General features: G+C 38.8%; 8 protein-coding genes across 14 annotated transcripts; 1 reads left to right on the forward strand and 7 right to left on the reverse strand.

The window, feature by feature from the left end:
* Window positions 1-3,337: 3,337 nt before the first annotated feature.
* LOC139121195 (uncharacterized) lies at window positions 3,338-12,834 on the reverse strand. The gene is made up of 10 exons (XM_070685886.1): window positions 12,488-12,834; window positions 11,609-11,768; window positions 11,016-11,186; window positions 9,740-9,831; window positions 8,334-8,811; window positions 7,327-7,549; window positions 6,359-6,448; window positions 5,697-5,905; window positions 4,860-5,063; window positions 3,338-4,410 (listed from the first exon to the last, which is right to left on the reverse strand). The coding sequence occupies exons 1-10, from the start codon at window positions 12,790-12,792 to the stop codon at window positions 4,114-4,116; spliced, it is 2,229 nt and encodes a 742-aa protein (XP_070541987.1). The 5' UTR covers window positions 12,793-12,834; the 3' UTR covers window positions 3,338-4,113.
* A 1,752-nt stretch (window positions 12,835-14,586) lies between these two features.
* On the reverse strand, window positions 14,587-20,426 carry LOC139120926 (cAMP-regulated D2 protein-like). The gene is made up of 4 exons (XM_070685516.1): window positions 20,090-20,426; window positions 18,996-19,185; window positions 18,555-18,685; window positions 14,587-15,764 (listed from the first exon to the last, which is right to left on the reverse strand). The coding sequence occupies exons 1-4, from the start codon at window positions 20,405-20,407 to the stop codon at window positions 14,754-14,756; spliced, it is 1,650 nt and encodes a 549-aa protein (XP_070541617.1). The 5' UTR covers window positions 20,408-20,426; the 3' UTR covers window positions 14,587-14,753.
* Window positions 20,427-21,746: 1,320 nt separating this feature from the next.
* On the reverse strand, window positions 21,747-25,251 carry LOC139120927 (crystal protein-like). Its single transcript, XM_070685517.1, has 4 exons — window positions 24,806-25,251; window positions 23,990-24,179; window positions 23,652-23,782; window positions 21,747-22,979 (listed from the first exon to the last, which is right to left on the reverse strand). The coding sequence occupies exons 1-4, from the start codon at window positions 25,100-25,102 to the stop codon at window positions 21,972-21,974; spliced, it is 1,626 nt and encodes a 541-aa protein (XP_070541618.1). The 5' UTR covers window positions 25,103-25,251; the 3' UTR covers window positions 21,747-21,971.
* A 7,254-nt stretch (window positions 25,252-32,505) lies between these two features.
* Window positions 32,506-36,941, reverse strand: LOC139121197 (cAMP-regulated D2 protein-like). Its single transcript, XM_070685890.1, has 4 exons — window positions 36,343-36,941; window positions 34,491-34,680; window positions 34,228-34,358; window positions 32,506-33,679 (listed from the first exon to the last, which is right to left on the reverse strand). Exons 1-4 carry the CDS (start codon window positions 36,658-36,660, stop codon window positions 32,663-32,665), a joined length of 1,656 nt encoding a protein of 551 aa, XP_070541991.1. The 5' UTR covers window positions 36,661-36,941; the 3' UTR covers window positions 32,506-32,662.
* A 1,929-nt stretch (window positions 36,942-38,870) lies between these two features.
* LOC139121196 (threonine--tRNA ligase 1, cytoplasmic-like) lies at window positions 38,871-61,005 on the reverse strand. Of its 3 annotated transcripts, none has more exons than XM_070685887.1 (18): window positions 60,853-61,005; window positions 54,229-54,309; window positions 53,526-53,607; window positions 53,034-53,133; window positions 49,975-50,220; window positions 49,362-49,479; window positions 48,355-48,419; window positions 47,969-48,047; window positions 47,078-47,323; window positions 46,664-46,759; window positions 46,218-46,288; window positions 45,236-45,398; window positions 44,216-44,353; window positions 43,644-43,721; window positions 43,226-43,326; window positions 42,732-42,833; window positions 42,171-42,358; window positions 38,871-41,249 (listed from the first exon to the last, which is right to left on the reverse strand). In XM_070685887.1, the coding sequence occupies exons 1-18, from the start codon at window positions 60,997-60,999 to the stop codon at window positions 41,101-41,103; spliced, it is 2,250 nt and encodes a 749-aa protein (XP_070541988.1). In that variant the 5' UTR covers window positions 61,000-61,005; the 3' UTR covers window positions 38,871-41,100. The 3 variants fall into 3 exon arrangements, with proteins under 3 accessions (XP_070541988.1, XP_070541989.1, XP_070541990.1); XM_070685888.1 differs by having other exon boundaries at window positions 60,721-60,942; XM_070685889.1 differs by lacking the exon at window positions 60,853-61,005 and adding an exon at window positions 56,659-56,838.
* Window positions 61,006-70,914: 9,909 nt separating this feature from the next.
* Window positions 70,915-97,442, reverse strand: LOC139121198 (regulation of nuclear pre-mRNA domain-containing protein 2-like). Its single transcript, XM_070685892.1, has 10 exons — window positions 97,056-97,442; window positions 95,182-95,311; window positions 94,158-94,258; window positions 92,935-92,987; window positions 92,390-92,516; window positions 79,345-79,520; window positions 78,627-78,747; window positions 75,694-75,801; window positions 74,868-74,999; window positions 70,915-74,173 (listed from the first exon to the last, which is right to left on the reverse strand). The coding sequence occupies exons 1-10, from the start codon at window positions 97,204-97,206 to the stop codon at window positions 71,979-71,981; spliced, it is 3,294 nt and encodes a 1,097-aa protein (XP_070541993.1). The 5' UTR covers window positions 97,207-97,442; the 3' UTR covers window positions 70,915-71,978.
* A 4,160-nt stretch (window positions 97,443-101,602) lies between these two features.
* On the reverse strand, window positions 101,603-119,291 carry LOC139121199 (N6-Methyl-AMP deaminase-like). Of its 5 annotated transcripts, none has more exons than XM_070685894.1 (9): window positions 119,198-119,291; window positions 114,505-114,653; window positions 112,389-112,537; window positions 111,145-111,226; window positions 109,869-109,995; window positions 108,178-108,255; window positions 106,535-106,670; window positions 105,630-105,730; window positions 101,603-102,451 (listed from the first exon to the last, which is right to left on the reverse strand). In XM_070685894.1, the coding sequence occupies exons 1-9, from the start codon at window positions 119,258-119,260 to the stop codon at window positions 102,260-102,262; spliced, it is 1,077 nt and encodes a 358-aa protein (XP_070541995.1). In that variant the 5' UTR covers window positions 119,261-119,291; the 3' UTR covers window positions 101,603-102,259. The 5 variants fall into 5 exon arrangements, with proteins under 5 accessions (XP_070541995.1, XP_070541997.1, XP_070541994.1 ...); XM_070685896.1 differs by lacking the exon at window positions 119,198-119,291 and adding an exon at window positions 118,636-118,824; XM_070685893.1 differs by lacking the exon at window positions 119,198-119,291 and adding an exon at window positions 118,466-118,629.
* Window positions 119,292-125,086: 5,795 nt separating this feature from the next.
* On the forward strand, window positions 125,087-130,280 carry LOC139120928 (membrane frizzled-related protein-like). Its single transcript, XM_070685518.1, has 7 exons — window positions 125,087-125,209; window positions 126,050-126,144; window positions 126,427-126,611; window positions 126,840-126,999; window positions 127,284-127,322; window positions 128,453-128,563; window positions 128,917-130,280. Exons 1-7 carry the CDS (start codon window positions 125,184-125,186, stop codon window positions 129,156-129,158), a joined length of 858 nt encoding a protein of 285 aa, XP_070541619.1. The 5' UTR covers window positions 125,087-125,183; the 3' UTR covers window positions 129,159-130,280.
* Window positions 130,281-144,179: the final 13,899 nt, after the last annotated feature.

The raw sequence follows: 144,179 nt of genomic DNA on the forward strand, positions 1-144,179 counted from the left end.
GCAGAAATATTAACAAACACGAGAATGCGATTAAAAAAGTGATTTTACAGGTTAATTTGACCCTATCAACAGTTTCATATTGTTTTATGTCAAGTTGATCACCCTCAACATGAAAAATTGAAAACTGGTCCACAATCAAGAAGGACGTTGGTTGATTTGTGTAAAATGCAAGGTCAAAATAAACGCACCTTTTACATGTAGGTGGCATTGGCAAGACAAACTTTCCATACAAATCATGAGAATACTCATTTATCAATCCTGTTCCAAACAACTGAGGCATACCGGGGGTATTTTACCTTTGTTCTGGCAAAAGCTTTGTAACCACGAGCAGGGCATCAACAGACAACCCATCCCCAACTCTTTTAACAGGCCAAGTAGTCACCGGCCATCAGTAACAATGAAAATAAAATCAGTGTCTTTAATTCGTAGGCATTACAGCTATGGTGCATGGTTTAGTGTTTTTTCCCACAACCATAATAAGGAGTAAATTCGATGTGGTTTCATAGTGTGGTTGAATCGAGGAATCATTACCCTGTCTGGGTCGTCAACGAATGCAGCTATGTTCCCATATATCCCATAATTCCCCTGAGCCGCTTCTGCACCATTCCCAGCGAGCAGGAATTCCCATGGCGCCTGTGTGTAAATCGAACACGAATAAAGTATCACGTGTCTCGAGTGCGTTTGAAAATAATCACAGAATAACCAGGAACTCATCTGGATTGTCTGTTCTACTGCAACATCTTCAGAATTTATGACAAAACTTTCTTCGACTTTAAATTTGAATATAGAGTTGCGCCCAGTGGGGTAAAGAAATTCAGCAACAGGCAAGTTTCACTTGTCCGGGATTTAAACGGGTATATTGAAGAAAATGTTAACAATTCATTAAATTCAATGCACAAAGTAATAAGGGTTGAGATCATAGAATCAGTAAATTTCGTCGGAGAGCTCAATATTCTGGAAATTCACTGTGATCTCAAAGACCTAAGAGACCTAAAGACTGTAAAAAGTAATTACAGGGGTTGCCCGGGGGATTTCGGGTCAAACCCGTTGTGTAAAGTGGTACCCTCCCCTATCCTACTCACTAAAATGTGACCCTCCCCTCTGTCCCATGTTCTACAACTTGAACCCCGCCACTATGATGAGGTGGGACATTTTGCACCACGATATGGATATGTATACATATACGCATGTCAATATTGTTCAGTATGTACGAGTCAAAGAGAATTATGGGTAATTTATTGTACTGTGATTCTGTAATGATAAACTGGATTTCAGTTCTATGAACTCGTCTAATGGTCATCCATATGGCAGCCATGTGCTTTCTTTTATATTTTTCACAGTACTAGTGTGAAAATATATCCCATAACCTTTCACTAAGGGATGTGTATTATCTCCTTCAGCTTGTGAATTATGCACATGTATTGCAAAGAATCGGTTTATTATTCTGGTATTTTCCTAGTCAGGAAATATCACACGGATTATTTTAGGTAAGTTTATAAAATAAGCTTCCGTAAAAAGTGACCCTGCACAAGATAGGTTTGTAAAAAGCGACTCTCCCCGGGATAGTTTTCTGGACAGTGACCCTTCCCAATGCCCCAAACCCATCCCCTGAGACATTACTAAAGGATCCATAAACATCAGGCTGTGTTTAGTATAGGTACTTTTCGTTTTAAGTGTTTCTTGACAGACAGATTTTCCTAAGACATTACACTTTTTTCCTGAGTGCCTTTTTCATCCTTCTCGCGGTAATTGTCAATCCTACAGTATTTGGACAAACATGGGATGGGTTCATGCACTGCTGAGGGCAGCCAGGGGGTGGTGTCTTCGCCTGCAAAACTTCGGGTGACCAGCTTTGAACTGCCTGGGGCGACTTCCACCGATTTGCGCCAGTAGGTGATTGTGCATAAGGGACACCATTCGGGCTTCTTCTAAGTATCCACTTTTGCAATTTTTGTGTTGACGACCGGGCCACTTGACTGAGAAGTACCTCCATTTTGGCATCCATGATGAACACAAAGACTGATCAGATTGTCATTAAGTCCAACACACTATTCAGTTTATAGTAATATTAATACCAAACTCCATTTACTCCATCACGTGACTCTGAGGCCGTTTCGGTCAAAACGAACTTTTCAAACTCTGTAAACGGCGCTAATAACTATTACCCAGCCTGATAGAGAAAACTTGTCAACTTATGTAAAAGAACGCATAGGAATGAATATCTTTTGTGTTTTCTATCGTTTAAATGTCAGTCTGTTATTTCAGCATTACGAGAGAAGGGAACACATATTGTATATGACTGATATGATGACCCCTGCCGGTTCATAATGCTCAAGCTTCTACCTAGATTGTTGACAGTCCCTTTTGCCTCTTCTGTCTCTTATTGGTGTAATATCTCGCAAGCGAAAGCATACATTGACACAACGCACTCGCAGTTATACTCAGCTTCTTTCCGAATGCCAAGCTGGCGCCTCGGGCGCTACGTTTGCGCTTCCCCGTTTAACTTTTCTCGGCCATCGCGTTCACCCCACGATCAACGAAACAGTCTACAACTATAACGCGACAATCTGCTGCAGTTTATTCCTTCAATTTACTCTGTTTTAATATTGATATGCCCACAGATTTGGGGCAAGTTTAACATTTACATAGACCCAGTCATGCGCATATGAGTTCGAACATTCAATCGGAAGATAATTCTTACATCCACGGTATATATTCTACAATTGTCCTTGATGACAACAAAGCGCTGATATAAATGAAATGTTTTAAGATTTATGCTGACTTGCAGGCAATCCATACTCCCAGCAACAAGTCATCCGCCAATAAAATATTAATTTTCTATCTCGATGCACCGAAACTAAAATAAATAAAAGACGGCCAGTCATGAAGAACAGATAAAGAGTGAAGACAGCACCAGTTGGGAAATTTCCTTTGGAATCGTTTAAGTATCAACCAGGTGGATCTTATCTCCAGCAAATCACTTCCGCTGCTATCTATCAGTAATCCCCGTATATTGCTCCTTGGTCGGCTCACTGCTTTTCCTACACTTACAGCGTCTGTGTGATGCACGTGACGCCGTATAGGTTGACAAATCAGCAAATGTACTTGTTTTCCGAGTTCTGGAATAATGGCTATATGATAATTCATAGATTTGGAAAAAAATGCAAAAACCTGGGGTATGGCGACACGTTGCATGAGCCACCGTTACTATTGAGAATCATGTAATATTTGTAAAAGTATTACGAAGGCGAGTCCCTGAATCTATGATTAGGACTACAACTATTTTTCTCTGAAGTCTTATTTATTTCTTTCGAACTTCAACACAGATATGACACGGTTTGAAATGACATCTCCATCCGCTCTGACAGGAAGGCTTTATCATAAAGGACATATGACGTGATTACAGGACAAAGTAGCTATATAAAAGAAGTGACACACAACCAGGGCAAAACCTTAACAAAACAAAAGCATTATTATTTTCTATTATAAGTCGAAATATCAAATAAAATATGAGAATGGGATTAAAAATGATTTGCTGGTGAATTTGACCATATCAACAGTTTCATATCGTTTTAGTGTCAAGTTGATCATCCAGAAATATGAAAATTGAAAACTGGTCCACAATCAAGAAGGGCGTTGGTTGATTTGTGTAAAATACAAGGTCAAAATAAACGCGCCTTTTAGATGGCATTGGCAAATAAAATATACATATCATGAGAATACTCATAAAATTTAATTTTTGAAACATAGCACAAATATATTCAATAAAATTACGCTGACTACTGCCAACTTATCTGAATACACTTTATCAATCCTGTTCGAAACAACTACAGGCATCCGTTGGTATTTTACTTTAGTTCTGACAGAAGCTTTGTAAACATGAGCAGAGCATCCATCGACAACCCTTCCCCAAATCTTTTATCATGCCAAGTAATCTTCAGCTATCGGAAATAGTGAAAATAAGATTGGTTGCATCATTTAACTTGGTGTCCAGCGTCACGTCACTCTAAATCACAAATTTTGATCTGTCGAATCCGTGTGTGTTACTATTATACACATTGACCACTGGACACTTGCATATTCCATTTCTCAGCCGGGGAGCAGTTAAGCATTTTATCCTGGATGCGAACATTTCGACAGCGGGGCGGAATCTTCGAGCGTAAACTTCGCTGACAGAACAGGAGAAGGCACACTCTTTTTGGTCATCGGCTGCTGACCTCCGACGTATACAGTGTATTTCCCACTCAACAGCATCCATTGATCAGTGTATACCGCCATCATGCGGGGAACTATGGTAAATTTTACAGTGATGGTCGGACCTGGTTGTATTTCTGTTCTGTTGAATCCCACCAGCTGCAATTTCGGCACCGAGTGTTTTTGGTCACCCCAACTCATGTAACATTGGACAACCTGAAAGGCGGATTAGAAACAATTTAAAACCACCTATTCGAATGGTTCGTAATGTTACAGGGGTATAGCAGACAAATCTGTTCACGCAAAAAGGGGCAGGCTGGCATAGAAGAAATTCCATTCTCTTTCTCAGCTGCAACTTTGAAAAGTGAATTCTTGGCAGGTTGGATATGGTTCTTACGATCACCGATGATAAAAAGAAAAAGATGGAAGATTTGCTTTTGTAGTGGTAGGTAGGTAGGTAGGTAGGTAGGTAGGTAGGTAGGTAGGTAGGTACATAAACTGATGGACAGGCATATGGTCGGAAAGATAGTTTCGTCGTCTCTCTTTCGAGGTAAACTTCACAATTACAGATGATAATAATTGCTCAGTGTAATAACAAGAAAATAAGATGTTCTACCGATTAAATTTTTAGCGATCGGGTGTACAGCCGATTTTGAGGTACTTGCCTCGTCTCCAGCGAGTTTTCCTATGTTCTGTACTGTTACAGATACGGATACGTTATCACAGGGTTGAACTGTTCTTGGCATAACAGTGATGTTACTGTACATAAACCTCGAATAGGAGAGACCATAACCGAATGGGTATAGCGGTTCGTCTTCGAAATAACGATATGTTTTTCCTGACATAGAATAGTCCTCCATAGGTTTCACCTGATGAATCATGGAGTTATACCAACATACAGGAAAGACAGACAAAATAAAATGTTTGCATTTTTGACTTTGGTTGATGCAATGACAGAAATAGCGGAATGTTAAAGATACGCTTATTCATTCTTTTACAGGAAAATATAAGATATTAAACAGAGAATGACAAATTACGGAGAATTTGTCAGGTATAGCACTTCGCAGGCATAATATTGTTCAAATTTTAGATGAATTGACACATTTGTTTCTCATAGAGAACAAAATAGCGACTGCACTTGACGAGAAATCATAATATCAGATTTAGCGTTGAGAGGAGTTTCATTGATCGAACGGTTGTCACGTGTTCAGAAAGGTGATTTTTCTGTAAAAGCCCAGGTTTAAATATTGAATGAAAATCTCCTTGGTTGTCATGAAACAAATCTTGAATAGTTCAAGAAATATTTTTGTAACATTGAAATTGTTGACAAACAGCAGTGAATTGAATTGGACATAGGGGTGTACACGTACGTTACCCTTCTTAAAACCGCTATGGGTTAACTAAGGCCTATGGTTTACCATTGTAAACACGGATATTCCTGTTTGTTCTTATCTATGAAAAATATTGAAAATTGCAAATGTCCATCTTTTCATCTTACCAACCTGTTCCATAGATTTTGGCCAGGTCATGGGCAATCTTCCGGCTGGATTGGCACCCTGCATGTTAATAAAGATCTTATACAGAGCTGTACCCGTGGCTTGGGCTGGGAAGAAACATTCAATAATGACTGGTACATCTTTACTATTTTCAGCCCAGGATACGTCTAATGGTCCAGCGTTGAACAGCACTAAAATGACCGGCTTACCGTCAGCTAGAAGACACGAAGACCAACAAAGATTAGCAAAATAATATTCCCAAACACTCGTCAATATTCACTCAATTCCTCTTTGCAGTAATTGCCAAAACTTCAACTCCTTCCTAAAATCATAGTCTTTTGTTCGTAACCTGATTATCGGTCAATAAACTGAGATTTGAGCCATTGTCTGTGTGTCTCGATGGTGTAGCTCTGAATCAGCTTATTGCTTACATGAAAACCAAAACCACATTAGCTATTTTTTGCTACACAGTAGGCAATTTAATAAGTACTGATGGTAAACAAATCGAAATTTGTACTTTTGTGTATTTTCATTTAATATAGTCAAGGAATCGTAAAGTCGTACAATGAACAATCACGGTCCCTCTATGAGGGACCGTGGAACAATATTGTAATGATTATGGTGAAATTCTACCCTGTAGAATCATGACTACTTCACGTCATACATACCATATCTGACGGCGTCTTTTAACAGTTGTAACTGTTTTCCAGGCAAAGTTAAGTCATATCTATCTTTAAATTCAGCTTCAACGTTCGTTCCTGGAAGATGAAATCACGGTGCGCATTATCACTAAGATAAGGAGCATTAAACCCGTAAGTGTGAAATATCAGTTCGAGCTGATATCGTACAGCCCACACATTGTGATAGGTATGGCGTTACAGACTCGGAGCGTGCTTATAGGTGGAAGAAGTTAAGTCCGTCATTGTAACGTCCGTAGCAAACGTCATTACTGTATTTATCCTTAGTGCAATATTACGGATTATTTATTTATTCATCTGTTCATTTGTTTGTCTATTTTTATTTATTTATTTATTTATTTATTTATTTATTTAGATTTATTTATTTATTTATTTATTTATTTATTTATTTAGATTTATGCAAAGTAAACAAATTACAAGAACTTGAAAGAGTAGTCTACATCGGATCGGGTGAGTGAAACTGGTACAAATCACTTATCCCTAACAACACACTGCACAACGAACACAAAGAAAAGCTTACATAAATATGTACAACAATTTGAAGTAAAAATATACAACAATAAAATAGAAATAAAACGAAACAAATCTATAGAGGTCTGCATTTACTACCAAAGCAGTGGATTATCCATACAAGTGTTCTGTGGATTAAACCAATAAAATTTGCCCCTGTGTCATTTTATTGTCCGGTTAATTAATAGTTCATAATGCAATGGGTAAATTATTCCCTGAAATGGCTATGCAACTAAAAAGGAGGTAAGAGAGGGTACTAAAGTTTAATCCCGGTGTATTTGAATCACGGGTGTGAATGTTGAAAAAATCAACAAACTTTTGAATGTCGTAGAAAAGTGTCCAGTAAAACATTTATTGAAGAGTGCCAGGTCAAGCACCTACCTGCTCAATGACCGGGGCAAAATTAGATCGACTAAATATGATCCTACCTGTTCCAAGGGCGACTACCACTAAATCAGCCCCACTGACGGCAGCTTTGACCATGGAAGGCAAATACTGGGTGCAAGGCGCTGTCAGACATCCTGGCGTGCATTTTGTGTCAGCTGCCAGCGGCCTCAGTCCTTTACACGGAGTCACTGCGAACTGCCGGTCGGGATCTGGTGCGTAGTCACCGAACAGGGTAGACGGATTATCAGCGAATGGACCAACAACCTATACAGAAAGTCAGCAGTAAGGCGAATGATGGTAACTTAGCAGACTGCAGAAACTATAGCAGTTTCAATAGGTAAGGCATAGTCCACTTGAACAAGGGTGTGGTTCACTCAAGGAAGCTTCGCCAGGAAAGTTTTTCATGTGCGATCTTAAGTAGTTAGTAAATGCTGTGATTTAGCGACACGGGGCACATTTTACAGTATTCCAGATCCCTGGGTGACAGTACACACACGGTTGCTTATAAAGTGCCACGGAGAAATAGAGTGAAAGATTGCTTAGCTTATTTAAAATACTACTATTTGGGAAAGGAGCGTTGTACGTCTACGCGGGCTCAATGTTCCTTCATCACTTGGGAGGATCGACTTTGGCCGACTATACGATGGGAACATTACCGGGTGGTTAGCATGTGCTATGGAAAACATTTTCCAATCTGGGGAGTCTCCTGAAACTCGGGGAACCAAGAGTCTTTCAGACGTTGTCTGGAACCTCTCCTTAATTTTGGTGTAATGCTCAAGTAAGTTTTGAGAATATGTATCATACCAAAACTACGGAAAAGTTTCAGACAAATGTATAGCACTTTCACTTTCAAAAAAGTCTTTTCAGGTTCGAATTGTGTACAGATATCATATGCATGATAAAGCTTATGATATCTGTACATATGAGCATATGATATCTGCATATGCATCTACAAATGTCACAACGTATCAAGCTGTTGCCGACATTGACCTTGTTAAAGTTAACAAGAGTTGTTGTATGAAATTGCGAAAGAATACCAAGTACTCACCGCCAAATTTCTGATTTCAGATCTAAAAGGAAGAATCTCACCATCATTCTTAAGCAGGACGAAACTCTTGACGGCCGTCATGATGGCGAGATCTCGATGTTCCGGACTCTGAACGATGGACATATTTAACGCCGAGAAAGGATTCATTTCAGGTGGATCGAACTCCCCTAATCGCATCCTTGTGTAGAAAAGAGGCTTCACTCGTTCAATCACCGTCTCTTTGGTTATTCGTCCTTGTTCTACTGCCACTTCAATCATATCATAATAGGGCTTCCCTACAGGAAACGCTAACTCCAGGTTGCAACCAGCGTTCACTGCCAAGGCAACCGTTGCTATAGAATCCTCTGTATACCTGTGAGCGGCCTCGATAAACTCTATGGCTCCTTCATCGCTCACTACATAACCATGGAAACCCCATTCGCTTCTCAGAATATCCGTTAGAAGTTTTTTGTTACCGCACGCAGGAACTCCATTGATTCTGAAGAGATGAAAACATTACCAGCTATCAATTGAAGGTGCACGGTGTGAACCATATCTAGACAGGATTTTGGTGATTTTTTTCGATTCCCCCCCCCCCCCCCCCCCCCCACAATTTAAATCACTGAAACGTGATCATTTTTGGTTATGGCAACCTTATGGTGTTTCGTCTGTAAGGTTTGAAAACGAATAACTTGAACTTCACGTTTTTAACCACTGGACATGTAGTTAAAACTAGCGTAGCATCGTCGGGTCGTTGGAACGCTATGAGTGAGAGCATCATGTGCCTTCAAAACCGTAAAAGAAAGCAATTATGATGTAGCTACTGTCAAATGTAATGACAAAGACACAGAAAGGGACGAAACTAACTGCAGAGGTTATGAAAACAAAAGCGTACAGGAAAACTGCCAGACGAGTTTTAGTAATTGTACTTTACGCCCGACTAACTTTGACACACTTTAATTATCATTAACTTGTCTCTTCAACCTTTTAAAGTAAAAACCAATCGAAATGCATATTTTTTTATTAGAACTGACTTATCAATTAAATTTTCAAACATAAAGCAAACATCTATACTAAAACACTCCCGTACTTCACGGAGGGTGCTTTAGGTCATTTTTATCTGTGAGAAATTATCTGTGAGAAAATGATTTGAATATATATGTACGCAAACCCGCGTCTCAAGCAAAATGGAAGTAAACAATACATAAACGCAATCAAACACGCAACAATAATGCCCTCGGCTTGAAAGAAAAGTCAAAATGTGACATAATTTTTCGTCAGACTTTCAGGGAAATGTTCCGGGCCTTATGCTTTGTGATACTTGTGTTGACAACTTTTTGGGATGCAAATTGATGGACAATCATCGCCGAATGTGTTTCGTGTCCCGGGTAAGTTTTCATATAATGTCATCGCCGCTTTGTCCTTACCTGTTGTAGCTACACATTACACTGTAAGCCCCTTCCTTAACACATTCTTCGAAAGCTGGCAGGAAGGTCATACGCCAGTCTTGTTCTGAAACCTGACCGTTAACAGAAAACACGTTTTCATGCTGAAAGACACTTAATAGACAAAACAGATGCGTGTTGCTATGTTATCCTTGTCTTTGTTTCTGTCATTTCTCTTCACAGCCCGATCTGCCCGATCGGCTCCTTCGGCGTGTTCGCGGGGACGTGTTCTACTTTCTTAGCAGTGCTGATTTGATGTATGTTGAAGTAGGCCTATAATGATTGTGAAATACTGTTGTGCATTCGTAATATCTACGAACAACGATCCTTTGCGAGGACAGAAAACAAAGGACTTTGAATTCCGATTTATGAAACAACTTTTTCACAGGTACTGTAGTGTTTAAACTTTCGCACCATGGCGTTCATCGATGCTTACAGGGAGGAACATTTGTTCTTTGAGGGAACGGGCCGTAACGGGAGGGAAACTGCTGAGCGAAACATTATTGAAAACAGTGTCTTGTTAGTTTCGCTCAAAGTATTCGAATGTCTGAAAAATCAGAAAAGTTGGATTCAGATGAAATGTGTACTAGTTCTGCTTGAACTGAAAATAAAGTAAAATATTCCTGAGATAATCATCCCTAAACGTAAGGCAATGAATCAATCAATCAATCAATCAATCAATCAATGAATGAATCAATCAATCAATCAATCAATGAATGAATGAATGAATGAATCAATCAATCAATCAATCAATCAATCAATCAATCAATCAATCAATCAATCAATCAATCAATCAATCAATCAATCAATCAATCAATCAATCAATCAATCAATCAATCAATCAATCAATCAATCAATCAATCAATCAATGAAAATTTCGGAGAATATGTAAAGACCGAGATTTTGCAATTGCATTTCAAGGTGTACGCATCATTTCCATATTCAGTTCTGTAATGTTTTTCAGTACGTCTAAGCTTCACTATATTTCATTTTTGTCATGATTATTTTTCTCCTTCACCAATACATTGCTTGTCACGCTCTCACCATGGATAAGATATTACAATGGTAACACGTCTCAAGACTAAGAAAAAGTGACTGAGATAAAATGATCCCATACTAGAATATGAAGACCTCAATACAACATGAATGCAAAACGCATACCCTGCTCACGGTCAATCCGAGCACACCTTCATGCACACACTTTTACCTGTTGGGTTTGTTCGGCAACGTTCAGTCGGAAGTCATAGGCAAAACTCACCTTTGCGTCGAAAGAGAACCTGGAAGACGGGATGTTCTCAGGGCCACCGTGTACGTCGAAGTGTTTGCATCCAGCATTGGCGATGAGATACCGTGGGTGGTTTCCCTGAAGACCTCGGACATAGCTCTTGGCAAGTTCTCCTGTCAAAAACGGATCCTCTCCATATGTTTCCTGATGTACCAAATTAGAGTAACATTGACCGATAAAGTAGATAAAATTAGAGTTCTCAAGATTTTGTATTCCGTGTTTTTTAAAGAAAACTTGTTTGGTTAATATTGAAGGTTGAAATAGCTATGCAAATTGTTGCTGAAGGGAAATCATAATCCCTCTCTCATGATGATTGTAAAACAGTAATGGACTCAGGCATTCTGCAAGGTCGGTTGTTAATCGGTAAAGGAGTCACGTGACGTCATGAAAATGCAAAGAAGTAGATCGAGCGTTGAAAAAGGACTTTGTCTCGACTACGCACCACTGGGAATCCATGAATGTTTACTGCTTCGAACTAAATTGCAGAAAGCCCGTTTGCTGTTGTCACATAAGTTAATGACAGAGGCAATACCAAAAATAAAAGCCATGAACAGATCAGTGCATACCTGGTTTCTCCCCCACAGCGGATGTCTTGCAATATTTATGACGGGGCTGAAACAACTTAAACCGGTGTGCTGCTCGTAGATGCCTCGCTTAGTGTAGTCGTTGCTTCTGGCACGTACTTCGTAGGCAATTGCTTTAGCAACCCTTTCCAGCAACTCGGGGCTATAAATGTTGATAGTGATAGAAATTAAACCTGGTAAGACGATTAACGGTTTGTTTATTAGGCGCATGTAGATAGATATACCGATGTTAGCCTGAACCATATTGTCACTGCAACAATAATGCACTTTTGCAGGTGCTGTTTTAGGATAGAAAATGAACAATTGGATAGTAGTGGAGTAATGTCTTTATAAATGTAAGCCCATCTGCTTTTCTTTCCAAGTTATACACTTGTTTTTATGATTAATTTGTAATATTTCAACATTCAGCTATAGGGTACCCAACACTTTTGAGAAATTTGAAGAATATGCAGATCCCGTTATCCCAAATTAGTTTCAATTGTGTTTGATATTTCTTGTATAGATACCTCTATGTATTGTAACTGCTGCAACACCTCATCACTTGATCGAACACTGCTGTTAGTCGACAATTTATTGTCAAATCGCCTACCGTGCTGACCGTGTTGACCTTATCAGAGGAATTAAGTCAGTCGGTCAACACCACGCAAAGTATTAATGACGTCATCACAAACATCATAATGAAATTATCAAATATATGTGCCAATTCGTTCTCCTCCCTGTGAGAGGATCGGCGGGTGAAGACAGACAATATTGAACTGAGAGAGAGTCAACACCAAGCATTCCTATCATAATCATATCAAAATATTTCATCACAGATACTGAGATATCTCTCATTTCACCGACTACTTTGATAGACCTTACCTAAACGTAGCCCCCAATCCAATGGCCTGCGGGAAAGCAGTATCCAAGCCCGTCGGGGACACTGCTCCGTGCAGACACTCGGAGTTCCACACATACGGTTTAATGCCAAGCCTATCGATAGAAGGGGCGGGGCTGCTTCTCGCCATTTGCAAAACCATCTCGTGCAAGGTTAACCGCCCGACAAGATCGTCCACACGCTCTTTCCATGGCAGTGTTGTATTCTGGAAAGGATATGCACTGGACACAGGTTGTAGGAAAGCGTAATATCCAAGTGCGGACAGTAAAGCAATCAAAATGGCAGCCATGAGTTCGCTTTTTTATCGAGATGATGTTCTGTAACAAACGTTATTTACAATACAGCAATAACGTAAATAGTTCAAAAGTACAAAGAGCAATCATATCTTGATCGCCGGGTCACAAACTTTATAATCTAGTATCGTCAATCTGTTACTAGATTTATCTATCATTTGATAGACACACGTAATTAACTTTACAAAACCTAGAAGCCTTGTTCGTGTATCAAATGCCAAAGAACATGTTACGTTTCAGTCACGAACTTTCGGGAAGAATGTCAGAGTTTGAACTGTCCTTTTGCAAGATTAGGGTAATTGAACTCACGCGATCAATATTCCTTGGTTGACGTGTAGGTACATATCCGCGCCTGAATTGACTTCTGTATTTTCTTCGGCTGACATGTCGTATCCATGAACTACGTCATATGATGCCTAAAATACAGTTCATCTAAGATGTCCTTAGTTGATGAATGCAAGCAGGGTGATTGAAATGTGATATGTTGTTGTAGGAAACAGAATAGTAGAATCCTAAATAAAGAAAGCACCTAAAGAAGAATTAAATGAAAGGGAACGATGCCTTTTTCAAAAAACTTGACGTGTCACAGTGTCTGGTAGCTAGCCGATAGGTAGCTAAGAGTGTTCGATAGTGATTAAAAACGGCCAGTAATTTAAATAGCTGTATATCCAAATAGTTCATTAGCGCCAAAGAAATATGTCATTTCCGACAGAAATCCCTACCATGGCCAAGTAATTATGCCTTTAACAAGGCCACTCTAACATACCATGCCCCTAAGGTTGAGGCCCTGGTTCTCGTGCACATGTTAAATCAATATTTCACAGTTAAAATGACGTTAAGCCCTAGTATATTTTCTGTTGGCTTTACATTTTGCTATGACAAAATTAACACTTGATTTTGGAAATTTTGGTGCGTTTCCTAGTTGTTTTACTTAATAAGGTTAAAATAAGTTTATGATAATTCAAGTTAGTTAAAAGTAATCGGGTGTGCAATGCAATGGCTAAAAACTCGTGTGTTGGAATGAAGGCATTGACGTGCCAAACTACTTTGTTGGGAGATGAAAAATTGGCCTTAAAAATTCGTGCTTAGGTAAGTTGTTAGAATGTATGGTAAATTCTAAAGTTGATACAGGGGTGCATTGTTAAATATTAAAGTTCGTCAGTCAGCAAGTTACTTGGTACATTGGTGCATATTCAGAGTGAGTTCGTAAGTAAGTTGAGTAAGAAAGTGAAGTTTTGTGCGTTCGTAAATTAGTAAGTAACTAAGTAAGTCAGTCAGTCAGTCAGTTAAGTATGTAAGTATTGAAGTAAGTTAGATCTCAAAGTTAAAGGGTATTGGTAGATCTGAAAGTTCGAAGGAAAGAATGTATGTGTGTTGATACAAGGGGGTCTATGGTTAGAAACTGAATATTCGTCTTGAAGGAGGTACGTCAATTGATACAGTGAAGTATGTACGTTAATATAGGGGATATATTGTCCAAGCCCTTGTTCAGGTGAAAGGTTTAGGTAAACTCTTGTTTAGCTCAAAATACATGAGAGAAGGAAAACGTGAAAGCTTTGAACACAGTCCCCCCACCCAGGGACTGTGCTTTGAATGAAAGTTGGATGATGGTTTGTGAAACCTTTGCACTTTGCATAAATTGGCATATCATTATCGGCTGCATGGACAGTCTGCCAAATTGAGACTCATGAAGTCATTGTCCGCTTAAAATTTGCTGAGACAAGGGTCTCTTGATAAATAGAAAAAATCGCATTATTGCGTCTGTAAAGAAAGACACTTCACTTCTGTAGTAATCTTAGATAGATGAGATTTATTGAATGAAAACTTGAGGCTTATGTCATCTCATTTGAGTGTATACCGTTTCTACAGCATTTTTATGTTCTGCTGTTTTTTCATTATTTGTATCGAAGGGTTTTTATTAGTATACCTTCCATGATATTACTTTCTTTTGTCAATGTCAAGGGTAAACATTGAGCGAGTCCCAAAAGTCGCATTCATTCCCTCTGTAATTAGAATTTATAGTAGTTTTCGGTGTTTTGAAGTGTATGTATTGCGATTCACTGGCGTTGTACTGGGGCCATTCGATGAAACGCCTTCTCACTGCTCCTGTGTTAGACGACGGCGGATTGTTGGGGTTGCCGGTGTGTGCAAAGTTTGTCCAATAGTAGATCATACTTTGAGACAGTTCCTCCTCGTCCACGGTGTAGTGGAATCCCGCCAGTGGCGCCGAGTGGAATACAAACGGCAACTCGGCACCGTGACAGGAGTGGTTCCTGCAGAAGGCAAACTGGGGACCCCAAGCGTCAAAGGAGAGAACGTGGTCGAAGAGGTAAACCCAAACGTTATCTTGAACGCGGGCTATTCCACGTTCCACCTTTCTGTTTGGGCAGAGGAAAATGTAAGCCGTCCCAGCGAAGTCGAGGATCTCGCGTTGATCGCCAGAGGTAAGCGCGGGGTACTTCCCGAGTATCTTGATAAAATGTGTCGGAAAGTCAGCCACGATAGTTTCGTAATATTGAGTTTTATCCATCGGCGTTTTGTAAGCCATGAATAAATTCACTCTCGCTTCGTCCGAAGTCGTTCCAATCATAATTGGTTTCTTTTGGAAATCCCCTCTCGCCATTGCGTCTACTGGTTGTTGCTTTAGATTGTCGTCGTCCAGATGCGGTCCCCACGGCTCGAATAACTCCATCAGTCGGAACGGGTTGACGATTTTACTGCTGACAGTTTGCTGGGCAGCTACAATGTCATTCGCATCTTTAGAGCGCAGGCACGTGATATCTCCTCTTGAGCAATTCAGTTCCGTCGCAAGATAGTCACCCAATATTACACTTTCAATGCGAGTTTTGAAAGGCAAAGTTAGGGGGTTACTCTCCACGATGGCCTGGTCGAATACATCGGCGCTTTTCTCGGATGTAAGATGAATTCCTACGGACTGTGCACCCGCACTCTGTCCAAACATAGTTATCTGCGATGAAATACAAAGGCAATAAATATATTTGAATAACCAAGAATTCCAAAAACTTTGACCCTTACAGAAATAACAAAAAATACCGTCAATGACGCTGTACCTTCTCTAATGTGTGGCCAGGTCAGGTAATTGGTTGTTGGCATGGAGTTGTTGGTAAATAGTTGATGATGTAGGAGCATGAGTGCCTAAAGATAGTCCAATGTGGAAAAAAGTTAAACAATTCAGAAATAAGAATTAACAGTCCAAAATAGTAATGACGCACTTCCTTACTGACCTGAGTGCATGAGAAATACACAACCTGGCATCTGTAAATTAAATGTATACCAAGTGATCATTTTAAGTCATTTTTGACTGTTTTTAATGGATTTTCCAAAGAGTCCTGTGAAAATGATGAAAAACGCTTATCTGGTCTTGTGTTTGTATAACCTCATGGCTGATAATTGTCATAGTATTGAAAAAAAATTGAAAGTGAAGAAATTACTGTTTTTAATAGGCATATTTTCCTTGAAATACATGACCGTGTAAAGAATATATATGCTAAAAGTGTTTAAGAGTAAATTTCTTTTTAAAAAATAATTTAATCTGTGACCAAAGGATTTTTATTCTTTTAGTTTACAAATTCAAACATTGCAATTTGTTCAATCATCTTGTGCAGTGCAAAATTTATAAAATGACTGAAAAACAAAAAAAAATGGCAGAATTACAGTCTTTGTGATGTAAAATTATGGGTTGACATCACGATAACTGTTAATCTGTTTGAAGTACTAATATACTATAATTTAAAAAAGAAAAGTTCATGCAGAAACGGTAAAATATATTGTCAGCAATGTAGTGTTAATTTTGACTTTACATCAAAATATGCCTTTGCTGGATACCAAATATATAGGGCGAAATATTAAAATCAGCCATGTTCAGCAAAATCCACACAACAGCATTGATCCTTTTCTAATTTGATTTGATTTGCTCATGTTATCCTTGTATGACAGTCAGTACAATATGGAACTTGAACACAACACAGTGAATAAGTATGCTGTAAATGAAATGGTGTGGCTGCATCCACATGCAGCAATAGGAGTGCCTTTGTCTCTCACCCCTCATTTCCAACCTGTCTCATCCCTGAAAAAATAGTTTGGTCTTATATTTATAATGTTAATAATTTCTGTATTTGTTAAAATGTGCGCATCTCAAAAACTTTTGATCATAAACATTTTCATTGTTTTTTATAGCTGACCAGTCAGTTAACCTGTTTATATTGAATATTTGCGCATTTTTCCGCAGTATTTGACATTTTCTGAATACCTTCTTATTCAGTTTGTCATTTTCTAAAAGTTTAAATGCTCCATTGTGTGGTCAAGCTTTCCACAAGCATCAAATGTGGTACTTCATATAGGAGGGTCTGCCTCTAGAGGGCGGGCATCATGAATAGTGTTTGTTGGTTAATTCCTCCACGTAAACTTCTGATTGTACTGTAAACATTGAACATGGCCGACGTCCGATTTTCCTGTCTAAAACTTTCACTCATTTTCGTTCATATGACTCTGAAACTCCAGGAAACGATTGGGAAGAAAGGGTTATCTTGAAATATTGAGGTACTCGCCGATATTTTGCAAAATTAAATGAGAAAAAATGCAAGGAAAATGCCGACAGGCTTACACGATGACAGTTTTCAGACTCGGAGGCATATGATCATCTATGCAGATTATGCAACAGGCCAAGATCACGTGAGGCCATGAGGGGATATCCACGCAACTCAGTACCAAACACTAGCGCTCACAGAGTAAGCAAACACAAAGTGAGTACCCCTAACGTCAGCTCAGTAGTCTGTAATAGATTGTAGTCAACTAAGAAACCTTGGAGACAGGCTTAACACTGTGGCTATGCCGCTAAGTCTCTTTTGATTTTTGTCATAGCTCAAAATCGTTCTCCCACACCTCAACCTGAGCCATTGAACACCCCCACCAGTTTATGATATGACCCATCACAATGGCATGACGTCAACGGATCTTGACAGACGGAAGTCTTGACAGACGGAAGTTCTTGACAGCAGCATATTGGTTTTCAACTCTAATACCTTCTCTGTCTATAAATAGACACGAGAAGGTAAAAAACAAATAAACAAAAAAACAAACAAACAAAAACGGCCATGGTGCCGATATTACTATCCTTAACAGGTAATAGCAGGCAGGACACCTGGCTTACTCGATATTAAGGCAGCGCCCCGAAAGTGAAAAACTTAAAATTTTCCTCAAACCTTTTCTCAAGGAAACTTTGATCCATTCTCTTATAAAATAAAGATTTAGGGTCAACGAGCAAATTTTGGCATTTTTAAAATTACCTTAAATTCACCGATATTTAATATTAAAAACGGCCGCCATCTTCGTTCAAACTCTACTGGAAAAAGCAAATTTTCGATTTACTCAAAAATAAACGCTGAAAACTTAATTCGCTCCAAGAGCTTCAAAATGAGTCCCAAAGAGTGGTAGACCAAAATTGTACTGTAAAAATTGAGAGCATGACTATCTGCCCCCGAGCGCATCCTACTTTAAATTGTATTTCTGCTACAACTACCGTAGTATACTTATGAGATGTATTCTTTTATAAAGGTCATGACACTAGGTTGCCTGTGTCGAAATTTTGCGTCTCAAAAAAAAAAAACAAACCATTTATGTATTTGTATCGTTTTGTTTTTGAGACGATGAACATCTATAATGCATTGCATTTTCACAACCATAATAAGGAATAAGTTCGATGTGGTTCCGTAGTGTGAATCAATAGAAGAATTATTACCCTGTCTGGGTCGCCACCGAATGCAGCTATGTTCTCCTTGAACCAGGCGAATGCCATTCGTTGATCTTCTATCCCATAATTCCCCCGAGCCGCTTCCGCACCTTTCCCGGCGACCAGGAATCCTAGGGCGCCTGAGCGTAAATCGAACATGAATAAAGTATCACGTGTCAAATGTGTTTGCAAATAATAACAGAATGACCAGGAACTCACATTGATTGCCTGTTCTACAACATCTTCAGAATTGTACAAAACTTTCTTCGACGTAACCTAATATAAGGGGGAGATTATTTTACTGCGCTCCCCATGATGCCATAGGAAATAATTATAGGCAACAGTAACAATTTCATTTGCTTCAATGTTTACGGATCTGTGTATAGTTTTTTTTCTAGGATTTTCATGACATAGCAAGAAAGGGGCAAAAATGTACATGTACATGCTTACCCACTCTGTAATTGATTGATCCAACGATAGTGTTTGTGTGATTGGCTAAATATCGGCCATCTTGAAGATCGTTTGCCCCGACCCCATCACGGAAGTTGCCGCCATGTATGTATACCATAACTGGCAACTTTGAAGATGATGTTGCGTCCAGTGGAGTAAAGAAATTCAGGAACAGGCAGTTTTCATTTGTCTAGAATTTAAACGGGTATATTAAAAAATGTTAACAATTCTTGAATTCAATGCACAAAGAAATAAGGGTTGAATTCATAGAATCATTAAATTTCGTCGGAGAGCTCAATATCTGGAACATTTGAATTTGACGCGGTCGAAGTGGTGAAATTCTCTGTGACCCAAAGATCCCAGGGAGCATTCAATAATTACAGGGGCGGACCGGGGGAACTCAGGTCAAACCCTTTCTGTAAAGTGTGACCCTCCCCTATCCTACTCTCTAAAATGTGACCCTCCACTCTGCCCCATGTTCTAAAACTTAACCCCCGCCACTATGGGGTGAGACATTTTGCACCACGATATGGATATATACATACATATGCATGTCAATATTGTTTAGCATATACAAATCAAAGAGAATTGTGGATAATTTATTGTACCATGATTCTGTAATAATAAACGAGATTTCGCTTATATGAACTTGTCTTAAAGTCATCCATATTGCAGCCACATGCTTTCTTTTATGTGTTTCATAGTGCGAAAATACATATCCTATAACCGTACACTGAAGGATGTGTATTTTCTCCGTCAGCTTGTGAATTATGTACATATATTGCAAAAAATCGGTGTATTTTGCCACATTCAGGAAATATCATATGAATGATTTAAGGCAAGTTTATAAAATCAGCTTCTGTAAAAAGTTACCCCAAAGACAGGTTTGTGAAAAAACGACCGGACTGTTTTCCAGACAGAAGCACCCCTCATTCCCCGGCCCACCCTCTGTTATTACTGGAGGCTCCCTAAACATCTGGCTGTTTGTTGTAGGTACTGTTTCGTTTCAATTGTTTCTTGACAAATTTGCCAAGACACCATACTTTTCCCTGAGAGCATTTTCCATCCTTCTCGTCGTTAATCGTCAATCCTACCTTATTTGGACAAACATGGGGTGGATTCATGCACTGCTGAGGGCAGCCAGGGGGCGGTGTCTTCGCCTGCAGGACTTTGGGTGACCAGGTTTGAACTGCCTGAGGTGACTTCCATCGATTTGCGCCGGTAGGTGGCTGTGCGTAAGGGACACCATAAAATACTCGGGCTTCTTCTAAGTATAAACCCTCAACTTTTCCATTTTTCGTGTTGACGACCGGGCTACTTGACTGAGAAGTTTGAAAAGCACGAACCAGACATGCAAAGATTGCAGTCGTTACAATTAAGCGGACTATCTGTACCTCCGTTGTGATATACATGATGTTCACAAAGACTGGTCAGGTCGTCAACCAAAGCATAAAGTCCAATACACTATTCAGTTTAATATTAATACCAAACTTCTCTGTTTACTCCGTCACGTGACTCTGGGGTCGTTTCGGTCAAAACGAGCTTTTCGGCCAACGAACTTTTCAATTTTCGTTAACAGCGCCAATTACTATAACCCCGGCTCATAGAGCAAACTTGTCAACTTCGTGAAAAAAGTGCATAGGAATGGATATCTGTTATTTCAGCATTACAAGTAAAGGGAACACATATTGCATATGGTAATTCCTCCCCGTTCGCAAAGTTCAAGGTTATGACCATTGAACGGCTTCAGATTCATGTCTTTTTATTCGATAGGGTATAACCTTGTCAGTATGGTCATTATGACCGAGTACCGCCGTTAATTTCCGATCGTTTCGTAGGAAAGATATGAACAGTTTTTGCTTGTAGACCTTAGAATACCAAAGCCTAAACAACGTAGCTAATTCAGAGTATAGTATGTGCCTAGATCAAACTCACTGAGTGAAAAGCGAGTCATTCACTCACCACTAGGGAATTCAACGATGACGAAGAACTCCAATAAAAGAAATTTCCATTTATTTGACGGGTATCGCTGTTTATTCAAAAGACTTTCTAGGAAAGAAATGCAAAAGGTAAAAAAAAAGAAAAAAAGAAAAAGACGATATCCTGTTGCAAAAAAAAACTACGCCCTATAAGGTATATGTCATGTACACTTGTATATACTATTGTCGGCAAGGCCTACCAGTGAGCAATCTGATTAAAATCAGATGTATAATACGGCGACGACTACTTACGCGCAAGCGGTTTCTTTTGCTGTACAGCAAGAGAATACCGCGCAAGTATGAATGTGTTCAACGCTGCGTCCATCTTATGAACCTCTGAATGAATCGCAAAACTCTGTGTGCACTTTTGAAATTTTCTTCAATTGTCATAAAACACTTTCTCCGAAGTTGTCCCATGGTATAATGTGCTTCAATGTTCTTGAATGTTGCCCAATAGGACACTTCACTATCTTCGGAAGACAGGGAAGATAGAACATTGCATGCAGTAAGTATAATTGCCTTACATGGCAAAAGTATAAAGCATGTATAGATTTCGTTAAAACTGGCGATATCTTGGTGCTTTGCAAGCAGAAATGGACAATGGTTGTGTATTGCGGCTGCATGAACACCGAGCATTTGTGCATGTTTTTCTGTTGCGCAAGTTTAATTCGGTAGAAAACTGTCTTTCTGGACCTGTGGGCCGTGTAAAGTACCTTGCAAGGGTAAGTTGATTTCTTTATTAAAGAAATATATCCACAAACGTGCATGAGCATTCCGTTAATTTCTTTATTTATTGTACAGAAATATATCTACAAACGTGTATAAGCATTCCAGAAAAATCTCCACCGATATTTCATCAAAATGTATACCAAAGAAATCAACTTGGTGCCCTAATATCTATCAAATGTTACGTTTTTGGGAGCGAGTCATTCAAGAACTGGAAAGCTCGTTTCGAAATTGCTACCATGGAAACAATCAGACATGTTTCGAGGTTTCGTCAGGGATAATATCTTATAAAATCCCAAAAGTTACATTCATGATCCAAATAATTCTTCCCGATACGATTTGGCGTCAGAAAATGTAGGTATTGCCAGTTTGTGGAGTTATCGTATTTTGGCCACTCGATGAAGTCACCTCGTTCGCTATTTTTTTTCTCTCCTCGTTTGTTAGGGTCCCCTGTGCTCGCAAAATTTGTCCAGTACGTCATCAAGCTACGAGAGAGAACCTCTTCCCCCTTGGTGAATTTAAAGCCACCGAGAGGAGCAGAATGGAACAGAAACGGAAGTTCCGATCCGTGACATGGATGGCCAACACAGAATGAATAATTAGCACCCCAGGCGTCGAAGGATATCGTATGGTTGAAGACATACATGTAGACATCGCCACTGTGTGTCGATATGCCACGTGCAGCGATTCTTTCCGGGCAGAAAAACATGTACTGGTGGCCGATCAAGGACAGTAGATCACGTTGATCTTTGCTATCTGACGGAGGAAACTTGGCCAAAACTTCGATGGCACGTAGCCGAAAATCAGCGATGATGGTTTCGTAGTACTGTGTCTTTGACATGGCACTAGTGTAAGCTTCAAATAGATCAAGCCGCCCTTCGTCTGACGTTGAACCGATCATCACCGGTTTCTTGTTGTACTCGCCGGCGGCGAACGAATCGACAGGTTGCTTTGGTAGGTCGCTTCCCCCTACCAACGGTCCCCACGCCTGAAACAGTTCCAGTAGCCTCAGCGGGTTAATTATCTTGGTAGCGGATTCAGTTTGAGCCTGGAGAATTTCTTCCACGGTTTTGGTCTTCATGCATTCTGTGTCGCCTGGAGAACAGTTGAGGTGTTTGGCAAATATTGCACCAAGGACTACAGCATCAGCAAACCTTCGATATGGCAGTCCGAACGGGTGGCTTTGTATGATGGCTCGATTGAAAAGATCACTACTTTTCTCTGATATCAAATGGATGGAAACCGATTCCGCCCCGGAGCTTTCTCCGAATATAGTTACCTACAGATTAAACAGTTTGAATTCATGGTAAGGCAACAGATGGACAGACAGCTAGACAGACAGAAAGACAGACAGGCTGATAGATAGACAAGAGACAAACATGCAGGAAGATAGACAGATGATGGATAGCTATAGAAGGGCGGGTTGATGGATTAATTGATATTGGCCCTGGACGTGTTGCGAAAGCGGTGGTATTTCTTATTTCCATTTTTCCAACGACTCTGATAACGAACTGTTGAGATTTTTGAGGATTGAGCGACTGAATTACTCGATTTAACTTAAAATGGGCAAAATCTCAGTGAGATATCATTTTAATTATCTTCGAGTGATGTGAGTTTTGTCACGCTCCCCGTTGAAATATTCTACGTAATGGCCACGTCATCGATTGTTGAAACTCACCGAGCTGATAGATATGACGTATGAATGCCCAGACAGTGCAATAAAGAGCATATTCCCTCTATATCCCTCTGTAGATATAACTGTGTGGCAGGAGGGCCTGCCTAAGTTGGACATCATGACCAATCCCCTTTATTCATGGTTCAATAAACATAATTATTCCTGCATAAAATCAAAACGAAAATTGAAGTTTTGATTTTGTCCCTAAAATCACAGTCTTTTACAGTCGGCGTTTTGTTATATTTTGATCATAAAACATCACAAAAGATGACTTACCGAATTCGGATCCCCGCCAAAGGCTGCAATGTTCTCCCTTATCCATTGCAAGGCAAAACGTTGGTCACGTATCGCATAATTACCTGTGGCGGCGCCCTCTCCCTCTCCAGTGACGAGAAATCCGAGAGCACCTGCAATATACAAGGAAAAGCTGCAGATTTCATTTGATGTATGATGTATATTGTTTACATAATTCTCAATATCTTTGGTAATATATACAATATTAGATATCTCAGTTCTCTTTCTTCTTTCGAATCTAAACAGAGATTTTAGTCCATGATATTGAAAGAAGCCTCCTAAAAAGAATTTTCGATCACCTGACAATGATGTCAACTCACCGATTCTGTAGTTGAACTCTGCAAGTATGACGTTTGTGTAGTTGACAAGATAACGACCATCCTGGAGAAGGTTGTAGCCGCTGCCTTGTATGTAGTTACCGCCGAATATGTACGCCATCACCGGTAAGCTGGAGGAAGGCTTCGCTGTCAGAGGAGCGTGTATTGTCATAAACAAACAATCCTCGTCGGTCTGTAAGATCAGTAAAAGATAAAGGGGAAATAGTAACTTCGACTACAAAGGTACGTAAAAACATGAAACACAGGGTAATTTGAGCGGTGTCGCCGATAAGTGAAACTGTCATGGAACAGCAGATGAAGTAGCCAAGAAGTGTACACACTTCACACACAACACACTTCATGATTTATGTTATAAATAAAAATAAAAATAAATGAATTAATGAGTAAATAAAAACATAGATAAATAGATAAATAAATAATAACTAAAATTTCGAAAACTTTATCTAAAATTAAAACCATTATAACCGTAAAAAACTTATCAGTTTGTTTTCTATTAAGTTGCAATTAAATGACACGGGAAAAACACAGATTACAAAGTTATAAGGTACCACATTATAATGAGATAACGGAAAGATCACGGATGAACTCATTTGCACAGACTACAGTGCCCTGTAAACTTGTTGTGCCCCTTTGTCGTGTACACTACTAAAATGGTACAAAAGTCATACATATATAATGAAAACGATTTCATATTTTCTTGACTTGAGTCAAGCCCTCTTGGATTTGTAAATAAACTATGTTTGAAATGGAAAGTGAAGAGACGAGATATTAAATGTGTGCAGCTCCCCTTTGTCTCACCTTGTTGACGCACATTCCCGGTGGTAGGACACAGTTTTGAGGGCATGCTGGAGGTGGTGTTGTCGCTTGTAGGATCTTTGGACTCCAACTATCTATCGGCTGGGCGTCCTGCCATCTCCGTGTCCCGGTAGGCGGTTTCGCATACGGAATTCCGTAGAAAACGCTCGCTCCGTCAACGTAAACGCCGCGGACTGCACCGTACTTTGTATGCACCAACGGGCCGTCTGCACGAACGACGTGCATGAAAGACGTGGCGGCGAACGTCAGAAGGGTTAATATCAGAAATGATGGAGACATGACACCAGCGGATGCAGATAGCTACCTATTCAGCTACCTATCTTGTACGCATTAAATAACGGTCACCCGACAGAAATGTAGTCATATCGATAGGCTGCAAAGAGTGTGTGGACATTCGACTTTGGTCCAGGGACAACTTTACTGTACCCGCGAGCTGTACGACACTCTTACAAAGTCTATTGACTCATTTGAACTCCGCTAGGGCTGTGCTAGATGACCGGGCAACCTTGACCTATTTACATTTACATGGATTCACTGTCACTCAAAAGTGTGTGTGTGTGTGTGTATATATATATATATATATATATATATATATATATATATATATATATATATATATATATATATATATATATATATATATATATATACATACACATATATAATATATCTATATTATATATATATATATATATATATATATATATATATAATATATATATATATATATATATATATATATATATATATATTTATATATAATGCAATTGCATTTTCTCAACTTAGGAACTGGTCAGTTTCTTCGGCCGGGGGGGGGGGGTGGATTATTTTTTGCCAACGTCAAGAAGTGGCTGACCCCCCTACTCTAACTTTCAAAAACAGGGTGACCCCCCACCCTGCGCGCAACAAAGGTAAAACAAAAAGTGGAATACAAATTGAATAATTCAGTTTATATATATATATATATATATATATATATATATATATATATATATATATATATATATATATATATATATATATATATAATTGTTGGGGTATATTTTAAACATTCAGTCACTCTGTGTTTTAATGAAATTGTTGTCTTGTCAGTTGTAAGATAGGAACTTTAAAGTGTCAATTCTAAAGTTTGAACACTGTATTTTGAATGAGCTGTGAATGTACACTCTCTATATGCATAACCATATGTCCAGAACTGTTGTAAGAAAAATGTGATTGTGAAATATTAGTGCATGTTACTTTCTAATACTGAATTCTCATAGAGGAAACAGAAAAGTATCAGGAACTTGTCATGCTTTTCATGTGAACTGCAGATTTCATAATGATTAGTACACTTTGCAAAACAGACTTTCAATTTACAGATATCAAGATATTTCTGACATATATCTCTGATATATTAATTTACTGCGCCCGGAGGGCGCGCTGGAAAATATTAAACATCAAGATATCTCATATATATATATATATATATATATATATATATATATATATATATATATATATATATATATATATATATATATATATATCTGATATATGAAAGACATGCAGCTGAAGGGCATGTTGAAAAATATTATTTGATATTTTAAAATAATGCGCGCCAAAAGTTTAAACATACAGATATCTCAGATATATTTGTGGCTGGCACAATGCTTTTAACGCAAGTATGAGCTGTGCCTAAATTCAAAACACACTGACCCCCACTATTTGGCATTTTAAAAACATGGTGAACCCCCCTATCACCAAAGTCAAAAACAGGTGAACCCCCCCCCCCCCCCATGAATCCACGCCCCCCCCCCCCCGGCTGAAGAAACTGACCAGTACCTTAGTTTTTAACCAGTGTTAGTCTTCTCTTTGCTTCATTTTACGGTGAATACTTTTGTTGAAACAATATTTAGTATTTCTCTCTCCTACTTGCTGTGACCTACCTCGCACGATTCATTTTCATACATTTATCAATAAAAATTATATTACACCATTAGTGGATATAAAATCGCTCGATGCTACTGTATTCTTTGCAGAGAAATTGAAAGGAAAACTATTTCTCTTGCGTCAATGATATTATTATGAATACACTTCAAGGGGCGACCTTTCGAATTTCATTTTCTGTAACTTCCGCAAAATGCCTTATTATTATTGTACTTGGGCCTCAGCCCAAGTACATTTGTTTTCATTCCGTGGGAAAAAACTCTGTAAGGTATAACCATTCCTGGCTGAGACCAGGGAGGGCAAAATGTCTTGGCTTCATCTTTCTTGGCATAATAAATGGCGTAATGATGTTAACTGAATGGAAGTGCTGCTCTCAGCCAGTCTTGAATAAGTGAGATGTGAATATTAATGCTTCTCTATCTGAGGTTTTGCCACACAAAATCTTCTGAATATAATCAAAATGTGCATCGAAATGCAACAATTAATGCACCCTCCGTTTCCTAGGCGATGGCACGACCCTTGCTACACCCACTGGACGAGCCAAAGTGGGAGGGGTAATTTCAGTTTGGTCGAACAAGAGGGCTCGAGACCAGAATTTAACATTTAAACTTGAAACATGTTTAATCGCTGACAAGATGTGACTAGTGTTAATCAAAGTAAAAGTGTGAAAAGGAAAGGTTTTATATCCCGGACACAATGAAAAACATTACGACTGGAAACTGTACCCCCAGTTGAGAATAGTAATGCCCACAGCGATGGAGAACACTTATCCTTGAGCTGAGAAAACCAGACCATCATTTCGAAATAGAGCTGCAGATTCGAGAAGCTCGTTCAAAATAACTAGGTACACCCGAAAAGGGGTGGTTTCGAGTTTTGAGGGCAAATTTCGCCTCCTTCATATAGAAATCGTACGTTTGCTTTTCCAGGAGAACACACCATTTGACACAAAATTTGCATGTAAAGGGGTCGCCAGTAAGCACGTGGTCAAATCTGGCATAAGAAACAATATGAAATGTTGGGTAAAGCCAGTCCAAAATAAACTGATTTGAACTTTTGTGTTTTGTAATTTATACCACTGCGGTAACATTACCTTTTTTTGACAACATCACACAATGTAATACGTTTTGAAACTGAATACTCCGACGTATTCTGTGTCTCCTTTGCTAAAAAATATGGTATGCCGATTACCATGTAAGGAGATGATGACGTCAAGACAGATTTGTAGTGTTTGGTCCTGGATGGTGCACGAAGTTTTGTCAAGGTAGCTTGTGTATTTATTTCCTAAATGGGAAAGATTAGGGTCGATCTAAACGAAGGCCGAAGAATGTTATGATACTCTAAGCGAGCTGAACTCTAACGCGAATGGTTGGATAATCTGGAGGATGTCTAGAATGATCTCGTCTCATTAAGATTATTTGGCGGTCAGTATTGAATTTCAACTGCGTCACAAGTTTGCGAAATGAGTATTCCGTCGAACGGTCAACGAACGATATTTTAGAAATCTGGAGACATGGCACATCGCATTTTTATTTTAGTATTTTATATTTTACAAAAGATTTAAGAAGCAATGATTTTGTCGAAAATTCTGAAAAAAATATAGGAAGATTTGATCGCGAACACATTTTCACTTGGGGTCAACTAGCTCTGCGTACGATGCTGTGTGTTCCGCTACAGGTAATCGCCAAGCTCACCACAGCCCTGTAAAGACCCGTACGTAGGGTCGGTGACTTCAAATCCATTTTGGGACTTGACGTAAAAAGCCAAATTACTGCTGAAATTCAGCGTTCTTGGGCCCAAGTCGTATCCCAGCCTACCTCAGCTACTCGATCGCTTCTAAAAATGACAGTCTTTTATTCACTTCTCGTAAATAACCGTCGATGTCGGCAACTCTCTCGCTAGCCCTGCGTACGATGCTGTGTGTTAGCTGTAGCACATAGCATCGTACGCAGGGCTAGGGGTCAACATGGGGTCGCAGCCATGTTGCCTCAAAACTTATTTCTGTCTGCACTCAAAACTCAAAAATGTCGGATATGAACCTGAAAAATCGATGTAATTTTGTCAAACTTCGGCGAAATTTCAGCCTATAGACAAAATTTCATCTAGGTAAGGTAAATTTACTGAAATTTGATCGACAAATAATCCTGAGCTTGAACGTGACAGCTCGCTTTCTCCGGGAAGTCAAGCATCCAGCTGCCCATACACAGTTGCCCATATGGCCAGGTTTATGAGATTGTTTTCAAGCGACGGCGGCAGACCGTACGGGGCTCAGGATATGAACCTACCGCCGGTGTAGCTGTAATAACTGTTGCGTTGTTTTTAGTGCCCACGGACGAAGTCCTGGGGGAGTTATAGGTTTGGTCATGTCAGTCCGTCTGTCCGTCCGTTCACGCAGATATCTCAGACATGCCCTGGTCAATTTCTTTCAAACTTTGCACAAGAATAGTACCCAACCCCATACAGATGCACGTCGATTTGTTTCACAATGCGATCGAATTTGGCCGTGTTAGAGGACTTTTTAGTTTACACCTCCATAGACTCCCATGTATAAGGCAGTTCTCCATAGACTTTCATGTATAAGGCCAAGAAAAATAAAAATTTAGTTTCTCATCGTATTCATATTGCCTAAAGGATGCAGTGACACAGTTTTTTGTCCCCACGGATAAAGTCCAGGGGGCTTATAGATTGGGTCATATCCGTCCGTGAGTCCATCAGTGAGTCCATCGGTTCACGCAGATATCTCAGACGTTTTGACAAAATATCATGTGATCTTGGTGACCTTTGACCTCAAATATACATTATTGTCCATAACTCAGTAACCACAAGTGCTAAACCTTCATATTTGGTATGATAGGACACCTTATGACACCATATGTTGTACCTCATTAGTTATGCGCATATCTTATTTTGAGCGAGCCAATAGAGCTAGAGGTCTGAATTTTGGTATATAGGAATAACTTAGCAATACAATTATTATGACAAAATGTGACGTGACCTCAATGACCTTTGACCTCAAATATATATATTTGTCCACAACTCAGTAACCACAAGTGCTACATCCTTCATATTTGGTATGATAAGACACCTTATGACACCACATATTGTACCTCATTAATTATGCGCATATCTAATTTTGAGCGAGCCAATAGAGCTAGAGGTCTGATTTTTGGTATATAGGAATAACTTAGCAATACAATTATTTTGACAAAATGTCACGTGACCTCAATGACCTTTGACCTCAAATATATATTTGTCCACAACTCAGTAACCACAAGTGCTACACCCTTCATATTTGGTATGATGGGACACCTTATGACACCACATATTGTACCTCATTAATTATGCGCATATCTAATTCTGAGCAAGCCAATAGAGCTGGATGTCCGATTTTTTGTATATAGGGATAACTATAGGGTAGAAATCTAAATATGCCCATCTAAATATTAGACATCTACCATCGAGAACAAAAGAAATTTGCTGTAATTTGAATATTTAAGGAGTTTAAGCAATTTCCACTATAAATAAAGAACCCCTGCCTCAAACTCCACAAAATTTGCTAGACATATTTTGCCGTTGTCGTGCCATTGCTTCGTTTAATAACCAGTTAATCAAATGCCTAATTGACAGGAGGAAATTCAAGACCATATTTGAATAGTAGTATATATTGTCCTCAAAATTACTCTATCACGGCCCAAGTACTCATTGCCTTCAGCAATACTGCCTTGTTATTATTATTATTATTACACTTTATTTAAAGAGGGTAATCTGATTACAGTAAAGTAATTGTAATTTCCATCAGAGCCCTCATGAAAAGAGAGGAAAACACACAAACAAATCATCGAATAAACAAAAACGTATGGAATAGACGAATAGAAGATGTCGAAGACAAAGGAAAAATAGGCTAGTCTAAGTCAGAGCCTTCATTACAATATTTCATGAAAAGATAACAATGCAGTTTTGATTTAAACGTCGACAAGGCTTCACAGTCACGGATAGTTGGGGGAATGGAATTCCAGATTTTAGTAGCTCGATATACAAATGATCTTTGACCCATGCTTGTCCTAAACATTGGTGGGTAAAGGTTACCATTACTAGAACTACGAGTATTTAAACGATCCATTTCTGAGGGAGGTTGGAATAAATCACTAATATAGCTTGGTGCGAGACCATTTAAAGCTTTGAAAGTCATAACAGCTGTAAAGTATTCAATACGTAAATCTATGGGCAACCAGTGCAAACTAACAAAAACTGTTCGAGAAGGAAAAGTCGTGTCAACTCCGAGAATTACCTTACCAGCCCTTTTCTGGAGTTTGTACAATCTTTGGAGATTGGTCTTAGACGTACTAGCCCAAACAATACAACAATAGTCAATTACAGACAAGAACAAAGCGTTATAAACTAGCAAAAGAACACTCCTTTGAGAATAGGGGCGTAGTCGTCTTATAACACCAATTCTTGCAGACAAAGTCTTGCACAAATTATCTATGTGGTCATCCCAGCATAAAATGTTGTCTAATTGAACACCAAGTAGTTTGTGAACAGCAACACTGTCAATGAGAGTATCATTGATCTGAATGTGAAATGAAATATCAAAGTCGGCTAAGTGATAAATTTTGGGGCGAGACGCAACAATCATATATTTTGTTTTAGTGGTGTTAATTGCCATGCTATTGTTATGAACCCAGTTTGAGATTGGCACGAGATCTCCATTCAGTCTCCCCTCGACTTGTTCAATGTCAATTCCAGAAACACACAAAGTTTGGTCATCGGCAAACATATCTAAGCTTCCCATGTTGAGGCAAAGGGGAAGATCATTAATGAAGATCAAAAACAGAAGTGGACCCAAAATGGACCCCTGAGGTACACCACACGTAATCGACAAAATATCGGAGTGTACACCTAAATAGCTAACAAATTGGCTTCTTCCTGTAAGGTATGATTGAAACCACTTTAGGGACAAATCAGAAAGCCTGTAAACAGAAAGTTTTCTCAGTAAAATGTTATGATCAACAAGATCAAAAGCTTAAAGGTAATCGCAGTCAGCAAACAACTGTTATTCAAATGTGGAGCTGGGAGTGGAACGTCATGCCATTCTCGCCCACGTCAGACCTTTCCCTTCAAACTGGGAACGCTTTTTGAGATATCTTTTAATGTTGAATAAAACTGCGAAGTTTGAGCCTCTCTAGACACATAAGTATCTCTCATGTCGATCATAATCTTAGAATATCCCAGCATCTGGTGAAGGAGACCGTATATCTCATGATATCATTCAAATACGGAGCAAGGTGTGGAACTTCGTGCCATTTTCGCCCACGTCCGATCTTTCTCTCAAACGAGGAACGCTTTATGAGACAGCTTAAAACTGAACCTCTCCAGACACATAAGTATCCCTCATGTCGATCATAATCTTATTATGCATTAATAAAATATCCTCGCATATGTTTGCGTTCGAAAGCTCGTGCAACATTACGACTACATTACATTGATTTCATTGTGCTACCACTCCCTCAATTCATGGTAAAGCATGTAAACATTTTTCAGGTCTGTATGCATTACATTCCTTCCTTTTCAAGAGGTTGTTGTCTTTTCCGATTGCCATTTTAACTGCAGCACAGTCTCATGACTGAAATATTTTGCTTCAACCCCCCCCTCTCTCTCTCTCTCTCTCTCTCTCTCTCTCTCTCTCTCTCTCTCTCTCTCTCTCTCTCATGAAAATATAAAATAATCACAGCAAACAGAAGACAGGCGAGGAAAAGTTCGTTGAATGAAAGAAAACTTTATTTCAATTGCATGGACAATGCAAGCATTCAAAGAAAATTAGATAGTTGCATTGGAAGAACAGGTAATATAACCTGAGATGTCTTGCATCGTTATTCCTGAATATGCAAGTTAATATTCAATCGAGCGATTAAGTTACGGGTAGGCATGGAGCGAGTCCCAAAAGTCGCAATCTTTCCCCATGTACTGACTTCCTATTTTGTTTTGTGGCGTTGAGAAGTTCATGTATCTAGCCGACGCTTCGTCGTAGGTTGGCCAATCAAGTAAACTCTTAATGCCTTTATTGGTCTCGTTCTGCTCCCACCCTTGACTATTTGGATTCCCTGTGTGTACAAAGTTGCCCCAGTATGTGACCATGCTGTCGGCAAGCACCTTTTCGGCATCGCTGTAGTGCAAACCAGCCAAGTTGACGGAGTGGAATACGAAGGGTAGCTCAGATCCGTGACAAGCATGGTGGTCACAAAAGGTGAAGTTAGGACCCCATCCATCAAAGGAAAGGGCATGGTCAAATACGTAGGTCCAGATGGGAACCTTTTGGGCAGCGACAGCTCTGTGTACAACGCGATTTGGACACACGAACAGGTAAGGGTGCCCCATTTCGGACAGTTCTTCGCGTTGGTCACCGCTTTTAGCAGGTGGGTACTTCAGCAGCACACGCAATGAATGTTGGAGCATGATTGCGACTGTGTACTCGTAGTACTGCAATTTATCCATTGGCTTGGGGATCGCGACGAACAAATTGGCGCGAGCTTCATCCGAAGTTGTCCCGACGAGTATTGGTTTCTTCTGGAAGGCGTTCTGTCTGAAGGCGTCTACGGACTGCTGGGCGATCTCGATTCCGTCGACGTAGGGACCCCAAGGCTCGAACAGCTCCAGCAAACGAAAGACGTTGACGATCTTGGTGCTGGAATTCTGCTGGGCGTCCACAACCTCCTCGGCGGGTTTTGCACGCATGCAGTCTACATCGCCTGCCTTGCAGCCCAGATCTTCAGCGAAATACTTGGCCTGGTTGATTGAGTCAGATTTGGTGCGAAATGGCAGGGTGAACGGGTTGCTCTCCATGATAGCCTGGTGGAAAAGATTGTCGCTCTTCGGTGACGTCAAATGTATGGCAACACTCTGTGCACCGGCGCTCTGCCCGGATATAGTTACCTGCATTCCAATATGAGGAAAAAGGTAACACGTACTAAGTGAAAGTGGATTAATGTGAACATTAAAAACAAGCAATTAAAAAACATTAATTAATTAACGTTCTTAGGCCTACAATCGTAATTGCGCGCATATTTATTCTCATTTTTCAAGTATACCCATGCACTGTGTGCAGTATTGGCACTTACAATTTCAGTTCAAAAGACGTTTGTGGGAAGAACGATGCATGCCTCTTTATGGAACACCTTCCAGTGTGCTGCACTAGTCATTTATGGCATGGTTCTCAGAACTTTCCCTCAATCCATTCCGAATTCCAAAAAAAATTGGTGTCAATCTTTTATCTGCTCTAATCCAAACGATCATATTGTATTTATATTGTATTCTTCGCAGTTACTCAGAGACACTTTCTCATAGGTCATAAACACAATGATTTAACGACCGATAAATGTGCCCAGGTGATAATGTAATACTGCTGATGCAGCCAATTGGATTACAGACATTAGCAGTACATGTTCTAGAGAACTTAAAGACGTAAACGTATTTGGACAAACCTTTCCAGGGTTTCCACCGAAGTTGGCAATATTATCCCTAATCCACTCCAAGGCAAATCGTTGATCAAGAATTCCATAGTTGCCATGTGCAGCGTCGGGACCATCGCCAGCAACAAGAAAACCAAGTGCACCTGAAAGCAAAAGTCGGAACTTGGTGTGAGAACACATGATGGCATCATAGGCAATGACAACATTTGACAAAATTAAAAGAACTCTACAGTCGTTTAAGAAAAGAAAATAACTCAGGAATATTCAATCTATACCTAGCCTATAGTTTACGAAGACAACAATTGTGTTGGTTTTGTTAGCTATGTATCGACCATCTTGCAGAAGACTGTAGCCACTGCCTTGACGGAAATTCCCTCCATGGAAAAACACCAGCACTGGGAACTTTGACGCCGGCGTTGAGGTCAAAGGTGAGAAAACGGTGAGGGACAGGCAGTCCTCGCTAGTCTGGGTATGAGAGAGAGAGAGAGAGAGAGAGAGAGAGAGAGAGAGAGAGAGAGAGAGAGAGAGAGAGATATTTTATCGATCATCTGAATGATGGATTGCAATGATTAAACGTTATATTTGCCTGAGGAGGTTCATTTTCCCAAGGTAGACCCTAAAGCTTTGTGATTGTGTGAGCGATGTTCAATAAAGGGAAAGCAACTCCAAACAGTGAAGTGCATGATCTAGCGTATTTTGTAAGTACATTTTATGTTTCTGACCACTGTTTTGTGTTAAGAACTGATAAACGACGAAAACATAGACATGGTACCAAATGCGAACAATTTCACTCTGTAATTTACACCGCGCCGGAATCTCTCACTTCTGAGGTGTGCTTGACCCACACTATAGGGAAAAAGAGCGTGACTAGAGCGAGAAACTAACGCCTTCTCGCAATCGGTGAGAATCTCTTCTTATTCTCACCGCTGTCGGTGAGAAAATTTTAATCTCTACTGGAAATTGGTGAGAAATGCACTCCTTGGCGAGAATCAAGTGTGAGAACAAATTCTCACCGGTGAGAATGGAAATTCACACTAAGTACAACGAGAATTGAAATTCACTGGCGAGAATCATCAAGACTTGCTGTTCATTGGCGAGAATCATAAAGACTCCGAACGGCGAGTCTTGATGATTCTCGCCAGTGAATTTCAATTCTCGCTGTACTTAGTGAGAATTTCCATTCTCACGGGTGAGAATTTGTTCTCACACTTGATTCTCGCCAAGGAGTGCATTTCTCACCAATCTCCAGTGGAGATTAAAATTTTCTCACCGACAGCGGTGAGAATAAGAACAGATTCTCACCGATTGCGAGAAGGCGGCAGTTTCTCGTTCTAGTCACGCGCTTTTTCCCTATAGTGCCAGTAACGTTTTTCAATGCGTTTCCTGGTCTAATAGGTCTCACCAGGATATAGGCTGCATAACGCAATCATATTCTTGTTCGCAAGTTCATATGGAGGGACTGTGATTACATTATTATTCTTCTTGGTTGCAGTTTGAAAAATGCTCCAATGGTGACGTAAAATTGAAAGAATCGGCCGAATATAAATAACTTTCAGCTGAACTTTCTGCAAGGCCTGTCGATAACTGTCGATGTAGCGAGAAGGATGGCTTCCTGGGATTTGGATAAGTATAAACCCAATGTGTGAGGACCAGCAACGATGTATCGGAAAGACTTGAATACTCATAGTACTAGTACTAATAGCTATCTATCTCTTCATAGTGGATAGTAGCGCGTGAAAGTGTAGTACAATAAAGCTTTACGCGAAATGTTTATTAAAGAAGAAGGGACCCTGGTATACCTTGACAGTAATGATTTTTGAAGTCACGAGGTAGTCACAGGTACAAGCGAGAGTATGTCCCTGGTCACACACAATGTCCAATGTCCAACACAGATGATTATAGTTTAATAACCTTTTGTGGTGTCGTCCGCCAGTTTAAATGCATGTTGAAGATAGCATACACTTTGCGCATTTCATTAGTGTGCGTTCTCTGTTACACTGATCACCAATACTTAAAAAATACGCATACGTATACAGAATTGTCAACCGTAACGACACATAGGTATAGCCCATACCTTTTACTTTTTTAAAAAATTACTTACGAAAATTGTAAAGCAAGGCGTTTTACCTTATTGGGACACGTATGTGGAGGTAAGAAACACGATTGAGGACAGGCAGCGGGGTCTTCTGTTGCGTTGAGGATGTTCGGAGACCAGCTAGTTCGTTGACGTGCCGGCTTCCAGCGGTACTTTCCAGTCGGAGGATCGGCGTACGGGATACCGAAGAAGGCGTTAGCGTTTTCCAAGTTTACACCCCGTACCTTGCCATACTCCGTGTTGACTATCGGGGCATCGCTGTTGACCAAGTCGATCGGTTTGTAATCAGTTAGTTGCGAAGTCCCGATGACACAGCTCAGAAAGACTAGCGCAACCAGACCTATCATCATGCTTGCTGGCTGAGTTATGCACGGAAAAGTTAGTGATATTTTCTTTGTGGTGTGGCAGACTGTGAGCTACTTCCGTGTACGAGCAGGCACAATCAGCACTACGGTACACTGAGTACTATCTTCAATGAGCTTTGCAAATGCACTTAATGGTCTGCTGCCAGTGCAAAGTGGGTAGACATTGGACTTTGGTATCTTGACCCATGGTGGGACCACAGTCCAGAGTGAAGGGACAGAGTTTGCGAATTTTGGTTTCAGTATTGTAAGTTTTTCTATGGGTTTTCCCATCGACACTTGGAAACATGGATACAAACAACATAACTTCCCGATTTGTTTCAATACTAAAGTATGGGCGAGAGTTCATTGAAAGAAAAAGCAGAAGACACACGGTCCAAATATAAAACATAGCGTTAATGACACTTGGCTCACATTTGATTCGATGTAGCAGGCCAGAGTGAGTATACTTAACTGTGTTTACCCATGGGAACATGCATAACAAGTTTTAAAGTAATCGAACAAGCGATTTCAGAGAGTGATTTTTCACCAAAAATGGGAAAAATTGCCCCAAAACTACAAATATGAACATTTCACAATTTGACGATATATCAACTAGGGTTGCCTCTCTAGGTACATGCAAAATAAGTTTCAAAGCAATTAGAAGGAAATTATTTTTTGACCAAAAATGAGAAAAATTGCCCCAAAGATACAAATATGAAAATATAACAACAATTTTAAGAAATCCGACAGAAGATACCCCTAGGATTAAGTTTCAAAGCAATTCAACGAGAACTTTGGGAGAAAATGATTTTTTGACCAAAAATGGGAAAAATTGCCCCAAAAATGCACATATCAAAATTTCACCAGAATTTGAACAAGTCTGACAGAGACTAACCCTAGGATCATGCATACCAAGTTTCAAGGCAATAGAATGATCGCTTTCAGAGAAGACTTTTTGACCAAAAATGGGAAAAATTGCCCCCAAAATGCACATATCAAAATTTCACCAGAATTTGAACAAATCTGACAGAGACTAACCCTAGGATCATGCATACCAAGTTTCAAGGCAACAGAATGATCGCTTTCAGAGAAGATTTTTTGACCAAAACCGGGGAAAATTGCCCCAAAAATACAACTATCAAAGTTGCACCACAATTTTCACAAATCTAACAAAAGTCACCATAAACAACCTGCGTACCAAGTTTCAACCAAATCTAGCCTGTACTGTTTTTGATGTGGACGCACATACATCTGCATATACTAACATACAAACATACAGATGCCGCCGACGTACCATATAAGCTCTTTTTGGTAAATATGCATATACCAAATGTGACCTAAAAATCTGTTATCTATATAGGGACTATTCAAATAGTATTTTCTGACCGACCGAACATCAGATCAAATATGGTATTTTGCAAGTTTGATATGATCATTGTGCTAAGAACAGAAATGTTTTTATTTTCTGAGTGACCATGCATTTTTCACCATTTCAACTTACCAGTGTTCTGTTGTGTACAAACAGTGTAAGTGAAGCATGTGGACATGAGAAAAAAGAGAACAAAGTGAGACAAGTGACCTAGTGGCTGACAGAGTGCCGCTGTGTTCTGTAGAGAATAACTATTTGTGACATGTGTTGATAAAGAGGGTGGGAATCTTTGATAGCTAACTTAGGACGGCCTGACGGAAAATGGCAAAAAAGCCATAAAAATACACAATTGAAGACTTCACTATAAATTAAACATATCACATTACCCCCAAAATACAAATTTCGCTATAATTTGAACAACACTGAATAAGGACCCCTAGGAACCCACATGCTAAATTTCAAAGCAATTGGACACTGGTTTCGGAGATGATTTCCCCCAAAACACAAATTTCACCACAATTTGAACAAACCTGACTGAAGTCACCCCAAGGAACGTGCATATCAAATTTCAGAGCAATTGGACTTCGGGTTTCAGAGATTTTTTACAAAAACCGGGAAAAACTTTCTTCAAATAGAAATTTCACTATGCTTTGACACATCTACCTGCAGTCACCACAGGAATGTGCATGCCAAATTTCAAAGCAATAAGATCAGTATTGTCAGACAAGAAGCCAAATGTTGAAAGATGACAATTGGACAGACGGATGATGATGGACAACCAGCTTATCTGAGAAGCTCCACGTTGCTGGCAGTGGAGCTAACAAAGAGCAACAATATCAACTTTGGACAAGTTTCAAGATTCTTTTATTGTTACTTTGTTCTTTCACAGCTAGTCTGAGAAATGTTGCACCTCTATATGGACAATACACGAGGATTTCATGACTAAATTGCACAGATCAAGAAAGCTATACCTGATGGTGTGGCTTGGAAACTTAAACAGAGGCGTAACTTGCAAGTTGTGTGTCATAAATTAAAAAGCTTAAGAAAAGCACACCAAACTTTATGGCTTTACTTTGAATTGATTAGTTACGTAATCAAATATTACAAGAAAATGACAGCTAAATTGCTGCACCAGGAAATAATGCATTCTTGATAAGATTAGTATCAAATTATAACTGAATCATTAAGACTGGCGACAAAGTCAATGAAAATTGCATATTTTAGACTGTAGCAAAGCATGCGTGATGACGACACATACAGCAACAGGTGTTTGATGCCAAGTCACTCATAGGCACCATGTCTTTATGTGGCATATGGCTATGTATACGCCATCCACTATCGAGAACATCAAGAACCCAGAGCTATTTCATTGAAGGAGCAGAATATATTTATTCATTGTGAAGCTGTCATTGGCATCATGTCTCATTCAATTTTGACATCTGCTATCTCATCTGTATCAAACTTATTCCTCTCTTGTTTTGTTTTTTTCTGGGATGAGAGCTACATTAGAATTCCAAAGCTACTCTACCACGATGGTAATTTATGATATGTTGTCCGCTAGTTGTGCAGAGTTTTATTAGATCACGAGGGCGCTTCACAATATCTTGTGGGCTAGAGGTGCTGGGTTTATTACGGAAATTCTGTGTCAGTTTTACTTTTAATGATTGACACCGTGTAATCATGTATTCTCTTTGTTAACCAGGCAGCCCTGGCCCACAAGACACCGTGACGCAACCTCAAGTGATGTAGCTTTGAAATGATAATATATCTCTCAAAATCACCATCGTAAAATTTCCCTGCATTGCAAATGAAAAGGGACAAGACAATGACTGTTCGTTGTTGAAAATGTCTCTTGACATTATGATTTTCCTATCTTTCTCTCTATAGTTGACTCTGCATGGTGATAGCTTTTATGTATGCTTAGAGCTTACAAGCGACTTTGCTCAGATGCGGATCTGCATTTACAAATTAAATACCTTTTTTACGGTACCTCTGTCATAGCCTAGACACACTTGACATGAATTGGGTACATTTATGTTTTATGCAGTGAGAAGGCTCTTTCGTCATTGTGTGCCATTAAATACACAATAGGAAGTGACGTCTGATCGAAATGACAGTCTTCGTTTTGGTTATTTCCTCCCCAGCTGCACATCTGAATCTGAGCACTTTATTATCAGTTCTTAACCCTGAGTGCTGTAATTTTTCCCGCCAACATTTTAGTGCAACATTTTACCAATTTTTATGAATTTTTCTGGCATTGTTTTCATAATTTTGGAGCAAACAGACATCACATTCAATTAGCTTCAGTTTTTTATCAAAATTTTGGCAAAAATCTGAAAAAATTTGACTGGGGTTTATTTTGTAAAGGCGACAAAAATTGACTTTGGCAATCAAAGGGTTAATAGGTAAAAATAAGTGGCAAATTCGAGAAAGAACCTTGTGGCATGTTTTGAACATCAAGACACTGACTTGTCGATCATGGGTTAACTACGTAACCTTTGCCCTCTGACCCTAAAGACAGCAAAGGTCATTATATATCATCATTCTCAGTGAATAAGAATTTTTTTGACTATCCACACTGTAAAAATATCTGATCCCAACAAACATGCATAGGTGGAGTTCTTTACAGGTTACAGAGAGTGTGGAAATGAGTTCATGGACAATGTGCAATGTTGAAGTTGTTATCAAGTAAATGGTGTCTTGTATCACTTAAACATTTTCAAAGGAGGTCAATCAATTGAAGAGGTAAAGACAATAGTACTTTACACAGGATTTATACATTATATCGTATACTAAATTTACAACTAACTTGGTCAAATATTTTAGGTCTAACTATTTCTGATCTACCAGATAAATTACTTTCACTGTTGACGATAACACAAGAAATGATATTTTTTTTTGGTTTCACTATGACTGCAGCTGTAAAAAACAAGTATTTCTGACAAAAGACTATTGAAGGTTCTGTTAACCTGATGTATGGCCAACAAGCGGCTTGCGAAAAAAATGTGAATTTCTCAGTAGTGAATTGACCCTTGACATAGAAATGACCCTTGACCTGAGCAGCCAAGATACTGCCTTTAAAAACTGTCTTCACTGTTGAGAGTTTTCTGGTCTTGCAAGGAACGGAAACGGTCGATGACTTTTCGAATGTCATGCTCTCCGTGTACTTTGTTGTCTCTCGTACGCACATTGACAGTTTTGTTTTCCTTCTCCTTTTCACCAACAACTGTGAAGAGAGAGAAATAAAACATCAAACTTTCATCAATAATGAATAAGACAGTTTGGAATAAGTCAGTAAACAGGACAAAGCTGAGACTGCCAAGAGTTTGCCAGGTGGGGAGGGGTTTGGAAAGAATTAGCAGAAATATTCTGCCACTATGGACAGCGTGTAAAACTTAAACAATTCCAGTCAAAACAGCAAAATCAAGTCCTACAAGGCAAACATGGACAGGCCCTGTGAGTCAGCTGCTGGCTGAATTCAGTAATCAGATGTGGCCTAATGATGTACATGTTACAGCGCCCTCAAAGCTCAGTTTCCACGATTCTTTTCTTTTAATTGTGTTGTAACATAACTTTGGCCTCATTGAGACTCTCTGACGAGAAATTCCTTCTATCAGTTGTTTCACTATTAGTGCAAGATGCGAGGTATAATGATATTCAAATATGCAGATTACCTTAATGAGCATTGTTTCGGTATTAAAATTCTATGCTAATGACCCTTAATCAATGTGGAATATTCATGTACCTCGGATCCTGCATTGTATATTGTTTCATCCCACAGATAAGTCATGCTGTTGTGTATGATGATGAAAACATGACAAGTGGTTCATATTTTGGAACCGCAAGGGATCAACAATAATTTTGTTGCTAAAACCACTTGATTTATGATTTCACCAGCCCTGTCTGATGGTTATTGAACTAAGTCAGATATGTTAATCACAAGTGCATTGCATTTCACTTTATTTTGATCCAGCTGGCCACTAATATGAAGAATCAAAATATTGTGAGTAAAACGAGTCACTGGATGAGTATCATTTTATTACAGGCTGTGATAGATGGTCATTTTCCTAAATCCAAATCAAGGGCATCAAGTCCACCTTGTTGGTAAAATATCGATGTTTACGACAACATGAATATCGTCACTCACCGAGAATGAAATTATACTGTGCTAGCTGGGCATTACGGATCTTCTTGTTCATGGTATCACCAGCATCGACATCAACATCACACAGGAAACCTGACTCAAAGATTTGTTTCTTCACCTCCTCAGCGTAGTCGTACACATTCGGACCTACGGGAACAACCATGGCCTGGCGTGGTGACAACCAGAATGGCCTGAAAAATACACATTTCAGATTAATGATCACGTCCAATCATAGTGCTATATTTGGTGATGTCAAGAAACACAGCCCATTGCTGAAAGAAATTCATGCAGATTTGCATGACACAAACATAAATATGGAAAGTAGAGATCAAAGTCAAGGTATTTTGTGTACTGCTTATGTGCAAAAAGGAAGCTTTTGATACATATCTGCTTGCAGCTCTCTGATAAACTGCTACACGAGCAATTAATTTTCTTCATAATAAAGACTTTGTACAGATACATGAGGTAAATTTGCCTATTCTACAATTTGCATGACATCATCAAAGTGTGTGTGTTGGAAGTTGTGCTCTCATCACAATGTGTGTTTGTGTTTTCATTACTCACCATTTACCGCCATAGTTTTCAGTCAGGATAGCGATCATCCTCTCAACAGATCCAAGGATAGCACGATGAATCATGACAGGACGTTTCTCTGTTCCATCAGGGCTGTACAGTACGAAGATAAAATATTTATAAGTCACTCTGAAGGGTTGCAAAATCACAGTACAAAACAAGGATATTTTGCCTTTAAATCAGAGCAATACAAATTTTGTTATCGGTGTAAAATATACACAATCTCATATGGCCGAGACAAAAATGTGCCTTTCAAATAATCCAATCTGTTGTATTTCAACATTTGGATTCTGATATGTTCCTCCATAGGAGGAACTTCAGCTAAATTTGTCTTTGTTCAGGTTACCTAGCAAACGTTATTGGAAGCTTTCAACCTATGTATCCCATGTCTAGTAGTAATTATACATGCAAAGTATATAATTTTAATGAACTGAATTAAACTGAGTTGTGACAACTGAGATACAGAAAGCTGACGGTTTTGTTACCTGACGTATTTCAAGTTAAACCTCTCCGGAAGCTGGAAATCAAGCTGTATGGTGGCGCATTGATGGGCACGTCGTAACGCATCTAATATTACTATGTCAATCTGATAGAAAAAGAAAACATATTTTTTGATTGTTTATGATTGAAGTTAAGTTCTGTAGAGGACTTGTTACGTTTTAAACCTTGCTCGCAGATGAGTCATGACACTTCACAAGTATCTTTCTGATAACGTTGCCTTTTTGAATACGTCAAAATCACGAAATTTATGTAAGCTACAACCTCAAGTTTTGGCTATGCAGTGTCAATTCACAGCCACCTATTATACTTTTCTCATCACAAAAGGACATTTGCATTTTATTGATGACAGACTTTTTGATAATTTCACAGATTACTGCAGTCAAATTACATGTTTAAGATTACCTTTGGACCATAGAATGCACCATCACCAGGGTTGAGTTTCCATGGCAATCCAGCCAGGTCCAAACTTTCTTCCAGTTGCTGAAATGTCAATAATTAAAACTGATTTTATCTTTCAACCTTAGTTTCACTGATACAAAGCCTCTGAAGAGAAGACTTCAGAAAAGTTCAAGCAGCAGTTAAGTATTCTCATCAAAGCTATACTTGTCTTTCTATACAAAATTTGTCACTGCTGACTCCTGATACTTTACAATATTTTTGGTATCAGCGATACAAAGATATCCCTTTCTGAATATGAAGAAAAAATTGAGAAAAAAATGAGCAAAACTTTGAGGTAGCACCTATCACATGTCATTACATTTTACAGTATGGTATACATCACAACATAGAGCAACCAGAGTTTTGTGTGACGATGGTGAGCTTGTCTGCTTGACAATATCTGCAATATTGAAAACAACAGTCATCTCCATTACTTCTCCTGCTTCTACTGACATCACCGATGTCAACTTTTTCCTCAAACTGGACAGGTTCATCCCTTCCTGCACATACTATTCCAATATCTCTAGACCTCTCACCTTTTCAGCCTGGTCCCAGACACTCTTCTCCCCAAGATACTTCTCAGGCCTTGTGGACAGATTCAGTGAGAAAGTGAACCCAAATGTATCATACACACTCTTGAGAAAATCCAGACAGCCAGCCATCTCCTCCGAAATCTTTCAAATTACATAAGACAAGTAAAAGACCATTATATTACTTCCAATCTATTCATGTTACTCATGGCTGACTCACAGAATACTGTGGATAACCATAACGCGAGTTAAAGATTCAAGACAGCAACTTTCTTCAAAGGCACACTTAACCCTTTCACCACCATGGTTTGTCCCAAATCCATTGTTTTCTATGGTAAAGTTGGACCTGTATACAGGGAACTGGGGGTGAAAGGGTTTAGGTAGAATGCACCTCGGTGACAGATATTTTGACTCTAAGACTCTTATAATATTCTTATGGCCTACCACTTACAAGGCTCATTCTAAAGCTTATGGAGTAAATAAAGTTTTCACCTGCTTGGTTTTATGAAAATTAGGAATTCTACCTTCCCAAATAGAGATAACACAGGGATGGCAGCCATTTTGAATTTCAAACATTGGGTAATTTGTTTTTCGATTACAATAATTTGCACGGTGACCCCTGATTTTTCTTAGAATTAGAAAGTTGAAAGTTGGTTGAAAGTTTACCCAAGGTAAATTTGAGAAAAAGTTTAATTCTTTCATTTTTGAGGTGTGAACTTCCTCACTCAAACTCTTTTTTAAAATTGATGTACATGTATATCAGGAATATTCAGGAATAAGGGTGTGCCATGAGGGTTTCTTATACTTTGATAAGAAGCACATCATTGGTACAACTATATCATTGTGGTTCCAAGGTTAGATATCCCTGGTGAGAAACATAATTAAAGATGTTAACATGGAGTTTGATTCCAATCTACTTCACTTGTAAAACTACCAGGATCCACACCTTGATTTTCTTAAAATGTTTTGTTCCAAAGACTCTGTGGGTGTAAAAGTAGCAGAGCAATGTTTGATTTCAAGACTTGCCTGATCGGGTCTGCAGAAGATGTGAGCATCATCCTGTTGGAACCGACGCACTCTCACCAGACCGGTCAATGCTCCTGACAACTCATTACGATGGAGTACACCGAAATCAGCCATGCGGTACGGCAACTCTCTCCATGATCGTGGTCGATGATCAAATATCAAACTGTAGGTAAATGTAAAATTGTATGATGAGTTCAAAGATATCACATTGGTGTGACTACAAAACAACTTAATAGGACTTATCACTGCAACTGGGAGATTAATGTTGACATTCCCCTATCAAGACATTTGGGAGGGATCACTTTGTGCATGAAACTTGTGTAAAACTTCAAATTTCACCTATTAAAAGAAGCATGATTCTTAATAGTTATTAAATATTCCCATCCTTTATGTGCATATTGTATTTTCAGTGTTCTCAACAGTTTGGAAAAACTAAGGTACCGGTACTGTCAATTTACATAATAATGCATAATTTGCATATTCTTCCGTTGTGAAAATGTAATCTATTGTATGGTCATTAATATATTAATAGATAGGGTGGCACACCCCTAAAATAACCCTTGTGAAGAACCCTGAATTTTGTAAGAAAGTACTGGCATTCAGCAATAAAAAGGGCTAGTGTTGTCCATTAGTGAATTTGAAATGTCCAGATCAGAAAAACAATGGTCATTTATTTCATCCTCCTTTGTTCCTTTTAAAATGTGGGACATTGGAAAGTCTTCAGCTTCTCCAAATTGAGAGATTCTGTCCTTTATTTTGTACAAATATAATGATAGTCAAACAAAGTGGGTCATAGTAGTAAGCTAACAATTTATTCAACAAAAGTCAGATTCATACATTGAACACATTGGTAGTAATTCATCCAATATCAGCGAAAAATTGGCTACTAACCTAAACAATTAAATTAGGTAAAGCATCCTTTGAAATCATGAAAAAACATTCTAGAAAGGCAACGGTTGAGTTTTGATCAAACGTTACTCACCAGTGACCCGGGCAATTCATTGGCTTCAGGGCATATTTTTCTTTTTCAACATCAAAGGAAAACATGTTTTCCTGTGTAAAAAACAAAGCAAAAAAGAAACTCAAATATCTGAGAAAAATATTCATATAAGACTCAAAACAAGTGACTTTTCTGCATGAGAAATATACATCGGCAGTACAACTTTTATTCCGTGTTACCTATATTGGATTACTAAAGTGAAGAGTTGCTGATGAATAGGAATTATACTATGTTATCTTTTGGAAAGTCAGAAACCTTACAAACATATTTGGTACAGGAAGCCCCTGCAAATCAACACAACTTCACCCTTTCACCAGCATGGTTTGGTCCTAACCCTTTGTTATCATTGGTGAGTGTGAGCCTGTTCACAGGGAATCGGGGTGAACAGGGTTAAAATTCCTTGATATTGTAGAACATAACAAACTTACTGAATAATGTTGCCAATGTCCTGATGTTTCCCAAAGTTTGCTGTTGTAAATATTGGGTGAAATGACCTCTTGAAAGCCTCGCTTCCTGTATTCAGTCTGTCAAACAAAATAATGAGCAATTTTAGTATTTTAGACAGATTTCTGGCTTTATTGCATCTTACATGACACATCTATCATATGTATCATAATCTATCTTGAAAGAGTGGTCTAATGATCATTAGATTTCAAATCCAGATGCAAAGATATTGCCGGGAAGCTAAGTTACTAACATTTTAAATTGTTCACTGAGGGACAAAAATTCATTTTGTAGCTTGAAAATTCAAAACAGTGCACGTTGAGATGACTCATGTCAATATTTAAGGTAAGTTAGAAGCCGACAGACATGTCTGCAAAACTTGAGGCCACTATATTAACCTTCATGAAGTTTATTAGAGTGTTGTAGATATGTGCACCCTTGGGATGGAAGAAACAGGATCCTGGGCTGAGCTCATGGAAGAAGTACAACTCATGATCCCTTCCTAACTTCCTGTGGTCCCGCTTTGCTGCCTCTGCCTGGAAATGTTGCCATTCCTTAAGTTGTTTGTTGTCCGGGAATGAGATGCCGTAGATTCTCTGGAGGGACTCTGCTTCTGCATTGCCTTCCCAGTAGGTAGCGGAATTCTGGTCGGAAAAATTTGGGAAGAAAAGAAGGATAAATATGCAGGATTTTAAAATTTTTAAAATTTCTTTAAAAATTTTATATGTCAATTGCACATTCTTACTCTACTCCAAGAAGAATGTTGAAACACCCACTCTTTAGCTTGTCAACATAGCGTCTATATCTGTAGAATGCACTGATTTTGTTTATATTTGAATTCTAGTCCAGACGGGAATTCACCTGTCGACAATAACAGTGCAGTTTACACATGTACAGGCTGACAAAATGCTTATGGGAGTAGAACAAGAAATTGTGGTTTACATTGAAAAACAAAAATAGCACAGAAATCATCGAAAGCTAAGCATTACTGGCCCTTTAAGACTTTTACATAAGTTGGCAAAAAAACTGCAAGTTTGAAAGCAGCTTATGGTAGACCTTGATAAAAAAATTCAAAGAGAGAAACTTATGAAAATAGTGCTGTCAGCAAAGGTATGGCGTAAGTAAATAAATGACCAGTAATCTTTCCTTGAATAATAATTTGCAAATACCAAGTGTAACACTTGTTTGTTTATTTGTTTCTGTATTCACCTTTCTGATTTTTCATTACTTCATTTTCAGAAACAATGAAGTCTACTGAAGCATTTCAATGTCTCTACATGTAAACTAACCTTGACAACATCCATGGCCTTCACTTTGCCAGTATGCCTCACGTGTGGTCCACGGCAAAGATCAATCAGAGGTCCACATCTGTTACAAAGATGAACACAAAACTTCAGCGATAAGATTTCAAAAGTATACCACATCTTGATCAAAGGTGGCCATTAAACTAGATTTTGTGCCTAGGAACATAACTGACAATTTTTGCTTTATTGGAATGATGACTCTGACTTTGCCTTCAACATTTTCAAATTGACAGTATTACCAACATACATCCTTTCCATACGGATCAAAGAATGTGATGTCTGATGACTGATGGCCAAAGAAACAGGAAGAGAACAATTGTTGTTGTGTATTGGGAAAAAGCCTGAAATGAAGGCATGAAATTCTGTCTTACCTGTATACAGTGGTAGTTGGCGTCTTGATTTTCTCACTGAGAATTCTCACTTTAAACTGATTGTACTGAAAGACAACAAGACATAGTCGCCATTAATGTACAGTACATGCATGCACGGAAAGTAATTCATACTCAGTATAAATAAGCTTGATCTGACATTCATTTTGATCTTGTAAGTGGGGTAACCCTGATAATTGCTGACTCTAGTCATTGATTCGATTGTATTTGAATAAATTTTGCAAGGAAGGTTTACAGTAGGCCTGAACAAAATTACCTTGTCAATTTTCTCAGAACTATGCAGTCTGAGGTAAGAGAGAAAGTTCTAGTATAAGCACCCTTTTCGTGTCAACTGCACTGTACATAGACAATACTATAAGCCATTACAAGTTTTGGAATACACAAATCATTGACCTTGACCACGTTACCGTGGCTGTATCAAGTTGCTCGGTGTCATTCTCTATTGTCTCATAGAATCATAGACAATACTATATGCCATTACAAGTTTTGGAATACACAAATCATTGACCTTGACCACGTTACCGTGGCTGTATCAAGTTGCTCGGAGTCTTTCTTTACTGTCTCATAGAATCATGGGTAAACAGATTGGCATACGCTTTCTTCATTGCCCTCTGTTGAAATGTAAAAGTTGAATGCTACAAACATACAGATTGAACACGTTCCATACGTTGTTTAATCTGCATGCCTCTATCAATCAGTCAATCAATCAATCATCGATGGATTTCTAAAGTGCTAAACTCCAAAAGGTAGTTAATGCTCAATGGCGCTTCACAGAGTAACTTAGTCAGAGCAGGGTTGTTGGTATATGCGTTGCGAAATAGATGAGTCTCAGTGCATTTTTTAAACTATCAAGACTGGATGACTTCTAGTGGTACATTCTCTTTAACAAGGTTTACTCGGTCCATGGCCTATCACACTGAAACATCAACTCTCAATCTACATCACGGTAGTACTAGCAAGTATATGGGCCAACGAACACATAAACTTACTTCAAACATCTTCAGTAAATCTTCCTTCTTCATGACCAGTCTCTCAAAGGGCTGTTTATCTTTTTGAATTTTCTTCACAATCTGCATCAGTGATGGGAAATCATTGCTTGACACTTGCCTGAAAGACAGATAAAATATAGTTCAAAATGATGGTTCCCAACAAACTTCATACATTCAATATCATGAAGCTGTTTATTTTTAGACAGCCAAGATCAGAATCAAAATTCATGTTACATATTGAAATCTGAAATTTCCTGTCCGTTGACTAAAACACCCGAACTGCTTGTGAGAGTAAACTATGGAAGGAGATATACAAAATCACAAGATTTATTCCACGGAATAACACAAACTTGCTTGGCTTTTATTTCATTGTTTGAAATACATATCAAATATTTCTAATGAATGTATGCACTCATAATATTCACATGCTGAATCATTTGCTTATCCAAAGATGGCCTCATGATATTGATGAAATGCTGAATGAGCAAGAGCACAGCGGATTACCAGGTAACGGCATTAACTGTACAACGTATGATATGGGGTACGGTCATTTATTTCCTTGCTCATACGATATTACTGAAAATTTTTTCTTTGTGGCACAACGTCTTCTCACCTTCCTTCAAGGAACATATCGTAGAAGAATCCAGTGTCAATGGGTGGACCATAACATAGGCATCCACCATAGTGTCTTTCCATGGCTTCACCCAGTATGTGGGCACTCGAATGCCAGAATACCTGCTGGCCTTCTTCGTCATCAAACTTTAACAATTCCAGACCCGCATCGCCTTCAAATGGACGCTCCAAGTCCCAGAGCTCCCCGTTGACCTTGGCAATGACAGTGTTATCAGCAAGTCCTTGGCTGCAAGAGAACCAAATTCTGTAAAACTTGATCGGAAAACCGGTACAAAGCTCTCATCACCAAATGCTACAGATGAGGAACGCCTGTGGGACGTTCACCCTCGTCAAAGATGCTGGTGAAACTTTAACCCTTTCACCAGCATAGTATCACCCACACCCATTGCTATCATTAAAGATTGTGGACCTGTCAACAGGGAATTGGGGTAAACAGGTTATGGCAACAACTAGGATAGGATATTGTTATAGAAATGATCAAATCTTGCTCTTTGCAATGGAAACACTATCGGTCTTAGAGTTGAGAATTGGAATACCACATCAAATATAACTTGTAAGTTGTATGTTAACCCTTTCCACCCTGACCCCCTGGTGACCTGTGACATCATTCGGACATTTTTTTCCGAGCCGGGTTCAAAGGGTTAAAGGACACAGTCAACAGAAATCTGACAAAAACAGCTTCTAGAATATTTTAACAAATTTTGCAAGTGTCAATCTACTGTAGATGGTGTACACCTTGATACAAGTGACATTAAAAAATTGTTACAAATGACACTTAAATATTGTAACAGGTCAATTTTTCATCTGCTAAATTTTCAGAAGTGCATGGTCACATTGTAGATCACATCACTTCAGTTATACATCAAGCAACTCTCCACTGGCTTCCTGTGTTCTACAGAATTCAATTCAAAATCTTGCTGTTCACTTATAAATCGTTAAATGACTCATTCCTAAATACCTGGCAAAACCTATCGAACTCAACAGCCCCAGAAAGTCTCTTTGATTGAACCTCAACATACAATCAAATGTCCCTGTACCAGGTTCAAATCATATGGCGATAGATCGTTTTCTCACTCTTTATCAATCCTATGGAATCCACTGCTGATATCCATTCAGCCCCAAATATCAACCAACATTTTCGAGGTATGTAATTGTCTCGAAACTGACATTGTACGAGCAGAAGTACGGGCTCGTACTTTCATATTACGAGTGACGTAATGCGCCCGTACTTTCAAAGTACGAGTGACGTATGCAAGCTATAAGTCACACATGCCTTTTGACCTAATTTTTTATGAATACGCCTAGGACTATGTTGTATTCCATGGATGAAAGATTTTTGTTTATGTGAAAGGATTTTACGACAAACGAACGCTTAGACACATTTTCTGTGTATATTCGAAACTCGGAAGTAGGAGCGGGTGTGAACTTCGTATGATTATTTTTTTGGTCGTGAGAGCGGGTTCAGTGCAGTGCGGAGGAATACTTTTAGGCTTTGACTTTCGGACGAGTCTGTACGTACGGGTCAAGACTGGAGACTCGTGGCTCGCGAGTCAGCTTATGACCTCGAAATAATCTGATCACCACATTATGTTAATCACAGTGTACAATGAATAATATAAAGGATTTTATGAGTTGGCAGGTGTTTTTGTGGCACCCGTGTGTACCTCATGTTGTACAGTCTATTTTAAAATGACCTCTACTCAACAATGATTTTAAAGACTAACATTTTTCTGACCTCGCATTCAACTTCAAGTTTTGAAAAAGCACATTATCGGAACCACACTATTATTGGTGTGTATTGTTGAGAATACGGCCCCGCCTATTGAATAATGGTATAGTCAGGTCACTGTGGGGTCAATATTCCTGTTTGTCATCGCAGAACTTGCAGAAGCCATACAAGATATCGATGCTCGATACTTCTATATTCAATTCGTTCGTTCGCGCTCCTGAACAACAAAAAAACATCACTCAAAACATTCATCACATTCCAAACTTACCTAGCTACACTCAGTTCGGTAGATAAGTTCCAGGCATCAGTCGTAGTATAAATGCTGACGTCGATTTGTCGACGTCAATGAAGTCGGCGTCGACGTAATAATGTATTTTTACAAATATATTTATTTATTTGGCGTTAATTAGAGGAAAGTCACAGCAGAGGGTGGATGACGTATGTATTACAATATCGTGGGTAGGCTAAACTGGCCGTTTTGTTTATCGCTATTATTGCCTACTCCCACCGTACCACCCATCGTCTGTAACTTGCACGCGATGTTTGCACACGAACGAATGCCCAATGCCAGTCACCCAGAGTCGTCGGTTTTCTTGCTACCAAAGTTGAAATATATGCAATTATGAATGTCATTTTTGAAAATTCACTAATGCATGCAATACCAATTACGATGAACCCACAATTTATTGTTGTTGAGATTTTGTCAACAGTGTTATAAACATAGTGCTGCAAAGTCAGTAGTAGGGCCTACCCACGTGAAAGACGTTTTGAACTCGTTCCCGTACTTGCTATATTCAAGCTGAAATCAGTCAAGTCATTACGTGTTTATTTCGCATATTTGCTATATTTTAGCACCCGTACTCAGAACCCCACTTTGACATTCTGTTTGGCATGTTTCTACGTTCATTTCGAATCCTATTTTGTCTTTTTTTTTCAACGCTCAGTTCGACGCTGTTTTTGTTTTTCCACGCTCAGCTTGACGCTCACTTTGTCGATTTTGGGACCTGCATTACGTCACTCGTACTTTGAAAGTACGGCACATTACGTCACTCGTACTTCGCTCGTACTTCGCTCGTAGGTCTGCTCGTAGTTCGTCCGTTTTGAGACGATTAGATAAATGACATTTTCAAGACAAGGCACTTCTTTGAGAGGGCTCATCTGTAACATTTAGTCAAGCGCTAGTGAATATCTGATGGATACAAGGTGTTCTATATACTATTCATCCTATCATATCTTATTGCAGAATGTTGTTAATCACTACAAAAATGTAACTATGAGATGAAGTATCAAATATCAGATCTTACACTCACCTGATCGCCTGAGCTACACTGTATGGACTTGTCTCCCATGCCTTGCCTTCGATCACTTTGCCATCAGGCAGAGTGACTTTGATTGGTGTCTTCGGCTTTGCTGCAACAATGCACACAAAGTAATACAAGTTAAGTGAGGTGATTATGAGACTAATCCATAGTGCAGCACAGTAGAACGCCCTTGTCAATATGTTATTTCACTGATGTGTGGCCAAAATTTACGACATTTACCTTTGATATATGAAATATATGAAATATGAGACTTTGGAGACAGTCTGTTCATTGTTAATTTTCACTTTTGGTCTCTGCATAAAATCAGTGTAATAATGATCTTGTTTATACCTAAGACAAACCACATCTTGGGGGACATAACAAGATGGTACTAGAAACGCTTTAGCTTTGGCAATTGGCTTGGAAGATATGTATGCAATACCACATATGATGAAAGAAACTTGACGTAACAGTTAAAACTTTGTGTAGAAGCTACATTACCTGCCAATTCCTCCAAGTATTCATTCTTGAGTTTCTCAAACAACTCAACTCGACTTTGAATGTAACCTGGTAATGGGTTCAACTGCAAAAAGGAAAGACACTTGGCATTATGATATGCATCACGTTTTTCTATGTGACGATGAAAATGTTGTTGAGGTTCCAAAACAAGTTATTCATATTCTTAAACCTTAACAAAAGCACTGTTTTGGTGAACTAGGCTGTCAGTGTCACCTTTACTGCTGAGTAACACATGTCTATATCATGAAAATGTGATGGTACTGATTCAATCTGACAAGATGATAAATATTGGCAACGTCTGCCAATACTGCAGATCCTTTCTCTGCGTGTATGCACTGTTTGATTGACAATATCTTCATTTCTTAGGTTATGGCTTTTCACTCTTCTTTCAGTGCAATTGTTATCAACATCTCCTGAACAATGCAACAGTCACTATGCAAGTCCAAGGGAACAGTTAGTCACTTTTTTTGGCGTTCTAACTTATGCAAAATCCAACATCATACATACAACTTGCCCTGTAAACTTATACTTTACACCCCTACCCATTTCTCTTACACAAGAGAATGTCATTTTTACATGTGGCCATTAGAGGAGAGGTTCAACATGAAATTCCACTACTTCTGGAACAGACTACCATAAGAGATAATAAACCTTGAGTCAGCAGGTATATAGTATTCATACATACCTCTACAGGGTGATCACCTCCTCCTCCCCCTCCACCCCCTTTCTTCTTCTCTTTCTTTCCTTTCTTCTGGCCATCTGGACCCTGAAAGCAGGATCGATCCAAAAAACAAAACAAAACATATTTCAAACGAGTACTTCAGGTCGTTTCTTCACGAAGCAGATGAACATTTTGGAAAGTTTTGACTGATACTTCATGAAATGAATAAAATTACTGCCCTCACTCACAGGAATTTCATACGGAAATTCTCACAGGCACAATGACATTGTGTATCCAAAACAAAACTTTTGCCATTATTAATTGATGAATTTTAAATTGACTATTGTCCGCGGCCTGATAATACCACAAGCTGATCCATCGCACTTACACTTGGAAAATGTATTATGATGCAATGTCTTCATGTTGAAGCTCTCATGGAGTCACATCACAAAATTCCCAAAACAAATACCCATCATGCTGTATCAGAGCAACTTGACCTTCAGTCAATATCTCAATGACATAATCCAACAGGGCCATCTTATCAAAGCTTAGGGAGCTTTGGCAAATACTGACTTACTACAATAGTTTTTAAGCTGCGGTCATTATTTCCTACTTCTTGTGTTCTTGTTGACACTGACTTTTAACTGGTGTGAAACTTCTCTTTTTCTCTTCCTTTCAAAGTGTATCTAGTCTCAGAATTAAACTAATATTCAACATTAATATTATCATAGTCTACAACAGACTTTAATTTTCAATTACAATGTTTATGCAAGGTACTTTGGGAAATCTTCGACCAATTCTAGTGTATCCTAATAGGATTCCATTAATCCAGGGTAACCCCTGTAACATGAGTTGGGAACCCTGTTATATACTGCCCTTTCCTAATACATGTAACTGACAAAAGATTAAATTGAGTGTAGCAAGAGGTGTGCAAAGAGTGAGGTTGCTGTGTGGCAATAGTAAGTATATCATTATGGTTATGAGTAATCATTAATGATTTCTATGAGATTTCATATTCTATCTGATTTTAATGCTTTCTAAACTCTTTCTCCAAAGGATTTCGAAATTAAGAGAGAGCAACTGGCTGCAAATGAGTCAGGTTTGAACACTTAAGCTGCATATGGCACTCCTAACTATTTGTGTGCTAAAAAATGAGATCAATGAATAATTTGACGTGTTTGAAAAGCTTTTCATAAGTTTGAATGGTTATTGTACGTATCAAGGTGTCTTGCCAAGAGGTAAAAAGGTCAACTCTGTTTGTGAGCATAAGTTTACTAATGTTCAAGAATCATTACCTATGGACAAAGATACATGGTATACTGGTTTTTAAATTTTTTTACATTTTAGACTACAACCACAATAATATAAGGTTATTCAGAAAACACTGCGATTTTTATCAAAGCACACCGTACAGCGGCGGCATTGTCCAAGATGCATAGCATTGAGTACCACACTGAAGCATGCTAAATAACGGTATTTTGTGAATAACCTTATATTATTATACATCTATTTTTGACCAATTTTACCAGAAAAGTTGAAATTTTAGTGTTTTAAGAATGTCCGGTTGTAAATTGTGTTCTGCAAATGTGAGCAGACTGGGAGCGTGTTCAGCTTGTCCACTATGTGCACAGAACAAAAATTCAACCTGTGCAGTGCAGCGCATATGCTAGAAATTGTAGTTCAACATCATAATTTCACATAAATTCACAGGTTTATGACTGATCATTATTCACTGCATGACGAACAATTATTAGATGTGAATCTTTTGCAAAAAATTCTGAAATTTTGTCTCGTTTTCCCAGTGTTGATGTACACGTAAAGTTGTCATCAGGTCACTGTTCAAATAGCGTCCAATAACACAAAAAAGTTACTGGACTTCATGTCCTCCAATACTTAAACTTATTGTATTACGAAACTCTTGAAGTTACAAACGCAGGTGTACAATCATAAACAATACAGCAACAAAATCAAGTTATGTTTTGTTGTTTCACTTTCGTTTTGCTTCCAAAACACATTTGCCAAAGATTTAACAGGAGACTTTTTGTTGTGAGCAAAGGTTCAAAGATCTGTCAGTACTAGCATTTTTGACATTGTTCCAGCCTAGTGACACTCACATTTGAGTGAATATTCTAGAATCGTCAACATTTGAGTAACATTTTGCAGGATTTTAATTATTTATATTGCATGAGGTGAGTTTTATGAAAGTTCAAAGCTACAAATGTATTACACCAGCATATATGTAAGAGACCGCACAGAGTTTGCAGCATACACATGGAAACAATGTTTGAACTCAAAATAAATACCAAAGACCGCTTCCACAAATGTTTCTGCAAAATGAAATACAATGGTCAACAAAAGCAGTATTTGGGCTCCCTGTAAGCTGGAGACAATGACTGCGACAACAATGGATAAGAAATAAACGGTAATGCCTTGAAACCATGCCAACAATCCTACCTCAACATCCTCACCACTGTCAGACTCACTTCTGTCTGAACATTTGTCAATGTCTTCACTGGAGTCACTTTGATTGCTCATTTTCTGTTTTTGCTCTCTGCAGAGTCTCGTAATACTAAGGTGGTGAAAAAACTACTGACAAGAATAATAGTTTCCCTTCCTTTTATCCTTACTTGCTGCCTTTTAATCCTATTTATCAAGTCTTTATTTGACATAAGCAGAAGTGGAATGATGCAAGAACCTTACAATGACCAATCATGTTCCTCCAATTACAAGGTTAAAGGTCATGATCTAATGATGATGAAAATCTTTGCAATATAGCAACTATGGCTTGAGCGGACAGAATGATCACAGTCTTGCTTTTCATCCAATCACAATGAAGAACAATATATTATTGGGGCCAGTACGGCATTTGAAAGAATACTTGTTAACCTTAAATGGCACCGTAGCTAGTCTGGTTGGGTGGAATGTACTTAAAATATAGCGAGAAATGTGACAAAGGTCCACGGACTACAGTATGATGCATTGCTACTACGGTATGTACAGAGATTAGAAAGACATTACCTGGTAAATTGTGATTTATTTTCCTTTGTACTTCTACATGTTATCATCTTTTTGTAATTTAAGTCTTTGATGGGTGAGTGTAATGAATTTTTCTCATAACTGTTTTTAATGATATAACTTGCCTATCAGTAGCATAACATAACAAATCACCAATGTCAAAAGAATTTCTTGTTACTATGGTTATTGCTTTACAAAACTAAATCTGAAACCTTTGTGACGAATTCCTGGTAATCATGATATGATTGCTATATTTGGTATGTGCCTCAAAATTGAAGGACTTAAACTGTTGCACAAATTTACAGCAAGAAAACTTTAAACTATACACTTTTGATATCAAGAAAAAAAATTAGGGGTCATGATGCAAAAAATTGGCACTAGGATAACAAATTTCCCAATATTTGCTGACATTTGAAATTCAAAATGGGTGCCATCCCTGTTTTAACTTTATGGGGGAAATAAAATTTTTGATTTCCACAAGAATAAGCCTGTGAAAAGTTTATTAACTCCATGAACTTCAAAATAAGCCTGAGCAAGTGGTAGACCAAAATTTTGAATTTTGAATTTTGTTTTGTGAAATTTGTAACAATATAATACAAAATGTGGTTAAAAACTGACACATGTTGTCCCCAAAATGTGCAAAATATTTCCAAAAGTAAACGGTGGAGGGTCAGAGTGTCCCCTGGTATTAAAATTCCTGGCTGCAACACTGTGTCCAAAGGGCACATTCAAACTTAATGCTGACTCAGCAGGTTTCTTTTTCCATATGTTTAAAGTTTGACTAATATTGGCGCCAACAGTCTCAACCAAATGTCTGACTGTAACCACAGAAACAAATAAGTCATTATGATACACACCCTTCAAAGAATTGGTCATTAATAGTTGGTAAGATACTGACGGGAACTGAATACCTACCGTATATCACAAGGGAAGCACAGAGAGTCTAGGGCTTGATAAATGGGCTCAGTATTTACAGTACGGCATTCTATTGTCACCAAATCAGAACTCAAGCCTTGTGGTCATTGTGGCGCTGCTTTGAAATTAACAGATGAAGTTTCTAAATAATTTTAAATATTGTGATTTCAATAAATTATGACGATGTGAACTGGATCATCACTACATGGTTGGATACGAAACACAAAAGTTGCCTAATGATAATTTCCAATACAGCACCAGCAGTGGGTGTCACATGAAGCTTCAGAGGATTTCAAGTTCATTTCAGTGCCAGAGGCAAGTGCAGACAGAAATTCGCCAGCGAGTGTGAGACAAATACTTCAGCCCATTGGTGTCTTGAATTATTTTTTTCTAACATCCCTTCAGTACATATACAGTATTGTATTAAAACACACCTGTCATCAATGACTCTCTATTAAATATATGGGCCACATTCATTCACATCAAATGCTGAACTGAACATGTATGTTACCTTGAATGTTTTCTTGTCATTGCTGATCCCCCCACAGTATTATATAAAGTAATATTTTGCCATGCATTAATCAAAATAACCGCATGACATTGTGTTTTGGTCTGTCTGCATATTTGTCACTGATGGGGCATGCGTGTAACGAAACCCATTCATTTAAAGTACATTGTTTGCAAGTGCTAAAGTTCGGGTTTTACAATTACAGTTTGCTACCTGCCACCAGTCAAATATAATGCATGTGCCTTGGGTGTAGGGACAGCAATTGACCAATGAGCATTGGTCAAATGAAAATATATTACACACATGCAAATTGGTCCAACACTGGCATTCCAACACTCCCTGAGAACCAGGGATGTGAGAATATCTGTCCTCAACTCTGAACTCAAGCATCACATTATACTACTGCTTGGCAATTACCATTTCAAAATTACAATAAACTTCCGGGCAGAAAACTACAATCCTATGTCACCATGAAACACTAGATGATGCAATGTGCAAGTGGCATGCCATTGCATCATACGCACATATCACCTAATCTGTGATTGAGCTTGTTTCTGACCCATGGAGTGATTGACAATGCAAACAAAACAGATCATTTGGATACCGAACAGAAAGGACATAGTCAAACAATTTCTAAATTACTTCAACACTCTAAGAGACATAGTCTAATTATTGACAGTAATGATATTCCAGCTAGACACACTGAAAGCACCCAGGTCACTGTGACATTGGAAGGGGCAATTCATTGGTTGAAAGTTTCTCAATAAACAAAGAATTGTATATAAGAGTATTAAGAGCTAAATGTGGATGAAAAATAATACATTATAACTAAAAGTTAGCATGGTTCATCTTATACCGTTCACTTTCAAAATCAGATCTTCCTTTTAACAATTAGAAGTTACCAAACCAAAATATGTGTAAGGCCTTTCGGAGAGAGCCATATAACAGAAACAAACAGACCAACACACGATATAAAATGACTTATGAGTTGAAGCAAGTTTGAAAATTGTTGGGCATTTTACGAGTTGTTGATCTCCACAATGATGGGTACTGAGTTAGATGAAGCCAGGCTGGTCAGCTGATAACTCATCTGCCTTTGTCAAACCTAATAAAACTTCACCTCACAATGAAGGAATGAATTAAAATAATGATCCATAATGTGTACCGAAACTGGAAATTATCAAGGTTCAAAGGTCATGCTATTCTTATGCAATATAGTTCACAAGGTTTTCATTATTGGTCACTTGCAAACTGTAATTTTTCTAAGCAAGAAATCACCTTAAAGTTTGAAACTAATGATAAAGGAATATAGGAAATTTGCACCTAATTAGTAATATTATATCATTTTTTCCACTCCTGAAAAACTGCAGAAACTGCAACTAGCTGTATCTAAAATCTGTTTTTTTACAGAATTTCTCTTTGAATTTATTGGTGGGGCATGTTTATTTGAAGGATCAAGTAAAACAATGTTAGTACACATGTGACTGTTAATGTTTGTTGCTGATCAATCTAGAAGAAAGTTCTCACTGAGGTTTAAATTTGTCACTGATCAACCATGTGTACCATACGTGGCATAACCATGACATGACATGACATGACGGCAATGAATTGCCACTGGCAAGCAAATTCAATATTATCCATACTAAGCAAATAGTTTCAGATCTGTGTGCTACCTCCATGAATTTATTATTAAATCAGACCTGATGCATACCCAACGATCTTTCTTTCCTTTGACAGGGCCAAGCAAGAGTTTAATAGTCCTACATGCGAACACACGCACTGCAGCAATAATATGAGAATGGGTTACCAGCGCTCCCCCATGATCATGTGAATAATTTCTGAATATGTACTGGCCATATGTCATTTACGGGTATTAAAATCCATGGTAACAGCGATAATGGGGTGACTATGAGTTCTAAACCAAAACTTATTGCACCGCCACAGAAAGCGTCTCCATGAACAACTTTCCCGCATTTACGCAAAACAAAGCAACACACTCAAACCGGATTTATGATACGGCACACAAGCGTGACACGTGGGTCACATTTCTGTCAATGCACGAAAACATTGCAACTAACCGGCGTGGCCCTGCTCATAGTTTTGGTAACACTGTACAGGAATCCCTTGGCAACTCGGAAAATAGGAGCTCGAACGAGTACGGAAGTCATGGAAAAATTCGATCGTAGAAAATGTGAAGGAATTTAGCATGCCTTTGCCTTCTTGTCGTCTTGAACAGCCAGATTTTCCATTGCGGCCGTAGCTTCTTCCGCCATCTTGTTGAATTTACTCCCTAGCAAACTGATTGTATTATGAAGGACGATATTGTCGGCAAATGAAAAGCGATATCGGACTTTCATCACATATAAAAGACCTTTGCTTGACAACAGAGCTAAGAAACCAATTCTTTTGTATAATAGTCTTAAAAACGTCAGAAAATCAAAAGAAGACGAGCTCATCGAGTAAAGGGGTAACACTCCTAGAACTTCAAGGGTGAGCTCAGGCTTAACTACATAGCTGCGGCTTCTGCGTGCTGAAAACGAGGTGAAGTTGTAGGGGCAAAACATCAATTTCACTCGAGACATGCGTTCTTATTTTCGGGCAAATAAAATCGATGTTCTCCTATGATATGTCAATTACACGTTAATAGCACTGATCGCAATTTCAGGTTTGTAGATCCTTAGGCGCCTAACCGCGGAGTGACGTCAGTAAATGAAACGGGATCAGACGATACATGTCCTACAGAAGAGCGAATGATACAGAAATTGCGTGGGGAAAGTGATGTCATTTATGTATGTTGAAACTTTGAATATTGGTTTGATGGTTGAAAAATCCGAACTTCAATCATTGGTTTTCACTGCGCTGTGATGCAAAACTGACTAAGAGCCAGCAAGTACCCGGATATGGATGGCCGGCGGTTGAGTGAACGAGCGCGATTTCGGACACTAGGCCTACTGCTCAAACTTCGGACAAATTTTGATGTTGCATGCGTCTATTGCAGTTGTAGACTGAGCCATGAATTAGTGTGAGCCTTCATGTCCTTTGTAAAACTAGCAGGTTTTATTTTCAGCGTTCTTGCGGAAAATACAGGTAAATATTTTGCATATTAATGAAAGAAAAATGACCGGCGTCATTTCCGATCAGCGCTACTAAACCAACGACTTCATTTTCTAAACAAACAAAATAGTGTGTTGTTCAATAATTCCAAATACATGTAGACTGTAATACAGTCCACAACTGTGCACGTACTAGTACCAGTACATAGAGAAAGTGTGTTTGACTTCGTGAACGAGTGTACTTTCCCCCTCGATTTGTTCCAGGTGTTCTTTCTAGCGAGGACGTATTTTAATACAGTGAACAGTTCCAAAAGTTGTCATCGATAGATCTTCTGCAACTGGCACGGTTAGTGTCTCCAACTAAGCTTCCACTGATCCGTAGAATTTGAACCTGGCATGATTGGATTGACGATTTTTATTTACTATTGCTTAAAAAATTACCATTGTCGAATTTTGACATAACAGATATTCTCTGCGCGTAAACTCAGTGAAATTTTGAGCTGAAGCTTTGAGGATGGTCGAGCATTAGAAGTATAATAATCATAATAATATTTATCTATTTTCATGTATATATCAACTGAATACAATTATTGGTAAAGAAAACACTGCCACTTATAAGAAATTGTTACTTCTGAGTACCCGTGCTGTCTTGCAAGAAAGACAACTGTACAACAGAGCACAACTGTACGGCCCCGGGTTGTGGAACTACTGTAGGCTAACTTAGAGGGCCTTTATTAATCGCGCTGAGACACATGGGATGGTTCATATGTATGTAGGATGATGCAATTGGGCCGGGCCGGCCGCAAGTATGACGCTGCTCAGCCGCTCAGCGCATGAGCTCAGCGGACTCGACTCGATGCGACCATAAGCGAGTATGGGCTTCGTAGCAAATAGTCTGCTTCTGCTACTAGATCGATCGATTCTTTGCGCGATCTGTCGATCGCGTACTCGTCGCTTTATGCGTGCTGGAGCACAGATCGTCCGTCCGTGGAAAACTTTTCATCCGAAATAACCAAGCTTGGTGTTTAAAAATATAGGTCTGTTTAAACTTTACCAGAATTAATTGCTGTTCTTTACCTTCACTGTAATAATTTAAAATGACAAATACAAAGGTAAAGGAGAAACTATTTTGCGTGCTTCATAAGCTTAGGCCTACATCCATATATGCAGACCGTCCCTACTGTGGCGGTTTTCAGCGTGCATGCAATCCGGGTGTGTGTGTGTGGGGTGGGGGGGGGGGGGGGGGGGGGGGTTGTCGAACTTTCTTTATGCTATTTGTTGCAGGCGCCAAAATTAAAAACGGTTTGAGACCCTAATCATATTTCAAGAACTGCGTTCAAAAGGAAATGCATAAATACGTAGTACACACATTACACATTTGCGTCTGGAATTAACCTAATCCTGCGCCCTGGAATTAGGCCTAGATTGATACTCAGACAACATGTAGTCAGAGATCGATATCGACATGATCTTTTCGAAAGGTCCGGTGTTCACTTATTATGGCAGATGGTCGGGCGGCAAAATTCTTCTGATGACCCGTACCCTCAGAAGACGATAAAACTTCCATTTTTGTAAACAGAAACAAGACTTTTGATCAGGTCCACTGGACAGTTTTAAAAATAGAGTAAGGCCGCGTTCAAAAAAAATGGTGAGGGGGGGGCTGGAGGAATCGTGATTGAAATCTTATTTTTTTCAGATCCCCCCTCGATACCCTCAAAAATTTTCAAGTCCCCCCTCAATACCCTCAAAAATTTTCAAGTCCCCCCCCCCCAAATTACCATATAGCCGCATATTTGTTAGGAATGCACGCAGAGTAAAAAAAAACCATGTAATGTGTCGTTCTGCACGCAAATGTTCAACACTACCTCTTATCAGCAGGTTGTAGAGCCATATACCTAGGGCAAGTTCTTAAATTTATTCATTTTTAAATGCATCAGTGAACTTTTTGGATTTCTCAGTCTAAGCCGACTTGAGTTTATCCAACTCCGGCCACTTCAATGGCACCATCTGAAAAGCACACAAAATGACAATCATGAGAGAGTATGAAAATTGTGTATTCCTAGCTACGTTTAACCAAATTGTGAAAAAATGAGCACAGTGACCTACTGAAAATTTTTTTTCAAAAGTACAAGACATACAACTCAGATGCCACTTATAAAATGTTTTACAAAATTGACAATACTGGAAGGTTAAAATATTCCATGAAATTAATGTTTTAATCTCAGAAATTTTAGGTGTAATAATGGCAAATTTGATAAAAAATAAAAGATTCCATTTAGTCACACATTTTTCCCTTTAAATTAGAGTCTTTACTGTTTAAAGTTTTACTTTTGTGTTATTGGTACAATGAGATGTGAAAATTTCATTCACTGCATGAACATGAAATGAATGGTTTTATATATTGATTTTAAGTGATTTTAGAAAAACTGACTTTTAAATTTCATCGTACATTTGTATAAGATCAAGTATGGTGACCCTATCTTTTTTCTCTAATATTTGATTGTTCTCATATGTCAGAATTCAAAAATCCATGATAACTGTTAGTCCCCTAGTCTTCTATGTGTTGCTCTCTGGCTGGATCTTGTGTACAAGTAGATGTATGTTTCACTGTCAATTGAGTGTCCTATGACCGAAACTCTTCTTAAACTACATCAGCGTCAGAGCTACATGTATCACTGTCACTGCCAGTATGTAGTAGCAGGGCAGTAGTTGTATTAACTTTTTATTTTGATAATATTTTTGTTCAGTTTATACAATTGTGTTCTTGTTCTACTCCCTACAGAATGTTGAGCTATCCAGTATTCAGCTTGCCAACACAGCCTACATGTACCGTGCATTTGCATCATTCAATTATCACCAATATTTATACAAACGGGCTTTGTTGAAAAACTGAATATTGTGTTTTTCAGCAGCACGCTGTAGAGAGACACCAAGAAACTGTGTTCGATAAATTGCATAGAAATGTTGAAAAATTATCAACAGTTGTAGCTCGTGCCCCATTACAAGGCCAACTTGTTCTACGAAAATTTAATGACATTCATACATTTTTAGACTTTTTTGAGATTAAAGACATAAAATGAGACAAAGCGGTTCTGGGTTTTGTTTAATTATTATTAATAACATTAGAACCATTGGCCGACATCAAAATGTTGGGAGTCAAAATATTTTCAGGTCCCCCCTATAGGCAGAGCAAAACTTTCAAGTCCCCCCCCTCGACTACCCCAAAAATTTTCGAATCCCCCCTGAATTCCTCCAGCCCCCCCCCCCTCACCACTTTTTTTGAACTCGGCCTAACTCTTAGTAACCACTGTGTTCAGTCTGAGGCAAAAACTCATGAGCTCCTTGCAATTTACGACAACCTCACCCTTCTCGACTTTGCCGCCCCACCTAGTGAATACTAACTGAGCGCTCCCTTAGGGACTGGTCAGATTTCGGCCGGGAGAGGGGGTTCGGGTTGGTGTATTTTTAGTGTAATTGTAAAGGACTCAAGCAAAAATTGCATTCCACATTCCGCCTCGTACGTTATGTTGTGCAAAGTTTCCTTTCGTCCATTCGTCCGGGAGGGGGTACATTATGGTTTTAATGTTAGCATCACTCAAAAGTCTCAGTTTTTTATCATGCCTTTATCAAATCTTCTTCTCAGATATGGTGGCTTGAATGGTGCCGTTTCTGTCTGTTCATTAAATCGTATGTCAGTGTACCGGGATCATCATTCTTAGTCAACATTATTTGTGTTGTTTGTTGACTTCTCTGCATTCGTCCCATTTTGCCTTTCAGCACCGGGAACATTATTTGCTGACTCGGATATATCGTTTTCCTTCGACTTTCCTGTCATTTCTTTTTACTCTTTTCTACCGCAGTTTCCCTTTGCAAAGACAGCTATCTGTTTGTTAAGACCGTTATGTTCATTATAATCGATTACGATGCCTTGTTCAAGGTTCTTGCTCGTTGTGGGTGTGTCACGGTCCTTTGTCGGCAGTCATTTTGCCTTTGGACAGTTTTGTCCACAGTGGCCTAGAATCCGGTCTAGAATATGAAAGATACAACAGATAAATTGCGTATTCACCTTTGCCGGCTGATGTTGATAACTGATTGTTACGGTTGAGTCTCCCGGCAAGCTGTTCGAATCTAACATGCTTGGGGATATCTCTGTTTATCTTCATCATTAATCTCGATATAAACGTCTATTTCATACTGCGTGGTTGCATTGATATCAACTTCACTATAAGGCTGCGTTCACAAATAACGAGGGGGGGGGACTGGAGGAATCGCGATTGAAATCTTATTTTTTTTCAGATCCCCCCTCAATACCCTAAAAAATTTCAAATACCCCCTTTATATGATCAAAATTTCAAGTCCCCCCAACTATCTCAAGCCCGCATATTTGTGAAGGATGAGCATGCAGAAAAAATCACGTATTGCGGCGTTCCGCTCACAGATGTTCAACACTACACTGTTATTAGCACTTTTTAAAGTCATATTCCTAAGACAAGTCCTTAAATTGATTCATTCAAAAGGGATCAGTGAACTTTTTGGATTTATCAGTCTAAGCCAACGTGAGTTAATCCAACTCTGGCCGGGTCAACTGCTCCGGCCGAAAAGCACGCAAAATGACGATCATGAGAGAGAAGGCAAATTGTGAATTCTGGCTAATTACCACATTGTAAAAAACTGAGTACAGTGACCTACCAAAAATGTGTTTCAAAAGTACAAGACATGTATGAATTAGATGCTACTCAAAATTGACAATATTGGAAGGCTAAAATACTATGTTTTAATCTTTAAAATTTTGGGTGTAATAATGGTAAATTTGGTTAAAAATAAATAATTCCATTTATTCACATATTTTTTCATTAAGTCTTTACTGTTCAAAGTTTTACTTTTGTTTACTTTTGTATTATTTTATGACAAGAATGGGAAAATTTAGAAAATGAAGCATGGTGACCCCATCTTTTTTCTTTCTCATATGCCAGAATTCAAAAATTTGGGACAACTTTTCAAGTCTCGTGGTCTTCCATATGTTGCTTCCATATGTATCAATTTAGATAATTTTGACAATATTTTTGTTCAGTTTATACAACTGAGTTCTTGTTCTACTCCCTACAGGATGTTGAACTGTCCAGTATTCAGCTTGCTATCACGGCCTGTATGTGTAGCATGCATTTGTATCACTGACAACTGACTGTCAGTCTGGACTCCAATTAAATCATCACCTAATACATATTAATATATACATGCTTTGTCGACAAACTGAATATTGTGAGTTTGAGAATGCCGTAGGGAGAAACTGTAGTTGATACATTACATAAAATTTTTGCAAAAATCATCAACATTTGCAGCTTTTGCCCTGTTATTTATAGGCTTGTTTGGTTTTTTACAACAAATCACACGTTTAGATTTTTTCGAGATAAAAGTCATGAAATGTGACAAAATGGTTTCTAAATTTTGTTAAACTTTTACAAACATTGCAACAATTGGATGACATAAAAATGGTATTCATTTTTCATTGAATTACCTACAAAAATTTGAATTGGAAAATATAAAACATAAAAGGGAACAAAAAATTACAAGTCCCCCCTACAGGTAGAGCAAAATTTTCAAGTCCCCCCTCTACTACCCCCGAAATTTTCGAATCCCCCCTGAATTCCTCCAGCCCCCTCCCCCTTACCTTTTTTGTGAACGCAGCCTAAAGACGTTTGGAAATTTGATGACAGGTTGCATTTCCATTTCTTGACTCAGGTTATCCAAGACGACTTTCTTGGTATCATAATTAAGATAATCAGGATAAAGCTTGTGCCCGTTGTCGACCGCTATCCCGTTCTCAAGCAATGACTCCTTTTCCTTAACACTTTTCAAAGTAACGATCGGAACCATATTCTGGGTTTACCGATAGAGACCGGCTAGATTTCTTTCTCCTACTTCCTTGCTTACAATTTCCAAAACTTGTTTCTTGTTACCCAGACTTTGAGCTTGAACGTCACTGTTCTTCTAGGACGAAACTTGGTTATTTCCATGTCAGGGTTTGTATTTTAGCCTTAACTTCATCCAATCAGCCAAGTGCATTGTTGATTCACCTTTGCTGCTCTCCACATGAGTACCTGTTCGGTCAACGTTCGTCATATTCGTTAATTAGAATTGTTTGGGGATAATTTCCCATTTTCCTCAATAGTATCCCCTTTATTGATGATAGTATACTCTTTTTTGAAAAGATAAATTTAGTCAAACACTAATGGCAAACAAAGTCAAATATACAAAACTGTAAAGTGCGTCTGAAAAAGTAGCCAGTATTCCTGTGATGAGATGCGGCTGGGAATGGCGCCCTCAGTGCTGCGAGTGTTCAGGTGCTTTCTTTCTGTCGATAGCTGCCCGTGGAATTATGACAGGAACCATAGACCCTCGGGAAAGCGTCTATGCAGGAACCTGTGGTGCATATTTACATCGGACTCTCAAATTTCTACAATTCTTTTCTGATCTATCACTTCTGGGGGCTCATTTTAAAGCTCTTGGAGAAAGAAAACACTTTCACCGGATTAGTTTTTCGAAAATCTAAAAGTTTATTTTTGCCCCAAATTCTTCACAGGGATGGCGGTCATTTTGAATTTCAAATATCGCAAAATGTTGAGTAATTTGCATTGATAGTTCCAAACTTTGCACGGTAAACCCTGACTTTTATTGTTGATTTGGTAAGAGAATGGCTGAAAGTTTCATTTAGGAAAGTTTGAACAAAAGTTTAAGGCTTTCATTTTCGAGGTGCATACTACCTTACATGTTGGTAAAATCAACTTTTGTATCACGTGTCTGAGTCCCTGAGTCAGATATGTCTTCTTCAGAGATCCTTTACGATGCTATGGATTATCGATTCTCAGTTGAAGTGTTGCTTGCATGCAGCACACGTTCTGCAGGTCATCTCACACAAAATTCTTTTTCTGCTCTCCTTATTACAAATGCGGTGAGCACTTTAAAAATTCTGATAGAGAAGTCTGCCCGAGCTCAGGCCATCACATAGGGAGTAAAAAAAAATACCGTACATTACAATATAAAACGACCAGTGGTATAGCAGTGCATATATACTCAGCATTTCTTCTAAGCCAGAAACTCTGCATCAACTTTGAGAAATCATGTAATTTTCTTCTTGAGAAATCTTTACAAGTACACCATAAGGACGATACCAGTTTAAGATATTAGGCTAGTTGTGCACCTTGGGAGGCTAGGGCATACATACAGTAACATTAACTGGTCAAGCCTTCTTGTTTGATGCAGGGTTTTAGTATGGGACGTAAACGATATGCTGTACGCAAATCCCCAGCTTCATCCAAGTTTTTGCAGGATTTCTGTGCATTGACTGTGGTCTATCACAGAGGTGAGTTGAGTTGATATATTTTGAGTAATTGTTCTAAACATACTTTGTACAATAGGACACTGCCTAGACTTGGTTCAAGTCTGTGATTTTTGAATGTTTGAGTGGAGTGAACGCAATGATTTGTATTTTGCTTTCATGTGAAACGCGCGCGTGAGTGGACGCGATGAGTGGAGTGAACGCTATACAGCGGAGTTTCACCCGTGAATCCGGCAGAAACTAACTCACTACTGCGCAGACTCAAACGTGACGCATTCAATCGCTGGGAAAACCTGGCGTGAGCTGCCAAATTCCGGATAGGTTTGTACGAAATAGGAGAGACACAAGAGAAACTATTATAAATGATTTTATTTTTTTAAAATTTACCGACTTGAACCAAGTCTAGACACTGCCGAGCAAAATGGCAAATGCATCAAATTTTAATTCAATTTCTTGCACCTGGGACTCATGGAAAGTTTTGTGGCTTGAGTTAAATTTCAAAAGAAATGCATTACTTTAAGCATTCCTTCCGTGTGACCGATATTGAGGGATTTATACATCACAGGTTCCCATGATTCATAGTCATTTGTACCCTGAGAGATGGCTGGAGTGTCTGCAATGTGTAGATAAAATTTCACAGACCAGTTTTATACATCAAAGAAGTGTTTTCTCATTTGGATTTCAAAGTTGGATTTAGAGAGGAGATGGCAGTTTGTAAATTACCAAATTATCCTAGAGCTGTGTCCTCAGCCATACAGAATTGTGTATGGACAAATATAGGGCCAGCGTGCAGTCTCTCAAAGCTTTAAGCCAATCGATTGGCTGAAACTCATTCTTATTGTTTCTAAACTGTCAACCAACTAGAGAAGAACCCCCAGTTTCAAACTCCTTAAAATTCTGACAATCAGATATAACTTTCCAAGCCACAGCACTTGGTCAGGAAAAATAGGGAGACTGGCTGTACCTGTTTTGTCAGACAAAAAAGAGTTTTTACCCGTGGATATGATAATACAAATTTACATCTAAGTTTGTCATAACTTGTTTCCAAAAGTATGGCATTCATAGAATTTGCAGACCACTGTGATTTGACAGTGACTTTCAAACTCCCCGGTAATTGAAATATCTAAACGTACCTTTATTATTATAATTAAATAATTATTGGGATACTTCACATTATTGCAAATACGTAGAACAAAGTTATTGTACAAATCAAAGAGAATTGTGGGTAACTTGTTGTATTGTGTGCTCATTTTCAACAGCCTTAAAAACACAGACTACTTACAGTGCCCTCACTGGATGGAATGTTCAGAATTTTTTGTCAAAGGCCGCATGTTGAATTGTCACAGTTGTGATGTCGATTAGAAAACTAGTGTGATTCAAATATGTCACAGATCTTTAGAACAAAGTTTTCGTAAAACACAGCACTTAAGTCAGATAAGTCTGCTTCAAGTATGCATCACGGCAAAACAATGAGTTTGTGACCAAAATACTGTGACACAATGCCGGCCTATATGTACTTTTCTTTAGCTTTGACTCAGTTCACGTGTCATTGTTGTCTACAATCACCAGTAAAAGAGCTCATTTACATGGAGAACATGTAAGATGGCACCATCTTTGACATTTCAGCTGTACTGTACATTGTCAACTTTATGCCACAGGATGCACATGGTTGTGAAGGACTCACTCACACCTTGCAAATTAAACAAACGACCTTTGCCCTTTACATGAAGATACAAATCTTACAAAACAACATCATTTATTGACCCAATGGATGACACTGTCGCAATCTCACTCTAAGTTTTACCTGGGAACCGACAGACTCTCACCCAAAACTGCACACGGGAAATCAAAAACTGAACAACCAACCAATACACAAAACAACATAATGGAAAAACAGAACCTAAAGGTAGGAACATTTTATTGGTCTGGCTTAAGATTTGAACTGTACAGCAAAATAAAAACTAAGAAGTCAAGCCATCAGATTACATGCATATAAGACATGCCTACTTACAACCTGATGATGGCATGGGTACTTTTAATACAATAAAATTGGTACTCTGCCGAACTTTTCAGATGAAGAATGCATTGTGTAAGATTTTCATTTTTCTTTGTGTGTATGAGAAAACCTTTCAGTCAGTTGAAGTGGGTGTTTCTAGCTAATCTGTCTATGAAATTCAAAAAAACGACAAGTCATCATTAAGATGAGTCTTCAATCCTGATCATGACTTATCAAGAATGAACAAACGAAACAAGCTCTCTACCAGTGACAAATGCTAGATTTTTGACAATCATGGGTTTCCTCCAAGCTGATCTGTAACAGCACTGATCCTGTGTTTGGTGACATGATTTCCTCAAGACGCATCATCCCGCTTTCCTTATCATAAGACATATTCTAACTGCTCTATGCTACACTAACCATCAAAAGAAATCAGGTACAGCCAGCCATGAAAGCGACTGCCAGCACTTTGATCTAATATAACAACTTGCTATTGTAACTTCTGTTGCTTTGTCTCACCCCTTAACAGTCTAACGATAGGAAAATAAAGTAAAATTCTTATTTTACAGACACTGCAAAGACAGAGTGTGGGAAGGAACTGTAGTGTACAATGTGAACCTCTTCCAACATATTTTCCTATAGTGAGAGAACTACTGGAATATGACACCATGTCTTTAAATGTCAGGAACATCACTGTCAACACCATGGTCAACGACTCTGATCACAATCTTTGTGTTATAAAATCATGACATTTTGTGTGCCCTACATTTTGACAGGGTGCAGATTTGTTTTAGTTGACAAACATGGTGCCTAGCAAAAAGTTGAAAAGATCTTCATCCGTTACTCTCTCAGTCCTGTCTCTCTAAACGTACTCCAATGCTTTGTTAAGTTCCATTGTGAGATAGTTGTCAAACTGATGTTGATATTTATAATTGCTCATACGTAATATCTTCAGTATCGGTATGGTCTCCGGTCAGCACCCCAGGAAGGGGGAGGCGGCCTTCCAGGGGGTCCTCCTCTGGAATAGTCATAGCCGTAGGGATCTCTTCCGCCATACCTGGAATCCCCTCGATATGGTGGATAGTTATCAGAGTGACGATCCATGCTGCTAGTTGTAGAGCCTCTATAACCTGACCTGCTATAACTGCGATCATAATCCCTAGTCCTATCATACGCTGATCTCAAATAGGTTCGGGCATACTCATCACGTTCATACACTCTTGCTGCAATTTCCCTTTCTCGCTGTAGAACCCCGATTGTTTGGCCAATGCCGTATGAATGTACCCTCTCAATGGGCCTGCCGAACCCATATTCGTGTACTTCCACGGCTCTAGTGTTTGAGAGGGCACCGCTCCGACTAAAGTCATCTTTCAGAGATCTCTCCGGCTGCAGCGAGGGGCTTATAGGAGGAACCTTGCCCGTCAATGTCTGGCCGGCCCTTTGAGAATATGAAGGTATAGGATTACCTAACACTTCCACTGCTGTTGTATTTGTACTGCCTGCAATGCTGAGTGCTGATGGTACACTTCCCACCTGATTCAAGTCTTGCGAACTTTGACCTGCCTGGCCTATGACAGGAATAGAGTTCTTCCCTTGGTCTCCAAGTACAGGTATCGGGGATGTCGGTTCAGACACAGTGACAGTCTTTGTTGCATTATTCCAGTTCTGTGTTATTCCCTGCTGTTCCAGAAGCATGTCTTCTTGTTTCATGTCGGACCTACCTGGCACATTGAGGGCAGGCTGTTCGCCAACAGCTACTTCACTCTGAGGCACTTCAGCTTGGACGTTGTAAGTAACCTCTCCATCAATCGGCGTGATGGGCTGCGACTGTACGTTTGTGGCCACGGGTAGAGTCACTCCTGATGTCACCGACTTGCCCTGCAGAGCATACGCCTGTGTAGTGACTGGAGATACGACGGGTGCACTTTGTTGATGTGGTACAGCTGGTGATTGTTGGACGATCCCCTGTGAAACAGAATGTTGAGGAATGGAGGAGCTGACCACGGTCCGAGCAGGCTGACTCAGAGATATTGGAGATGGAACTTCCTGTTGCATGTTTGGCAGTGTTTGGTCAGCTACTTGGGGAGTGGGCATCGCTGGTCTAGAACTGCCATATGACGGTGCAGCTACGGGTATCTTCTGAATGGCTGATGGCATGGCTGGGGCATTTTGCTGTTTGACTAGTCCTGAGATCAAGCTTCCAGCAGTCTCTTTGGGTGGATCAGAGGCACTGGCTTGCTTTCCTTGCTGCATGGCAGACTTCATGGTCTCAGTTAAAGCTGACAGCCCACTCAGGAAATTGGAGCTAGCGCCCCCTTGGGCTTGCTGTGTTGATGTAATCAATCTGGACAGAAACTCTATAGGATTGGCAGCAGCTGCTTGAGTTGACTTGTTGTTTTCATCCCTCACTGGAGTGCCTTCTTCATCCCTCAGAGGTGTCCCAGTCTCGGTTCCTTTATTCATGTCTGAGTTACCAGGCATGACCTTTGCAGATGGTTGTGTGTTTGCCTGTACCATCCCGAGAATTTGTGACGGTGTCATTCCTCCGCTTGATGACCCTGATTGGTGTTGGTCCCGCAGCACACCTGGCAAGCTGCTCTGAGATACCGGTGAGTTCCCCCATGATTGAGACTGTATTGCAGACTTTTGCATGGGAGGTGTTGAGATATCCGGGCTCTGGGCTGATCTGCCGGGTGAATCAAACAGCTCTGACCGCGGGAAAATCGGTGTATTCTGCATGACCTGACGCAACCTGGAGTCCAGATCCAGGCCTCCACTCCCCTGACCAAAAGTTTGAGTGACAGGAGAGTGGTACTTTGGCTTCTTGCTTGCAGTCTCTGTAGGTGCACTTGCTATTGGTGTGAGGGTTCTCTTCTCGGCGCTGGGTTTAGCGATGGTTTCTGTTTCTACAGGTGAAAGATTCAGCTCTGCAGGTGATCCTTCTGGAGACGGGGCAGACGTGCTGGAACCAGGGGTATACGCCTCCTCTTCCTTGTCGACAACAGTGGCAGTGGACCCTTTTGTTGCTGAAGTTGACGCAGATGTTGCCGTGGTTGTGGTTGGTTTAGAGCTTGATGAAGAGGTGGTGGTTGTAGACAGCATGGTAGAAGGCAAACCTCCAGACATGAAGGAGGAAAACATCATACCTGGTTGTTGTAAGAAGGAATGAAAAAGTTTAGATTATAGGCCGACATCTGACATCACAAAATGTATTACCGCTGAATAAAAGTAGATAGTTCATATGTGGTCACACAACAACATTACACCATTTACTAACTCATTCTTTGATCCGGTATGTAATACTGTAATTGCACACATCTGTAGTCAGTGTTTTAGATAAAGTTTGGATACATAGATAAATGTTTGGGAACCCTGTAACATTTCTGTTATCCTCTAATAGGATTACATTAATATTCAAGGGGGAGCCTTAGTAAAATTTACTGACAAAACACTTGTAGAAGATGCCAGAAGTTGTAAATTATTTGTGTATGCTTTAGATTCCGATTAGTACAGCGATTTGTACTTAAGTCAAGCATTAGGGGAAGTCAATTATAGATGTAACAGAGAACATCCTTGGTGTACATGTATGAGACGCCCTCTACTCTGATATGATCTATTAACTGAAAGTGTTCTCTTTGAAGATGGAACAAGAATATTTTGCATGTCACTATACATGTACTTGTGTTGGCTGTCTCAAGGAAATTTCAGGAAATTCATAAATTGATTCAGGAAGTCTGAAATCCCACAAGTTAGATACACATATTTGTATACAGTTCCTCAGATCATTATCTGTTAGTTAACAATGAATTAGTCGGAAATGGGAACGTTTTTAAGTCTCACCCGTCACAGGCATTTGACCGAGCCCAGGAGGTGGTGGGATGGGTTTTGCTGAATCCACTTTGTGTTTCCTGCTTGCCACTGGTCTTGCACCAGTCTTTGATGTACCTGTACCCGGTTTAATTGGTGCAGCCGCTGTGGAAAAATAGTGAGAAAGGAATATTGCTATCAGTTTGTTTCATATGGTCTTTATAGTCAGTAGCCATACTGTATGGACAGTGTAGCCATACTGTATGGATACATGACAGTGTTGCCATGCTGTACTGATACATGACAGTGTTGCCATATGGACAGTGTACTGTAGCCATGCTGTATGGCAGTATAGCCATACTCTATGGACACACAACATTGTAGCAATACTGTATGGAGAGTGCAACCATACACAATAGTGTAGCCATGCTGTATGGATAATGAAGCCATACTGTACAGACACATGACAGTGTACCCATGCAGTACGGACACATGACAGTGTAGCAAAGCTGTATGGACACATGACAGTGTAGCCATACAGTCTGACACAACATTGTATCCATGGTGTTGTAGCCATTTGTATGGACAGTGTAGGGATGATTCATGATGAGCAGACTGTACTTTACTATTTTGAAAACAGTTTCGCTGGTAAGTAAAACCTGTAGACAAGATATATACAAATGAATCTTGGCACAGAGGAAGGACCACACCGGAGGTTACTAGCTTGTTTCAACTCGACCTAGATATAGCTCACATAGAAAGCAACAAAATTCTACTCATAAAGACAGCACTTACTTCCCTAACAAGAAAGAAAATTTAACCTTGCAATACCACGGTAATAATAAATGTGGGAACAAACCTATAATTGTTCCTGATGGTTTATCATCATCAGAGTCTGACATATCCATATCTTCTACCCCAACATTATCCTGGCTTGGATCATATGGCGGTGTTGGAGGAGTTGCACCTATAAGGTGACACAAGAACAATATGAATCATCTGATACAACATCATGCTAATTGATATTGAATTGCTTGTAATGTATCAACCTCCACCTTATTATATCTGAGCTAATCAGATAAGAGCATAATGGCATCCTTTTTTCATTATTATACAAGTTAACAGAAGCATAAAACATAGGGCCAAAGTCCCTGAAGCTACTATAGACATGGATACAAAATTAAGTATTTCCTGACTGTATGAAATTATCTCACTAAGGTCATTCTAGAGACCTGTAAACCAAATATTCAAGCTGTCTGACCAGCGGTTTTGAAAAAACAAGCGACTCAACAGTTGACGGAGCTCTGCTGTGTTATGTAGAGAATAACCTTTTGTGACACATGTATTGATGAAGAAGGTGGATATCTTTGATAGCTCATTTCAGGATGGCCTGACCAAAAATGGAAAAAAAAATTCCGTTAAAATACAGATTTGCATATTTTACCACAATTTTAAGAAATCTAAGTTGGGTTATCCCTAGGGACCTGTACACCAAATAACAAAGCTGTCTGACCAGCGGTTATGAAGAAGAAGATTTTTTACCAAAAACGCCTTTTTGGTGCTAATTTGCATATTTTCAACAATATCAAAAATTAAAAAAAAGAGTTTCTCAAAATCATATATTTTATCCACACAAATATTAAATCAGTAAGTACTGCAGTTCTCAAGATATTTGAGTGGACGGACGCCCCACAAACGGACATACATACATACATACATACATACTTACAGTGCACGCCGGATGGATACCCTTCCCAATAGCTTCTATAGACTATATTAGTCTATAGTAGCTAATAAACGAGAGTTAATTACATTCTAATTAAAGTAAACAAGACTTGCTTATATCAAGATTTTCGTCACAAGAAAACAGCATATCTGTCAGGTTATAAAGAATCTTTTTATCAGTATTATCATCCTATCAACCAAGCACATTTTAACTTTCAAATTAACATTGTAAATAAGTTCTGTTGAATAAGTTGAGACTGTACGTACTTAGAGAAAGCACACTGAAGAGACAAATGTTTGAAACTTAAGAAGTTCAAGGTCATCAAAAGCATCATGTAAGGCTTTCATTGCACTGTTTACACAGATTGCATAATTGCTATAAATAGCACATGAGGAATCTTACAGCCAAGCTTTACCATAAAAACCCTATCACTTTGACCACTATTTTAATTGACCACTCTATTTTTTTCCTCAAAAAGTAATTTTATTTTGTCCTTACCAAGTCAACCATAAATGGAAATTAGAACTTTCTCTATCTCTATTTATTTGACCACCCTATTATGACAAACTATTTTGAGCAATTTCTTTTAGATAACATACAGGGCACAATAAATGACAGTTCAGAATATGTCAAAGTTGGGATTCAGGAAAGTTGCCTTTACATGTTTTAATCCTCCAAGATGGTAAGCATTTCACCATGAACTGTCAAAAAAAGTTGAACTTTCTGATAATTCTACACTAATATTATTTTGGCTTTGATGATTTCCAAATTAATTCAATTATTTAAAATCATATTAATTATTTTTTTCTGGGTGAATTGATAGGGTTTATACAGTACAAGAATTACATACAATGTAAGTCAAATTTTGCTCAAAAATGACCAAAAAAATTCCTTAAAAATACAGATTTGCATATTTCATCACAATTTGAACAAATCCAAGTTGGGTTGTCCCTAGGGACCTGTATACCAAATAACAAAGCTGTCTGACCAGCGGTTATGAAGAAGAAAATTTTTTACCAAAAACGCCTTTTTTGGCATTAATTTGCCCATTTTCAACAATATCAAAAAATTAAAAAAAATAGATTCTCAAAATCATATTTTTCATCTACACAACAAATATCAAATCAGTAAGTACTGCGGTTCTCAAGATATTTGAGTGGACGGACGCCTCACAAACGGACATACATACATACATACATACATACATACATACATACATACAGACTGACGCCGGACGCCGGACGGATACCCATCCCAATAGCTTCTATAGACTATAGTCTATAGTAGCTAAATATACTGTTGAATGCCATTTGACGAGAGAAGCTAAGATTTCTTGTTTACTCATGTCAATAGTCACTGAACAGTACAAAAAGCTGTTTTGTCAGCTAGCACGGCAAGCAACATGAGTTTCTTATTTTTGCTATATTTCAGTTAGGCGCTTTTAATAAAATTCGATTTTTATTGTCTGCGAGTGGGTGGTAGATTTTCATGCAAAATGAACAAAGTGTTTGAGGTATTATAAAACAACAATAGCATTTATATCTGTGTATACGGGAGGGCAGGTTTGAGGAAGTTTCAAGGATGGTGCCTTACTGAAATGACACAATGCCATAGATTTATTTCTTCGATGAAGTTTCCATAAAACGATGAAAATTTTTTAGCCAATATATGTGAGAAAGTAACCAACAATCATAAAGGGCTAAAGAGGCAAACACACAACCATTTGCAAAGGTCATGCCGGGTAACTCAGACATGAATAAAGGAACAGAGACAAGGACACCTCTGAGGGATGAAGAAGGCACTCCAGTACTGGATGAAAACGATATCTGTAAATGCACGATTTGCCCATCTCTAAACAATGTATATCTTCAACAATATCTTACCGAAGCACAACAAAATAGCTACAAATTCAATTGTCACATAACAGAAAACAATTTCTTGTTACTTTCACTAGTCTCACTTGAAAGTTTCTTCCATGCTTTAAGTCGTACATGACCCATTGACCCATATAATATTTGAGCTGAGTCTCAATGACTATGGTTCCAAAATCCTACTTTGCTGCATACCTGGGGAAGGTGCATCAATTGTTGGTGATGGTATTGGACTGCTTGGGTCTGGCAGAAACTTCTTCAGCTCATCTAATCTTTTCTTCAGACTGGACACTCTTGTACCAAAGTTCCTGTATGCCTGTAGAGATGAATCAGCATGGAAGGAGTCAGTGCTGTGTTTGGCGTTGTGTGGAGGCAACGAAACACCAACTTAAAAAGAAAGACCAGCTTATGTCAGCTGATGTATCTGTGACCAAAGATTGTAATGACCACTTTGTTTCTCAATTTGAGCAATATAGTGCAAATGGGCAGCTAAGTGGACAACAGAAGCACAAAATTATACTTATGGCATCAGTATTCATTTTGCAAATGGAATTCTATTCAGAGCAATCTCTTCATTCATGGTGTTTCTGAGAAATGTCATTTGAACACAAGTAAGCATAGTTTCTCTTGTCTCATCATGAACATCCTTCCCATGAAGCTGTATTTTGTTTTGGCTTAACATTACATGCCTTTCTTTGTAACAATGATCACAGGAAACGGTCAAAAGGCTGGCTTGTAGCGACCTTTGGTGAACTGGAAATGCTGACACATCAAACTTTGTAAAATCAAAACAAAAAGCAAAATTTACTTGTGCCTATTTTGCCAGTGAGGACGATTGGGAACAAGTACATTTATGGATGTTCTCAAAACCTGAGGTTGAGCTCTTCCATCTTGAAACTTTGTCAATACTTACATTAGCCACAATCTTGGCTTCGCTGTATTGAGCCTCATAAAATATCTCACTCTGTTCCAGTAATACCACTAGCTTTGTCCTCTCTTCAATCTCCTTTTCTTGGGATTTTATGAAGTCTTCTAACTTGTTGGCTCCTTCTTCAAACTGCTGGGAGAATCTCTTGCCATCATTGCGATCTACAGGAATAAAGAAACAGCAGAGACTTAAGGATGTACAATCGGAAAAATATAAGCGTACTGCGCTGATTTCCGCGCAGAAATCTATCCATAGTAACCACGCGCGCATAGTGACGTTCCGAACGTTTTTGCGTTGTATAAAATGTCGTCTGCAGGAAAAGGAAAATCGCGCCGAGAAAATGTTTAGCGTGCCCTCAAAACATGCTGGGAGGTACGAGAATTCAGCAAAGAGATAAAAAAATAGCGTCAATGACACTGTAGCTCCCATCCTGGACTATTTAGTGTTTGTTCTCTGGTCAGATATTTGAACATGTGTGAAAGGGATAAAGTTACTGAGATATGCATATATATGTATAATCAAGGTCAAAGGTCATCGAGGTCACATGACATTTTGAAAAAAAAAATTATATTGCTAATTAATCCCTATATGCCAAAAAATCAGATCTCTAGCTCTATTCGCTTGCCCAGAATTAGATGTGTACATAATTAATGAGGTAAAGCGTGTGTTGTCATAAGGTCTCCCATCCTACTAAATACAAAGGACATAGCACTTGTGGTTACTTATTTATTGACATAAACATATATTTTAGGTAAAAGGTCATCGAGGTCACATGACATTTAGTCAAAAAATTTCTCTCCTATAGTTATCCCTATATACCAAAAATCAGACATCCAGCTCTATTGGCTCGCTCAGAATGAGATATGCGCATAATTATTGAGGTACAGTATGTGGCGTCATAAGGTGTCCAATCATACCATACATGAAGGGTGTAGCACTTGTGGTTACCGAGTTACGGAAAAATATGTATATTTGAGGTCAAAGGTCACAGAGGTCACGTGACATTTTGTCAAAAAAATTGTTTTGCTAAGTTATCCCTATATACCAAAAATCAGACCTCTAGCTCTATTGGCTCGCTCAAAATTAGATATGCGCATAATTAATGAGGTACAATATGTGGCGTCATAAGCTGTCCCATCATACCATACATGAAGGCTGTAGCACTTGTGGTTACTGAGTTATGGACAAATATGTATATTTGAGGTCAAAGGTCACCGAGGTCACGTGACATTTTGTCAAAAAAATTGTATTGCTAAGTTATCCCTATATACCAAAAATCAGACCTCTAGCTGTATTGGCTCGCTCAAAATTAGATATGCGCATAAGTAATGAGGTACAATATGTGGCGTCATAAGCTGTCCCATCATACCATACATGAAGGCTGTAGCACTTGTGGTTACTGAGTTTTTATTTAACGAAGTGCTATGTAGAAATCTACCGATTAATTTTTTTCTTGGAAATTGAGGGATATGTGTATAAGTATTTGGAGCACAATATAGTTGGTTTCTGACGAAATTAAATTTGAAATGACGTCTGGAACCAGGAAAAGGATAAAATATTTGCCGGTAATATCACCGGTATAACGTTCGATGTTCAGTTTGAATCTGCATGATTGACATGATATGCAAATTGCAAATGAGTCATTAGCGATACGTTGTTTACTTTTTACGTACGTAGCGTGATTGTTTTTCTCGAGGGTTTATGGTTCAACGCGGGGAAAAAACACCAAATACTCGGAGCGTACCGAAAGATACAAACGCACACACACTGTGTATAATAAATACATGCAAACACATTTGATTAGGTAGTTCTCTTTTGGAAAATTTGTTGGTCCTGAAAAGGACCGTTTTCATTTATGTTGGCCTACCTGAGCCGTACATTTTACAGGCAGGAAGGCCTATTCTTGACCGCGGACATCCGGGAACTTGCGGATTTTTACGTCATTTTTGCGTCACACTGCCGTGAGAACAAATATTGAAGTGTGGATTTTTCAACATTTACTACAGCATTCAAATTTTCAACATTATGTCAATGATAAACACTAAGTTCTGTACTTTGTCACATAATTTCTGCATTGTTCACTGTCTTGTATAGTCAAATCCCATTTCACCTCACTCGCGTGCGTGAGGTGAAAGTGACGTCACTCCGCGGTCAAGAATACTGTCATTTATGCCCGACATAAAGTACGTCTGGTATGTTCGGGTTGAGACTACGGACAAGTACCAGCATAAATTCTGGCATGATCTCTCACTTTGTCTACACTGTCTGTATATCTTCTGTCTTCTTTTCAAATTTCAAGTTTTACCCTCGAGTCAACGTACTGTTGAAAGCGCAATCATCGCAATGCGATATGCGTAACTATCGCTTAGCTGTTTCCAAAAGTGATATACATTTTCTTTCCCGATCTAAAGCCGTGCATGCCTATGTAACACAAAACAAGTAGCCTCCAGAATCCAATGTGCTGACAAAACCGGGATTTTTTGACGCCTGCTATCGCCTTCGGCATATTCGGTCGTCACTGCTGGGTCACTTATACTGATCAGACGTCGAGTTGACAAACGTCGCCGGCGGCAGCTGAGGTCACCGTACCAATCAGTCCAATCAGTTGCACTCAAATGTCCATGCTCGATCCCCATCACAGCTAGCTCCAATTCATTCCTGGCAAAGAAAATTCCCGAGGCTACCTCCTGCTCATCAGTGACCGCTATCTTCATAAAGCCAGCTGGCATAGTGTGATTAGCAGTCTGACTGACTACCATACCACGCATTTGTAATGAACTAGAATCGCGACTGCGTGGGGAGTGTAGAAGTGCAAGTGCACTCGATTTTGGCGGGATCGTTGAAAGTAGCGAAATACTAGAACTCACCATTTTATAAGGAGGGATGAACATTGAAATGAATACTCCGAGAGATCATGCGATCACTTTATTCTGATTTATTTCAGGTGATTAAATATTAACAGGTTTGATTTCTAAAATAAGTATTTTTCAGAAGCTTTTTGAAATAATCATAAGACAACAAATCGACACCACATTTCATTTCGGTCACCATAAAACTTGTAATCGAAGCCGGGGGAATAGTCGTCGGTACCCTCCCATCCGCGACAGCGCCGAGGTCATGAGACAACGAAATTTTGAAAAGGAAACTACAACTACCATCCAAGAACTGTGGAAAACTACGTTTTATAATGGAGACACAGCCCTGCCTCGCTAAACTAAGGTCGAATAAGGAAAGGATTGTTTGTAAGACAAAAGCTCTACAAAATTTGGTAGACGACTCGGCCGTTGAGCATAAATGTCCAACGTCGTCCATTGAAATAACCACACTCGAAAAATTTGGACATCTAGTAGGCGAATTTGCTGTTCTTTCAGAACTGTTTTGATTTTTTCCGTTCTTTCCTGAAATGCGGCATTTCTAGGACGGCGTTTGGACAAAACGGTGCTTCATTTATATCAAGGCAAATACGACTCTGCAATCAAGACTCCCTGCAAGAGTGATGTACACTATGACTGACTGAGCCGAGGAAAACTCCGATAATAGATCCCGTGGCAGAAAAACTACTCGTTGGGTTGGATTTCTTCATCGGTTACCTGTATACAAAGATGCGGATAGTTATTGCCACTGTCATGATATGCATTATGTTGAATCATTCAAAAACGCGCAGAATACAATGACAAACGCTTCGTTTTCGGACGAGAAACATATAAATACCATGACGCATGAGATCTAAGGAGTGTCGACCGATCGCCTGGCAACGTCATCACGGTTTGTACAAATCCGAGGCGACGCCGCGCCGAACCTCTGCTCCAGTGAGACTTCGAAAAAGTCTATGTTCAAGACAAACCTATGGAGGAAATGAGTGGATGTATCGTATGGAAAGTAAACCGTAAAATTGGGTGAAAATAGTATACGTAAAGTCACCGTGCAGTCAATGTTTACATTATGTGGCGTGCACGTTCTATTTTTGGAGGTGTTAAACCAGCTGTTTTAATTTGATACTTTTTGTTCACAAAGAAGCCATATTAGTTATGTTTTGCTCCGCCCATTTTTATCAATTTTTCTCGGTAGGGCCCTACCGAGAGTTACCGGTTTAAGACAAAAGGGAAATAATGGCACACGGTGTAGCTGATAGTTTGCCATTTTAGTAATATTTCAGGAATTTCCCGGTACGATGTGACCCAACACCTTTCCCCAAAAGAAAGACCACGTGTCAGTGGTTCGAAATTTGATATAAAAAAAAAATTGCTAAAATTGACCTTTGAACCTGAGTCGCATCGTTAAGATGTCACATCTTGTACCTCATTTATTATGCGCATTTGTATTTCTTGGCTGGCCAATACAGCTATAGGTCTGATCTTTTTTCCCGATTTAGAACCATAACTTAGACATACCTTATGTGTTTCAAATTAGGAACAATGACATAGACCTATGTGCCCATAGATCTCAACATATACACTCCAGTGACACTTCTTAATGACCACATTTCCCTGCCCCATCAAGACTAATATTCCTTTACAAATGGGGACTATGTCATTGTCAATGACTTGTTAATTTAAAAACTGATTCCATCACAGTATCAGTCTTCAAACAGGACCCCTTAAGGATGTACGATCTGAAAAAGTAAATGTAATGTCAATTTTTTCAAATGGGGATTTTTGAATACCTACATGTACATATGTGAATAGTCCAAAACTGGGAAAAAAACATGGGGTCACCGCGCTTGTTTTTTTACAAAATGACATTAAAAATTCACAGTTTTTCACAAAATCACTAAAAATCAATAAAACAGGTCATCATTTTCATATTTATATCATGATTGCATTTTTCACGTTTACACTGTAGAAGAATAAAGAAATTATAAACCTAAGCTACTTTGAAGATTTTTCTTACATTAAGATTGAGTTAAAAAGTCATCATATTTATTTTTTAACCAAAATTGCAACAAATATGCCCCAAATTTTAGGAATCGGAGAGGGTAATTTAGTAATTATTGATAGTTTCTACTATTGTCAATTTTCTCAAACTTTGCCAAATAATAGCACTTTTTGTGAATTTTCCAAAACCACATTTTGTTTAGTAGGTCACCGAGCTCGATTTTTCACAATTTTGCAAAAACTAACTAGGATTTACAGGTTCTGGCGATAAACCATGCTCTCCTGGGTTCGTCGCACGAGGGCGCTCTTCAAATGCCGCTGACCTGCCGTGGCTAGCCGCAGTGGCCAGTCATGATTTAAGCCTACCTACCATTAAACTTTAATGAGAGGGAAATGACAGAACAAAGCAAAGACTTTTAGGTTCTTCTACTTTTAGAGTCTATATATTAATACAGCATACAAAAAATCACGTAATATTTATTGCCGTAACGCTTATCGGTGGGGATTAGGTTGACTTCGCTCCAGGCTAAGTAAGTTTTCACACACTACGTGGAGCCAGGAGCCGAGGCCGTGAACTTGGCGTTTCTCCAATACACGATGACAATCGTAAAGGCAAGCCCGCAACTGACACAAGTGTCAAGATTTTCGGCTAGTTCACTCAAATCGACTATGCGACGGCCATTCTTCCATTCTCCGGTAGGTCTACTAGAGACACTATCATTGGAATTATAACCACGAATAGCAAATCAGACGTCACACTTCTGATTTACGCTGTACAGGCTACGGTCATGTTGCATTTTTTAGCTCCCATAGCCATATGTATATATGGCAATGGAAGCTATTCTTATAGGCTAGGAAAATGTCTGTATGTATGTATGTCTGTATGTCTGTATGTCTGTGTGTCTGTATGTCTGTATGTCTGTATGTCTGTCCGTCAACATCAAAAACTCCAAAACCGCTGTACATTTCATCTTGATATTTGGTGTGTACATGGATGATGGGCTGTAGATGAGATTTTGTTCAAATGAAGTTGTCATTGCCAAAAATATGCAAATTAAGTGAAAAAATGTAAAAACAGTCAAAATTGAAAAAACTCAATAACCACTGAGCAGATTACATGAAAAATTAGCATGTAAGTACTTTGGGCTGACATGAAATGATTGTGCGCATCTTGGGTCAGTATCTTGGACTTGCTATTTTTCATGAATTTTTTTGTAATTTTCTCCCATTTTTGGTCAAAAAATCTCCTGCTCTGAAACCACCAGTCCGATTGATTTGAAACTTGGTATGGAAGTGCATAGGAGTGACCTTTCCCAAATTTGGGCAAATCGTGGTGAAATTTGTATATTTTTAGTTTACACGTCCATAGACTCCCATGTATAAGGCAGATCTCCATAGACTCCCATGTATAAGGCCACAAAAAATAAAAATTTAGTTTCTCATCGTATTCATATGCAAAAGGATGCAGTGACACAATTTTTAGTCTCCACGGATGAAGTCCAGTGAGCTTATAGATTGGGTCATGTCCATCTGTTCGTCCATCCGTTCACACAGATATCTCGGATATTTTGACAAAATGTCATGTGACCTTGATGACCTTTGATCTCAAATATACATATTTGTCCATAACTCAGTAACCACAAGGGCTACCACCCTTCATATATGGTATGATGGGACAGCTTATGACGCCACATATTGTACCTCATTAATTATGCACATATCTAATTTTGAGCGAGCCAATAGAGCTAGAGGTCTGATTTTTGGTATATAGGGGTAACTTAGCAAAACAATTTTTTTGACAAAATGTCACGTGACCTCGGTGACCTTTGACCTCAAATATACATATTTATCCATTGACGACGTCCAGAGCGTACCGAGTACGTTTGAATATCCCACCATTATGACCATTCTCGTAGGTTCTCGCGCTTTTATACGGGAGTTGGGGCTTTAACGGTCGCGGATTACCGACCGCGATATCTTTGATAAACACGCAGAGATTATGTATAGGCTTGGCGGTATAGTGCGCATGTGCTAGCTTCAACGTTATGCTCAGCGTTTTGAACTCCGCATGTATCGGTACGGCAAACACGTCGAGCAGACGTAAGCCGGCGCTCGCGCTCTGTACCGTCGAAAAAGCAAGCGAGGTCCACAAAAGCGGACCTGATAAAGACGGCAACGTGCGCAAAGGTCGATTTAAATGTAAAACAGTCCGACTTTGGCTCATACTCCCTGCAATAACGATCAAGAATGCAGTGAAGAGTCAGATTTGGCCGAGGACGCAGACGATAACGGAGACGTGCTCAGTTCAACAACTATGAAAGTATTTGACACGTTGCTTTTCGAACATATTAGGCTATGCTGATTACATACCCGAGTCCAAAAATTAGCCTGAGCGAGATGAAACTTCTGTTAGTTGCGATAATTTTATCACTCTTGCTGTACATGCTTGGTGCTAGTATCGTGTTCTTTTATATTTTCAAACTCGAGTTTTCTATCGTACAGTCTTTTCGTGTCTGCTGAGAAACCTTGAACAACACCGTACCCGACATCACGCGACATTTATGTCAAGGAGTTTCCCAAGCCAGTGCAGGAGTTCATACACACATAATGTAGATTCACAAGAGCAAGTTCAGGGATCTGCTAATTTTTCAAAACGAAATGCAAATATTTTTTTTTTTATATCATGCCTTTTCTTTCTTTAAATATAACCCAAAAATTAAATTACGTCAAACGTGAATTGCGAGGGTTCACAAATGATTCTTTTGTGTGTGTTGTCTAAACTTATAGATTACCCGCAGACTCAACAGCTGCTAGCTGGACCTCAACACTGAACGTAAAACAAACCCGGTTCAACTTCTAGAAGTGCTGAAACTAGCAATTTTGCTATATGAGGTCAGTCATCGAAAGTTTGACTAAAAGTAAAAATCTCCGAAATAATTATGTGTGCGCTGGTATTGCACAAGTCGAGTGACTCCACTGTAGACTTGTCGATACTCTGTCTCTTGGAACACGCTGTCGATGACAGCCTGCACTGTTCTACGCTACGGCGTGATTATCATTAGTTTGATAAAATCGGTACAAGAACACATATAAATAGAGTTTGAAAAAATAACACGAGTCAATCTCTCCCGTCGTAACAAAGGGCGACAAGTTTACAGTGCGGTGCAAAAGCTAAGAAAATACGACAGACATTTTATGTTGTCAAAAGTTACGTGTGTTCGTCTCATCTTGAGGTAGGAAAACTAGCAAGTGATGTCCCGTTCGCACAGTGTCAGCGCTAACATGAACTTGACAATCACTTTTCACAAAGGACATGCATAAATTGCCGATCGCGAGACAGGAAGTAGACAACTTGAGTCAAGAACAAGTGAATGCCCGACGCGATCGCGCGACGACAGAACATAAGTCTCGATCGGATAGACTTTTTTACGCAGTAGACTTTCGCGTTTCGACTCTTCGTCTTGACTGTGAACTCTGGTAACCAGATTGTAACCATTGAGACAACAGTATACAGTTAATCTACTAGTTAAACGTTCCAAAAATGGATGAAATCGCTAAGTACCCCTCTGTGTTTGTTGTGTAAATACCATCCACTGCTGGCACTAAGTATTTGCCAGTTCAGTGTATAATTTCTTTCTATTTTCACACGATCTGCAATCCTAAACATATTCAAAATTCCCAAAACTGACTCTAAATATTTCAACTTAGTCCTGGTGTAAGAAAATTCGCAGAAAATAGTGCGCGAGTCGGACTGCTTGGTCACAATGTGTGACGCATAGGTCGTTTACACAAATCGTCGATTTTCTCACTTCCGTTTTTGGCAGTGCGTACATTATTCAAATAAGTATAAGTTGGCGGCGCCTGGACAGACTAGCCTGATTTTTCACCTGTGGACAGTGAATGAATATATCTGAAAGACCGTGTCTCAGATTTTTGATAAAGGACCTGGAAGTGAAGATATCCTGACAAACGTGAACAAAGGCCGATAATTTATGCAAAAAACGTCAAGTTGACACTTTGAAGGTGCATTGTGCGAAAACAAAAGCGAATTTCAAAAATCCGGGACACGGTTTTTTGCCCAGTATACCCAGCCGTCGATTGCCGTAAACAGATCACTAAGGCCGATTGGAGATTTGTACTTACACTTTTTTGAGTAAAAAAACTAAAAAACACGTGTTTTTGAGTAAAACAGCCGTATGCGCACTGTTTTTAAAAAACTAACAAATTTTCTGAACTCTTCGGTGACCGAGCAGATAAAAAAAGTACCACATGTCGGGTGTGTGACCACGTCTTCTTTGTGAAAATGAGGATTGAAAATAAGTGACAATGAACCTGAGTCGCTACTTAAGGTCTAATATCCTATCAAAATTGGAGGGTATAGAACTTGTGGTTACTGAGTTATGCATATATATGTATAATCAAGGTCAAAGGTCATCGAGGCCACGTGACATTCTGAAAAAAAAAATTGTATGCTAATTAATCCCTATATGCCAAAAATCAGACCTCTAGCTCTATTCGCTTGCCCAGAATTAGATATGTGCATAATTAATGAAGTAAAGCGTGTGTTGTCATAAGGTCTTTCATCCTACTAAATCTAAAGGACATAGCACTTATGGTTACTTATTTATTGACATAAACGTATATTTTAGGTAAAAGGTCATTGGGTCACATGACATTTGGTCAAAAAATTTCTATCTTATAGTTATCCCTATATACCAAAAATCAGAAATCCAGGTACAGTGTGTGGTGTCATAAGGTCTTCCATCATAACAAATATGAAGGGTGTACCACTTGTGGTTACTGAGTTATGGACAAATATGTTTATTTGAGGTAAAAGGACACCGAAGTCACATGACATTTTGTCAAAAAAATTGTATTGCTAAGTTATTCCTATATACCAAAAATCAGACCTCTAGCTCTATTGGCTTGCTCAAAATTAGATATGCACATAATTAATGAGGTACAATATGTGGCGTCATAAGGTGTCCCATCATACCATATATGAAGGGTGTAGCACTTGTGGTTACTGAGTTATGGACAAATATGTAAATTACAGGTCAAAGGTTACGTGACATTATGTCAAAATATCTGATATATCTGCGTGAACGGAGGGACATGACCCAATCTATAAGGCCCCTGGACTTCATCCATGGGGACTAAAAACTGTGTCACTGAATCCTTTTTGCAATATGAATACGATGAGAAACTAAATTTTTATTTTACTTGGCCTTATACATGGGATTCTATGGACAGCTGACTTATACATGGTAGTCTATGGTGGTGTAAACTAAAAAGTCTTCTAACACGGCCAAATTTGATCGCATTGTGAAACAAATCAACGTGCATCTGTGTGGGGTAGGGTACTATCCTTGTGCAAAGTTTATTGCTGGCGCAAATAAACTTGGAACACCGAAGTCCCTATATACAAAGGAAAACCGCTGGGAATATCCCTGTATCGCCAAGTAATCAGCCAACAGCAGTATCGCTAGTGCATTGGATCATCTTACACTTTGTTTATCGAAAACACTGCGGGGTGCCCATGCTGTGTCTCATAGACAAAACGCCTTAGCAGAGGCCGTTCATTTTGCGTGAACGATGGTACAATAAAGAATTGACGTTTTGAGTAAAGTTACGTTGGTAAATTTCAATGACCAGGGAACCTACATCTGATTTTAGTCATATTGGCCCGAAACCAACTCGCCCGTTGTTTGAGATTACACGTTCGTTCGTACCGCGTTCCTTGTGTTAAAATTCACATCCCCCCCTGTCGATTTAGTCTGTAAATATTAATTATGGATGTTATAATCGAGACTGTCTATGATTTTATCAGTTGGAACAAAAATATTTCGATAGATTGACTAACACAACCAAAATTTTAAGCATTTTTCTTCAACTTTAAAAATAAGTCATCGCCTGGACATCGCCGTTTTCGTTGAAAATGCTCCATTTGGCATTAGTCGAATATGAACGCTCAGGTTTAACTTGGCCGTGTACTGCCTGAGAGATGGCTACTTCTTTAGCTATTTTTTTCAGTTTTGGTAAAGATATCGCCAACTATTCCTTTCAGTGCACAGTGCAAGTCTGTTTACGTTTGCAGGAAAAATGTATCGTTGGCTCGCCCAACAAATTGAATTCGGGCGAGTTGGTATCGGGAATCTGGGTGGTTTGAAAAGGTACCCGTTTTGAAGCAAAATGTAGGTTATCAACATCATTGATGATATGCCTTTTTTCTCACCGTGTTGTCTCATTTCTCTGTAATTTTTTGGTGATAGCGATTTGAAAATAGTAATTTCTTGTCCGCTGATCATGGCGATTTGATGTAGCTCTCAGAATTCGAAGTACGAAACGTCGACGTCACTGGCTAGGCTGCGGGCCATGCCGCGGGAGATCAGAAAATACATTTTCAAACTCTGGGTCAAACTAAGTTTACGTTCTCGATCGGATAACGTTGAGGTCAAAAAACAAACTTTGCCATAGCGATTAAAATCTGCAGCATTTCAGCGTTCTTTGCAATTGATGATATGATTGAAACATTTTTATTTAGCCTGTCCTTTTCATCGTACGTTTCTTGAGAATAGTATGTACCCACTTCAATCGGATACCCCTATGGATAATGATATCATCTGTATGACGCACGCAAATAAATGTGATTGAACGATGACTTTCTTGTGTCATGTCAAGGCCGAGACTCGGACACGGCCTGGTCTACGTCGCCTTTGCCTCTGAGGAGAGGTTTTCAGAAACAAAGCCGAGAAAAGGTCTAGCTTTATCTACGGTTTACTTTATTCTTCAAAATCACGAAAGCCGTCGATGGCGACCGTAGAGGTTATGGCCGACAGTTGGATGCTTGTAACAGAGATTCCCCGCCACGCCACGCCGTGCGCCAGCAGCAACAAGTCTGACCATCCACGCTCGCGCTTTATTTCAACTTGATAATCAGCTGATACACTGAAATTCTCCGAAAACCGTAACCTTGCCAGTATTAGTTCTCACAGACTTTCGCTACGACATGTCGGATAAAAAACCGTCAAAGCCAGGAAGTTTTACCAAGCAACTCACATCGGTGCATGGCCGATAACGTACCGGTAACTTACCGGTACCATTGGTTATTTTCACAACCGTCTATTCCTCACTTAGAATACGCATCTACTTTACACCGGTCGACAAACCATAGATCCTCGAGAAACGAGGGTCTATGGACAAACCGGTTTCTTCGAAACGAAATTAGAAATTTCGCTTGAATTTCTTTCAAGGAAACACTGTCGCTTTGAATGGAAATTGTCGAAGTACATGCTCGAGACATCGCTCGATGGGCGTGTTAAAAACGTGAATAGGCCTAAAGGTCCATGTACAACATATAAGAAAGAGACGCACATTTTAAACCTCAACGTAAGTTGATCACTTTATAAAAATGAAAGTTAAAAATACAGATTTAACCACAATGCCGGGCGTAATTTACAATTTTTGTGAGATAGTGGAAATGACGGCATTTATGATGACACGCCTGCACAACGAAACGAAGCCAAACGATAGCGAGCTCCATGACAACACCTACCGTTTTCTCACCTGCACTCTTTCTTCATTTTGAGGGAAAGTCTGTCAAAACGGTTGCTTCAACAGGTTCCCTGCTCATCGAAATTTACCCAAGTAACTTTACTCAAAACGTCAATCCTTTCTTGTATCATCGTTCACGCAAATTGAACGGCCTCTGCTATGGTTTTTTGTCTATGAGACACAGTATGGGCACCCCGCAGTGATTTTGATAAACAAACTGTAAGATGATCTAACTCACTACAGTGTCACTAGCGATACCGCTTTGGCTAATCACTTGGCGATATAGGGATATCGCCAGCGGTTTTCCTATGTATATAGGGACTTCGGTGTTCCAAGTTTATTTGCGCCAGCAATAAAAGAAATTGACCAGGGCATGTTTGAGATATCTGCGTGAACGGACGGACGGACGGACGCACACACGCACGGACATGACCAAACCTATAAGTCCCCCCGGACGGTGTCCGTGGGGACTAAAAATATCAGATAAACTTCACAGGTTGTGCTGCGATTAATCTGAGAATGATGCATGTAAAACCTTGCAAGGGAACAATTTCCAGGTTCAAGACACTGACTTTAAAGCTGTTGAAAGCCAAGCTATTTACCTTTCAGCTGTCTCAGAGCCTCCGTGTTTGTAACATCGACTTTCGAGTTCAGGAGTTGCTTTTGTTTGAGCTCCACTTCACCCTCCAGCCTGGTGAATTTTTCAATTCCCTCCGTGACTCTATGGGGCTGTGAGGATTGGATCATGATCAAAGAGTCAGACGAGGGGGTCACATGATACATACATTTGCACAAGCTTTATAAGCTTTGGCTGTGAAAATGATCCTAAAGAATTAACATTCCTATGACAAGTTTGGTGCCTTTCTTCTTTGTGGGTGGTGCCTTTCTTCTTTGTGAGAAATGCTAAAATCATGAAAAATTCCCACTTATGCTTCTTATGTTTCTTATCTGTGTGGACATACTCATATTTAACATCACTTTTCTGAACCTTAAGTGAGCAACTGAATACGGTATTCTTTATGAAATTCACAAAATTAGACCCAGGCATTAAGAATAAATCAGAAAACTAAATCTACACGTTTTGTTGTAACATTTACTTTATTCAACATTTGATGGCTTATCAAGAAGTTGTGCAAATCCTACTTACCTTAAACTCAGCCAGGAATTTTGTGCTTGCCTTGATCCTGACCTTTGAACTCACTGCCAAGACAACAAGAAAGACCAATTATCAAGTTTTTGTCAGGCATCATGCAGATATGCTGAAGTTGATGAAATTTAGTAGTCTTTACCGGTAACCCTTTGAGTGATGTAATTTTTCCCACTAAAATTTTTTGTGCAACAGTTTTCCAATATTTCTGAATTTTTCTGCAGTATTTTTTTGATAATTTTGAATCAATGGATACAACTTTTCATTGGCTACAGTTTTTGATCAAATTTTTTGGGAAAATCTGAAAAAGTTTTTGTCTGGAAATGAAAAATTTGTCAGCATTATATTTTATAAAGGGGATAAAACATTGACTTTGGCTATCAAACGATTAGTAGCCAACCATGTCCATTTATACACATCATGTTTAGGTGGATTTTCAGGAGACTCAAACTACCATGCTGAGCACGAGTACATGTGTTACTCTCAAATTTATAAGGCATGCACAGTCAGTGGAAATAGGTTACAGCTCAATATTACTTTTCACACAAGCTTGGCCGGATGGCAGATGGCAAGCCTTGCAGGAAAATGGTGACAATTTCATGCTCAGATTACAGATCTATTCTGCGTCCCAAATAACTGTACCCTTTTAGCATCATCTCTACCCAGCCATTCTATGAGGTTATTACGAAATACAGCAAAGGATGCACGAGGACATTGGCGCCGCGCATCGCCCTCCGCTTCACGTCGGGCGATACGCTGCGCCAATGTCCTCGTGCATCCTTTGTGGTATTTTCATAATAACCTTTTATTATACATCTTGCATTCGTGACCGGGGCATCAAATTGTCAGAGTAATGACCGCTTTCGTTCAATGTCGACAATTTTTCTTCCGATTTATCGCGCCAGTTTGGAACGCTATCTCGGATGCGCTTCTGCAAGTTCTGTGTGTGCACCACACACGTACAGAGAGCGCGAGACATGTTCTGGCATTGGTCCAATGGGTCCCTTGAAACCGTTCACCACTGAACGCGCAGATACAGCCGCAGGGGATGGGCCGCCTTGAAACCGCACGTGTTACGGAACGGGTGTTCCGTACGGCTTTTTTAGCGCACGCAAAATTCTATTGTTCTCAATGCTGGATGTATAATAATGTAAGTTATTCAGTGTTATTAGCTCAATGTTAATTATCCTTATTCCCTCTTCGTTCAGTTTGATAATACTTACCAACATCAGCTTTGATCTTCTCTATAAACTCACTCTCAAAAACGCCTCGTTCTTCCCAGATATTGAAAATCCGCAGTATGTTTGGTCTGATTGATGGCTCTCTGTTAAATAACGTACAGATCTCAGTGAGGTATAAAACAAAAATCAATTTAAGAGAGAGAGACGAAATTAAAAAATCCTCTCTTCACCACAGTGTTTGACAGATATGTCTCTCTTTCCCAAAGATAAAGATATCATCAGACTTAAATTTAAAAATTTCCATTTTTTTCAATAAGGATAAAACTTCCTTGCAGAGTATTGTAAAATTCGAACGATTCATCTTTGGATATACAACTATTCAAACACATGATAGACTACAGGGAGACGTTATCGAATAAAAAAGATTTGCATCAAACTTTCATCACCAGTAGTGTTAATAATCTTTTTTAACAAATTACTGTGTACAATTAACTGATCTTTGTTTTCTGCTCTTGACATCTCTAAGTGTATTATGAAATCAAGTTCACAACAACTTCCAATATGTAATATAATGTATTTGACTTTTCAAGAGTAACATTAGTTCTCAGAATATTGGTGGGCCCTAATGTTTCACTATATCAACTCAAATGGTAGTTTGGTTGGTGGTTTGAAAAGTAGAGTTTGAAAATTTTGAGGCTACTTTTCACTAGCTTTCAACTCGTGAACTGTAACAGAAAGATGAAGATGAAGATCACTGAATCCACCTACTACAGAGTGAAATTCAGGTTTAACATACCTGTTGCAAATGGTATCATTGTTTGCAAATTTTGGAAATGCGTATCAGATATACAACCAAATGCTACAATGGGTTAAACCGGGAATTTGAATGGGGCACGGTGTGCACAAGTGCGCAAGTGTGTATTTCTATGCGCGCTTGTATACTTAGGTTTTGTTTGTACTGCCATCACGTGATCTTTTGGGCGTACTGAGTCTGGAGAAAATCGTGCATCTTTTTTATTCAGGAACAGAACCATTGTACCAGAAAAAATTTAATTTGTCATCTCACCTTGCTAATGTCGCAGCTTCCTCCATGACTGTGGCAAAGGAATCTATGAAGACACTGGCACCTTTCCTTTTACTGTGCTGTACAACGTCATTACACAGATAAAACAGATTCAGTCGTTGTGTGGCCTTTGCTGCATGAGAGATAAAAAAAACACTATCATTTGTTGAAAAGGACATTATGTGTCAATTTTTACAACTATTTTCATTATTTTGTTCTTCAAAGCACGTATATTTTCTTATTCTTCTTTCAAAGGTATGTTAAAGTACTAGCTTTGTCGGCATAACATATTGGTATAGTGTGCAATGTTATAATTGACAAATGCTTTCTTGTCTGGACAAATCAACAGTAACATTGGACGACATAACAGACATTCTGGCTGTCTTGACAAATTGAATACTAGGCACTGAGTCATGATTTAGGGAGTAAAATAACTTGATAAGACGATGTATCTAACAAACAAAACAAAAATACTGGAAAATACATGAACATCTAAAGTTACGGCTGATAGAGCTTTAAACCCTAACTATAAATTGGATAATTGTGGAAATTTGGCCTTTTTCACCATAATACTGTGTGATGGATATAAGAAGGATATCCCAATTACTATGTTAGGCTAAATTGATGAACAACTGATGCTAAAAAGTTCTGGTCGAGACAAAAGATTTTTACATATATCTCTGCTGGAATAGGGTTGACACAAAGATATTTCAAGAAATTTCTAAAGAAAGAGTTCTCAAATGTAATAAATCTGAGGGTGTACTCCAAGTAACCATTGACTTGAGGGCTTCCCTATTATTCAAAGGCCTGTGTAACAGCCTTTTTATTGCAGTTTTTCACATATTGTCATTGCAGGGCCACTTACAATAAACTTTTTTTTGGTCTCTCACCATAAAATCCACACGCAACAAAACCAGCTTTGCCTAACTTCCCCTCCAAAGATGAATACTGGCACTGGAATTGTATGATAAAATTTGCATATCTAATCACTAGACATGAGACTCAAAGAAGCACTGTATTACATAACCACGTTGCATTTACAGGATATTTTGAAAGCATAAAAATTTGCAATATTGTTCCATCCATCTTTCTGACTGTTATTGGTTTGCCTAATTTTACTGGTACACCTCACTCTCTTGTCCACAACTTTGAATTCCTTGTGTACAGTCCCGAACTGGGTTGTAGTAACTTGTAAACTGCAGACACAGGACTGTGCTACAGATGATAAAAGTGTGCTTGGCCTTTACTTTCATTTGTTACCTTTTCGTCTGTTATAATTCACCATGTGAAGGTAAAGGGAAAGCAAACCTCTAAATCTGATTTCAATTAGCATTTACTGGCTTTACAGTAACATCCCAAGGGAGATGAACACTTGACAGTGTCTGTGTTGAAAAGTCGACCTCTTGAGATTAAGGGTGATTCTGCAAATACTATGACTTGGAAAGAATATCCAATTCAGAGGTTGATAGTTACCCAAGTGTCGCTACAAATCCTCAAACCCTTGCAATTGTTTAGCAGCATCGAACACAAAACAAAAAGGAAAAGTCTTGAAACTATAACAATTACTTCTTATGTATTATACATTTCAATTCCAAAATTGTACTTTGACATGAAACTACCCACTGAGAAAATCTACAATGTTTGATTCTGAAACACGGATTAAATAACACTGATCGATATTTATATACTCATGCATCAGCATGGATTCCCAAATGAGGGTAAGACACCCGGTTCGCATCGTTTACAACGACAATATCACGCTCCCGACAATGCCATGCCAAACAGTTTGACATCGAAACTCAAACTTCACCAATGACCTAGGCTGGGCGAACGCGGCTGCACACATTTAGAAAGCAATCACGGCTATTAAGACTTACATTTCTTCAAGACTTTCATCCATAAGTTGACAATCTTTTTATGGTGAGCTTTGTGATGCACACACCACAACGATAGCGTCTGAATACTGTCTTGAGTGTTGTTTACACTTTGCAGTTTTCGTTCAAAACTGTGTTCATTCAGTGACGCCATCTTGGAAAAGCCCCCTCACTGGTGACCAGGTCACGGTGTGCACGATATTTGAGCACTTTGTCACGCAAACAGTAAAATAATAATTGCAATGGACTTGATGTATCACAAGCGGTCACCAAGTTTGAGTTTTGATTCCATTTAGAGTCGACGTCTTCATAAACTTAATGTTGTCGCCACGACTGCCCGATCACATTGACGAAGACCGCCATGTTGTTGAACGAGATATACGCATGCTCAAACAAGACATGCTTAAAGTGGGTCGTCGCGAGAGGGCTCGGGTTAGCGGCTGGAAGGATCTCCGCGCGCGTCGAGCCGGCATCAAATTTGATATTTGATTGCTCTTCGAGAGAGACTATTAAGAAGCTGATGGACATGAATTTAAACACGGTTCACTAATTTTCTAAATATGGTTGTGCTGAAAACAAACTTTATTACAGCAACGACTTTAATTAACGGTTCATGAAGGCGACAAGGCTTCAAATCTATTTTATCCATATCATTGTGTAAATGTTTATAACTTTCTGATAGGCCTAATTACTTTTAATAGCACCAAAATCTTTTTTGACTTTTTTATCCTTTCATTGCGTTTCAGGTTGAATGTTTGGGGATTTTCATTGTAATGAGCATAGGAAAATATTTATATTTTTTATTATATTTTATGGTGTTTTTGTTTTTTTTTTGGGGGGGGGGGTGCACGTACATTGACCTTTAGCTTTTATCCATAACAGTAACAATATTAGGGCTAGGACATTGTAAGTGTATTTGCAATACCACGATGGACGTAGTTTATTCGTGAAAAAGTTGAGAAACTTTTCAGCAAAGCATAAGGAAACACATCTCGTCTCCTGCCGTGACTTCCACATTCGTACAAATACAGTAGTAATTTTTTTACTTTTTGTTCTTTCACTATGTGAAAGAGAAAAAAAGTAAGTTCGTAAATACAGTTTTATGTTTATGTATTTTTGTTTGTTTTTACGGGTTTCCTTATTCAATCCGAGGACCGTGTTGAGAGACTATCGTATGCCGACAAGCCTTTCCTTCTCAGAATTCAGTAGGATTGAGGGCGCCCTCGGCGACAATTCATTTAGTCTTCTTTTATCGAGCTGGTGCATGGATACAAATCAACGTCACTTGTGAATAGATATACTGCGATAAACCCATGTAATCCACTTTTTCTTGTTTAACTGGTCAGTTTCTTCGGCCTGGGGCGGGCCGGTAGATTATTTTTTGCCGACGTCAAGAAGTGGCTGACCCACCCCTATTCCAAATTTTGAAAACAGGGTGACCCCCTATCCCAAATTTCGAAAACAGGGTGACACCCCCCCCCCACGCGACAACTGTGAAACAAAAGGTGGACATAAATATATATATATATATATATATATATATATATATATATATATATATATATATATATATTATATTTTACATACATTTATATTTTAACAGTCATTCTGTGTTTTAATGAAATTGTTGACATGTCAGTTGTAAGATAGGAATTTCAAAGTGTCAATCTTGAAGTTTGAATACAGTACATTTTGAATGAGTTGTGAATGTATTTCACATTTTCTATGCTTAACCAGATGTCCTGAACAGAAATGGATGTCAATCATTAATATCAAAGAGGAAAAAGCAGTAAATCAAAAATTTTGATGGGTGTTAAGACTTGCCAGCCATCCAATTAAATCTCCTGAGGAGCCATAGAGAGGCATTTTAGCCAAATCTGATGTGTGCAGTGTCTGAGATGACCTTTTCTTGTAACATTGAAACAATAAAAGCACAGCTAATAATGACAAAAACTGCCTTTTTAACTGTTATTTTGGTCATAAAAAAGCATCATTCTACAGAAAACCTGAGACACAAAGGAAAACAGATCACATTGCATCAATGACAACGAAAGATATCTTGTCATTTTTCTATCTCTAAAATAAGTCACTTTATCCAATATATATTGTGAAATATTTGTGCATGTTGCTTTCTCATACTGAATTCTCATACAGAGAACAGAAAAGTATCAGGAATTTGTCATGCTTTTCATATGAAATGCAGATTTCATAACGGTACACTTTCACTTAGCAAACATCAAGATATCTCTGGCATATATCTCTGATTTATTAAAGTATGGCGCCCAAAGGGCGCGGAGAAAAATATGAAACATCCTGATACCTCTGATATATATTTCTTGTATATTAAAGTCATGCACAGGAAGGGCGTGCTGAAAAATGTCTGATATATTTAAGTAATGTGCTCGAAGAGCACGCTGAAAAATATTGAACATACAGATCTCTTATATATGTATGCCTGATATTGGGCGTGCTGAAAATATGTATGATTATTAAAGTTACGCGCCCGAAGGGCGCGCTGAAAAATGCAACTGAATGATGAAATTTGTGGCTGACACGATGCATTTTAGGCAATGATGAGCCTGTGTCGAAATTCACAAACACACTGACCCCCCTATTGGGCATTTCAAAAACATGGTGACCCCCCCCCCCCCCCCCCCCCCATCACCAAGTCAAAAACAGGGTGAACCCCCCATGAATCCACCGGCCCCCCCAGGCCGAAGAAACTGACCAGTCCCTTACGGGGGACGCAACAACAAGCGTTTGTGACATGTGTGCACATCTTTGTGTCATGTCGAATATTTCCAAAAAATTTTTAATAATTATGTCAAACAATTTGCTCTCTGTAAAATCCCCACAGCAGAAATGTACCTCTTTCAGTGTCAATACTGAAAATCACGTTACTTTATTCTCTGTTCACATACCTTTTTCTAGGACGTGTAAAGAGATCTTTATAGCAATCACTTGAAGGAATTTTGATTGTTTGCATTTGGTGTTGAAAATCTGCAATGTATCAGCATAAATGTTATCACATATGCGCTACAATTCATCATTATCCTAAACAAATGAAAAAAAAAGATTTATACACCATGAAAAGGCTTTCCACACACTTCATAAACACATTATTGACACAAGACAGACATGTTTTTCTCTCCTAAAATGCACTAATTTTTATTTTAGTACTACTGAACATGTCAATGGAAATTGCTGAGATAATTACTATCAGAAATCCTGGGTAAAAGATTGCACAAACCCAAAAAGGGAGCATACTTGAACATCCTTTTGCATTATCTCATCAAAAATTTTATCAACCTCTTTGGTTTAGTCTCCAGTAAAATGTACATCATCCAAAATTTGAAAATTCTATGTGATCATATACTTGTATGCATGACACTATATTCAAAAGAATATACATTTCAACACTTTGGTATATAAAATTTAATTGCCATCCAAAACATTTTACAAGGTGAACTTTGAAAAATTCTAAAAAAACTGTTTTACCTTGTTGCCAGAACTCTGATATATGGCAGGGACTTCTTTCCCTGTAAATGATTAGCAGTCATAGACTGAAAAAAACTGAGTTTACATTTGGAAAGAACATGTGATAAAAACTCTACACAGAGAAACACATTATTTTGCATACTGAGTAAGATTGACCTTTACTTTTGCCGACAAATGTAAATACAGCCACACATTCAGATGTACAGTGAGAAAGAGGAAAGACTATACGGAGAGAGAGAGAGAGAGAGAAGAGAGAGGAGAGAGAGAGAGAGAGAGCAGGCCACACACACACACACACAGTGACCTTCTAGATGCACACACAAAGGTCACACTACACATTAACCCACACATAAACATACTGTGACACATCCAATTATACATACCATAAGCCCAGACCACACACACACACATAAATGTACCAACACCACACGCATTCAGATAAACAGGACAATCCTTTAAAAGATACAAAAACACTTGCATATACATACTGAGATGTAAATGTATGACCAACTGAACACATTATCAAGGATTGGCAGCAATGACAAATATGTTTCACTCTGTGATTGACGGCAAACTTGCAGTGTGTTGCAAGGTTATATCTCACTGGTCGATTGTCACTATTCACAGCAACTTAGGGAGTTTATATGTATTATTTAATTATAATGGTGAGATTCTGCCAACCAATTGGATAACAGCTTCCAAATCGCTGCAAGTCGGCCCGTGATAGGCAGTGGAATACTGTGTATTGCAAAATAACTTCTTGTCATTTCTGTAAGTTTCCATGGTATATACAGAAACATTACTATTAAAGTAGTTTGAGCCTCAAAGATTAAAGACAAAACTTTTGCTCAAACTTTCCTCATGCAAACTTTCAACCATTCTCTTTCAAAATCAAGAATAAAAATCAGGGTCATTGTGCAAACTGTGGCACCAGAGAAACAAGTCACCCAATATTTACCAACATTTGAAATTCAAAATGGCCACCATCTATGTATTATCTCAATGGGGAAAATAAAACTCCAAACAACCTTGTTGAAAAACATGCAAAAAGATAAAGTTAATGAGGCTTTAATACTCTGTGCATTCTTCCTCTAACGTCTCTCATACACATAACACTGTGCTCCTATACTCATTGTTTTATACTTAGGTACATGTTACTCTTATTGTACTGCATCACTGATGTCCCTGGGTATAAGTCAAACTTTTTTCTCTTGGTACTGTTTACTTTCTTAATTGTGACCAGGATTCAATTTATAAATCCTGAGTTTCGTTTCTCGAGGTTCAAATATTTGATATGCATTGCAGTATATGTACTAAAGAGAAATTCTCCATGGTATGGAGAAATAAGTCATCGTAAACGGAGACTCATTCAAGGTGCAATTTGAAAAAAAAGCAACAAACTACATATCTTCATTAGATCTCCACGCCCGCTAAAAAGTGACTGAAACAAAGGTTTTCAATATGCACTCAACTTTATAAAACACTCAGTTGCCTGTAAAATATTACTGTTCTTCAAAACGGTCAAAAAATTGTACAATTTAAATAAAACCATAAATTACAATATCACCTTTATACATGTAAAATCCAGTATCTCCAAGACGTTAGACCCATTGACGATTTTTTTTATCAAAGCATTATTCCGCATTAATTTTTAAAATGATGATAACAGCAAAGTCGATTTAATGACACGTATGTCATTAACGTCTGTTTCAAAGTCCCAGTGCTTGTCTGTGTTGATGCCAAACTTCCCTGAGTTTCTCTTTGGTATTGTCATCTTCAAATATGAAGTTGATGCTCTGGTAGGAAAGTTTCCAAAGTTCCTCACGATTCAATTGAAACGCATCAGCAGCAATGAGGTATTCCTTGGACAGACTTGTTAGAAACACACCTTTGTCATCGGTCTAGAGAAAAAGGAGACCAAAGAAAATTAATTTAAAAATTTTTCCATTCCTTGTTCAACACCTTGTAGATCTAGTGTACTAATTAAACATTTAACTCATTGCCAATGTTCAGTGTCCTATATTATATCATACCAGTATGTTGATGGTGCAAATACAGCGATCTGATTGGTCAAGACGAGAAAAGAACGGAAGCATATTCGCGATATACTACGGTTGGCACACACGTGAGCTTTCAGCAAGAGCAAAGTCCTATTCTGATGTTCCATGCGAGAATTTCGATTTACTGTATGATGTAATAGCAATAAATCACACCCAGCGACGGTATACCACTCGATTTTGACCAGTTCACTTTATATATGCACTCACTATTGCTCGTACATATATGTCGTGCAATGGTCAAAATTTCACGGTATACCATTGCTGGGTGTGCTTTATTGCTTGATTATACTACACATAATCACAGTCCCTCTATCCACCGGTCTGGAAACGTGGCTGGTTTCTTTGTGACACTCCGTGATATGAACCAACACACGATTCACACCTTAAACAAAGGACACTGACAATGTTCAACTGGCCGCTATATCGATGTCGCTACCCCACGATCCTATGACAGCCGCAATGTGATCGTTCAAAAACATGACGTTTGTGGGTTGTTATTTTCAGAATATCACAAAACATTACAACTTGTTCACTTTAGAAACACTAAACAATTTATTTTTTCATTAAATGGGTAACGTTGCCCCTCTAGATAAAGCTTGAAAGGGACCACACATTATGGTTGCATTATGATCACGATCGAAAAACAAAATGGCCATGCACTGTTCGCAAGTGTCATGGACTATTGCCCGAAATCAGAAGACAGGCAAAATCAGCTGAATATTAACATCGACAGCTGAGTAGTTCATTACCAAACTTGTTATTGTGTTGACATGATAGCATTTTGTAAAAGTATTTACTGTGCCTGAGCGCGAGCGTACGTATCGAGAGTTCGCCATATCACAGTCCCTCTAGTGGATAGAGGGACTGTGGCCATATTGACGCTACATGGAAAAATATATGCGAAAAAAATTTACGTGCATTTCTGCAGTTGTCGTTCCTATTCTGCTCAGTTAACAGACATAATTTCACAGAATATTACACAGAAAACATATTTAGATCATATTTGGAGGCACTGACTACTAGCATTGAAAGAGAAATGGACGACAAATTGTCCGGTGTGTTTCCTGCCGTGCCTGAGCGAGCGTACGTATCGAGAGTTCGCCATATTGACGCTGCATGGGAAAATGTGCGACGACACAACTAAAATCTACATGCATTTCTGCAGTTGTCTTTCCTATTCTGTTCAGTTAACAGGCATGATTTCACAGAATATTACACAGAAAACATATTTAGATCATATTTGGAGACACTGACTACTAGCATTGCAAGAGAAGGGGGACCACAAATTTTCCGGTGTGATTCCAGCCGTTGCTTGTGCTACGTACGTCAACACACTCGCAGCGGTCAACCCCAGAAATTATCGCACACTATCATCATTTACGATGGGATAAGGATCACGAAAAACACACACCGGTTTCAGGATATGATAATTTCTGTCTTCGTGTCGTAGATAGACGCAGAGAACACTTAATAGAGCCAAAAACAGCGGAAATTCGAGAAAAGCGTACACACAATCGGGGACTGTGGCATGCAGGACAAACCCAAGCTACGCATTATCACGTGACTGGCCCTCGTATCGCGGTTCGGCTGTGCGGTCTAGGTGATTGACACCTTTTACAATAGGCGTTTCCAGACCGGTGGATAGAGGGACTGTGACATAATGCTACTTCATATACAATTGTAGCAGAATTTTTGGGTACTGAAGGTACATATTGATTTAATATGGGTGCCTCAAGGTAGTCAACAGGTTAGAGATGACAAACCAGAAAACAGTTAACAGCTTAATGGGGGAGGGGGGGGGGGAGAGGAGGAGGAGCGATGGGGCTTAACCCCTTGACCAGCATCCTGTGCTTGTGTGCAAGTAACTTACATCACTGCTGAAATCTTAGAGTAAATAAAGGAAATTAAAGCCGCACTTTTCAATCCCTGTTTTTCGCATTAGTGGAGTTCTCCTCCCAGTCAAACACATGGCCAGTACGATGTTTGATTTCTATAACATTAATTACACAAACCGATTTCAATCTTTTGTCACCTTTTGCTAATCCTGCCAACAGAGCTTATATAATCGTTTGATTGACGGTCGGTTCAAATTGCCAACGGTCATTTATTCCCAAGCACCACACTCAAACTTCCTTAAAAAACGTCTTCCAGTCACGTTAGAATTTGAATATAACCACTGAGTTCGATCGGCAGCAGCTTCGTGCTAACCGCTTGGCAGTCTGTCAGCGTTTTTGCGGTCGGAAAAAACTAAAAAGTGGCATTTTCTGGAGCGTGTGCCCTCATGTTACCTGCTTGGTGTCCACTTACTCAATGAATGCCGCCATAGGTTGGCGCCCTTTTAAAGGGAGGCTCCGCCTTTAAGTTGAAGTGTCTTTGAGTTGGTAGTATGCAAGATTTTCTCCAGCCCTATGAAAGTTTCTTATGTCTTTCTTATTAACCCTTTGAGTACAAAATTCAATTTTTATCGCCTTTACAAAATATAACCTATACAATTTTTTCAGATCAAGACAACTTTTTTGTCAAGATTATTCCAAAAATTGTGATCATAAACTGTACCCAATGAATAATGACGTCCATTTGGTCTAAAATCATAACAAAAATTAGAGAAAAAGTCATAAAAATTGGTAAATGTTGCACTAGAATTTTGGTTGCAAAAATTAAAGTTCTCAAAGGGTTACTTTGGCTAAGCGGAAATAATCTAGGGAGTACGTATGTACAATGTCCTAACTCTTCTAACAGTCAGAGGTTTCCACATCCTGCTACAGTGCTAAGTGTATACCCTACAAATTCAGGACATGTGTTGAGATGGTTTTATTAGCTCAGAAATAATTCATTCATTTTTCAAAATATTTCATTGCCACGATAGAAAACCACATCAGTAGTTGACATCCACTCATCAGAGGAATAGTGATTTTGGGTAGGTTGACTGCAAATGATAAATGACAGATAAAACATGATCTGATTTGATTTGATTTGATTTGATTGATACAGAATCAATACACGGTCTCTGTGAACTTACCGCTATTGTGACTGGATGTTGAGAATCATACCAAAACTTGAAATGGTGGTTGTCATAAGTTGGTACTGTTTTACACATGACGTTGGATGTTAAGCACAATTCTGAAAGGTAAAATAAACACTCTAGTTTTTGGAAAGACAAATTCCACTACTGCAGGCAAGAACTGTACTGATCATATGAAAGGACACAAGCAGTAGAGTAAATGTATTGAACATCCCATACCCTAGTGGAGTTTTTTGTATATAAGGAGGTTTTATTGCAGACAGTAATGATAGGTTATGGTGATGGTCATAAGGGAGCAATATGCTGATATATTGAGAATTCTGAGTTTTTACTATTTCGTGTAACTTTGGCTGAATAAGACATTTTAAAATGTTGTTTTCTTTCCTATGGATATGAAGAGCATATCATGAGCTTTCAAAGCATGTGTTGAATGTATTGCTCTGTAATGTTCTGCAGCAGTGAACACAATTCACACACTTTTATAGTTTTTCTTTCATTGATGGTATGCCATGCCACATCTTCACAAGGAATCATGGAAGCAACTGAGCTAGTCTGAACTCTGCCTATTATTTGAAACAGTAAACAATTTCTATGTTTATCTTGTTTGTAAAGACCTGGAAAACCATTTTAGAGTCCTTCAGGCGTAGATCAAATGGCTGGCAAGGCAAACAGTGAGACACATACAGCCTCCATTTTGATGTCCGCTTAGTTGTGACTCCTGTGTGCTACTTCCATGTCTAACTAAGTGGGAAACTTGGAACAAATTCTTTTGCTGAAACTTTCTGAAGTTATTTAACACTGACGTCAAAGGCTTATTACCATGAATGGTATGATGACAGTGGAAGTCATACCTTCATCCTGTGAGGTTAATGACACCGGTATCTAATGAGATGAATCCTCACCTAATGGGATCTGATATTCCTGCACTAATGACACTAAATGTTGGTTGCCACCCACATCAGGATGAAGAAATGTCAAATGCCCAGCTCTGTCGGGCTGCAGTCTGATTAAGGCTTCATCATCTGGCATTTTAGGAACCTTACGGAAGAAATGAGAGTTAATTTTGGTAGCTTATCAACGGAAAATCATGATAAACAGGAAATCATGACACTGAAATGGCTGCCATGTCATCCGTTAACCAGTGTAAAATGGCAATAATTGTCTTGGAGTTCATTCACAAAATTCTACATCTGAGAAGAAAATTATGGTACTATATTTACATTTGTAAATGAAATACAACGCACTCATGAAGGACACTGTTGTTTGTGATTTGCAGAGTACATGTATTTTCAAAAACATGGAACATGCAACAATTTTTATTTTCAGCAAGACTCAAGACACATTACTGCATCGAGGGGAGTGGTAAAATTTGAAGATCATTTTTTTCTGAAAATTCATCCGTCGACCACACATCCCTCTTTTGGTTTTTGATTCTCATCTCATGGTATGACAAATTACAAAGTTTCCTTGATAGTATCAATAAATAGACGAATTCAAACAATTTTTCTTTACAGAATTAGCTCTAACTGTAGCCGACAAAATTATCATAACTTTTACCCACAGCACACTCTCAAAAGCCTCACACCTATTGGAAATTCCAGGACAAAGTTAATTGATAATCATAAATTACAGGTACTGTACATATTACACTTTTCTCCTTCTTGAAATGACCTACTGAGGTCGGCATTCTCTGAATACAAATTTCTTTGTTAAATTTACTCTGGAAAGCTCTGTTTTTAACACTTGTAAGATGTTGAATAGCAGCAACTGGTTTACTTTTCATGCTAAATTAAAATTTGCTATCTCCTTCCACAGGCAATGATTATTTATCAATTCATGTAAGATGCACAGTGACAGCAAATGGAAGCCACAAGCTGTTCTCAAATTCACTGACAATCCTTTTGGAATTTCCGTACAAAGACAACCTTTGCCTTCATCATGAAGCAATATTCAAGTGCATAAGTGATAGCTTGCACAGACGGACAACAAGCGGCTCACTGATACGCTTTGGCTACTGCGGTGTGATAAGTATTTTTTCTTTGACTGTATACATGTAGTTGCCGCCATTGCAATCCAATGCAGCTTGTGATTGTGTCATCGCATGTCATGCCCTAGCAAAAATAGTTTTCACTTTGATCAAATTTGCAAACGATACAGTTAGAGTTACTCAGAAAACTTTAAAAACTTGAAAATAAATTTAAAGGCATTGATACACTTTCATTTGAGATGCAAGATAATACACCATTTGATAGCATCTGCCATGTGCTATGGCAGGCATCATGACTTGTGTCAAAGGTCACTGCCATGGCAAAATGTATGCTGCAATATGCTGAGTAGCTGGGCTTAGCGAGCTGCCACATGCATAGCTCAGGGCCATCAACATCTGTGACAAGGATGAGTATCTTAAAAATGTCTTGACACGTCTTTATCCAAAACCCATCTACTACAAACAGTGAACTGTCACTTTATTGAAATGAAAAAGCTGTGCAAATTCATGGGCTCAGCCCTACTGTGATATTATTGAATACTGTAGATACTGCCTTACCTCAGCTAAATGAACAGCAACCTTCAGGCCTGCATCTCTGGCTTTGAGCAAGGCAGGTATCAATTTTGTAGCATCAACCTCATAAAGCAAAATCAGATTTCAAGATTGATCAGTTAAATGTGTTTGTACCATGAAAAGTACTGGTTCTGGGAGAACCCAAGGCTGTAAGAACATAAGTTTGAAAAATAATGTGGATTATTGTCTTCTCTGTATTTTTAATACTGTTCCACGATTTAAAATGGTTTGAAACAGCCATTAGAGTTGTAACAGTAGTACTGGGGTAAGCTCAGTGAAAGTGTGCCATGGAAAATATACAGGTTATAACTTACATGCACAAAACTGATCTACGTTAGAAAAAAGGTCTTTAAACAAATCTGAAAGCACTTTTGTTTCTTAGTAATTTATGTTTTGCAAAAATAAGACCTTTTAATAGCTTTGTTAGGTCACATACATGTGTAACTAATGCAGTCACGCAGGGATGTAGAAAACAGCCGGCAGCCGGCAAAAACAACTGGCTGTCGGCAAAAATTTGCTCTCTGTGAAAATTTAGTTCTAGTAAAAAATCAGGACATTTTGCACAAAACTTTACGTGCACATACTTTTAATTACCTGTACTTGTATTTTTACCACATGAAACCAAAATTTTCTACATCCGTGTGGTGTAGCAGTTTTTTTGCCAAACTTCATTTGAAAGACAAAGGCAAAATGTTTAGGAGCCTTCATGACATTTCTCTGAGTTCCTCATTGCATAAGTACATGAAAGCCGGCCAGATAAAAATGTACAGAGAAATACGTAACATTTGCCAATTTACTGACCTTCACAAACATAAAAAATCTATACCCGTTTAATGCTGAAGATTTTGCCATTACAAAAGTATTTCATCGTAGCAATTCAACTATTGCCATGAAACAAAGACACCCGTTTGTCATCATTTCTGAACTTTCTGGTCATTGACTAGAAAGTAGTGCATGACCGTAGTGACCTTACAAGTCAAGTTTTGAAGTATGAGATTATTGAAATTAACTGATAATATTTAAATTGGAAGCCAAACATTTGATTGGTTGAAATTTCCAGAGTTGCACCTCATCAGTACTCTTCAATAAATCATCCCTGACAGCCAGATGGCTGTACAGCGTCAACAGCTGTTGTAGAATGGTAACTTAACCCTTTCACCACCATGGTTTGTCCCAAATCCATTGTTTTCTACGGTAAAGTTGGACCTGTATACAGGGAACTGGGGGTGAAAGGGTTAAAAGATGTCATGTCATCATTCTCCCTTCTTCCCCTCCCAGTCCAGACTTGTTTTGACTCCTGCCAAGTCTTATTGTGATGTTGGTGTAAATCAACAACTAGAATTGCCACATAAGGGCGAAAGGTTGGTTGGCACAAACAGGGAAGTTTACATGAACTCATTTCTGAAAGGATGTAAGACAAATGGGGCTATTGCATTCAGTGAAACAAGCAAGAACAGGAAATTAACAGATCAAAACATTTCATTTTAAAGACTGTGACTACTTTTCAGATTAATACAATTTATCAAGAGTCGAATGGCAAAGTTTACGCTACGCACTAGTACGAGCAATGTAGTGTAGCATGTGACCTTTACATCAGAAAAGAATAAACATACACAAAACAACGAACAACCACTAGCAGAGAGTTAACAACATCAAGAAGTTTGATAAGAACTCACTGCAGGGTCACCGCTAAGGTCAACGCCAAGGACAATGCCACCACTGCTCTCTTTGTACTCCTCTGCTAGTTTGACAATCTCCATGGCAACCTCAAGACTGACTCTTCTGTCGATGGAAAGCAGAAACCTGGAAACAAAGAGAGACATGTCGTGATATTAATACCATAGAAGCTTCCAAGTTCTACTGTCTAATACCTTTAAGATGTTTCACCATGGAACGATTTGAGAAACAAATATTTGTACTGTTGGGGGATGACACATGTTATAGCCAAAATAAGTACGTTTTGGAGTTTAAATCATGGTTTTAATCTATCACTCTACTGAAATTACTCAAGTGCATGTAACCAGAGACCACTTTGTTTCTCCTCATTTGAGTCAAACAGTATAATACTCTAGGTTAAATAATATAACATTCTACACATCTATCTAACCTTCAGTCCATGAATATTAAATAAAGATTGCCTGTACATTTTATAGTCAATTTTGTAACACAACAATCATCGTAATCCATCTGTAATACTGCTCTGATTTTTTGTTCACCGGGATATATCCTTTTGAAATTTAATCATATTAAATATTAATTTACCTTTGAAAGAGAACCACACTTTAGAATTCAATTCTCTGTTTGTTTACTTTTCAGTTGTTTTGATATTTTTTGACAATTTTTCAGTTTGCACATTTTTTATCCACTTTTTGACCCATTCAATACCAAAAGTCACCCTACTTCACAGAAAAGTGACAGGTTCATGAGCTATAACAAGAGAGTGACTGAGACCATTTCAAAAGAGGTAAGAAAGTGATGCAACTCAGGACAAATGTTGGGATTTTGTAAGGAATAATTCAAAAAGAAATCGAACAATATCAGTGCGGGAGTCTCAGATTGTCAAAAATGCATACACAGCAAATTTTTTTTTAGTTTAGGGAGAGGGAGTTTGACCTCAGTTCCAGAAATGAACATAAGTTTTGCATTTATTTTGGTGACAACATTCCTATTTTTACAAGTGCACATTAAAAAGAAAACTTTACACACATACCAACATTATAAATTTAAAATTTGTAATATGCACTATATTTCACTAGCTTGTGATTTACTCAACAATTAACACTTTATCCAGGGTAACACTGTAACTGAAATGTCCTTTTTCAATGTGAAGAAAAAGTCACAAAAAACAGTTTTAACATCTGGAGTTTTGCTTAGAGGGAGTTAGTTTTGATCTAAACAAAAATATTTTGTTTGTGTAACTTATGCAACAATCTGTGACAGTCCCTTACCTACCTCACAATTATGTCAAGTCCATCTTCTTCGCATTGTCTGATTCCAGCAAGGACTGTTTCTATGTAGCTTCTTTTTGTCATACCTGATAAGTTAAGCAATGTGTCAATCACAACTCAAAAGTGAAAGCTTCAACTTCTGCTCAGACCTTCCCGAATGAAACTTTCAACCATTCTCTTACCAAATCAACAATAAGACTCAGGAGTCTCTGTGCAAAGTTGGGAACTAGAGAAACAAATTACCAAACATTTACTGATATTTGAAATTCAAAATGTCCGCCATCCCTGTGTAATGGCGAAAAATATAGTTTTCAATTTTCAAAAAATTAAGACAGTGGAAATTTGTCTTACTCCAAGAGCTTTAAAATGAGCCCCAAACAAGCGGTGGACCAGAAAAGTATTGGATAAATTTGAGTCTGAATATCTGTCCCCCGAGGTGCATTCTACCTTAAGGTAGAACGCACCTCGGGGACAGAAATTCAGGCCTTCAAATTTTATCACTTTTATTCTGACCTACCACTTGTGGGGGCTCATTTTGAAGCTATTGGCGAAAGAAAAGTTTTCACCGTCTTAGTTTTTCGAAAATCGAAAATTTTACTTTTTCTCATACAGTTAACACAGGGATGCGGCCATTTTGGATTTCAAATATCGAGAAATCACAAGTTATTTGTCTCTCTAGTACCAAAGTTTGCATGGTGACCCCTGCTTTTTGTTCTTGCTTTGGTAAGAGAATGGTTGAAAGTTTCACTGAGGAAAGTTTGAGCAAAAGTTTAAGTCTTTCTCTTTCGAGGTGCATATTACCTTAATGCTACTCCTAGCCTAGACAGTTATTGTTGCCAGCTGTTCATATCACACTGTTTTCATTTGAAAGACAAGGTACAGTATGAACTTTCAAGAAAGGAAGTACTGAGAACGAATACTTCTAGGGGACAGATATTCAGACTCTCAAACTTTAAAATTCTGTTTTGGCCTACCACTCATTAGGGCTTACTCTGAAGCTCTAGCAGTGAGTAAAGTTTTCACTGGCTTGGTTTTGCGAATATCATGAAGTTTATTTTCCCAATCAAGATAACACAAGGATGGTGGCCATTTTGAATTTTAAATATCGGTAAATATTAGGTAATTTATTTCTCTGGAACCAAAGTTTGGACAGTGACCCTGATCTTTTTGGTTAAAAGTTTGCTTGAGAAAAATTTGAGCATAAGAGAAAACAACACAATTTATGTCAAATTTAAATTTGTTTTTTACCTGTAGCTGGTACATCTCTTGGAGTGCTTCTCAATTCTAGATAGAGGACGTTGTCATCTCTGAATTCCTGAATCACATCCCTGATCGACATGGCAACCGCCTCTGTGCAGTTGACCAATTGATGGATTATTCCAAACATTTGGAAGGTTCTTTTGTGACAAAAAATTGAAACAATACGTGATGCACTAGCTGTATTATGCAACATAAAATTATACTTTGTTACGCTCAGGGTCAATCCAGTAGAATATTAAACAAGTTTCTTAAGTCACTTTTCAAGGTAATGCCTTGATGAACTAAAGCAACCATGCTTGGGGTTCAAAGTTTCTTTTACCAGTGTCCCCTAAGCTGAGCATAAAAATCAAGTTGAGCCGAATGATTGAATGGAAATTGGAAAAGTCAACACTGAGAAATAGATTTGTCATGAAGTTCTGATGGGAAGTGTATTGCTTACATAGCCCTTATTCTAGATCATAAATTATTTTAATTATTATTATGAAGACAAGAAAAGTACTTTTGAGTTAGCTCTGAAGAAACAGGAAGTCAATTGCTGAAGTCAATCATAATGAAGATATTGGACTACCGGTATTGATTACATGATAATTGCCATTTTTTAATAACCATTATAGTCTTTTACAGATTAATATGCTTTTCCATTGGCAGGAGTAAATTTGCTTGCATGAAGTAGATTCACCCCTTTAACCACCGTGGTTTGGCCCAAACCATTTGTTACGAATGGTGATTAACTTGTTTACAGGGTGTGGTGATCAGGTTATACATTTATGATCTATGTAAATCCTTTTTTTAAGTGTTGAGTATCTTGTCGATTATTCAAGTCAGTACAAATGACTACATAATCTTTAGCAAAGTCATGAAAAAATAATTACTTTCCATAAGTTGTCTGTGATCTTTACAATTAATCAAGTGTATCACGTTGTGTAGACATACAAACAAAATCATCCGTACTATACTGTATATTATTTCATATGTATTGCTGTATCCATCAGAATGTTGCATGAGAAAAAATAAAACCTATATATTTACAAGCTGATGTACAATTAGCAAAAATGAAAGTAAACCTGTGTCTTTATTAACACAGATAATCCCATGACATTTGTTTCCCCATTACACACAAATAACGTTCAAGGGATACTCAAATTACTTCTGATATAAAATTCATTGCAATATTTACTTAAAAGTGCCCAAAATTGTAAAATATTGGATAAATACATTGCATGACTAACTGGTATTTTTTTACCAGGCTATATGCAAATGACATTTTAATTATGCAAATTTTAAAAAAACAAGGTCTTCCAGGGGAACTACTTTCTGTTTGTAAATATGTCTCTCTGATATAAAACAGTGATGACTCTGTTATCTATTCTAATGATTCGGACCAAAATGTTTGCTGTTTTCAACATTTTGATGGTTCTAGTTGAGTATTAAACCCATTACAAACTATATTGTGTTCCCAGTTTGTTTAAAAGTAACCTATGGCATTTAAACAACAAGTTTTCTTGTAAAATAAAAGTCAAAATGCTTGATATGCACACTCTATCCATGCGTTGTTTTTTGTGCATAATAGAACGCCCTTTGAGAGCAACAGATGCTGACCTCTATAGAAAATTTACATATGAATACAGCTAAGCCAATCATAGACCTCATATATTGAGTATGTCATGACAGTGGATCACTGGGCTTTATTATGTCATACTTTGTGATACTTTTTAATATGTGATAAATAAATGTAATGATAACAGAACCCTATGACATTGTGCAGATAATGACGTTATTTAAGTGAGTGATGCGGCGTATCCATAGCAACACTTTCACATGCTTTGCTTGTGAAAAGTAGTACCACAGGATATGCCGCATCACTCAATAACATAACTTCAGTGTTCTTCGAAATGCTGCATGAGGTAATGAGGTTCTGTCATACCATGCTACACACAAAATGTGATGAATACTGACAGATATGCCTTGTGGGACAAGGTTTAAATCAGCTTGTAAGGTTGAGAATTGAAAAATAAACACTTCAATGATCAGTGATGAAACACTGGCAAAGGATATGGACACACAATACAAGATAGAAAGTGAAACACAATGATGAAGCTCTTACTCTTCTAATGATCTCTCTTGTCCTTTCTTCAAGGTTGTCAGCAAGTGTTCAAAGTTGTTGTTGTTGGTTTGCTGTTTGGCAGAGTGTAGCTTGACTAAGTTCATTATTGTTTTCTCACTGACTGAACCATTCAGGTGTGCATGCAGCTCCTGGTTTGCATCCATCGTATACCAGAACATTTGGTGACATGCAAGTGAAAAGAGACAGAACTTTTACTATTGATTGTGTTGTACTGTTTGAGTTGAAAATACAAAACAAATTTTCTATCACTTGTTAGAAAGTATACAGTCACTAGCTAGAATTAGACGATGTACTAGACAGTCTTATAATGGAATTTTTGCAAGACTTGTCTGCCATTTCACACTGTCATTTTATCCAAAAATTTACTCAGGCGGGAATAAAAGAATAAACACAGATGGGCGGATATTACTGCAGCATGTGTGATTGGCTTTGATATGTCATGATAGTAAGGTTGCCTGATTGATTGTGATTGTTCAAATAGTGATGTTTGGTCTTAAAACACAGGCATTTCTTCAAAACAACTGAAAAAATCCATACATCAATGAGATTTCTGAGATAATAAAAACCAGCAAGGTCAATGAGTATAGTGTTCTGGTTATTTTCGCGGCGTGAAGGGCCCGTCAAAAACTTTGGTTGCAGATCTTTTTTATTGGGCTTGTTTCACACCTTGGTGATTTCTCTATTACATCAGCCTGCCTGACATAGTCTTACTGACGGCAACTGTCCAGCTAAACGAATGCCTGTGGTCATTACCAACTAGCTCCGCCTCCAACCACAGGCGCAGTTGGTAACAACACAAAGCACATCATCTGCTGGCACAGTCCGTTACTTTGACTAGTCGTCCACTAACTGCCAGCTGCCCGGACAAGAGACTGTGGCAAGCAAAGATGCACACGGCACTGCAGCTGTGAATAGACCTTTCCCCAGTTATCCCACAATGCATTGCTGTGGCTGTAGCAAACAAGGTTTACCACACTGCGTAACAAACACCATTTACATATGCACACAGTACTAGAGATTTCCCATATTTATCATCATTTGTACCATCATTGATTCCTCTGTGAAGTCTACCATGTCGATCAAGTGTAGACAAATTCCTGGACTAGTAAAAATCCTGAAAACATACCTACATTAAATGCTTCCAATTTGCAGGTAAAAACAACGTTATGATTCATCATGGCATAATTGTTTTAGAACGAGTTAATGGTAATATACTTTGGATGAAGTGGTTTTAGTACGAGGTGGTACTTGGGGGCAAAGTGGTGTTGGACGAGGTAGTACAATTGGGACAAGGTGGTTTTGGTATGAATTGGTTTTGGGACGAAGTTGTGTTGGGCAAACTGGATATGGTGTGGCAAAGTGTTTGGACCGTGAGCTTATGTATACGCTACACTGAGTTGAGTGCCAGTGCTGGCAAAACAACATTACATACAAACAAACTGATTTTGTATTGTACAACGGATTGTTATACAATAATGACAGATTTGCGATGCCCAAAAATGTCTTGTGTATTTTGTATACATCAGCGATGAAAATATAGGTCACAATGTGACCTGCGATTGTGACCTGCCACAATAGTGCAGTTTCTGCTCAAATTTGAATTTCTGTCCTCCAGCCAGTGTACCTGCCTGTGTATCAAGCACTTGGTCCGTTTCTAGCTCCATGGTCCCACCATGGAGGTAGAAAGCTACCTCTATGGTCCCACATTGGGGTAAACCTCGCTCACCTTGACTCGGACTACCATCGCCTGAGATGTACAACACTCTATTAAACACACCCTGAGTGTTCAGTGTTTATTACGGAGAGGTGCATCGAGTACACTAGCTGCAGTACAGTAGCTCGAGGTTTTGCCTGGGTGTTTGGGCCGGACGGCAAAACCAGTCCACCCAGGCAAAACCTCGAGCTACTGTACTAGCTCAACAGAGGGAAAAAGTGCGTGACTAGAGCGAGAAACTGACGCTTTCTCGCAATCAGTGAGAATCTGTTCTTATTCTCACCGCTGTCGGTGAGAAAATTTTAATCTCCAATCAAGTGTGAGAACAAATTCTCACTAAGTATACAGCGAGAATTGAAATTCACTGGTGAGAATCATCAAGACTCGCCGTTCATTGGCGAGAATCATAAAGACTCCGAAAGGAGAGTCTTGATGATTCTCGCCAGTGAATAGGGCCGTTCAGAGTTTACGTCACTGTTCTCTCATTAATATGCAAAAATAAATATTTGTCCGCATTTTTAGATTACGCTTTTGAAAATTACGCATGCAAGAACGACGAAAACACATCTCAGGGGGCGACTGCTAGTGTAACAGTGAATACTAAAAAACATATTCACGACCCACAGTACAAGCTGCACAAACAGCCACGCATGCAACATTGATAAAATTTGTCCGCATTTCAAGCTGCGTGTCCGATGTCGCGCGCGTACAGCTATATTTAGTAACACACCTGTAACCGTGAACAGCGCTATTTCTCGCTGTACTTAGTGAGAATTTCCATTCTCACCGGTGAGAATTTGTTCTCACACTTGATTCTCGCTAAGGAATGCATTTCTCACCAATCTCCAGTGGAGATTAAAATTTTCTCACCGACAGCGGTGAGAATAAGAACAGATTCTCACCGATTGCGAGAAAGCGTCAGTTTCTCACTCTGGTCACGCACTTTTTCCCTATAGTGGCTACTACTGGTGCGAGTACACGAGCGGTTGACTGCACTGGGCATACGATGTGTGGAACCACGGTCCCTCCACAAAACGGTCAAGAAACGCCACCAGTTTCTTTTGTTATAGTCCGGGTTTCGATTGGGCTTTCTGTTGATTTTACTGATGGGGATAATCCCGGATTATCACGCGTGCGGCGGGAGGTGTTAACAGTTACGTGCATAAAATTATCGTAAGCAGAAACTTAATTCTCCCAGAATGCATTCTGATTATTGTCTGCGCATGCGTCTAAAGGCCAAAGTTTGTTTACATCTGCCGTGGAGTCACGCAGCGTGAACTATGTACAAGTTCGGAGACGATTTCGTCAATTTTGACAACTCCCATGTTGATTGGGACTTCATTTTGGAAGATAAAAATCCTGCGTCGACACGTACTGCATATACTGCTGCGAAACCCAAGCCTTGCGTGGTCTTCCAATGTCCACAGTGTAGCAACCGATACAATCAGTTTGTATATAAATACCCATCGATGGGCTGACCACGGTCTCTCATTGGTAACATACGAAACCCATACACGACATGATTTGTATCTCACTTGATCCTCAATCAGGAAAATCCATGGCAGAGAGTTTGGCATCCAGGCTTGGGGAGGTCATGTCACCAAAATGTCGCGACACTTGTAGGGTTTCTAGATTCTCTAAATTTGGCGGTCTGAGAATTCGAAAGGTCGACAAAATCAAAACATTGGGTTCGGCAGTAACTTGTGTCTTTAAGAAAGAACAGATTCCGTCATGAACCTGATTGCCTACTTTTGAGAAGACTGAACGATCGGTAGGGACGCACTTGACACCTCTGAACGATCGATAAAGGAGAAAAAAAGGGGGAAAAAACGTTGCACTATTACCATAACGCCAACTCTCAATGGGTCGACGCACGGTCGACGGGAGCACCTTGCAAAAACAAGGTCATCGTAAGAGTTCCTTGATTTCGTGCATTGAATTTTGTTGAAAACGATTAAAAATTTCAAATCGAACTCTCAAAGTTTGGAACTGAGGAATTATCATGTTAAATCGATATCAAAAGGGAGTTAAGGAAGACATTTTAGGATTTTCCCATGTAATGCAGATACGACTCGTCGATCCCAAGCGACGCCATTTTGTTTTCAGTTGAAAATAAACGCGGCAAAAAAGACTAGTTTTCTTGTCGAATTAGGTTTCAAAATAACAACACAACACGATTCCCTATTTTTTCGAAGTCTTTGCCTTGTTAGGAGGTGCATGACTTACTTTTTTGATGAAAGGTGAAAAAACAAACGGGGGAGTAAAATTCACAGTGTTTCCGAAATGCATGGCGTCGGTCAAGATCACCTCATGGCTGAACTCAGCCATAAAATATCATCCAAGATTTCTCGATAGTGACCTAGATCTTTAAGAAACTGTTTTACTCATCTTCTCACCAGTCTTCAAATACATGCGAAACAGTGCAGAAAGATGAAAATAAGTAGCTTGATTGACTGAAAATCGTAGGATACCGGAGCGGGACCGTGTCACAAGACGCCACTGAAACAAGACGCTAACTTGCCTATGACGTCATTCGCTTCCTGCGTCCACCGCAACGCGGACTGTTGCAACTGTGTAGGTGATTAGCACCTTTGAACAAAAGCGTTCTTGACCGTTTTGTGGAGGGACCGTGGTGGAACCAGCGCCGTCGCTTGTATGTCATTTCACAGTCCCTCTATCACATGTTTATCATTCACTGCAAGTTGCAGTGTTTTTTATAAGGTCAGCACTCAATGAAATTTCACCGGAGTTGCCCTGTTTACGTTACCAGGGTTCCCCATAATAAGATAACAAGACCCGGCCTCCCTTATCCGGCGATGTTCACAAACCTTGACAAAACACTGCATTGAATGAATCTACTACAAAGGTGGGCAGACAAAGGTCTCAGCCAACAATGACATCGTACTTCTCCTTCAATACAATACAACATAGGTACCCATACAACGTGATATATCTCACCGTTTTTGGAAGTTTCTTGCAGAAATGAGACAGGCACGTTTTCGCGTCGGCTGTATCCGCCATTTTCGAAAAAAAGAATGAATGAATAATGCACCCTAACTCAGTGAAGATAATCGATTGGTTCCGTCACAGGTTCTGGCGAGATCCGAGATGCCTTTATTTAAGTGAAAAAGGCAAGGGAGTTGGCTCTACGTTCAATAGTTTGATTTGGTAAAAATGATAGTGAATTATGAATGAAACCAACCTTGATGTTCACAGCTCTGTGCTTCGGAATGAAAAAATTCACAAGGATTGAATTGAGACATGGTTTTGGTCATTTTTAAAAAGTTCCTTTCTTGTGCATTAGGCCTATAAGCTTATGTAGGCCTAGAGGACTAAATTCAAAAGTTTACCAATGGGAAGGTATACAGCAGGTAAATTGTCAACTCTGACTTGGTGTGAACAAAGAAAAGATTTATATTTGATATTATTTGGTAGCGCAATTAATTACTTAGTCAATGCACTGTAGTACCCAGGATCAAGCTCAATTCAAGGAGTAACTGGTATTGCTATTATCATTTGTTTGTTTTTTTCGAAACTGTAATCATTATTGTGTATACTTTCATTGAATGTTTATGTCTTGATTGCAACCCCAAGAAAACAACATTTGACAAATGTATACATGTTTATAAAGATACAAAAAAATCGAATGTTTCCTAAAACATGTGTTTCCTGTAGCAAATTGAACAATGCTCTGCACTAATTTAGGGCTACATCGATGACGAGTAGTCTATTTGTCCTATCCACGGTCACTCCACAAGGAGAGACTGTGTCCTATTTGCAGATCGACCATGAAGTACAGCGAATAACTTGATGAATCTGCCGACTACCTTCTTACAGTTGTCACGGTTTCCTTAAAAAGAAATATTTCACTTGCAATGAATAACATGGGCGACTTTTGCCCTCAATGAATACAACTGAGAAACGCATACGGAGCTTACTTAGGGACGATTCAGAATTTACTTCCAGGGGGAGGGTGGAGGATTTTCTATTTTCTGGGTGATTTTTTTCCACGGCCCCCCAGTAAATCATAGAAAAAAAATCTATGCCCCCTCATCTTTCCTGTTTTTTTTCCATGGGCCCCTCTAATATATACATGCATGCTTACACACTATAAACATATCCAGTCTAACAAGTTGCAGGAACTGTAGTGGACATTTAATCGATGATATAACAAATCATTTCAGGGCTATGTGACAATAAAAAGAACGATTTGCAGGGACTGCAAGTGGCACACTTTTGGAAAGGGTAGCAATAAACATATCTGGTTGTAAATTTCTGAAGAAAAGTTGATTACTAAATATGAATACTTTTTTCGTTATGTCTCACTGATACATATGATGCACACAAAGACAAGCAAAGATGTCAGTTAGAAATGGTGAACAGAAAATCAGAGGAGCAGATAATTGGCAAAGTGATATATATCTTGAAGTTTAATGGTACATCATTTGCAGATATCCAGATATTTCTGGAAAGAGATGTACATGTACATGCACAAGTTCAGCATACATTTTCATTTGATGATGCTGAATATTTGCAGACTCACCGTGAAAGTTTTAAACATTAGGAATTAAAATTGGTGAAAGCCAACTTGTTTCTACTTTTCTCTTTTTTTCTAATTTGATTGTCATAAAACCAAGTAGCTGCCACTGAAAGCAACAATGCTGAGGAATATTTAGAACATTTCTTGAACAAAACACCTTATCCAAAACATGAATTCACATGTTATTCTGCTCATTCCATTCACAATCCAATGTTCATATTAAAATTCAGATAACCCTGTGTAAGTCAAAGTTCACATTTTGTCAGCAGTATTTTTCAAAATTGACAGAGCATTCATATTTCAAATTTTTTTAACAAACTTTAATTTTAAAATAGTCATGATGCGCATGTTTTCAGATGACACGAAACAACACATGTTAATTTGTTGTTTTTTCCTTTTCTGCCAGCCGCCACTGAAAAATCTTTGATTATACATATCAGAATGAATGGGACACAAAAGTGTTAGCATCAATACACAATTTGTAAGCCTATCCATATTTCTCCTCCTCTATAAACAAGCCTCATACACACTGAGATCACTTCTTGGACAACAGCAAACTTCTTGGGTACACAATATTTCAACAATCCGACACCATAGCATTGATGCAGTGCCACATGATCTTCTGGATGCACATACAGGATTATTGGAAAATCAACCCTTTTGTAAATTTTTCACCATATATTTTTGACAGTAATACATAATAGTTTTATTTTCAACATTAAACAACTATTTGCTGAAAAGCAACTTGAAGATGAGACGGCCATAATTTATTTTCAAAAAAGTTTATAAGTAGATGTAAGCACTGTAAAAAGTTATGTAGAACATTTAAAAAATTTAGAAAGGGTAAAATTGATGAGAATGAAACATAGAAAAAAGGAGTAGAAAAGAAGAGAGGATAAAAAATACGAGGACTATGACTGGTTAAAGTTGCTCTTGATTGGGAAGGCTTCAAAATTTAAACGTAAAAGAATAAGATAAATACCTTGATAAACATAAATTACCAAAACAAAAAAAAATTGAAAGCTGAAAAAGTTCAAATTATAACCGCACATATACATGCACAACCTTCATTCACTTTAAGAAAACTGTCAGGGAAAGATATTGTAACAACTTATGTCACAGATGAGTCAGAGTCAGATAGCAGTGACTCTGAATTGGAAACCTCTGTCATTAGGGTCATTGAGAGTGATGATGATGGTGTTGGTTCTGAATATGATAGTGACACAGACACTGACACTGACAAAATCCCAGAGAACCAACGTGACCATGTTACTTTAAGAAGTGGCAGAGTAGCACGTCGTTTTGTCTGAATTAAGGTGGAGCTGCATGTTGCCAACACAGTTTTTTTTCAAAGCAATATTTCTCATCAAAGGTGACAAGGAAACCCCTCATACCATATATTTTCAAAAGCAGAGACTCTAAAGTTTATTATGGTAGCATTAGTTTACTCAAAGGATGAAGTGGGTGTATATTTGGGGTAAAAAACCTCAATTTTGGTATTATTGATAAAAATTAATTTAAGTCCAAAACTAGACAGTATTTTCTGAAAGGAGAGTATTTGTAGCAAAAAACCAACTATTTTATTTGGTATTATCCATCCAATTTTTAAATTGTAGGGGTTTAAAGACTGACACTCTAATAATTGATCAAAATCATGATCAGCAAAATTAAAATGCCTCTTATTCAAAATGCCTCTTATTAAAAATGTAAGAGCTTTATTGCCAAACAAAACCAATTTATAGTCGCTTTGTTACATAGCATTTAAAAAACATAATGTGAAAATTTCAGATAATTTGACCCTGCCGGAGTGGAGTTAAATTCTTTGGAAATTTTGAAATTGGAAGGAAAAAGAAGCCAAGAAATCAGGTGACTTGCATATATTTGCATAAATTAACACTTCTTTATCACACAACTTTAAACTGCTTTACAAGCTACAAGGTAAACCCAACCTTAAAAAGACATTTGCTGTAATTTTTAGCATTTGTTCAATGTTCAACTCGGTGTATCAGCATTTGTTTGTTATTCTATCACTACATAGAACACCCAATGCTGTATTTAGCAGCATACCAGTGTGAACATAAATGACCATTGTTATTGTTGACAAATGAATTCTAGTCTGGACTTGATCCGAGATCTCTTTTCAACAAAAACAACCCTGACTGTTAACTGTATGGTTTGTGTTGACATGCTAAATACTGGACATTTCATGACGCTTCAGGAAGGAGAACAAGATACTGCAGTAGATGCATAAGACAAATCACTTTGAATATCGAATTTGGCAGCTAAGGAGTTTAACTAAACATGTTGAGTTTATCTGTCACCCAAGTAGCATCTATGGTTCTCTTTTGTCGAGATCAGAAATTCTTGGCAAATATTGAATTGATGTTTTTTTTCCTTGCCCCCCCCTAAAAGATTTTGGTATTTTTGTCTGCCCCCCCCCTAATTTTTCTTGGGAAAAATGGGTGCCCCCCCCCTGAAAATCCTCCAGCCCCCCTGGAAGTAAATTCTGAACCGTCCCTTAGTAAGCTTGGAAGGATAGATAGCATGGGAAAATAGATGGCAGATATAGCTGCTATCTATCCTCTCATTTGCATATCAATAGAAACACGCAATTTATGTATGCAAATGAGAAATGTCAGGATAGATGGTAGCAGGATAGATAGCAGAACACCGGATCGCCAACGCTGCGCCTGGGGGCTTATGGCCCTGACCAAAATCAGGTGCCGCCATCTGGTAAATTCGGTCAATTTTACAAAATTAACACAAAACATGTTTTGAAGGCTGATACTGATATACTAATTTTACATATTTTTTACCTTGACCTAAAAATTTGGAGGAAAAGTACAGCTGTTCGTAACTGCCCTCCCACTGGCATAGCGGAAAATATTTGATGCAGATCCGTAGCCCTGCTACACCCTGGCCCTGCCCCTCCCCTGCCACGGCCCAAACTTACTTCCGAGTCCTCGGCGAGAAGCAACATTTCACCGATGCTTTTTTGAAAGGAAGATGTTATTCGCACAGCAGTGGTGCGGATAAGGAATCTAAACTTTTTATTCGCATCGCAGAGTGTGTCTAGCTTTGATGTACCAAAGCTTGGCAATCGCTATTAATCCAGGTCCCCTAGTTTCCTCTTTTCCCGTTCCATAGTACGTATTTGAGACGTAAAACTGCTTGTAGGTGGAATTTGACACGCATTTGTACCATTGTTTCAGTTGTTTACTTCATGTATCCGAATGGTTTCGGGAGGCAAGCTCAATATGTCCAGTCCATAACCTAGAGTAACCGGGGCCAAAATTATTTTTGTCAGCGTCGCTGCTAGCTGTGGGTCCATATAGCTGTGGTGTTTCCTGAGACTGGATTCCCGCCTTTTACGGGTTGGTTTTGACTTTTACGATTTTAAACCCACCACCGGACCCACAGTTAAGGGCACATATCCTCCAAAAAAGAGATATGCCGTTATTTTACGTTGACATTACCAACAATGCGTTCCACTATTTATTTATCTATTGCATAATTTATTTCATATTTTGCTTTCTTCTCATTTCGTCATTGACGTGTTTGGGTACGGTCCAGTTCAGTCGTGATAATACTATATAACAAACAAATCATATTCTATTTTTCAGAAGGAGCTGCATGTAGAACCCTGATGAATGAAATAGTTCCTGATCATGTTGTGTAAGAGCTTTCTGTGCTAGCAAAATGATCGAGAAGCGAAGCGTCAGATCTAAAATTGCTGAAGTGCCTTGACATGATGGGTTGAAAGGTGAAATTTGTCACCGATATCCAATTAAACTAATTGTTATGTAAATTATACTGTTTCAGTTATTCCGGGGGAGAATACTGCAGTGATTGGGGAAGGGTCAAGCTTTAGAATGCCGGACGAGGGGGAGGGTCACATTTTACATTACACATTACACCACCCTGTAATTACTGAATGCTCCCTTATTGAGATTGAGACTCAGTTTTCAACAATAAGCTTAATGCTTGACACTACACACTTTCGACATGAGTTTTCAGACGCAACGAAAATACTGGGAAGCACATACAAAGCTACGACATATTTCTCTATAGCAAATCTCTATGTAGTATGCACTGAGAGTTGCCCTGGAGTTGTCTATTGATCTCATCTGAACAGATTGTATTCATGTTAGGATTCGTATATAGAGGAGGGGACATCATCTAATTATTTTAAAACCTTACAGAAACAGACATGACGACGAGAAAATATCATGCTACCAAGACAACGAAGACGCAACGAAACTGTGTCGACAACTCTTATTGGTCTTTAACAATACACGACCATTCCACGAAAAACGGATATCTCACACTGTTTCCTTTGCCTTGTTCATATACACACCAGATTTAGGAGTTGGTAAAGGCGAATTCGGAAGAGAATATTACTGAATGAAGACAAACAGCATGCCTTACAGGTAAGAAGGGGAGATGAGGCGAGCAATAGAAACAAAGAAATATACATAGTGAGGGGAAAAAAGATCTAACTTGAAAGGTGCAAGTTTCTGGAAAAGATGGAGAGGAAGGCTTACTTTCGAAAGATGGTCAAATATAGATCCAGAGAACAACAAAAAGACGTCAGCCACACTGGCAATGTTTACTTAACATTTCTACGATTATGAAGTTTTGATCAAACGAAATTTCTAAGCTCACAGCCGAGTTTTTACTTACTTTTTCATAGATTTCTTGTGTCCGCGCACAAGGAGTGCCGACGTTTCTGCAACGAGCGGATTACACGTTTATTACTTTTTCTCCGTTGTGTTCTTAGTTACAATATCTAAAATGCCTGATTCAAATGAGAGGGGATAGTGAGCCACTATTCTCCTTCAATTGCTAAGCAAACTGGCGGAGGAAGATACGAAATATTGCAGATATTATTCAATGAGGCCACATTTAAACGATTTAGCGATGAAGAAAATTATTTTTTGAACGTCATATTTCATATAGAAGACAATACTAAAGTTACGACAATTTGCTAACTCAGACCTACAGGTTATCATTTCTAGGCATGGAGGAGAGTAAAGTAGATCAGCATAATTTCTTGTAGTCGGACTACCTAAAATAATGTAGATTTATCAGGTTTTGTCTAAATTCTGCTCTTAGAGTTCGACTGACATTTGCATCCTCCGATTCTGCTTACAATTTTTTGACGTCGACTGAAATATTTCATTGTTCCCCGTTCAGTTATACACTTTGACGGCTAGGAAAAGCAGAGTGGGTACTACATTGTAATTTCCGAACTCTTTTTTTCCCTCCAGCTCTTTTACATTGTTCTCCGTGATCCTAGCATCGTTACTCGTGCTGGGAAGTTGCGCTGGCCACGATTTTGTCGAGGCAAGACCGACATTAACGCGTAAGTATCCTGAGATAGCGGTTCTACCTCCATAATACCATCCAGACATTGCAATGATCACGGGCCGTCGCCGTTTTCGCCGTGCCCTAAACTGTATCAAAATTAGCAGGGCGAAAAATCTGATTAAAGACAGGAAAGTTAATCTGTGAAACGTAGTATGAGGGAACACACTGAGTGTTACTCCCCTTTGATTTAAATTCTATCATACAGAATATAGCCTGTACAGTTCGATGAATTGGTCAGTACAACAGAGCGACTAAATCAGCATTCTCTTTCATTTAGACTGTGGTGGGTTCCTCAATGAGTCAGAAGGTGAAATCATGTCTCCAGGGTATCCTCGGGGTTACCCTAGTGACCAACTGTGTATTTGGCTAATCGAAGTCCCCGTGTACCACTACGTACGTCTAGAGCTGCATTTTGTGGATTTGGAGCAGGCGACGATAAACTCCTGCTGGGATTTCATTGAGGTAAGAATTTCGCAGCAGCGGAAAGACTTTGGCCTATTTTAAACAGAATTACAATATGTTCGTTTTGTACCGGAGCTTTATCCACTTATAGCCATTTACCTACTTCTGGTTTCTATTGCACCTGGCCGACCGAGCCTTTACCAATTTCTCCTTTGAATTGGCAAGCAGACTTGCTGAGAAATAAATGTAAACTGAGAAGAAAATTTTGTGTTTGTCTTCTTCCTGCAGGTACGAGAAGGCAACAAGGAAGGCACTTTGTACGGGATAGAATGCCACCGCTACTCGATGGGTCGTGTTTCATCAAAGAGTCGATGGATGTGGGTGAAATTCAAATCGGACGCCGCCTATGAGGGCGCTGGCTTTCTCGCCAGGTGGTCCTCTGTTCCTGGTATGTACAAGCACGGTTACTGCCGGGGTACAACGTTCACCATATACCTCACAGCGTTATCGCTCAAGGGTCCGGGGTAAATTGTCACATTCAACAGAAAGTCGGAAGACAAAAGGGAATCTGCAAATAGAATAACTTTTATTTAATTAATCTTTGTAATACTAAATTTGTCAAAACATAATTTAAAGACTTACTTTGCAACGACGTTAATGAACATCAAAATACATAATTTGATCTTTTTTAATAGTTTACATGTACTTGATATATTTTCTTTTATGTTCAAGGTGGCGATGACGGTGAGAGTTATACGGCCCCATTCTTGGGTAAGTATTGATCTTTTCACTTTTCTCAGACTTGTCTTTAGCTGGTCATCAAAGTCACGACGAGAACTAACGCCTATTGGTATTGTTATTCAAAACCTTGAGTTAGAAACCGATCACACTGTATCCATAGTAAATATATTGTTTTCTGAATTTAGTACTAAGAATGCTTGACTATTTACTGCTTGTTTGTTGAGTGTGTGTTTATTAGGGTAGAATGCGTCTTGGAAACACTGTTTTTACTGTATCTTTCCTAGATCCTGTCCGCTGCTTCTGTGAAGTCATTTTGAAGCGCGCGGAACTTTTCACCTCTTTCTTCTTTAAAAAATTGGAAATTAAATTTTACTGTATAGAGGTCATTTCAAAAAAGGTAAATTTTAGGTGATAGTTACTCTAGTTTCCAACTTTGCACGACGGTGACTCCTGACTTACATTCTTTCTTATTGAAGAGAACAGTTTAATGATTGTTTATGTTTCCCACAGGAAAGTTTGAGCAAAATTAAAATCTGTCCTTTCTGCACCATATTTGAGTCCCCTAAACGATTTGAGACAGTGTTCATGCATTTCGCAACCCTGGCGTGACACGGACACGGATTTTGTGAACAAGTACCCGTGCTAAACTCTGATAGGAATTGAATACAGTATCCTTGGCCAATGTCTTGTGTGTTATGGTGTCACAATGTTGAGTGCAGCTGAGTATCTGTTGATCTGCCACAGGTCATCTTGTTTCGCCTGTCCAGTAATCATCGTTCGAACCACTTGGTCTCAAAGGTATACAGTCAGCTGTAATCTAAATATGCCCATATATGGTCATAGGGGCGTTCCTTGGTATTCAAAATGCCCATGTAAGGGCGCTGTTTTTAAAAAGCGGCCACCCGCTTAAAATCTGTGAGTAGTTAGATTTCCTCCTTCCATGGTAACCGTGGCAAAATTGGAACAGATGACAGTATACCTTTAACCTTTTCACCACCATGGTTTTTCCCAAATCCATTGTTTTCTATGGTAAAGTTGGACCTGTATACAGGAAACTGGGGGTGAAAGGGTTAAAGCTGTCCTCCTTATGATGACGCTGCGAGCCGTCTCCTTACTCATCGTCGATTTGTCAAGGTCTTTCTTACGTTCCTACTTTTCAGCTTGTGGTCATGAGAACCAATGGCGATGTGGCAACTATGAATGCATCCCTGCCAACCAAAAGTGTAACAGGAAGAACAACTGTGGTGACATGAGCGATGAGTTGGACTGTGGTATGTACATAGTTTTTACCTTCTCAGCGACCAAGCACAGTGTTTAGAGCCTCAGCAACTGTAACTTTCACAGTTTGGTACTTCTGCACCACCACATAGTAACATTTTCTTTGTATACTCAACTATGTGCGTTGAAATCCCTTCTTGTACTTCGCTTGTCTGACGTGTGGCATTCTGTTCGGTGCATACATTATTGTCTTGCAAATATTGGCCATAAGTCACCGCTGCCAGAAAATGTATTTGCATTTACTTCAGAATTGAAGCTAAGATATTAAGGCTTTCAATCTCTTCTCACTCCTTTATTCTTCATTTGCAAAACTGCTTGAATAATATTTGTATCTTTCCGATTTCAGGGCCAACTAGAACAAAAAAGAAAACTTTAAGGTTGGTTGTAGCCATGGGAGCGGCGGTTTTTGTGGTATTCATTATTGTGGTAGTGTTCAATCTTTACGTCTGTAAATGCAAGCAACGGATGCCAGGACGGGGATTGGCGAGACATGCCGAGAACGATGCAACCAGGCACATCACCAGGGTCGGGCTGTGCCTTGTGGTGCCAACGAAGGCAGAGAAGTCGTGGTGGGAACAGTGTCAGTAGTCTGTAGCAACCTGTTACACGACCCAATAGTTGTACTGGAGGAAAGAAATCAGATGAACCAGTTTCCGAACCCTAATACCGTGCGAAGTGCTTTCACTGCCTATATCGGAGGAGAACGATCCGACAGAGAGCCACCGCCGTATATAGCACATACCAAAGACAAGGGCTCCGCCATCGACAAGGGAAATGGTGATCTAGAAGGACCAGAGGGGTCAGATTGGAAGAATACGACGTCATTCCATCCGAGATTGTTGCCGCCAATCGATACCATGGCTTCCTTACCACATGTAGAGTAATTCATAAAAGAAAAGGTCACCTTAATTTCATCTCACTTCTTTACAAGGTGACCAAAACGCTGTAGCGCAATACAATTAGGTAAGAAGTAAAGCAGAATGTATTTGCTCACGCTATTTCCACTTGAACTGATTTTAGAGGTTAATAGTAATCAACGATGGGGATGATTTACTTGTGATTTATTTTAGAATTGACTCCATGGTTAAATTTAAGTTTGGAAACGACCAGATTCACACATGTACTGTGAAAAAAAGTAAAGAAATGCCGATCGCAATATGCGAAAGAAAATAATTGCAGTTATATAAATTTTTAGAAAGCTCTGTCTGTCTGTCTGTCTGTCTGTTTGTCTCTCTCTCTCTCTCTCTCTCTCTCTCTCTCTCTCTCTCTCTCTCTCTCTCTCTCTCTCTCTCTCTCTCAATGTTACATAAACGTTGCAACGTGTAACTTTTTGGATGAACTTGTAGAAAACATATGTATCCGTCGCCGACCCAGACTGCACATTTAACGTGAAATTCATCGATCGTCAGCACCACAAACTTTGTTGGGTGTACCGGACGTGCAAACGTTGATGATAAAAAACTTCAGCAACTCCTGAAGACGTTCCTTTCAGATTAGTGAATGTGAAGTGGAATTTCGTCGTATTGTATACCATTTCGCTTTATTCGTTGTAATCTTTTACACCCACTGTTGTAATAAAAACATTATCTTTCTGGATTCTGCAAGAAGAGTGCCTTCCATTTATGTCCTCGACATTTAAAGTTTTATCATGTCTAGGAACTAGACCATCACTTAAACTCAGATTTTTTTTCATGAAAATAATTAGAACTCAATTAAGGGTATCCCTTTTTTACATTCTTTTCCTGAAAATATATCATTTTATCAAATTATTTTCTTTCCAGTTTGTGTTTCTCTGAAATTTCATGATTTCTGTTTTCCAAAATTTAGGTTGGAATATTTCCAAAGAAAAGCCTGATTCCCTCTTGGTTTTCGTAAAAGGGAAACTCTTTTCTGTTCTGTTGAAGAGTAAATTTAAAGCAAAAGTGGAAAAACAATAAACGTACTATATACGTGTCTTTGTCTTCTGAAACATTCAGTCATGCTAACAAGCTCTTAGCTTTCAACGTTTTAGAATACTTTTTATCTTCAAGCCACACAACAAAACATTAGTAATGAAGGTTGTATTCTAATGTCCTCATGAATATTCTTTAAAAATCAGGAAAAAAATGATAAATCGGTCATACAGACATAAAATGATACTTACTTTCATCACATAAACTGGTCCGGATCGGCACGCACATATGTGACGTGAGGCCAAACACACTTAGTTGCGTTTACTGTGCGCATGTTTTAATTATCCACGGCCCCTAATAGAATGTGATGTGATAAATTTAGACATGGAAGGCATGTCTAATGAAATTTCATGTTGCCAAAGCTTTAGCGATTCCCTATAACCGAAAGTGGTGTCAGGACTCTACAGACCCAATGGTCTGCAAGCAGCATAATGCAGCGCTGTAAATCCGTCGATCGATCATCTTATGAGTAACGTTACGGTTCCGACTCAATGTGGACGTCGAACCTGGCCATAAACCTGGAAGTTACCCCTAAACATAAGTTCAATTGAATAAATATATACCGTATGATCTTCAGATAAAGACGGCTCGAAGCATCAAGCCATTCTTAGAAAGACGATAAATTTCCTTCATCACCTAAAAAGATTCCGTAAATTCCGAATCGGATCTACAGCGAAGCGTAAGGAAGACATCAATTGTAGCCTGAACTCTGCAGCGCCGTGGATGTGTTATCGAAAGTCGACAACAAAACAGAGTTTCCGCCGAGTGACGAAAGTTTAAAGGTATCTGACGAGCTCGATATGTGTCACTGCAAACATTAAAGTCCGTAAGGGAGCCGTCATTATTTACGGCCGGGGGGGGGGAGGTCGGAGGAATTTCATCGAAAACTCAAAAATTCCGAGTAACCCCCGCAAACCATGATGAATTTGAGTAACCCACCTCTCTAACACAGACATTTTGACTGACCCCCCCATTTTGAAAAGTTAAATTTAAATACATGTATTTGTATAATTTACAAAAATACAGCAATAGTAAAGACCATTCAAATCCTCTTGCACCCTGCTAGATTATCCTCCGTTATATCTCATGACGGTTGAAAAAGATGAAACCAACAAAATGAAATTCAAAGTCACAACAAAATATAGATATAAAACGTCACATTATACACATCATCCAACCATATAGTATATTATTTAATATGGATGGGTACCATGACAAGGTCTTCACTAGCATATCTGACGGGGTAGAGTTTGAAAGTAGAAGGGAGAACATGCGGGAGCCTGAGGGGGAAAGTGTCAGAGGGGTTGTACCCTCTCTTGCCTGGAAAATTTTCAGAAATTGAAGTGTGCAATGGTGCAGTATGGTGCAATCTAAGAGGTGTTTTCAATGTGTATTTTTACTGAGTAAAACTGTCAGAATACCCCAAGGGGGAAAGGGGTTCCCCCTCTCGCATCGAAAATGTTTAGAAATTGGTTTGTGAAATGGTGCAATCTGAGAGGTGTTTCAATGCATTTCGCACCAAAACATGAGTAACCCCCTTCTTTCTCTCAACATTTTGTACCCCCTTGTAGCTTTCAATTTTTTGAGTGACCCCCGGCCCTCACATTCCTCCGACCCCCAGGCCGTAAATAATGATGACTTCTTAAGATGTAAAAATTGACGACCGGGATCGCGACTTGCGAGTTTACACCAGCCGAGACCGGTGACAGCAGCAGAAAACTGTGGCCACAAGCATGCAATGAGGTATACCTTTTTGCATGCTTGTAGCCATAAGTTCACTGATCATATCTCATTCAAATAAAAATATTATTTTTCTAAAGAAAACCAAATAAAAATTGAATTTATGTTAAAACACTTGTGTTTTTTGTCTGTGTTTGTTTTTTCTCTGGCTCGCTGGCTGGTAGGTTTTTCAAAAATCCAAGGACGGCAAACTAAAGAATTTTCTAACTCTGATTACTGTAGCTGTCAGTCGCTAACTTAATGAAACCTGTCTCTGCCATGCCCGCCGATGGCCGACTTGTTTTGGCGTCGGAACTGCGCGAGACAATGATTGACAAGTTCACGTGACGGAATCCGTATCTTTGATTGTTAAAGATGTCGTTAGGTGTATCAACATTTCAACTTGATCGGACTTATCATAGAAACAGTGAAAGTACCATGTAAAGTATTTGCATATCTCCTTGGCGATGGGCCGTTTTACTCATTAAATGAAAGCAACCCCGGGAAATAACGTTAAGATTGCGACATTATTTTGCAATCTGTCACAATTATGTTTTATCCATCCACATCGAATGAAAAGCAAGAAGACTGTTCATGTGATAAATCTACAATCACATGGCATTTATCTCTCTTCACGTCATTGTATACTCGTATTTTTCGCGGAGCCAAACAACTTCTCACCTATGGCTCATGTCTCTCAGCGAAAAACACTTGTATTATATAGAAAAATACAGTGGAATTATATATAATTATCACTTTATAGTTATTACTCTTTAGAGCCTGTACATATTTGTGATGTATTCCACTAATGGAATGGTCTGTGATGCCACTCCCGGAAAAACTGTACTAAAATTTCCTAGTACCTTGGCCTCCGAGTATCTCACACACCACCGTTTTAAAACACCGATGAGTGATATAGATTGGAATGGGATGGAGTGGAATGGAGTGTAGCAATTGCAAGATCTGATACTTAAAAGTTTATAATTGCTTTTTGTTTAATGGCAACGACGAATACGTTGGTCGTACTTTTAAAACAATTGGTTTTGAGTATCACTTTTCTAATGGCTGCTGTTCCATCAAAAGTAAATTGGTGACATGCTGCCATAACGTTCATATGAAATTACATCGTCGCTAATAATTTTCATTAATACTTGCTGATGCACAATTAAGGTCGTGTATTTTACTGCTCTGACTGCTGCTCTGCTGATGAAAACGACGACCACGAAGACAAGGGAGCCGTAATTTTTTATGGCCTTGAGAGTCGGAGGAATGTGAGGGGGTCACTCAATTAAAATTGAAAGCTACAAGGAGGGTTGCTCAAAATGTGGAGAGAAAGCAGGGGTACTGAATATTTGGTGCAAAATGAATTGAAACACCTCTCAGATTGCACTATTTCACACATCAATTTCTCAAAATTTTCAATGACTGCTCCCCGACAATCGCTTTGGTGTTGGATTTGATGAAAACCGATGAGACAATTGCGGAACCATGGAGCTTGACAAGCAGTCTTGATAACCACGACTGAAACCCACCAACACTATCTTTACATACTGATCTTCAAAGGTAACTGTGGATCATAAACAACCAGTCAAAGGACTGTTATGGAGAACGCGAGGTTGTTTTGCAGTGCGCTTGCGTGTAATCGTGCCATAATCGCCATTACTAGTGTTCTCATAGAAACTTTTCTATTAAAGTGACAATTCAAATTCATGAAAACAATCAGAGTCACGGTCAATCACAGTCAAATATCTATCTCTTTTCGATGTAATACTGGCAGGGCAATAATTTTCTTCTTCTATATTCCTTCTTTTGTGATAATCATGCGTATGTGTGAATTTTTGCTTATTATGAACAACAACAACAACAACAACAACAACAACAACAACTTATTCCAAACTCCTCTCCAGTTGCATGTCGAATGTCACGGCCCTTCGAAACCGACTACCTGCTTGATTCCTCGTAGGTGAACGTCTCATTCTTGCACTTAGAATATGTGTCACAGGCAATGGCTACTCAATTTATTTGAGGATAGTAATTTCCGTTGTGTCGTAGTTAATACTTGTCGACGGGGATTTATAATCTTACAGCCTATTACAAGTGGGTGCCAGACTGATTATTATCCTGAAAAGATCAATCGGGTCAAACGGACACTATCGAGACGGAAATCATGCCAGGAAGAAATTTACTGCAATTAACCTTTCGTAAAATTAATAAAAGCTTACAAGAGTCTACGGTGACACAACTGAACCAAATTGTTGTGTTGTTCGCATCAAAGATGAGCTTCGTAATCTTCATTTGTTTGTTCGGAGTCTTCGGTCCGTTAGTAACAAGTAATGCCATCGGTAAGTAACGTCATAATGAAACTTGGACTTTGTCTCTATTACGCCCTCGAACGTTTGAGAAACAACATGTTCCCTGCCAACCATATGAAGATACAGGCTTTCCGTCGATAGTCAATGCATATACCACTTTGACTGCAAACATGTTAAACATTTACTGATAATTCAAAAATACAACCTTGGGGAACTACTCCGAAAAGGAAGCACGCCGGTTTTCGGCGATTCAGTGTCATGAAAACTAAGTTAAAAAAGTTTATGCCATACCTGAAAGTAGCATGTAAGACATCTTTTGAAAATGGAAGTTGCTCCCACATTTGTCCTTCATAATCAAGTGTGAAAATCCAGGGTTATAAATATTTACAATGATCTAATATTTACAGATAAAATACTATAAAAATGCCAGTCATTATTCGTATGTTGGAAAAAAAGACATTTTTGACAAGAAAAGCCAATGAAATTATGATAACCGTATCTTCAAGATAACTTCATATAAATTAATAGCTGCAGACCTGAGAAGAATGATAAGACTATCAAAGTCCGAACATCTGTCAACAACGGACACCTTACTAAAATTACTTGCCTGGGATGGGGACGAGACGATATGGTGTTCTGAGATCTGCTAACTATTGCTAGCCCAGAACATGTCTGACGATTTAGGAAGGAAATCAACGAAATTAAGTGCTGGAAACGCTTTCACAGATGTTTCGCTTCCTTCATCGCCCGCTTTTCTTGTCACCTGACAGGCAATTTTCTTGTGAAAGGCGAAGAACCTCGATACTGGCAAAGCACAACTTCTCTGAGGAGATGTATGTGGGCGGAGGCTATGACTGTGAGAAAGATGGACGTTTCAAACCCTTGCAATGCTACAATAACGGTATCTGTGGATGCGTTAACGCTTAGGGAGCATTCGTTATTTACGGGGAGGGGGGGGTCGGTGGAAATCAGGGGGGGGGTTGACTTTTACAAAACCGCTTTTCAGGGGGGGTCAAATTTTACAATCAATGATTGAAGGGGGGGGGTCAAATTTTACAAAGGTTTGTGTTGAGTTATGGAAAACAAAATTGACTTTGGAATTTCACCGAAATGTTGCTTGTGTAACCGATGTTTCGAGACGGCAGAATAATAACCGACCGAAGCTCAGCCAAATTTATTTCTCTAGCAGGGCCAACAAGTCCGAGACTGGCATTAACCTCTCTAGAGCAGCAACAGAGCATGTAGCCCTGAGTACAGGTCTGTGTGTTCCTGGCGTATACGGCCTCCACCACGCTGCCCTGCAACGGTCTGTGGAGATAACTGGGGTCTCTGCAGCGAGATTCAAAATGGGGATCGCCATGGGTAAACAACTTGTCGAGTATGTTATGTTTCAGAAAATGAGCGGTTTTGGACGTTAGGAGAAGTCAATCGCATCTTTTCTGGGATTGGTTAGGAGGTAAAGGTAGGCAGGGAAAGGATTTTGCCCCAATAGAGCAGAATTTCGGCCAAAAAGACCGTTTAGTCTTCATTGCGGTCCAGATCCAGGCCGCAGAGACCTCAAGTCTGTTCAAAGACCATTGCAGGGCTGTGGTAGAGGCCATATAATTGCTGGAACACACGTGCACACACCTGTACGCAGGGCTACACAGCCATGAGGGCACACAGTCCATGTAGCCGACAATGAGATGCAAATGATATGCGGTCAAGGTCTCCTCAACTAACTTTCAGCTGGTTCTTCACTTTCTACAAAGGCACAGACTTATTCTACCTGCAACTTAAAACTGATAGTGATTTGTAGCTCATTCTTTACTATTTTTCATAGTTTTTGATAGCCGGTAACACACACTTCGTGTTCGTGTCGGCTACATGGACGATCTGCCGAAATGAGGAACCAACACACAGTCATATAATGTAACAAACAACTTCTGTATATATTGTGTCAAATATCGGGGTCTACATACAAAATAGTAAAACCGTACCCAAAACTATAAATATTACTCCATGGTAACAGTAACCGTACTGATCGACCTCCCGACGGCAGGAGTCGAACACACTTTCAGAACAAAACTCTGTTCAAACCCTTTCTAAATGCTTAACAATTTCTATGGAAAACTTAACGGTACCGCAGAGGTACCTCAGACTTGACGACGCGGCTGGGAAACACAAATAGTTCACACGCGACTTTAACTAATGTTCGATGATGAGCACAATTTAAGTCCCGTGTAATGTCTGCACATGAAAGTCGGCGACAACACACGCAATTCACTGCTAAGCAGCGTCCAGTTCAGCTACCACGGGAGCAGCCATCTTACTAATATTCTTAGATCTTTTGTTTACTTCCGGTCGGGACATGCCGAACTAATCTGAAGTCTTACTCTGCTAACTCCGCGCATCGACAAAAGTTCAGTGGAACAATCATAAATAATGTTCTCATGACAATCTCAGACATCTGACTGAACTCATAAACGGAATAAAGTTCACAGTTAACACACAATTTGCTGCAGAAAGATCAGCTTTCAACTTGTGGTGATATTATCATCTTAGCAGTGCGTATATTGCAAATATACGGCACGGCTTTCACTTGTGTGAGCAATGTTCGTTCCATCGACTAAAGTAAAGTAGAGCATGGCGTAGGGTTTAAATAAACTGTCCGATCCGCACAAAATTCGATCTCTGCCACTCACCGGTTTCTTTACATATCTGCTGACTTGAGTAAGACTCAAAATAGAGAAATATCTGACTTAAAAAGCACACGCTGACACTCAAACCTTCCAGTGCCAGTGCAGCATGTAACGTAAAAACTCTCTGGAAAGTTCCCGTCTTGGACTCCCTAGGTATACAGTGATAACACACAAGAACTCCCAGGCAAAATAGAAAATACACAGGTCCTCCATACATAATCTATGAGAAGCTATGAATAATTTCTTTTAAATACAAAACTAGCTAAATCTGTGTATTTATAGATTCTTGATTATTGATATTAATGTACTTGATAAGACTAGGGTAGTTATCAGTGCATGTGTGAGCAAGAAATATGATTTTGGAATTTCACCGAATTGTTAATTCACTATCTTGTCAGAGGAAACTATGAATAATTTTTTTCCATAACATAACTAGTTAAATCTGTGTATTTATGTACGCTTGATTATTGATATTAATTTACTTGATTAGACTAGGGTGGTAACAAGTGGATGTTTGTGCAAGAAATTTGATTTTGGAATGTCACCGAAATGTTGATTCACTATCTTGTATATATGGAAACTATGAATAATTTTTTTCCAATATAAAACTAGGTAAATCTGTGTATTTATGTACTCTTGATTATTGATATTAGTGTGCTTGATTAGACTACAGCGATTACAAGTTCATGTGTGTGCAAAAATTTGATTTTGGCATTTCACCAAAAATGTTGATTCTCTAGTATGTGAGGAAACTTTTTCAGCCCGGGGCCACAGGGTGCGAAGGGTTAATGAATCAAATCTGATGAATTTTTTTTTTTGGGGGGGGGGGGTCACATTTTACAATTGATGAATTGAGGGGGGGTCAAATTTTAGAAATTTGATTTGGAGGGGGGGTCGCTTTTACGTTTCATTTGTCGCTCAAATTCCACCGCCCCCCCCTCCCCGTAAATAACGAATGCTCCCTTATGGCAACTTTATTTCAAGAACGGCAACTCCTCCGAATAGAGATCCACCTGTTTGTAAAGGTAAAAGGTTTACTTTTCATCAAAGTCTCTCAATCTCTGTCTCTGTCTGTCTATCTCTGTCTCTCCCCTCTCTGTATGTCTCTGTCTGTTTGTCTGTCTCCCCTCTGTTTGTCTGTCGGTCTCTCTCTGTCTGTCTGTCTCCCCTCTGTCTGTCTGTCTGTCTGTCTGTCTCGCTCTCTCTCTCAACATGTCTGTCACTAGTTTTATCCATTGTATGTTGATTTCTGACACCGAAATTACATTACCGCTACGTTCATGAGTTACAAATAGTAACCATTATATAAGGGAAAGGAATTGACCATTATTTCTTGTTTAGAGGGGGCAGAAAAAAGAAATACACACAAGATTTAAACATTTGTCTTCGAAGTCGACAGTGCATGTATATACGTTTTCCCCTAAAAATTCTGCCCTTTTTTAGAATCTAGTCTGTTGAATAACTTCTTACCAAAATAGCAAGGGAGTCATAAATTCTGCTCCCATCGTTTGTCATTAGTTCACCCTCTCGAGATATAATAGTATTTCCCTTAACCCTTGACTCGTCGGAAAATTAGGTCTGAAGCCCGGTCATTGTCCACTGAGTGAAATCACCAGTTCCTGTGATATGGTATGTAACAGCGACGCTGAGTGTCCTACGAATTTGAAGTGTTGTGACACGGACTGCGGGAAAACATGTGTCGAACCAAAGCAAGGCAAGTGTTACCTTTCTCTACGACTTATTATAACAACATTAATAAGAATAATAATAATGGGTTCTTATATAGCGCACATATCCACAGGTACATGTGCTCAAGGCGCTTTACAATTATTATTAACACTGGTCACTGGACCTAATATGATACCACTCAACTTCACATGTGCAGCCAATAAGCGCAGCAGAGCTAAACGCACACATTACAACCACTGTCCTACAAGGTACCCATCACTCCTGGGTTGGTAGAAGCAATGAGGAATAAAGAGCCTTGCTCAAGGACACAACACCATGGCCATGTCGGGGCTCGAACTCACCATCCCGTGATCGTGAGTCCACTGCTCTAGCCACTGGCCTATCATTGCCTCCTCCATCGTGTACAAGATGTTACATTCAGATAACTGTACAAAGTGTTACAGTGTTCGAAAAAAGTGTTCGTGGGAATTTGAGAAGCTGTCAAATGTCCGGGGACAGGGCACTCAAACCCCCGATTTGGGGACAGGTATGAGTGTTCAATGAGGTCAAAACCGCTGTACATATGAGTATACCCTTGCTGTTCGCATGCGCCTCGCGAGCGTTGAACCAACATGTCTTGGCTTTAGAGGTAACGCTTGTCCGTGACAACAAACTAAGATAGTGTTTGTTCTTTAACAACTTTATAGTAGCGATGGTGTCCATTTTAATATGTACCAGTATCGATGTCGGGCACGAACTAGAATGCAGAGTATGTGTAGTCCTGTCCAAAGACTGTACAAGATATGGATAAGGTCAAGAGTACTACACAAAGTTAAGACCATACAAAATATGGACAAAGAAACAAAGTCACTCTTTTTTACCTCTTTGTCATATCAAGAAAATTTGGAATATTTACATGAACTCAGACAGGGTATAAAATGACCTTGGTACATAACTGGAAAGGTGTCAAAAATTACCCCTTTGCTCAAGACGCATGATTTGATCTGTGACCTCCACACAAAATGAACTTCCCTGTTCCGACTTGCTTTCCTATGACAAATAAACATTGCCAAAATATTAGGAAAACTGCTAAGGCACCGCCAATTAATATTTGATCACAAAAGCTTGCATGAGGTCCAAACTTTTGTGACAGTGTATGTTCTGCCATGCATGGTGGAAGTTGTATAACTTGATTTTTTTGGTACAGAAGGTAAAAAATGTTTTCAGTGAATGTTTAATCTTGTCTGGCTGCAAGCAGAGTTAAAGAAGTGAGTGCACTGTGGACCAGAATTTTAGCGTGTTTCAAGAAGCGAAACAAAAAAAACTACTTTCCTATAAAAAAAATCATGAAATAAGGTAAAAAAAGAGCGATTTGTCCCTTTAACAGCCAAGTAGGCGAATGGCGCACATCATAGACGCGAAGGAGCGCTATTAAACACTATAAGTGCCTTGGTTGAAAGCTAATACAGCACTGACAAGGCGATATGTAAAGCCGAGGTGTATGTGCGTAATAAATCGATCTGCTTCTCCTGAATTTCATGTTATGTTACACCAGTTAATGAATGTTTGACGTTTTGAACTCTTCAAAAACTATCTGTATTTGGTTGACGTAAGGCCGCATTCACAAACACCTGGGGGTGGGGGGGCCGCAGGAGATTCTAAAAAATGTTCGCAGATTTTTTCAAATGCCCCTTACAAACTCACAATGCGTTCAGGTCCCCCCTTCTGACTTGCTTTAATTTTGAAGTTCCCATCCCTAGGCCCTAAAAGATGGGTAAAATGTGGCCGATATGGTGCTTTGTCCAAAAATATTAAATCATAATACATTGGAGTCTATTGGGCAAGCTATTAACATTTTCTCCATTAAATACAAGCTATATTTACACATTTATATGTGTTTGATAATTCATGTAAACGTACCTTGCTTGAAGTGGCACGTAAAAAGTGCATGTTTGTACAATAAAATTTGCTTTTTGGATTTCATCGATAATGTTGATTCACCATACATGGAAGTCTATGAGAAAATTATAAACAATATTTTTCAAATATAAAACTAGTAATATCTGTGCATTTGCAGACGTTTAGTAATCGATATAAATGTACTTGATTAGCATACGATGGTTACAAATGAACATGAATGTGTAAAAGAAATATAATTTTGGAATTTCACCGAAAATGTTGAGTTGTGAAGTCTACGACAAAACTATGAATAACTTTTTCCAATGTAAAACTTACTGTTCATGTGCATATATAGACGTTGGATGATTGACATAAATGTACTTGATTAGCATAGGGGGTTACAAGTGCATATATGCACATTTTGAATTTTGCCGAAAATTTGATCCAATGTATATGGGAGTCTATGAGAAAACTATGAATATCTCTTTTACAATACTTAACTAACTAAATCTGTGCTTTTATAAGTGTTTGACAGTTGATACAAGTGTCCTTGATTCAAATAGGGTTTTTGAAAGTTCTGATGTGGACAACAAATATGATATAATTGGAATTTCTCATAAAAATTATTATTTCACTTCCAGGGCTCGAAATTAACTTTTTCCCAACTGGGCTACCATTTTCTGAAGTTGGTAGCCCAGTGGCAATGGCTGGTAGCCCATGCATTTTGTAGTTTTGGGATATTTTTTCCTTAACCAGGCAAGAAAAGACCTATTTTTCAAGATTCTGCCCATGAAGTGAATTTCTATTCATCTGATGTGAATACTTGCACACCTTTAATACCCGAAGGAAACAGTAATAAGTTATGATTGGACAGCTGTGACACTCAAAAGTTTGGTGACCTATTGACATCCCGTTTCATACTCAGAGTTGTATGCAAATTTTGATAGTCGCCATGACAACGACTTTTTCTCATCCGATGAGACAGCAGGGCTAAAAATAGAGCATGGGCTTTCTATGCAGGGGAGGAGACAATAATTTCCGTGTAACTGTGATTGATACATTATGATCTAAAATATAACATTTTTGTAACATTTTATTAGTACTCAACATACACTATCAGAGAGTGTTGTAAGGTATAGTACTCTTAGTACAAAGTGGGAAAATTACATAATTACATAACTGAATTGCATCAGTGAATGCACTAAATGCAACAATGAACATACATGAGTAAATAACTTTGCAAAGTATCTAACTAATCTAATATAGCGAAATGCATTTCCATCGGCCATCATTTCCTGTGCCTGTCAACGAAGTACATCAGTTCACAGGTTCAGATACTGAAACTTTGCAATTTTCATAACAAAGTTATAGTCTGGACTTTCTGTGTCGAGATAGCTGGCTAGTTGGGTATGACTGCATTCAGCTCGTCCCAGTGAAGGACATCGCAAGCCAAGTTCTAGTTCTGACTGAACTTCATGTCCTAGGCTTTGGTAGTCCGTGTGGGCTACCATTTCATGAATTTTGGTAGCCCCAGGGAAAAGTTGGTAGTCTGTGGACGTGGGACTACCGCTAATTTCGATCCCTGACTTCTCATGGTAGTCTACATGTAAAGTATTATACATTTTCCTTGACAAAACCTGCTATATCTGTAATATACATGTATATATTTAAGTGTTGTTACATACTGACTTTTTGGCTGAAATAAGTTTCTCAATACACGATAACAGTGCTCTCTCCACAATTTCAAGCCAAACTATAAATGAAGGTAAACATTACAGCTATTGTCCTTTTTGCGATCACATAAGAAAGGTTTGGAAACAGAATGTCAGGAAAACTGGACATATTTGTATTTGTATAAAAGGGACATTAGGTGTACCCTGGGCAATCAAGTATGTTTTGTTCTGTGTATCGACTGCAGTTTCTTGTTCTACTTCCAAAGCATGCTAGAATAACAAAATTCAGTTTGGCAAATATATGCAAGTGTAAAGACCATAATCATTGTTATAGATGACAAATTGATTCTCTTCGGAACTTGAATTCAATTTTAAACAGTAACAATACTGACTGTAAAGTTAAGTGTTAAAGGATAGAACACCAATTAAACGCCTTTTGTAACACTTTTTGAACGCGTCTAGACGTTCAGAAATTTAACACTACGTGTTCAACCAATGTTCAATTTTTAACACACGTGTGCAGATTTTGAACACTTCGTGTTCATCAGACATTATATTGAACACCATGTGTTCATATCTGAACACACGTTGCACATGAAATGCGTTCAAAAAATTGAACGCATTTACGCGTTCAAAGGGCTGTAACACTTTTTGAACGCATGGACGCCGTTCAACGATAAGTGTGTTAAAGGTTAGAACACATGATATGCACTTGTTGAACACCTTTAATTTTGGGCGTTCATGGGGTGTTCAAGCCTGGAAATAACAAAACAGACCACTTATATTCAGTAAAATTATTTTATTTAAAATACACAAAATCCCTTTGTAAAATACAATTATTTAGTGTCAATTGGGCACATAAACACCGTTGGTGTTTTCCTCAGACAAACTTTACAAAGTGGCCATATGGCCACTTTGTAAAGTTTGTCAGAGGAAAACACCAACGCTAATTAACACCTTCCTATCAAAACATAAACAAAAGAAAATCCCCATAAACACTGTAGATCGTTTTCAAACAATATGAACAAAGTAGTGACAAAACAGGTTTTACTTATAATTGTGGATTACGTTATATATTGATACTTGCAAAAACGTACGAAAACATCTGTTTGAAAAAGCTAAAAATTTGGCTTACTTGAATATATCACATTTTGATAATTCCTTATGTCTTAAAAATGTCTGAAATGTCTTTAATGTCTCAAAAATACAATTTTGTGTATTTCATCATAACTTGTACATAATATGATTAGGAAAATCCCGGAAACCTGTACTCCAAATATTAAATGAATCGTACTGGCCGTTTTGAAGAAAACGCTTGGGATGTAAACATTTGAGGATGATGCCACACATTTACCTATGATATAAGGTCTACGTCCTTAACAGCAAAGCTAAAATCAGTAACAAACCGAGAACAAAGACGTCTTGATCTAAAATATAAAATAATCAAAGATTTGGTAGCAGGCTATGATCAATTAAATGTTACTGGCATAAGCTTTCAAAGACGTGAAGTCTCCTTCATCAGATGCCAGGGTGCAATGAAGATTTGCAGCAGACAGCGACAGAAAATTCAGAGTGGAAATTTCAGAAAATTCCGAAATTTAGAGTGTAATTTTTTTTACTGTGAATTTTCTGTGGCTTTCTGCTTTAATTCTTCATTCCACCATTGCATCTGATAAGGGTGACTACAAGTATTTGAAAGCTTATT

This window comes from Ptychodera flava, chromosome 21 (assembly GCF_041260155.1).
Source record: "Ptychodera flava strain L36383 chromosome 21, AS_Pfla_20210202, whole genome shotgun sequence".
Lineage (NCBI taxonomy): Eukaryota > Metazoa > Hemichordata > Enteropneusta > Ptychoderidae > Ptychodera > Ptychodera flava.

Bases quoted from the DNA above. Each gene is read 5' to 3' on its own strand.
- LOC139120928 (XM_070685518.1), top strand. From the start codon at position 125,184: ATGAAGACAAACAGCATGCCTTACAG. The intron at 127,000-127,283 runs GTATGTACAAGC...TTTATGTTCAAG, and splicing joins CAGGTGGTCCTCTGTTCCTG to GTGGCGATGACGGTGAGAGT. The intron at 128,564-128,916 runs GTATGTACATAG...TTCCGATTTCAG, and splicing joins GAGCGATGAGTTGGACTGTG to GGCCAACTAGAACAAAAAAG.
- LOC139121197 (XM_070685890.1), bottom strand. From the start codon at position 36,660: ATGATGATAGGTCTGGTTGCGCTAGTCTTTCTGAGCTGTGTCATCGGG. The intron at 34,681-36,342 runs GTAAAACGCCTT...TCTCATACCCAG, and splicing joins CACATACGTGTCCCAATAAG to ACTAGCGAGGACTGCCTGTC. The intron at 34,359-34,490 runs GTATAGATTGAA...TTTTGCTTTCAG, and splicing joins CTTCGTAAACTATAGGCTAG to GTGCACTTGGTTTTCTTGTT.
- LOC139120927 (XM_070685517.1), bottom strand. From the start codon at position 25,102: ATGTCTCCATCATTTCTGATATTAACCCTTCTGACGTTCGCCGCCACG. The intron at 24,180-24,805 runs GTGAGACAAAGG...CTGATCTTACAG, and splicing joins CGGGAATGTGCGTCAACAAG to ACCGACGAGGATTGTTTGTT. The intron at 23,783-23,989 runs GTGAGTTGACAT...TGTATATTGCAG, and splicing joins AGAGTTCAACTACAGAATCG to GTGCTCTCGGATTTCTCGTC.
- LOC139121199 (XM_070685893.1), bottom strand. From the start codon at position 118,567: ATGGCTGAGTTCAGCCATGAGGTGATCTTGACCGACGCCATGCATTTC. The intron at 114,654-118,465 runs GTAAGTCATGCA...GATGCAAACCAG, and splicing joins TTTCACCTTTCATCAAAAAA to GAGCTGCATGCACACCTGAA. The intron at 102,452-105,629 runs GTAAGTTCACAG...CTTTTTCTCTAG, and splicing joins AACATCCAGTCACAATAGCG to ACCGATGACAAAGGTGTGTT.
- LOC139121198 (XM_070685892.1), bottom strand. From the start codon at position 97,206: ATGGCGTCACTGAATGAACACAGTTTTGAACGAAAACTGCAAAGTGTA. The intron at 79,521-92,389 runs GTAAATAGCTTG...TTATTCCTGTAG, and splicing joins GGCTCTGAGACAGCTGAAAG to ATCGCAATGATGGCAAGAGA. The intron at 78,748-79,344 runs GTAAGTATTGAC...TCATCTCTACAG, and splicing joins AAGCCAAGATTGTGGCTAAT to GCATACAGGAACTTTGGTAC.
- LOC139121195 (XM_070685886.1), bottom strand. From the start codon at position 12,792: ATGGCTGCCATTTTGATTGCTTTACTGTCCGCACTTGGATATTACGCT. The intron at 11,187-11,608 runs GTATGCACTGAT...TTGGTACATCAG, and splicing joins CGCTGTGGGGGAGAAACCAG to GAAACATATGGAGAGGATCC. The intron at 4,411-4,859 runs GCAAGTACCTCA...TCCGCCTTTCAG, and splicing joins GAAAACTCGCTGGAGACGAG to GTTGTCCAATGTTACATGAG.
- LOC139120926 (XM_070685516.1), bottom strand. From the start codon at position 20,407: ATGTATATCACAACGGAGGTACAGATAGTCCGCTTAATTGTAACGACT. The intron at 18,686-18,995 runs GTAAGCATGTAC...ATTTACGCTCAG, and splicing joins ATCAATCAATTACAGAGTGG to GCGCCCTAGGATTCCTGGTC. The intron at 15,765-18,554 runs GTAATAATTCTT...ATTTCATCGCAG, and splicing joins TCGGTGGCGACCCAGACAGG to ATAACTATGTTTGGACAGAG.
- LOC139121196 (XM_070685887.1), bottom strand. From the start codon at position 60,999: ATGAAAGTCCGATATCGCTTTTCATTTGCCGACAATATCGTCCTTCAT. The intron at 53,134-53,525 runs GTAATGTAGCTT...GCATTGTTGCAG, and splicing joins ATACTTGGAGGAATTGGCAG to CAAAGCCGAAGACACCAATC. The intron at 43,722-44,215 runs GTGAGAGGTCTA...TTGACATTTCAG, and splicing joins TCTGGGACCAGGCTGAAAAG to CAACTGGAAGAAAGTTTGGA.